Raw genomic sequence first — 139,780 nt, forward strand, 5'->3', positions numbered from 1 at the left:
CTGAAGAAACAATGCAAACTTTTTCTTATAATAAGAATTTATTTGACTGTTTCCACTGAATGACTGGTTCACTTTTACCAATGAGAAAAGGGAAACCTACTCTTACACATTTGTATGACCTTGTTTAATATTTTCTAAACAAGGTGTTGGTGTCTTTAGCATATATTTAGCATATCTGTTGTATAATGGTGAATAAGAAGAACCTTATAGTTCTCATTCCAAATATGCATACACAGCTGTTTTTCTCTTGCCTATAACATTTCAGGAACGGGAGCATTTTATCTAATATAAAGTTGTTACAACTTGAAACACCATCCATCTTTATCTCTCAAATCATTCATCATGGCAAAGACACCACACAGCTACTCAAACAAAAGTATCCACCGGTTGATTGGCTGGTTTATTCATTTAGTTTCTAACTTTTTTATTTTTTTTTAATTTTATCTTTCTTTCATTCTTTCATTCTTGTATTTAATTTGTCTCCCCCATATCATAAAAAATGTTGTACTTGTCTTTCATTCTCTTTCAATCTTTGTCTTTTCTTCCCTGTCTCGTCTGACTCCCATCTCACTCTCTCTTTGCCTCCCTCATTGTGTCTGTCTGTTTTTCTGTCTCTCTCTCAGAGGCCCTGTCCTGAGTTATGCTCTAAACATCATTCCGGCTCTGTGCTACTTCCCGATCGTCTCACAGTAAGACTTTTTTCTATTTTTACTGTCAAAACCCTAAATATTTACTTTATTGTCCCCCTGCAGTTTGACACTGTAGCAGACTGTGTTGAGATCAGCAACGTTATACTTAAAAGCTACACTGTGTACACTGAGGTAGGGGATTGTGAATGTGTGTGGGTGCCTCCCTGTGCATGCTTATTTTCTTTGTTTATGCATGCTCTGTGTGTGCTGTCTGTGATAGAGAATGCGCACAACCCACACTGACAGAGGCCAAATTCAGGCTGCATGGTTTGTATTCACATCAGCAAGGACAGAGAAAAATGCATAATTTGATCTTCAGACTTCATCATATGAAACATTATATTACAATGGGTGGTTTGTTTTTGTTTGTAAAGAATAAGACAGATTGTGCAGTTTGTCCACAAATACAGTTTTGACTTTGAATATCTTTGAAAATCATCTGACTCAAATGTTTTAACAGGAAGCATAAAGTTAGGGTACATACATCTGCTGCTGAAAACTGTTATCTTAATCTTGTACTTTGTGTTTGGTTAATTATATACTTGTATATATAATATATATAAACATCCTTTGGTTCAAGAAAAGAATGGTTGCATGTGTGTCTGTTGTGTTTTGTTTATTCCTTAAAATTGTTTAAAAAGAACAGATGTTTACTTTTTTCTCCTCTCTCCTGCATGAGCCAGAGGACTGATTCTTTATTGTTGCACTGTAGCGCCCCCTGTTGAAGCAACTGTTTAATGAATCAACTTGAGGACCTTTTTACTTTCTGAAAGCTTTTATATTAAAGACAATGTACGGATATTACAACAACGACAGCTAGTGTGAATTTCAATTCAAATAGCAATTCATAATGAGTGTTGTAAGAGTCATAGATCGTTTACATTTCAAAAATACACTTTATAGTTCAGAAGCAACAGAATCAAGAATTTGTTCACCTCCATGTTACCCCAAGTTGAGCTTTGAAACTATCTTTATTTTGGGGGAAAATGACTTAGCACTATATACAGTACTTAACACCACTGCCAACTATTTTCCAGTTTGTTTTCCTTCATTTTCAGAACCACATGAAAATCAATTTGGTAGGAAAATACTTTGTTGCTGTAATCCATAACCGTGAGCATCATGTCTGTGTTTATTTTTTCTTCATACAAATTAAGTTGTTGTTGCAGTGCACACTTAAAACTCTAAAGAATGCTTTAAAATGGTGAACAGATGTGAGACATATGATTCGTAATAAATAGGTCAAACATGTAAAAACACTTGTATAGTCCCTTAAGTCACTGTCTCACCGAAAAAATATATTTTTCAGGGTCTGGCTGACACAAAGATAGTTGGCAGCAGCTCACGGTTCAGCCCCATATCTGTCCTGCGGGTTCCCAGCCAACCCGACATCAGTCAGACCTACTCCCAGCATTCCCTGCATCGCAGCGTCAGTCAGCTGATTGACAGAAAGTCACTGATGATGGAGGAAGGGAGCTGGGACAACCCACTGGGACATGATTCTGGACTGGTGAGGACAGAATATATGTTTATGTTAAATTAGTGTGTTAAAATGACAGTTAAAATACAGCACAGTTTTATAATCACCTCATGTTGGTGTATTTGAGGGAAATCAGCCGTAGAGTTACAGTAAGTGAAAAACTCTGCTAGGAAGCAGGACAGATTATTTTACCTGACTGACATTACCTGATCTTTGCAGATTGTTGCAAACTCAGTGAAATTGTGGCTGAAAACATATAGAGCCTTATAGCCTCTTTGTGATATTCTGTCAAAAGAATAACAGACAAAATAATAATAAAAGTTAAATATTAGATAAATGGGGGCCAAAACCAAATACGAATAAATGTAGTATAGATATACAGAAGTAACAAAGCTCTCTGATTAACATACCATACAAGCTTTGGTAATTTATCATTTGGTGCATGTTGTATTGGAACATTAGTACACATTGATTTTGCATCTTTGAAGGACAAAGCATCTGAAGCAAACTAAGTTGAGCACACAGAGAATATGAATAATCATCATACACCAGTATATCTGTCAGAGGAATTACTTCTCAAGGAGCTGGCATATTTCTCTAAGGAGTATCACAGGCATGATTCGTGGATTTTGACGTGTCACACATGTAAATAATGAAATTAATGATTCAGTTTCCGGGTCCTGGTATTGTGCGTACTGCCTCCCTGAGTGCATTTACATGCACATTATAATCCCAGTTACGATCGGGTTGTTGAAGTATCCTGTTTTTGTGTTTGCACATGTAAACATCATATCCGGGGTTCACATTATGTAACTGTTGCAATTACATACTATACTTAAGATCTGATGTTGTGATCTGATGTATTTTCTTTCAGTACGTGGAGGAAGATGAATTTGTCGACGCCATCAAGGCCCTAAGTTCTGGGAAAAAGGAGCACACCATGTTCACTGACACTCATCTTTAAAACAAGATCCCTACAACTAATCAGGTACCACAGTCATGATTCAGAACTAGTTTCAAACAAAGACAATTAAAATATTCATACTTCCTATTGGATGTTGGCTGAGGACAGAGACCGACAGGGCTTGTATATGAGGTGTGGAAAGTTTGGAAAAGGGATGTAGACAGTTTCCAGTGGTTGAACATGAAGGATGTCTTGAAAAGTAAAAGAGATGAAGTTAATCTGTTTTGAAATATGATTCACCACCAATGACTAATAATTATTTTTCATTTAATTTCTTAAATGCTCTGGAACAGTTCTACCCAAACAAAAACCAGGAGCAGAAGGCAACAATTAAAAAAAGTTGTTCTGCGGGACATTTACTGCAGTTTTCATTAAATACATTACCTGTCAGTCCAGTCTTGGGGTGAAAAGGGGGGGACAAGTGTTGTTTGATTTCAGAGCAGATCTGAGTAGGAGCAGGGGTCTAACATCCATACATACAGTTCAGATATGGACCCAGATGGCTGTGATTGTTGGAGAGTGTGGATATATTGGTTCTATACATTGAATTGGTCCATATCAGGATTGTAATTACGCACCACATCTCAGTCCCTAATCAGATTAATAACCAGAATATTCTGGGTGTATTATGATTCACTGTCACTGTATGCCAAGTGTTAGTAGTTCAGTTAGTTTGAAAAATGCAGAAAGATTAGTTGTTACAGGTTTATTGTTCACTATTCAGAATCAAACCAGGCTAGAAACAAACTAAATGTCGAGGAGTTTCAATCACATCTCCTGCTTCTACAAGTCACTGTGCCTAGTGAGATTACAGATGATCAGCAGCATTAGTCTTGTAGTTGTAAAACAACAAATGGCCTTGGTGTTAGTTTGTTTGATGTCAAAAATGCCAACTGTTTTTTTTTTAATGTCTTAAATGTGGCTGGGAATCACAGATGTGCCGTCTGATTGTTGTGATAATGTGATGTAACTTAAAAAAAAAACACAATCTGACATTTTTTTGACTTTATCATCTGTGGACATACAGTAGAGTTTACTGCAATTTACATTTAGAAGGAACTGAATTAACAGAAATTAAGCTTTTTGTGACTTCTGTGGTAAAGCTAAATGTCTGGGTTTGATTTGATCGTTTAGCTGTCAGTGTTGAGGCTCACTTTTCATCAAGAACACAACCAATGAAAGAAAATATCTGCAATGTCCTGTTTTGTTTTTACTGCAGCTATTAAAGTTTGTTGTATGTGGATTCTACAGATTGAGCCTTTAAAGTTTAGAGGAAGATAAACACCACAGATATTGTATTTATCTGAACCAAATGTTGAATTTCTTTGTAATGTCATTGAGTTTTGATGTTTTTCTGTACAAAACTGAAGCCCGATGTATTGTTATGAAACCTTTTGTTTTTTTACACTGGCAGTATTATTTATGGTTGTTGTATTATAAGTCTTATTCATAGATGATTAATTGATCAGTGTTTGTGTTTTTGGAGAAATTATAAATAATGGCCAATGGTCTAGATAATATCTTCTTCTCTTGCTCTGTCATTTTCTTTACTTGAAACTCATTCACACACAAATTGAAACGCGTTGACACTGATTCTTAAAGCAAACTTTCTTTAGCAAGATTTTGTCCATTTTATATATTCATATATATGCCCCATAAATTCTTGTCCGCTTCCTGTTGCTTATAAAGTTATCAAAGAATCACTCCTCATACATCATATGCGCTTTTTCTTCTTTACAGTATAAACATGAAGGCAGCGTTTCTGTATGATTTTTTAAAAAAAGACAGACAGACCAGTTGTAGCAGGTTAATGTTATTTTACTCCAACGTAAACAGAGGAGATGTCAGAATCTAAAGGCAGCAGCTCAAAGTTAAAGACACACAAACGTATCGCTTTCACCTTCGAGCCATGAACTTCAAAATATCAACGCATGAGGACATAAAAGAGTTACAATGACAGACGACAAAAACTCCACTCATATAGTTTTACATGAATATTTCTTCCATAATGAGGTTATTGTAATATTATGCCGCAGTTTAAATATTCATTTAGAAATACATTGATGAAAGCAAAACAGTTTGCACGTACAGTTTAATGATTTGCGTGTGTGTGTGTGTGTGTACAAGAGTGAGAAACACACGGGGAACACAACTGAGAAAAAGACGACTTCTGTTATAATAACACGAAAATTTAGAGAAGCTGCATAAATGGTGCATCAAGCAACATGTTATTACTTATAAAGATTCGGCTGAATTTAACTAAATGAAACTCTTGTATCAAACTTTCTTCCTGACAAGAACTCAGACTGGTCGTGATGGTCTAACTGAAGATGAAGTGTCATTTTAGGACTGTTTTGCTGAGTTAGTGAAACACAGATGTGCCATCAGCTGTACAAAGACTTACTTACACAGTCACACACACACACACACACCAGCACGTACACAGAGAGGGCCGGTATCTCCATCAAAACTATGCAGCAGTAATTTAGTTTTGCTCCTGTGTCCCTTAAGGGGACATCAAGGCAAGTTTGAAATTAACAAACTGGCAGTAACAACAGTGCCCTCGTTCAAGGACACCAGTCTGACAAGGGCACTTCTAAAACATTCACAGCCACATTCACAGCTACTGTCAGCCATGGAGGGAGGGAGGGGTTGTGAAAAGAGAGCTTGTGGAGTGATTGTAAGGGACAGTATGGCCCTGAGCTACACACACACACACACACACACACACACACACACACACACAGGGTTTTATTAAACTCATAAATCACAATGACAACAGACGGCGTCTCAGAGAGGAGACTGTCTGAATGGGAAGGTTAGTGAAATGAAAGCACTCGGGAGAAACACACACACACACACCTCTGTGACGCACAAACAAAACAGAAATTGTGCACTTTGGCAAGTTATCCACACAAACCATGTGCTTAAAAACCCAGCGATGACTGGCAGCCTTTCTTTCAGTCTGTTTTTTCCTCTTGCTGAGTCCGGTTTTAAAGGTGAATTGCAGATCAAAGAAGATATTAACACTGAGCACTGATGGTTTGTGTGAAACCAGCTTGTCATCATTTCCAAACATTCACACATCTCAGCTCCCAAATCATTTCTGAAATGTTTTCAATTACTCTCGGTCTGTTTATGATATTTGCCTGGAGTGAAGTTAATGGTCCCGAAACAATCTAACAATGTTTGTTACAATAAAAAGAAAAACCAAAATAAATAAAATTCCTGTCTGCAAACTGCTACTCCTGATTAAAGCTTAGTAATAATACAGAGTCAAAGCATTTTCTTTGTAATGAGCTGAGTGTTTGCTCTTTTCTACATATAGACAGTGTCTGCATGGAAAAATGACAATGCATGACTGTCAGTTTACCTCTCTTAACCTTATGAGTGTCAAAGAAAGAAAAAAAGTTCGAAGAGGTTTTAGTGAATGCACTTTAAATTGCTTGAACATTGAAAGAGTTGACATGTTTGATCATGGGTCAGTACTGTAGGCAACTGTAAATAATATTACAACATAATGCAGCATTTCTAACATACACAAAGTAAAACAATGATGTGCAGAGCAGTTTAAACAAACAGATATGTATTCCTTTTTGCTCACATCAGCGTCTGGCTGGACTATAATGTAAACGTAGCCAGAGAGGAACTGAATGACGAATAACAGATATGGACAGACAGACTGTATGTGCCTAAATACAATTTAGATTTTATATTGTTTTGTATAAAATAAACATTAGCAAGTTACTTAATAATATTAGTCTTAATAGTGCAAGTGCAATTGCAGTTAGGTCCAATAGCATCAACATAGGCCTTATATGATTATCAACAATATGTAATGGACAACAGTGTAAGTATCAACAAAGCATCACAGACATCAATGCATCCATAATAGGATTTTGTTTTGAGTATGTATGTCTACTTTCCGTACAGTTAATTGGGGTATCAAAATTTACATCTCTGTACAGGCAGGGACCACGTGGTCAGTTATCTTTTTGAAACGATAAGCAATGTGCTAAAAAAACACTTAAGATATGTTACATAGCTGCTGCATTTGGCAAATGATAATTAACATTTCAGGACAGCCTTTGTGTTTACCTGTAATCTATTTCTGTCACACTCATTTTTACAGCACGGTGTCACCAAAATGGTTCTGAAAAAGTACCGTAGATCAAGCGCTGGCCTGGTTTTCCTTAAACAGCTCTTGGAAATCTCGCAGCGGATTTGGTAGGTTCCAATAGTTAAGAAGCAGGTTTAGCTCACAAACTGAAGGTTGCCATTTTACTTTTAGCTGTCCAATCTTTTTAGGTCTTCACAACTATATAATGTTTATTACATAGGTTACACTCATGTTTTATGTCTACATGCTCGGCAGCAACTGTGTTGATTCACCTCAAACTACTGTAGAGAGAAGCTACAGGTAAGAGTTCTCAAGTTGTTGGGAAAAAGGATGGACTTTCCAGTTATAGTCTACTATTTACAATTCACAATAGATATTCATCATTTCATGTCTACTGCCTATCATTTCAAGCGACCACTCATCAATCTGCCACACAGTCATGAAATCTAATTTGGCCTGATATAAATCTGTCTTATAAGAGGTCCGCTCCACAACGAGCTCAATCTTCACGAGCCTTTGGTCAGAATCCTTTTCTTTAAAAACACACAAACAGGTTGATAACCGTCAAACAAGTTAAATAAGGCACTGCAACAGTCATCCAAAACAAAACCAGACACATTAGAAAGGACGATAAGTAAAATAACGCAGTGTAGGTACTTGGTTTCGAGTTGAGCGTAGTGATATTGTGATACTGTAAAAAAATAAATTATAGTTAGTGTGATCTTGCACAGGCACCACCGTGAAAAACAAACCAGACTGGATTTAAACAGGAGCACAAATTGCTTTTTTAACACAATTGTGATTTTTTTATAACTGTCTGAATAGAAAACTTCTTTCTACCATTAAAAACAAGTTCTGTTCCTGTGTGAATGTGCTGTAGATTAAAGTGATCTGTTGTCACTGTTGGTGTGAATTAGTGAGCTTTCTAATGTCTCTGAGAAAAAAAAAAAAAGCTTAAAACTTCTCTCAAATTCAAATTCACATTAAACACGTTTTATGAAAATGCCTCAACTTGTGTGGTGGAATTCACTGCATGTCGTGTCGCTGACAACAGGTCCGATTTTTGTGCCTTTTTCTGAGGAGCAAGGAGGCTGTTCTATTATTAGTATAAGAGAATAAATGAATAACTCAATTGGCCTGTAACTAATGAAGTAAGATTTTAAACATGCAGCTGCAGTGAAAAGCAGGCACACATTCACATGATGATTCACTGTTCTTGCAGGCTGAGATACGGCAATCCTGAAGCGTGTTAGTGTCTGTTGTGCATCTTAACTCCACTGTTGCATAGTTGTCGTTGAGCTGTTGAACAACAAACCCAGAAAAGTTTTACTGCTGTTTACTGACTTTACTGCTTGCTGACTTTTAGCTTTTAGTGTCACTGCTTGAGCAACAATAACCACCGTGTCTCTGGCTGCAGCAAAGTACAGATTAGGATTCAAGTAGCTGCCAGGAGTCTGGCGAGGGTTACATGTTTAAGGTCAGTCAAAGAGCGACAGATTGCACATACTGTCAGAGCCGCTTGATATCATCATGAATTCTGTGTTTAAAAAGGGGCCTGGCCCATTTCACAAATCTATATGGAGCTATTATACGTGAATTCAGTTTAAATGTGGATGTTTCTTATGAGCTTGAATGGTTTAAGTCAAGTCATTCCTACCAGAAGAACAGTCACTGAAAACACTATCTGATAAAAGAACAAGGTGTGCCTTTGTTTACTTCCATTTCCAAGCTGTGATTTTTAGATTTACTGATAGATTTTTTTTTTTTCCTTTTGACAAATCTTGATGAGATAATGGATTCTTTGAGTGAATGGACACTTTGTGCTTCAGCAAAACAGGCAGTAACAACACACCCTTGAATACCTGCACCTAGAGGACGTCTCTCTGAGATGATTCCGCTGATGGGATCAAAAGAAAACGGGTGAGCACGCTGCAAAGTCACAGGCTGCTGTCCTGATTGGATGAGTCAGAGGGGAGTTTCCTGTGTCGTGGCGAGGTGGAGGAGGCCAGTTTGGTTGGGGAGGGAGAGGCGGTGGAAGAGGAGTCGCTGCCACCCCCTTCCGATCCAGAGGGGACGGAGGTTAGGTGAGGGACAGGGGGAGCCCTCTTCCTCCCCAGAAAGCCTCCTTCTAGTACTCCCCTCTTCCTCACACCTCCCTCTGCCTTCATTCCGTCTCCCCCGGGTCCCACACCCTCTCCCTCCTCTGGCTGCGGGTGCACTTTTCGCCTGACGTCACCTCCAGGGATCGGGCTGTCGGGGGGTTGCCGTGGAGGCTCTTGGCTGCCTTCTGCCTTCGGTCCGTGAACACCAGCAGTAGTCAAAGCTCCGACGTTGTTGTTAGAGCTTGCACCGATGCTTCGGCAAGCCCAGAGCTCCATGGCTGAGGCCCTCCTCTCGCTGTCCTCGGGCCCAAAGTCACAGAGTGAACGGCGGGCATCGAGGGTCTGGCTGGAACCCTGTGTGGATGTCTGACCTGTGCTGTCCAAGATACCTCGACTAAGGCTGAAGTTCTGGAAGTCTCTGTTGAGAGAAAGATGGAGGTCAGCTGATCAGGATGGAGAGGTAGATAGACACACATGACATAATGGCAACAAGTAGAGTTCAGCATTTACCAAGTGTGAATGCAGGGAGTTGATCAGATTGTTTATTATTTATGGGGCATTTTTCCTATCTTTATTCAAGAGCATGCTCTTTCAATTTGAGAGCATGATTTATTGGTTTCACGCTCAGATTTTGTAATTCTTTCCCTCAAATAAATCCTGCCCTCGCACTAAACAGCCCCTGCTTGTACTTAGATTTGCTCTGTTTCTGCTCTGTGCTTGCACTCAGATATATTGTTGTTTGCACAGATTTCCTGCTCCAGCTTCAGCCCTTTTCCTCACACTCAGGCTGCTTCTGTGCACTCGTCAAACGTCTGCTCTCAGATTTCTGCTCTGCTCTCTTATTGTTTGTGCAACAACCTCGTCAAAATCCCCCAACCAATGAAATGATCCCTGCCTCCTTACAGGCGCGTTTGCTTTACTTTTTAGAGCGTACTGTACAGGCGGTTACTCTTCAACCGGGTTCATCCACTCCCGCCCTCCAGTGCTACATTCCTGGCTTTCTTGTATGACTTGTGGAATAAAAGGACAGTTAATGTATATACCAGCACCCCTACTTTTTCTCTGACTATAATTACTATAAAGGAGAACCTACGGTGGCCGCGAAACTCGTGAAAAACATGAACGGTCCTCTCTAGACCCAGTGTTAGGTTTGTCTGCTTTGGGCTACTGAAGAAACATGGCGGTGCAACATGGCGGGCTCCGTGGAAGAGGATCTACTCCCTATGTAGATATAAAGGGCTCATTCTAAGGTAACCAGAGTACAACAATTCTTATTTTCAGGTGATTATACACTAATTAAAACATACTTATGAATATTATATTCCATTTCTGCCAAGTCCGTTCGGCCAAATGCCACTAAACTCTACACACTGCACCTTTAAGTTATTACATTTGAAAAATTCAACAGCAGCATATCTTTTCAGAAACAGTTTCCCTGTTACTCTGGACAGACCACTAGACACTGACTCAGTTTTCATAGAGACTATTTCTTTGATAAAAAGTTGAAAGCAGATATCTCAAAACCAAAATAATCTGCATGGCTTGGTACTAATAAGGGTCAGTGGGGAAATAAATGTATATGTAATATGGGTGAGGCAACCCTTTTAAAATAAAAGTATCTGGACAATAGTGCAGAAATGCTATCTCACCGGTAGCTGTGGAAGGACTCAGTTCGTCGGGCACGGGCCAGCAGGGGACTCTCTCTGTAGGGTCGCACAGCTCCATAAGTTGCCTGGCTCTCGGGAATGGGCTCCTGGGCCTGTAGCTGGAGACTGAGGTTGATGAAAGAAAGAGAGGAAGGCAGGTAAGAGCTTCAATGGTTGGTCAAGACCTCCATCACATGTATGTGTTGGTTATTATTGTACAAAAACTGCTCTTTGCTGTATAATGTATGAGCTGTGAGGCTTGATATGTCCTTATTTTGTGCATTAATGTATGTAGACATGTAGTTGACAGAAAGAGATTCAGGAGTTGAACAGCAACAACAGCTGCTTTGTCTCCCATGTGTGAACTATCTCTCTAACCTGGAGCAGGATTCTCGGAGGCGTGTGTGGTGAAGCACAGAGGGGGCGGGGCTAATGTTTGGCGTGGCACAGCGGGAGGTGCTCAGGTCGCACTGGTCCAAAAGCTGCAACAATTCCTCCTCTGTAGGTCCGCCAACATCTATCAAACACAAAAGCAGCTTTAGACCTCACAAACACATATTTCATCAAAATGAAACATGTTATCAAATTACATTTGATCTTACAAATAGTCGTCTGTATTGTCAGTTTTTATTGCCACGGCATGGTGGTGTTTGTCAAACATAAAAAATGTTTTCTGCAATACATATACGAAACGCTGAGGAAAGAAAAGAACTACTCTGTGCCCTACATTTCTGTCTCTTCCTCTCAATTTCCTGATCTGTCCTCCTCCTCTCCTTCCATCTCTGTTTCCTCACCATCTTTCTTCCTCTCCTCTCCTTTGTTAGCGGTGTCCATAGCAGTCGTCAGGTCCCACATTTGGATGCTGCCGTTGCCGTGGCCAGTGAACAGGTAACGTCGAGGTCGGGACCCCATCCGGCTGGAACCCTCACACTCCCGTACCATGAAGCAAGAGATGGTGGTCCCATCCACTGACTGCACCTCACAGATTCTAAGACACACACACACACACACACACTTGCCTTTAAACACAAAAGCCTTAATCAAGTAGCAAAAGTCAAAGACAAGTATCAAAGACAAGCTTCTGGAAAAGTTGAATTAAGCTGGGAAAGAGAAAGATTTAATGAGAGGAAGCATCCTCCCTCCTCCCAGTTTGTGAAAGTAAAAGACAAAATCAGATAAAGGTCAGAAGAGCAGAGGTGAGCACAGAAGAGGAAGTGATAGATGGAGGATATTATACCTTTTTCCAGTAGATGAGAGCCTGACAAACAGTTTGTTGGTGATGGGGATGACCTTCTGGATGAAAACCTGCTGATCGTCTCTCTCTCCAAATGGACCTGAGAGCAGAAAACACCACCAGTTTCTACCTGCACCTGGATTCACCAAGACTACACAAAATACTGTACAAAACATTTAGTTGAACTAGGATAGGATACTAGGATTTGAAAAACATAATAAGCGCTCAATTCATTGAATTTTGTAAGTGATGTGTTCATTTGCACCACCTCTCTGATCAAGTCAGTATGACTGATGGTATGTAGTGTGTTTAAGTGTGTGTCCCTCTCTTCCTCCTTATAAATGCATCAGTCCTCTCATATTAATCAGTATTGCCTTCCTCTGTTTCTTCTCATGATCCTCTTTATCTCACCTATATCATTCCCTGAACAATAGCTCCCGTGGCTCTCTGTTTCCTCTAGGGACAGTATTTTGAAGGAGGCCAGAGGAGTGGAGCCCGGCTGGGTGGAGATCATCCCTCTGAACCGGGTCACCGTCCACGTCCGAACGTGGTTGTTATCCGCACACACTAACACCCAGAAACATAACAGAGAAGACACATGTACAGGAGATGATTTGACCATGTGTCAACAGTTGTCTTTTCTATTCCTCTATTACACACTTCACTTCTCTCCAACATCCCTCCTGATCCTCCCACTTGTTTCACCTTCCTCACCTGATACCAGATGTTTCTCAGACAACATTATCTTCGTCACAGGGCTCCTGTGCACGGTGAACGTCTGGAAGAGCTGGGGGCCTGACCCCACAGTCTCTGGGTGTTGCACAATCACTCTCACTGCACCACTACTGGTCCCATAGGCTATCTCTATCCAGTTTCCACTCACACCTGAGAGCAGAGAGGAGTGAAGGGAAGGCAGAGAGACACAACACAAAGAGACAGAGAGTACTTTAAAGTCTGATCATTAAATATATTACATGTGATGAACATGAAGGATTACAATTTTTAAAGTTAATTTTCTTCTTTTTAGTGGCTACTGTGGCTGAAAAAAGGCAGCTTTAACTGTAGTTGAGAGAGTGTGTGTGTGTGTACTGACTGGTTTTAGGTGTGAGGTAGACAGACAGTGCAGTGATGGCATCATTTGAAGGGTCATGATAAAGCTCTGTCACCAGAAGATCATTGTCTTTCATCCTCAGTGGAAACTTTTGCATGTCTGAAAAGAAGAGGAGACAAAATGTTCATGTGTCGGGGTTCAACAGCATTTTATGAATCCAGAATCTAATCCCCTAATTGAATTAAAAATCACTTATGTGCTTGTTTCTTGTAGTGGGGACAACCATTAGACATCTGAAACATTGGTAACATCCAATTAAATTAGTGACATGTGTGTGTTTGTGTATGTGTGAATGTGTGTATACCTATGTAGTAGATAGAGCCATTGTTGCAACCCAGTAATAGGAAGGATCCTGCTGTGTCACAACTGGTTATGGGAACAACATCTTGAACCTAATACACACACACAAAAAAAGAAGTGAACTCACAACAGCTCCAGTGTTTGTCCGTACAATCACTGTGTCTCAGTTGAAAGCACACATACATTCTCTCACACACACAGCGGGTGGTCAAATATAGGCAATCAGTGTACAAAAATGCACACACACACACATACAGATGCCCTCATACCTGCCAGTGCTGTGTAACAGCATTCCACACCCCAACCTTCCCCGTGTGGCTCGTAGCTACCAGCTGGTTTCCGATGAAGAAGAGATCATCCACAGGTACGCCAAGACTGAACACACCTGAGTCGTAGGGAGAGAGATGAGTTAGTGTACATGTGGGGATGGCTGGAGAGTGCAGGTTTAGTCTCAGAGATTTCAGGGGGTCATAGGGGTCACAAAGCATCAATGTGATTGACATATGCAAAAATAAATAAATCTAAATTTTAAGACACACACTGAAGGTTACCCCTCACAATCTAACTTTAGATGTAGCATGTATTATATACAGCTCTAAGCATATACAAGAGTTCCCTTTGTGGTCCTGATGTGGAATCGGATCTTTCTACAATCTTCCATCACTACATGCCTTTGACCTAACTGTTTTTTTCCTTCCTGTTGACAGGTAAAGCCAGAATGTAATGCAATTAATGTGTGAAATATACAATTAGTTAATATTCTATGACCACAGATTTTTATTTTATTTCCTGATTTTCTCCGTCTGGACCACACTTCTTCATATTACATGATGTAAACCTACCTATCTCATTACCACTGCCCCCATCTTGGATGCTCCAGAGGATGATGCTGCTTTCTGAGGCGGCTGCCACCATCTTGTCCTTGTCTCCATGCGGGCCACCCACTACCTTGGCGTTAAGTGCGATGCGTTCAATGGTCCAGTCAAGGTAAGGAGAGGAAAACACCTGCTGCCATCCAGAAGATTCCTTTATCCTGTAGGAAAATAACACAACAAACTTTATTCATGTTTTTTTTTCTTATAACTTCAAAGTCAAAGTAAATTACAAATGTGCAGGGTTGCTTTAATGAAGTTGGATAGGATGTAAAAAGTCTGAGTTTTCATAACGGTGTAAGTGGACAACAGTCAGACATATCTTGATATAGACCCATGTGGTTGAAACACACTGGGACTAACTAACTAAGTGGGAAACAAACTGACTAACTTTTTTCCCCCCCTCTACTGTATATTGGCTTTCCTTAACACTCTTATTACACACTGTAAATTTTTCTCTGCATAGCAAGGTTGTTAAAACTCTGATATATCTTCTTCATCATAAAAGGAAACAACATTTTGTCGTTTGTCTAAATAAAAATGAGTATGTGACTAAATTTGACTGAACATGCACAGAGTCAAAGCAATGACTGCTTGTGTACTGCTGATGCATTAAGTGAGACATTTGAGATGTAACAGATAATGACTTCATCTTCCCATATTAAATCATTTAATGTCTTCCCTTAAGAAATATAGAGAGGATGGGAAACTGTTGTGGCAGCGTTACCTGTAGCAGATGACAAAGTGTGCGTAAGCTGCTACTATCCAGTTGTGATGTCCTGCTATAATCAGCACCTTCCTCGGGTCAACCACAGGACCTACACACACACACACACACACACACACACACAAAACACACATAAACACACTTCTTTCATAACCTGATAATGAGACTGAAATATGTGAATCCCTGAAACAAAGTATGGGCAGCGGTTCAAAAGTCTGGAAACAGGCAGTGATGTTTACATCCAGTCACTGCATGATATAAAACACCCCTCCCGAATTCTTCTCCATCAGGCCAGAGCTCATACACTCTTGGTTTATTGCAGCTCATTACATTGTCTGATGTCATCGTCAGCAGAGAGCAGGCCCAAAGTGAAACTAGGCTACCTCAGTCAGCTCACTGAAAGGATATGTCAGGTCACATTAGCTGCAGCATTAATGCACTCACAGAATCACACACACACACACACACACACACACACACAGATGTGGTCAAGCATAAACAGTACATACAGATGTGACACACAGATAAACATGTGCAAACATACACAAGCCTGCAACATAATCAGGATGCATCCAGAAGAACATATTACGCTCACACAGGCAGACAGTGAATTCCTACTGATAAGTCACTGTCAAAATAAGAGTCATCTCTACATCTGCTGCACGCTTCTTTTGCCTTAAAGATGGATCTTATGGATTTATGGTACTTGCCCCTAGAGCTGTATGCTTATCATATATACACAGTATAATCTACAGAGTGTCACCACGCACACACACACAACCACATTTCAACAAGCTGCCCCAGGCTACTCACCCAGTTTGTGATTATCATCTGTTCCAGGTGAGGCATTGAGGGACGGGTGAAGAGGGGGACCAACACGGGTGAAACCTTCTGCTCCACTTGGACCCGGTCGCTCGTCGGAGGAGGAGCCAGATGCTGTTGAGGCCGGGTTTGACTTACGGGCAGGGATGGCTGTCAAAGAAAGATACGCTGAAATGTATAAATCGAAATTTCTGCTGATTCTTTGACTCAAAACCAAGTTGTTTCCTTATTGAAACTATTTTGTGAAGCATCTTTAACATATTCTGTTTATAACTAACTGGTTTGCTCTATTTTCACTTCATTTTCTATATCAGTCAGTTTTGTGTCTTTACCTGGCGGTGGCAGGTAACCATGAAAGAGGACACTACCACATGATGAGCGGTCCAGTTCCTCACACAGCAGCAGGCGCCGTACTGCACACACACACACACACACGATAGATACATGTTTAAGTTAAGCACTTACTTGTTTGATTGCTTTAAAACATTAAAAATACCATTTAGGTAAATATAATGGATCATTACATTTAGATATGCTGATTTATAATATCTTATCATTTAAGAAGATTCATATAATAAATTGTCCTTTTGTGTAATGAATTTGAAACTTCACACTGTCTCTTCACTGTGTTCAATCTTTTCATTTTGACAAAGTCACTGAGACAGACTGGATAAAGTCTCTGAGATGGACTAAGCCTGTATGTTTTGTTTTGTATGTATTACTTTGTATTATATTGTATGAGCTCATGTAGTTGATCAGTTATCACAAAGGTAACTTTTCCATTCAAGCACACAGACAATGCAGGGAAGTTACAAACACTGAAACAGGAAGTAAAACAACATTAGAGTAAATGGAACTAACAGTGTTGAAGTTTGGAACTTGGTCAAATTATGTGAAGTCAAAACAACATTTTCATTTCAACTACAGTAGTTCATATTTACTATAGCTGTTCAAATTGTCGACTACTCAGCTGGTATGCAATACCTGGTGATGTTGTAAACATGTGGTTGATGCTGACAAATCACGTGACAGGAATGTATTGGCTACAGAACAAATTTGATGTGAGGCAGGTGTATTAATATAGCTTTAGGTCTCATAATGTCTATAAGCATCAGTATTTGTACTAAGAACATTGTTGCTACTTTGATTTAGTTCTCTTACAACAACATACCTAAAGGAGTTATCCCATAAAACTCAGCTTCATGGCGCAGAATGCTGATGTTGACGCCCCTACGGAGAAACAGAAACAGCATATGTATTCTGTATGACACTGCTTACAACGCAACATAATGTTCTTCCTAAAATAAATTAATAAATTTTCTGAATGTTGTCAAGACTCCTCACCGCAGATCCAATTCTTTGGTTCGGAGGAAATTCAAAATTGGTGCAAAAGCTGTCGGGTCTCTGTCAATAAATATCTAGAAGAGAAGGAAGATGCAGTATTATTTCAAATGCTGGACTTCAATAACCACTAAAAGAAAAGTGATTGATTACAATTCAAAATCTTATAGGGTGCATCTTTCCTAGTGGTACAGAAGTTCATATTTAACTTTATTATTCACTTCACTATGAGCTGTTTCACTACTTTGTGAAATTTCACTGTCCTAACAAGTCATTGAAAAATAATAGACAAATGAATCTGCAATCAATATAACCATTATTTGTAGCCCTAGACAAAAGAGTGCAAAAGACTGCATCATCTAACAATTCAAGTGGATGAAATTTAATGATGAAACATTGACTGTGGGAATATACTCTTTTGGCCGTGCATCATATTTCAGTAAGTTGCATCATAAAAAAAACAAATGTCATGTCCAATGTGCTCCAAGCTTTTAGACAATTTTCAGATGTCAGATTCAGCCTGCAGATACTGTCCTAGTTTTGGAATAAGAAGCAACAAAAGCTGTACTTACAGCTCCAGTTTCATCCCGTAGAGTGGATATTCTTCCACTCAGCAAACTGGAAAAAACACACACACACACACGCACACACACACACACAGTGATCTAGTTAACCTACGCACTTCTCAAGTTCCACTTACCGGCAATGTTACCACTACCCACAGTAAACACCCAAATTAATTTGTACAATCACAAATAAATCAATAATCTAACCTGTTGAAGCTGAACTACAGGTAATTACTATATCAGTATGTGTTACTAAGACATAACAGTTGTGCTGAAAATGCTAAAGATCTATTTAAGGGTTTGCATGTATAAAGAACGACTGCACACTTCAGACAGCTGAGAGACTGACAGGCAGACAGGTGCGCTGGCAGACAGACTGACAGGCATTTAGCTACTTGGTCAGCTGTTGTCAAACTGTGAGCTCAGTTCAGTGTTTGAGTTAGTTGCGACCATGGTATTTGCCCAGCCCCAATCATTTGTTCCACTTCAGTGTTTTCCTCTCTAGGGTTAGAATTACACTCAATGGTAATCTATACTAAGAGACACTGAAAACACAACTATGCCAAAACACAGACACACACACATATATATATATATATATATATATATATATATATATATATACACTTGGAGTGAATATTTGATGAATACAAGACTTTTGACTCACTGTAATACTAAAACAAAATATTCACCATTTACGAAAGTAACACAGCTGACTTGTTTTTCTTCTACCTTCTTGCAGTCACAGAGGACTGTCATTGTAATCCCCTGACATTTTACATCAGCAGGATGGTGGATAGATGAAGCAAGACAAGGACGAGATGATGGAACATCCCTACTTAACATAAATTATGTAATATGATTTTGTTTTACTGAGCTAATATGACAGTTGTGAGCACAGCATAGCATGCACAGTGAGTCTCTGACTCCTGTGTGCTGTAGCAATAGTACTAGTACAGTTTAATTAGCCTCCCAGTTTAATCAGCCTTGGTGATCTCAGGGGGAGTCAAGAGGAGTTAAATTTACTCAGAGTCCCATGTTAGTGAGGTTTAAGAGCCTCTGCTTTCTGTGCTGTTCTCGCTCTGTGGTTATGCATACACATTCAGTTCCTTGTAATATACTCCAACACCACATTTTAGTTACCAGTATCTTATGCTGCAAAGATCTCATGTGGCCTGCTATCCAGTCACAATGCCACTTGGATGGCATTAATTAACTGACCATGTAGAGATGAGGTCAGAATAGCCATTACACAAATAGTTCGGGGTTATTCAATGCATCCCCTTTTCCTAAAGACATACAAAATGCTGACATATAACCAACCTTGAGAAGAAAGAGTCTGGGATCCACATCAGGGTCTGTCTGGAGGTGCTGAACCTATAGTATAAAGACACAATAGCACAATTATTACAACAATTACAACAGCGTTGTTGAAGACAAGAATAACTACATCACACCAGTGTTATACTGTAGATGTACAATTCAAATGATCATCAAGACAATCCGGTGTGTGTGTGTGTGTGAGAGAGAGAGAGAGAGAGAGAGAGAGAGATAAAATGAGTAAGTGAATGAAAAGAGAGAGAGAGAGAAAAAAGAGAGAGAGTAACAATAAAGTAAATAACCTTGAGTAGTGTATCTATTCCAACAACATCCATGGCTGCTTTGCCATGCAGATATCATCATACACGTACGTAGCCACGGCTCAAATTTCCCAAATGATGACCATCATCCATCGAGCTGTCTGTTAACGAAGCTTACCTTGTCCCACCGACGTTTAACTGGATGATTTCTCCCATCCCTGTCGTTAAATTGTTACCATTCGTAGCCATGATGAGCGAACCAGCGGGATGTGTGGTGATAAAAGTCACTGTTCCGTTATAACTATTACAGTCACGAAAGCTAGCTTGCTAGCGTTGCCCTCTTCTCCCCAGCTCAGCTGATGTCCCGACTCCAGAGCCTGACAACCTCTGCCTCGTCCCACCTTCCATCAAATATCTCCTATATACGACCTATGCGGACGGCCTCGGTGTCATTAATCCTCCGCATAGTGGGCGAAGAGAGACAGTGGGTCTTTTTTATCCAAAAGGTAGCCACACAGTAATTCCTTTATTATCCAGCGGGCTTGTTTGCATCACTGGCTCGCATGTAAATCGTGGATACGCAGAATATGAGCAACGTGAAACAGCTGTAGCTGCACAACGTCCACAAGTGAAGCGAGAGAGTTCACCTCTGGTAACTTCCGGTTTCGTCACATTCGGGTTGACTGGACCCCTGCACTTTTCTTCATATGTAAAATGTATGTTTAATAGTTAAATACGTCATGGTGTTTACGTTTTTAATAAGTTACTAGAGTCATTGTGGTAGACCCAGACACAGTTGTTTTTTATCACATGCTCGTATTTCATACAGGCGATGTTTGGTGTCATAAAAATGACAAAACTTGTACACAACATCTTTATGCATTGGACTGCAATTTAATTTACCGGATAGAGCAATTATATGCGAAACATTACTATTTTACACAGTTGTAGGCCCTTCCGCTAGGCCAGATCCCCACAATAACTAGTAGCCTCTATGGGCGTGAACTATCTTGATTGATCTTCGAGCCGCTAGCATTAGTACCAGACCTCTCCAACGGGTCTGATCAGAACCTACGGAAGCCGAGAACGGCAGTGCTTGCATTATGTTTTAATGCCGTTATCTCGAAGTCACGAAATAATCATTTCTCGAGAAAACGAGTTTTGTAATCTCGACATAACGAGATAATTAAACTGTTATCACGAGAAAACAAAAGGTCGTTTCCTCTTATCACTTATAATGTTTATCATAGTTCAGGAGTGCCATGTCAGCATGTATAGATACACCATCTATGCTCTTGTGCAGCATGTGATTTAAGCTGAAAATGTCAGATCGAGGAGTACGTACCCATTATTACTAACAGCACCTTTATTAATGACATATGTGTCACGGCCAAACGGCAGGTTGATTAACTCATAATAAAATGGGATGTTTTCATGGATGTATTATACATAAATGGATGTTTCACATAGAAATACCAAACTACGGATGCTGAGAACAGTCGTGCTTGCAATTATTTTTCATATACCGTTATCTCGACATCCTGAGTTAATTATTTCGTTATCTCGGGAAATAAAAGAATTGAGCCGTGATCTCGAGAAAACGGCATTAAAAAACTGCCTAATTGAAAGCACCGCCTTTCTCGGCTTCCGTAAGAACCTCATGCGAGTGCGCTTTTGAAAATCGAGACGATAGTTATGATAACAACAAAAGAGCAAAAATATAATTTCTTTTTTTTTTCCACAGTTCTTTGTGTTGCGCGAAAACGACACAACACATATCTAACAATATGTACGTGGCTGTAAATATTGAATTAATGCTAGTCTGTATTAGTTATAACTGATTTTACTTGCAGCTGAAGGAGTTTTAACACGGATGTTTTAACTGCGCTGTGCGTTAAAATAAACACACTGAACGGTGGTTTACCAACTAACGCTAGTCCATAACCTACCATGGATATATACAGAGCTATACTGCTACATTAGCCAATACATCTTTTAAAAATCATATTCTACTTAGGGGGCAAATGTAATGTCACTATTTAATAATATTTAAGACACCACTGCGTTTTCTTTGCGCAAACAAGCACTGCTCGAGTACATCCCCGACCCTCCCACCCCTGCCAAGAGAAAAGAGACTAAACCCAACAACATATTTTATGACGAACTAGCCTTTTTGTTTCATAGCGTCTTTTTTTACAGGTTTTTCACCAGTATGTACCCCAAGGCCACTTACGCGGCGTTATTTTTCTGTTATACGGTAATGTGTTTTGTGTATTGCTCCTAACTTTATGCTAGCTAACTATTTGTTTATCTTTCATTAGCTTGTTAGCCGTGAAAGTTAGCAAATGAGTGGGAGACAGAGCTGACGTTGGACGTTAACGTTAGCAAGAGCTTTAATAGCTAGCTACATAGTTTGTCTGACTGCTGTTTCTCTGCCTCTGAGCTACCATAAGTTCGTCGGTTTCTCACAAGTTAACTAGGTGGGGAAGAGCGACTATCAAAATATGACACTTGTAATGCTAAGGTTGTGTGTACAGTTGACACAGCGAAGGAGTGCAGTGAATGGTGATTAACAGTGCCCTTCTGACTTCCTCTCTCTAACCCAAAACATGTGTCATTTGTATACAGTTCTCCATCCCCAGGCTCTAACTTGTTGAAAGCCAGGCCTGAGGAGAAGATGGATGTGTAACCAGCTCAAACAGAGAGAGAGGAGACGGCAAGAAAGAGGCTTCCCATCACTTGTCACAGCTCAGTACCAGGAGCAGAGAGGAGGAGGTCTACCATTCAAGTTGTGTCATGATGGCAGAGGCAGAGGGGAAAGGAGCTTCAGCTGAAGAGGGAAATGTGGTAGAGGCCACAGCAGCAGACATATCTAGTAGTACTCAGCAGGTACAAGGTGGAGCATCTGTTTCTCCACCTGTGTCCTCCATACAGCCCCCTGCCACTACAGCCACAGAGGATGAGGACGAGAGTGAAGACGAGTCAGAAATCCTAGAGGAGAGTCCCTGCGGCCGCTGGCAGAAGCGTAGAGAGGAGGTAAGAAGGCGTACTGGGAGGGATGTTTGGATATCATCAGTAGAAAAAGATGGTATATATATATAGAGGTATTCATTCATTCTCTGCACCAGTCCAAGTCGAATTGGCAATTTGACTTTTAACTATTGAGTGTGTATACTAGTGTCATGAAAATAAGCTGATTGCCTCAATGGATCTGGTTTATATGCACAAAGCTTATATGTGCTCAACAGAGGTGTCGTTTTTTGTTAAGACTGGATTAACCATTATTCCAGTTTCATGATTATGCAAACTCTAGGTCTGCGAACGTTTGTATTGATATGAGACTAGATTTGATCTGGGATTACAAACGAATATAGTCTGTTCCTAGTGTTAAATACCGTTAAGTGACACAAAATCAATCAAATAAATGTTCTGGACTTATAACTTTTCTGTTTTTAATGAACAATTTACCTGCTGGCCTGTCATGCTCACTTGTTTTCCCACAGATCATATAATCTTCTTCCAGTTCAGAGTACACACTGTATGAAATTATAAGACGTCATACACAAAACACTGTTACTTATCAGTATTAAGGTAATGAGTCATATTTGATTTTGTCAGTTTCACCAGCTCTAACCACACCCTTTTCATTGTCTTTGGTCACAGGCACTTAATAAGTAACACTGTACTCAAGCTGGCCAGTGTTTTAACCCATCAATTGACTTCAGTATTGGCAAAAAAAAAAGGAATTCCCCCTGATACATTGGTTTCAGTAGATGGTCACTTGATTCCTTTATAAGATGGTGTCTTTTTGTAAAGCAAGGGCCATCACTGTTCTGTAATAATATGTAGTAGGTCTGGAAGTGAATGGGAAAGTGGTCTCAGACTTTTGGACCCTACTGTATGTGTATTAGAGGTTTTCTGTTTATTCTTTTATTTCTCAACTGTATGTCCTGTATTTTATTTATTTTTCCACTGTGATATCATCTTATGTCATAATCCATTTCTCTGTTCCCCTTTGCTGTAGGTAACTCAGCGTAATGTGCCAGGGATAGATGCTGCGTACTTGGCCATGGACACAGAGGAAGGGGTAGAGGTAGTGTGGAATGAAGTCATGTTCTCAGAGAGGAGAAACTTCAAGCTGCTGCAGGTGAGGCCCAGTGTTACAGAGAAAGAATAAAACTGTTGCATTTGGGATTGTTAGAGTAGTGACATGAGATGTAATTGTGCAGTTCACTGAATATGGACTGAGCTAAACAAAATATATTTTTCTCTGTTAGTTAATCCAAAGTCTGCTGAAAATTTTATATCAAAACACAAAAAAGGGAAAAAGAACACTGCTGGCTTATTTTTAGTGATCATTATGTGCTTCTGTGTTAAGACACACTAAAACCACCATAGAACCACAGTTCCTGTAAATATACAAGATAAAAATGACAAAGATAGATTGGGTAACACATTTGCTTTCTTTCCCTGAAGCACACGCACACAAACAAGTTATGATGAATGACACAGCTCAAGGTTTGCAATGAGGAAAAAGCAACACCAGTGAAATTCTACTGTTTTACTGCCTCACAGATCCATCATGTTAAACTTTAAAGTATACACAATATTGAGGATATATATTGGGATGTCAGTGACGTATTGTTGTTATCACTTAATGAGCATATTTAAATATATATAAGTATCAAGTTACATCAAAGGAAAACATTTCCACCTTTTGTGGAAAGTATATAAAATATCTCAGTTTGTGCCCTCATTATGAAGCAGTTATAGATCGGCAGGTTTATTTCTGTGAAAAACTGTGCACAGTTCACTAATGTCACATCATTTCCGGAACTGTGTAATCTCACTTACTGAATGAAACTAAGGTTGGATCTTTGGTTTCTGTCCAAAACTACTGAGAACAGAAACAGAAATACTATATGTGGATGCATAGTTCTTTCAATATTACTTTCAGTCAGACTCAGAGCAAAAGCAAAATATATTTATATTCATTTTATATAATTGTGATATACTTAATTACATTTTATTTTGTCATATGTTCAGGAGAAAGTGAAGGCTGTATTTGATAACCTGATCCATTTGGAACATGCAAATATTGTCAAGTTCCACAAGTACTGGACGGACACGAAGGAGAACCGCGCCAGGGTGAGTCTCAGATCTAGAAAACATTCTCTGGTAGCTGTAAAATTGGAGACATAAACTTGTTATTGAATCTTTTGTCTGTTTTCATAAGTAATAACATCATTTTTGAAAATTATAAAATGAAACAAATGTTAGTAGTAAACTAGTTGTCCCCTAATGTCTTCCTCTCCATCAGGTCATTTTCATTACTGAATATATGTCATCAGGAAGCTTGAAGCAGTTTCTGAAGAAGACAAAGAAGAATCACAAGACCATGAATGAAAAGGTAATAACTGACTGTATGTAAATTTAAGGTAATAGAATAATGATATTTGAAAAACTTGTTATTTTGTAAATTGCCTGCGTACTGTATCCTGTGGAAAGTCACAGCTCCTTAATCACAACAGGGATTAGAGAGACTTCACAGAGCAAGGAGCACTTTTAACGATCTAGTAAACACATTTTTTGGCATTTGGCTGTTGTCAAAAAAAGGGGAAGGATTTGCAGATATGCTGTGCACCAGCTTTGAGCAAAGTTAAATCACATGATGCAAGTCAGAGTCACTCAGCTAGTAAGCACTCTGATAAGGTGTATGGTCCTACAGGCTTGGAAGAGATGGTGCACACAGATCCTGTCAGCTCTCAGGTTGGTCTCCCCTTTTCAGACATCATTATGGTCACTCACAGAAAAATGCACACATCTGGAAACAATCCAGTCCCTATCTTATGTAGTTTGTATGTATTTGTGAATGTTTTTTGCTGTCGTGCAGTTATCTCCACTCGTGTCACCCTCCCATCATCCATGGCAACCTGACCTGTGACACAATCTTCATCCAGCACAATGGGCTCATCAAGATCGGATCAGGTATAGAATTACACCAGTTTCACACCAGTGTGTTCTATAGTGCAGCTGGAGTACTGTTGATGGAGTCAAATGATGCTCAGTTAAGGATTTAAAAATTGGAGATTTCATATAATTGAATAGTAAATCTCATGACTTCGTGGTACCAATTTAGCGTGTAATTAGTAGCAGTCTTATCTAGTACAGTGGAAACTGCTTATAGTGATCATGTCTGTTCAGGTCAAACTAATCAGAGAGAGAAAATGACTTTATTTTTCCCGTCATGATTTCAATGTGCACGCAGCACCAGATGATTCTGTCCCAAGCTTTTTGATCCATATTAGTGGTTGATCACTGTAACCGTGATCACTGTAAGCGGTTTCCTCTGTATTCTAACTGAACAGTCAAGCCTTCTTGTGTGACAAATCTGGTGGCAGTATCGCTTTTCTTTATTATCAAAATAATCCCGCACATTGTATTTAATGTAAACCAAAGTGGTGTGTAATATGTTAATAAAACCACTGTTGTGTATACAGCATGTGTACTGCTGCAAAAACTCATGTGCAGCTACAAAAGCTTCTCCACCTCCCAAACTCCCTCCTCTATAGTTTACACCAGGTTAAGATAATATTAATCTCCCAACTTCTTTTCCTGTGTCTTGACATTTTCTTTCATTCCTTTCTTCTCCTCTGTCTTGTTTCATACTTACTTCTTACTCTGCTCTCCCCCCGGTCTGTGTATTCTCTCCTGTCTCATCTGCAGTTGCTCCAGACACCATTAACAACCATGTGAAGACGTGTTATGAGGAACAGAAGAACTTGCACTTCTTTGCCCCAGAATATGGAGGTAGAGATGACAAAAATAAGAATTTGTAGTTTAGATATTAACACTGTTTCTGACCTCCAGAGTAAACCAGGTGATACAGATATTTCAAAAAAGATGTTATAAAATATGACTGATTTCAGTATTAGTGGGAACTGTCTTTATTTTAATCGTTAAAAATATGATTTCTCACAATATTATCATCATATATTGACATAGCAAAATATAATTATGGAAGGTATAATTTGATTATAGTTTTTCATGACAGTGACAGTTCATTAATGATATCCAAATTATAATTTTTTCAATACCTTAGTTTGAGAAATATAAACATGTTTTTCTACAAAGCCCCTCTTTTCATTCAACAATTTCTCATATTTTTCGATGCAACAGTGTTAAATGTTACTGACTGCTGACTTTGTTGATCCCTTGATTTTACCTCTAGTGTCACCATGTGGTTAAAATACTTGCACCACCACCAGGTCATAGTTTTAAATTATTCTTTCAAATATCTCAACATCTCCTGGGTGAATTGATACAAAATTTTGTACAGAGATTCATGATTCCCCAGATGATGGTGGCCAGCAGCAGGTTGACATTTGTGGTTCAGAGTGAAATTTTTTGACAACTATTGGATGGTTTGCAATGAAATGTGGTACAGACATTCATGTCCCCTTCAGGATGAACTGTACTAGCTTTAGTGATCCTCAGTCCTTCGTCTAGCCTCTAATTTTATTTTAAATATATTAAATGTTTTATTTTAATACTTACTACATTTCTGCAGAACTATTGAAATTCCCATCAGCCTCAGTTGTAATTTTTGTTTAGTGCTAATTACCAAATGTTAGCATGCTAACACGCTAAACTAAGAGTAAACACGGTGAACATTACCTGCTAAACATCAGCATGTTGGCATTGTCATTGTGAACATGTGAAGTACGGCCTCAGAGAGCCTCAGAGAGAGTGTCTTGATCAGTCTGTGTTGTTAAAGTGGCATATTTGTTTGTCATTAACTTGATATAGGTATTAAATAATGACAAAGTTATGACATAATATCTATACATTATTTTTTTATTCTTTCTTTCATTGTAGCTGTTGTGGACGTCACCACAGCTGCAGACATCTACTCATTTGGCATGTGTGCCTTAGAGGTGAGATGCAATCCATAACACATAATAGAAGGGTCCAAGCCCCGTCACAAAGCGATATGTTTACATGTATGTTTGGGTGTTTCAGATGGCACTTTTGGAGATCCAAGGAAATGGAGAGTCGTCTTATGTTTCTGAGGACTCGATCAGCATCGCCATACAGTTGCTGGAGGACCCACTGCAAAAAGTAAGACAAAGAGAGAATGATTATCTTAAAAGATCACATCAGATTAAGCTTTGTGTGTGTATATTAATGTGTCATAATGTTTATTTGAAAGCACTATGTGTGGATACCAGATGTTTGTCCAGAAGTGTGTGACCCAAAACTTTGTTTTTGTAGAAGTTAATCCAGAAGTGCCTGGAGTGTGACCCTAATACAAGGCCTACAGCCCGAGAGCTGCTGTTTAACCAGGCTCTATTTGAAGTACCGCTGCTAAAACTGCTGGCTGCACATTGTATTGTCAGCCACCAACGTGAGTCCTTAACACACATATGCTAAATTACCCAGTGACAATTTTGTGGGTAGACCAAATTCAGAAAAACATTGTCCAACACAGTGCAGTCTCATTTGATGTCTCATTTGACACAAAATATAGAATAAAAAAATCTCCTGACCATCTGGATGTTGGATGGAAGTTGTTTTTTATCTAAGTTATGATTTATGATTTGTAATTATCCAGACATGATCCCTGAGAATGCCCTGGAGGAGATTACCAAAAACCTGGACCCCAACCTGATCATTGCTGACAAGAAAGACAACGTTCAGCTCAAGTAAGCCATAAGGATCCAATGGGATTCTGCATCGTCATTGTCAGATACATAAGAAATAATGATTGTAGTTGGAAGCAATACTAATTATTATCATAATATCTACAAATTAGCAATCATGAGTTAGAAACAGTAACAGCATAAAAAGTTGTCATAGATCCTAATATTATTAGGTGTTATGTGCCTTAATTTCTGTACTGTGTATATATATATATATAAGCTTGTATATGTCGAATCATCTATTGTAATTCATCCTAAATGATTTTCTGAGTATGTAGGAAATAACACATTTCACATTGTGTGGTCCTTTTTTCGTCATTTCTCTTTAGGCTTTCACAGTTTCCTGCATTGGAGCTTGATAAATTCCTGGAGGATGTTAGGTAAGTAGCAAAGTAATGTGTACAGCATTGGTCTGAGCAAGTCCAGTTCTTACCAAATACACTCAAATGACACCTCAAAGATGCAACAGTATCCTGCCACATGGGGGCAGTAGTGGACTTTCTGTTTTGTGTGTTTCCCCTCACATATCTTCTAATATGAAATTTAAATATGGTGCCCTGATTTTTCTTGACATGCTTGTTGGCCTCTCTGATCTGCAGCCAGTTCATCAAGTTCTTGTGCCACCTCACATTTCTGTCATTAACTTTACTGTAACTCAGAAGTTATCGTAGAGTTTCTGCTATAATCCACTCAGTGTTATTTGTCAATGTGTGGACCATACAGTATACTCTGTGAGTGATTTAAATCATGACCCGAGACTTACATCGGGCACAAGTGGACCCAGATTTAGAAACACATAAAGGAATCCTGATGCAAAGTTTTTAATATTATTTTGAGTGAATATCTCCTCTCTCTTTCATTCCTTATTTCTGTCTCCCATGTTTTCTCCACCTTTCTTTCCTCCCTGGATCAGGAATGGTATTTATCCCATGACAGCATTCGGGCTCCCTTGTCCTCAGCAGCCTCAACAGGAGACTGTTAAATCTCCCGTTGTCATTCCCTTGGTCAAATCCCCCACCCCTGAACCTGCAGAGCTGGAGACACGGAGGGTGTGTATGATAGATTATACTGCATTTTACAAGATAACGATATAATGGTGACATTTCATAATCATCCTATTGGTAATCTTTGTTAATTGTCATAATCATATATTGAGTCAAGATATATACCATGCATTTGCTGGATTAGTGAAAAGTATTGTTCGTAAGTATTGCACTATTTGAGAACCGTTCATATTTAGGTTTCCATATTTCTCCTGCAGGTCATTCATATGCAGTGTAATGTTGAAACTGTTGAGGAGGGAGCAAGATATCATGTAAGTCATGTAATTTCCTCTGCAGCTTGTAGATCTCACTGACCAACAACATGTTAGTGGTCCAACCAGCCATTTGTTGTCTGCTAGCCACACAAAAGTAAAATGATCTCAAACAATTAAAATTGGTCTGTTTCTCTCCTTTTAGCTAACATTGCTGCTGAAGCTGGAGGACAAACTGAATAGACATCTAAGCTGTGACATGTTACCTCGTAAGATCACACACTCACACATTCAGTTCACAGTTGAGTTTCAGTACAGCAGCAGTCAGCCAGGAAGTTGCGCTTTGGGTGCGTTATTGGGTGTTAAGAAAGAGAATATTTTTAAAATTACAATATATTACATATATAATAAATTACAGTTGCTCATACAATTGAATGATCATCTGATTTCATTGAAGGTGTGTGTGTAGGTGATACTGAGGGAACTTGAGAGGATTAGAGTCTTCCTGGCATGTGTGTTTATGTGTGTGTCACTTACTTATGTCCCCACTCAAGAACTTCTGCATGTGTTTAAAAAAGTCATATCAGAAAGCATGCAGTAGTTCCATAATATGATTGGTGAGGTAAAGACATGTGGGTTACGCATGTGTGTTTGCATGAGTATTTTGTTTTCTACCCATGTGAAAACATGTTAGACTTTAAGACCTCCAGAGTGGGAGGGTTTTTATGAAGTGTGGTCATTCTGGCCATCTGGACGGTTTAGTTTTACAACTTTGGTTTAGGGTTAATGGTAGAATTACATTTGACTAGAGGTGATGATAAATGATAAGGTTATGTCTGTATGATTTACTGCATAGCTAACTCCACTTTACTCTCGGATTATACCACACACATAGTTTTAATATGCATTACTTCTCCGTATGTGCGCACTGAGGCATGCACGAAAGCGAGAGTGAGATTCCAGCGAGAGCCTGAAACTCAGATGGCGTCACAATATACAGTATGCAACTATTTTAGGCAGAGACTGACTGACGCTCCTGTGCCATGAAAACCCTGCACCTCTATTTTGGACAAATTTATTTGGATTGCATCTTGGAATTGTTTTCTTAAATAACTTGGTGGCTTTTAAAACTCCCAGCATGAAATCTGTTTAAAACGTTCTCTTGGAAAACAGCAATGATTCTCCTTTACAAATTCAGAATTTCTGACTTTTTGAATTTATTTATTTGCAATAGAGGACATACTAAGGAAGGCAAATGAGAAAAGAACACACAACACAACAGTTGCAATGGTCAGAATAATGTAGGCAGTATGATCCAGAGTGCACATGCACACACAGGTATGGTAGGCATGTATAATGCTGTAGGCGTGCAGGGAATGCCGGGCCTGTGAAAGGCTGCAGCAGACAGCTGTCACCTCTTGTGTCGAGCTGACCATCTCTTCCCAGGCTTTCATCTCTCATGTCTCTCATTCACACACACACACACACTTCATTTTCTGACTTGGACTCTCTATTTTATCTCTTCTGCTCTTTTTCTCCCAGTGTTTCTCATGTTGAATGTGTTCTGTTGCACACGCACAAATCCTTATTCCGTGGACACACATACTGTAACTTCATATCCATGCAGACACACATGCACCAATCAGTTTCATAGACACACCCTATAAACTGTCCGTCTTGCTGATATAAGGGGATATTCTGCAAGCCTTCCTTATCAACATGCCAAAGTCCAAAGGCACACTGTGAAGGGTCATTAGCTAATTAAACCACTTAAATTTCACCCTCACTGCCTTTCCCTCCCACACCATACATCAATGCATTCGCAAATGTGGAGCATGTTTTTTCCTCCAAAGTAAGACCTGACTGTAAGTTTGTCAGATGATTTTAGATTGGACCACAAAGCGGGGGGGAGCTTCTTTCTCCGCTCCAGTAACAAATCTCCTTTCTCATTCAAGGGAATGGGAAGGTGTGTTCAAACTTTTGACTGATACTATAGCTGTGGGCTGCTGATGTTTTTGTACTCTCTGAATGTCAAAGTTGTTGGACGCTCCATCTCCTTCACTTGTTTGTCTTGTCCCAGCCACATTCCTGGTACAGTTGTAAATTGACAGCCAGGTTATTAAAAATCAGTAGACCATGACAATTACTCTGACTAGCACAAGCAAAGAATGTCCTCATTTGGGACGGTAACTAAAATAACATTTTTAAAAACACCGGCATTAAATACTATCCATTTATTTAAAAAACAGGTTAAAGACAGAAAGGAAGAGGTTTTTTTGGGTTTATGCCAAAATATTCGCTTTGCGTTCTGTTTGAACACACAGTTAAAATTTTTCAGGAAAAAGTTGGCATTTAAAGCTCTGGAACATTTAATACTAGAAATTCTGAGTCTGTTTGTTTTGAATGTATTTTCTCAGTATTTTAGTCAAGTGATTGACTGTAACATCCAGCATTCCTTATGTTTCCTTTTTTGAGCAACCTTGTTTATATTATATTCAGGCTTCTGTCGATGCCTTTGTGTTATACTTGAAGTTCACTTTTTTAGTGTTCTCACTTTCCCTCAACGTGCCCCAAATTTTTTCCAAAGGTTGTGGTTTCTTACACTTCTTGTGTGCAATGTAAAGAGCCAGAGGGATAGCACAGTCAGAGAAGAGTTATTTTATTTAACAAAAAGTTATTGACACTACTGTTGTTGGAGCAGTGTCTGTCTCTGGCTAAGAGAAAGTCTTGCCTGTATCATTATTGAATGTCAATGCAAAATAGTGACTCTTACAAGAAGTCTTACCTCAAATTTACTGTAATGTTTTAGATTGGTTTAACACTTTCTATAGGAAAAATGAGGATACACCTTTGATGTGATAGTAAATGAGGTTTTCAATACAACATTTGAAAAGTGTAAGTGGAAAATATGTTCCCAGAAGGAGAATTCTGGGCACTTAAAGTAAGAAAAGTAAAAAAAATAAATAAATAAATAAAAAAGAGGAAGGGGTATGAAAGTGGAAGAGGAAGGACTGTCCATTAAGTCACTAAGCCTTTAATAGCAAGACTAAAGAGGAATATTTAAGAAGCCAACATGTTTTGACAGATTGTGCATTGATCTTAACCCTGCTGGTTGAAACATGTTGGGCTTTTTTTAGTTTTTGGCAGTTAGGTGCACGTCTGAACTCTCTCTCGCTATTGTTTTTTATTGGAAATATGTTTGCAGAATGTTTGCTAAATGTCTACAGGAATATTTACAATACACTGCCACACAACAAGATGGGTTCAGATATGCAAGAGTAGCTGCATTGGCTACTATTCAATGTTTTTTGTGTCAAAGGTGGAATTTAAATCAGCATCTGGACAATATTTCCTGAATGTGGTGTTTACCCTTAGCATGTTCTTCTTCAGCTGTTGTAGTAGTGAGTAACTGAAAAAGCTAATGTGAAGGTGATGTTACATGTCCATGAATTACTGTTAGTAATCGCTGGTGTTTGTTTCAGATGAGAATGTTCAAGAGCTGGCCGGAGAGTTAGTTCAACTGGGCTTAATCAGTGAGGTGAGTGTTTGTGTCTAATAGACTCACATTGACTTTGTCTGTGTGTTTATGTGTGAGTGTGTGTGTGTGTGTGCGCGCATTGTCTGCACATGTGTGCTGCAAGCAAAAACAGATGTGTGTGTGTGTGTGTGTGTGGATAATTCTGTAGATAAGCATGCTTTTTCTTTACCAAACTGTGTGAAAGCTCAAGTGATTTTAAAAGGTGAGGTGAGTCCCGACTCTCCTACACAGCCTCCAGCACGTACACACCTTTCTCTCAAAGAGGCTTATGCACATTTACTGTTACATATGTACTCTAGTGCCCACTCACTAGGCATGCGCACCTACCCACACTAATGTTGTATAATCATTTCATCTCACTGTGGGCGAGAGTATATGTAGACTTTTGTCTTAATGACTTAATCCTCTTAATGGATACATAAAGCTGTTTCATGCCTTGTCTGGTGTATGTGACCTACTGTATGTGTGACTGTGTGAGCTATTTCTCTTCTATCTAATAAATCAGTGTCTTTAAAATGTCCTGGATTGATGAAAACATGTTATCTCCACAGGTGGACCAAAACATGATAGCCTCTCTACTAGAAGAAACATTCAGCCAAGCTCTTCAATAATGACAGTTTCCTCAACATGTTACTGTCTCCTCATAAGTGCACACTCTCAACCCTGATTCATTTACTGATTATTCAACATTGTGACCGTATTTAAGTTTTTTTTTTTAAATTTCCCCTTTTTTTTATTTAGAGTTAATGTGGCCAAAACGGTGTGTTTTTCCTTTCTGTCGGGGATTAAAGCTTCCTAACAGCACACAGTACTTTTAGTGTAAAGCTATTTGTACATAATGCATTCACAAGGAAGCCGCCTGGAGTGATTTCACGTATTTATTTTACAGTCAAAGCATACATGTACACGGGTGGAGTTGTTTTGAATGAATTAGCTGTTAAGTTCAGTACAAATGTAAACCCTTATCAGGTTTACATTGAATACCACAATTTCTCAAATGCATAGTTGTGTTTTACTATGAGGTAGTTTGAGGTACATGTATGAGGTACATTATGAATTGCCTGACCGGTTTGTGTCCTGCGATTAGACGGTCTAAAAACATCATCAAAGACTGATTCAGCCCTTCACTGGAGTCACACCGCACACTAATTCACCTCTCACCACCTTAAATTTTATGGTGGTAATGTTGACCAACAGCAAAACTATAGCTTCCCAAGAGATGGAGGGATTAGTTTCTACCCAAAGAAAATTTAACAAACTAAGTCATCCTTTTCTGGATCCTCATTTCACGTGGTTTTGCTCCCTTTTGTTTTGCCTCATATGACAGAACATTCCCAGCTCTTTGACTTTTCTGATATGCCTCACCAACATATCACCTATCATGTTAAATATATGTAAATGTCTCAAAACTGTATTGCAGTGATGCAAACTTCAGTTTACTTAATAAATAGATACATAAATTCCCATTAATATTTTTAGAAAGCCTGTGATACAGAATAAGATGTATGTGCATCACTGCATGTGACATTTAGGGCGAGCATCTTGCCAATTTTCTCTAGAATATGTTACTGGTACTGTGAACTCAGTGTTACTGAATGTCCGTTTATGTGTTTGTTTGTTTGTTTTTTTTATTTTGCTCTACTGTTTGCCTTATTCTGGGCCTACGCACATGCCTTAAAGTCCTCTTGTCTCCGTTTGATTTTAGTATTTTACTCATTGTTTTATCATTTGCCTTTAAAATTAATTATAGTGAGACGTGTATGAACTCAGCTGCCATATTCTGTTGAAAGAGGACGTGGCTTTTTCCAGATACATCTGTGTGAGAGTTCCGTATGTTATATTTATGTTAAAGATACTGTATATTGTGTTTTTCTTTACTTAATAATTTCACTTTTTGTGGTTTCACAACAAGGCCACATTATTGAGTATCTGAGCCAACACACAACTCTTCTTGTTTCTGTTGCTATTGTTTTCATTTAATAACAGACCATTTGATAAAGCTGGGACCTAGTGGGTTGATATCCTTCATAGAGTACATTATACAGGTCTTGTTTGACTTGTATTGAGATCAGGGAGTTCTTTGTGGCCTTTTAATGACATTATGGCTCAGAACTCTTTATGGACTACTGGTACTGCTGTGTCTGAAAGCTCATACAATTTAAGACCTTAAACAGGCTGCAAGAATGCAGAGAAAATAAAACTTTCTCTCTATGTACAAAAACAAAACAACAGTTGAAATACTTTTAGGTACAGTACCTGATTCCTTGACATTTCATTGAGATTATACCTTATGTTTTGTATTATCACGGTGTCCATTTAACTGAAGACCACCGTATGAGCTTTTAGACAGAGCTTTCTTCTGATGCTGGTTGTTGAGTTGCTTAGCAACATAATGTTAAATTGGACACCTCACAAGTGAGATCAGGTGAATCCAATGAGCCTCATTCATTTATTTCTGTAAGTATTTTTAAAATGTATTCAAATTACTGTTGTGATCCAATCTGCATATTTTGCTGTACATTTAGTGTGTGGTCCATCAAATGCATTGTTTATTTTCCTTTGTTTGTCTATTTGTGAACTGCTAAGGTTGTTTAATCCAAAGATATGTTTTAAAGTTAGCCAGGAGAATGTAAAAATAAACCAATGTGGTCACCAGGGCAGCTTTAATCTCTCTCTTCCACCCAGTGTACTGGTGGTGTTGAAACTGGTTATTAAATAATCGTATGGGTTGGGCAGCTTCAGCCTGTTTGTTACTGGAGGATGTGAGCTTTCGGTCATACATGGTTATTCTTGGATTTTGTTCATAACATAAATTTGTGTGTGCCTTTTCTGAGATGTGTATCCTGACAGAATATGTATGACTTGCAAATAAATGTGTGAAATGCTAGACTTCGTCGTTTTTAGTGGGTGAAAAGGAAAAATATACTATTTGCTTTTGTTTCTCAAACTTATCTGTAAAACGATGATGTCAAACGAATCAGATCAGGTGACTTATACAGAACTTGCGAGGATAATACAACAAAGAAACTTGTAATAAATGTCTGAAATGCCAGTTGCGCCCCTCAGCGCCCAGCAAGCCACAGGTAACAGGTGAGTTTCGTGACGTCACACAGGAAGTGGACATAGGTACGTCCCTGTGGCTTGGTGGTGAGCAGTCGCTTGGAAAATACGGACGTAAGTCAGTTTATTGAAAGGAAAACGTCTGGTCTACTAGAGATGTGCAATTTTGGTGAGTGATGCCCCTATGACATATTTTTGTTGTGCTAGAAAAACGCATTTGAATCACTAGAATCAGGTTTATATGTCCCGATAAGTTTCCCTCCACGGGTGTAAATGACCATAGGCCTGCAGGTGCACTTTCATTTTTAAAACTGTATTCCTACATGTATTATTGTGTGTATGACATTAATTTACCTGGTTCATTTTAAGAGGAAATTAGCTGTCAACATTTAAAGAGACCGACAATAGCATAAATCAATACTTCAAACGTTTGAGAAGTATCAAATCTTTGTACTTCTTCCTCCCATCTGTGACTCACTCAGTACACAAGAGTCACTAGCATGTAGCCTTTGTATGCAAATACATGTGTCCACCCCTGCCCCCTTAACAGCAGAACAATACAAGTTCAAATGTGACTGGGAAAACCACAATGACTTCTTTAGAATTAAGTTAATCAGAAACCTGAACAATTTCTGTCCCTATTTAACGAGCTGCAAGTATAGTATGCATATGTAAGACCTAAAAAAGGAAAAGTTTATCAGTGGAGTTTTCGTTTGTTGCAAGTGCATTTTGTAATGTTTAACATTTGAAGGCGTGTACATTTGACTTTTTTTTTAGCAAATAATCGTAATTTATGCTGATGCAATGGTCTAATAATTCAATTTCATCTTAGTATATGCATCAATACATGGAATAATGTATTTGCCATTTAAATTAAATGTATTTGGATATTGTTGATAACAATATACATACATACATGTGTGCATTTAATATGTTTCCATAAACGTATGTAGGAAATTAACGAACAGGGGAAAAAAGCCAGTCAGTTAACATATCATGTCAACAGAGACACAGAATAAATGAATGTACTGTTTTGTAAGCAAGGGAAAGAGGTGTTGCTTTGTAGACACCTGATGGAGAATTTATCGGAGATGTACAGACGGGTGACAAATTAAAGGAAAAACTGTTACAGGACTGAATGCTTGACCCCTACAGTGGGGGGATCCGGTGGCTCTGTTATGCTGTGGGGGGCATTTTGCTGGCATGGTTAGGGTCCACTCCAACACCTTATTAAGACACTTTATGTTTGTTTTTCCTTTAATTTGTCACCTGTCTGTATGTTAACTCAGAATGTATGGCTGTTTTGGTATAATCAACATAAAGTACTTCTTGTATCTCTGTCAACCAGATAAGGACAAAGGGCCAAGGAGGCTGATGAAAAAGGGGTTAACACTCATCCTGGTCGGCCATGTTAACTTCATCCTTGGAGCTATTGTCCATGGCAATGTCCTCCGCCACATTTCCAAACCCGGCCAACAAATCACAACAGAATACACTGCAACCAATGTCATCTCTGTCACATCTGGCCTGCTGGTGAGTCAATAGTTAAAGTATTCATACTTTGCTTCAAAGTCAAATTAGAAGTTCAGGTGAGGAAACCAAAAGGCTTAAGGTTTGGAGAACTTTCAAAGGCCAGTCTTGGTTTACTTAATATATTAAATTAAAGTAGCATTCACTGCATCAGCTCTCTGTGTTCTGTACATCAGACCAACAGGTATTCACCAACAGTATAAATCAAAAGTGATTTGCTACATCAGTGCGGCATTAGTGTTGTGTATTTTCTCCAGCAATCAAGACTGAACTTGTCTTTATAAGAGAGCTGGTTTTTCAAACAGATCACTAGTTGCTCAAGGGCAGACTTCATTACAGCGAGCTATCAGATAAACTGCCAGTTGTTGATGATGAGATGGCGATAAGGTCATGTGTCTTTGAAATATATATTCTGTTCACACATTAGTACACAGTATGTGATATATTTGCCCTGTTACTGCTTTTTCACTCATTGTCATTAATTTAAAAATCTGTGTTTATTCCTTTCTGTCTGAAAACGCAGCCTCACATCCTTTGAGGCGGGTTTACGACTTGTGGTACATAATTTAATAAGCCCTGTGCCATGCCAAAGTAATGAAGCTAAAACAATCATCTTGTCTTTTGAATCTTACAGAGCATTGCCACTGGGATTATTGCCATCGTGGTGTCAAGGAACCTTCATGTCTTCAAACTGGTAAGAAATTTAACTTAACTTGAATCACTGATATAATCAATTCACTCATTCTGTTTTTACTAAACAGTTCAATACACCTCCCCTTGTTTGTTTTATTTATTTGTACATGATGTTGTCTCTGTCTCTCCAGCAAATAGGACTTCTAATTGCATCATTCTTCAACGCCCTGCTGTCAGCAGCATGCTGCACTGGACTCCTCTTGGCCATCAGTATCACTGTCGCACACAATGGACGGGGTTTGATGCTAGGATGCAACGATACAGAGGTTCCCATTGACGCTCGGTCACCTGTCAGTGCCCAATGCCCGTTTGATACAACACGGATCTATGTGAGTCTAAACTTTCCTCTTAAAATATGATGATTGGTAGGGATGTACAATTGCAGTTGTTCAAGTAATGTCTGTTACTCCCAAGTTATACTACAATTTAAAGCGTCGCAGGATGGTCATGGTCAACCTTGTAGTGTTATTTTATGTCTCAGGACACCACCCTGGCGCTGTGGATCACTTGTTCTGTGTTGGCAGCGGTTGAGGTCGGCCTCTCTGTCTGGTGCTTCATCGTTGGATTGGCTCTCAGAGGGCTGCCACCCTGTGGGAACAGCTACATCAAAGAGCAGGTGTGTGTCTGTGTGTGTGTCTGTGTGTGTGTGTGTGTGTGTGTGTGTGTGTGTGTGTGTGTGTGTGTGTTTGTGTGTGTGTGTGTGTGTATGTGTGGGTGGGTGTGCTTGAGGATGTAAGTGTGGTGTTTGTCTGTCTGAATCCATGTCTGACTAAGACGTGCGCACACACACACACACACACACACACACACACACACACACACACACACACACACACACACACAAACACACACTTGGTCTTACTCAAACACACATACATGCATACAACTTCCCCACACATACCTACTCCTACTGCTGGATCTGTCATACTCTGCTCCTCTAAGTCAAATGAATATGCAAACACTCTTACTTACTCTCTCATGATAACACAGACTAAAATTCTCTCTTCCAGTTGGAGGAAGAGGCCGGGTGCTCTCCCCACAGCCGACGCCTTATTGGACGGCGCTTGAATCCTGATGCCTAACTGTGTTGACTAGCACAGCTAAATCCCAAAAGGCATTAATGCAACTGTGTTCAGAAGAGTAGATTTTAACCTACAGTCAGCTAGGTGAGTGTCATTGTATATGTCCCTCAGGAGTGGGATTAGTTTTAAGAAACTGGTTCTTACTTTGTAGTATCATAGTGCCATGTACACTGATGCACAGCTGGGTTACCAAATGGCTCTATTTGCTTTGATTAAGTGTGGATATATGTATGTGGAAGCTACAGTAAGATATGAATGATAGTTTCCGTCTTATCAGAAGCCATCTATGACTGTTTGGGTTCAGTGGACCAAATATGTCACACTCAGCATGTCTTTCAATATGAAGAAACCTTTGTTTTTGATGAAAGTTCATTTTTATATCTAGCAAAATATGTTAAGTAATTTTAGCTGAATTTAGGTATATTATAACTTGTATGAACACTTACTGTTTGGTCAAATACCAGATACTAAACTAAGCTCTACTCATCAATCTTTATCTACAAACATTTTGCTTCACACTAGCTTTTCATGTACATTGACAAACTGTTATGTGGGGTCATGTTTTATGATGTTTTTGCTACCAAATAGTGATTTTTAATACTATGTAGATATAATATTAGGCTTTAGATTGAATCGGACACATTAAAGCGCACTTCTTGAAAATGTTTCCTATTATGAGATACGAAGGTAACAGCAGTCATATTCATAATGTTGTTGTTGCAGCCTTGTCCTAGAATTTCATTTAAAAAATGCTTCTGAAAGAAAAAGATTTTAAAGGCTTTGTGAAAATTTAGGGCTGAAAAGCTGCAGGGGATTAAATCAAAAAGTATTTTTAAGATTTTTAAATAATTATTTTTCTTTGTCGCTTTTGCCTCTAATGAGACATTTGAATTGATGAAATGACAAGAGAATTGAAGGCTGGCAAAATCAAATCTTTTTCTGTGTTTGTCCCCAGAAGGTTTCATCTTTGACAATTCATACATCTCAGAAAGCTAAAAGACAGCGTTATGATGATATTGAGAATATATTTAACTGTCTGAATTGAAAGCCGTGGATGATTGGATGGATTGAGTACATTTGTGTACATGCAGAATACTGTTGGTGAATGTCAAGTGGGTCCATATTAAGAGGTTAAACCAGTATGTGGGCCAGCAGCCTCAGCTGCTGCAGACCCCCCACTTCTCAACAACAGAGAAGATCAGATCAGATCAGCCATGAAACGGTTAATCTAGTGCCGTGCTCAATCGTGTGGAAGGGAATCATAGCACAGAGTCCTAATCCTGAGGCTGTAAGGGATAAATATTGACATAGTGTTGACTGATACAATCACAACAAATCTGTGTGGTTGTTTCCATCAGTAGGACATTGATGCCCCACTGTAGACTGTAGAAATTAGTATTTGAAATCACAAGATGAGTATTAGTTTTGCAGAGAATTTGCAGAAACTGTCTTTTTTGAAACGTTTGAGTGCGTTATCAGTTAAATTTTAGGGATAGTGTTTGATGTTAAGTAATGGATGTCCTATATCTGAGGGTTATTTAGTACATTTGTAAATTTACCACAATTCTTTTTTTTTTCAATTTTAAAAAACTTAAAATAATGACTTTGATTATCAGTGATTTAAAAAATGAGCTTGTTCATTTTTTCTTGAAATTGATTTGAATTGAAAACCTATTTACACTCCTTTAATTATGGTTGACTCCCTTTCTCTGCCCTCGGTTACAAAATGTAAAATAAAATGTGTCAACAGTCTATATACTCAAATACATCAATACATTAATGCTCCACATATTAGCAGACTGTGTGTAGAAGATGTGTTTCTTACAACTGCACTGACTGAAGTATTTTGCTGTCTTAATGTACGTTTGTCAGGTTAAATGAATAATCTAAAACTTTTGGTGCTTGTATTGTTGTTTCCAAATGAGAAATTCACTCATTTTCCCCCTAAATCAGCCAAGTTGTAACTTGATAACAGCTGTTAAATACTACCTGCTTTAAAAAAGACAAAAGGTGCTGCACATATCATTATTTACTTTGTTTTTTAATAGCATATACATTTGTTGTATGATTTTAATAAAGATTTTTAATAATGCTACCTCAAGTAGTTTTCCTGCTTTTAGTTGTCTTTGTTTATCATCTATTATCTATATTTTTGGTTCACATCTTTGTTATTGGAAGCCTGATGTCCCTCCTTGCACTGAGCCGCCAAGGGAGTGAGTTATTGCCTCTGCCTTCACTTCAGTGGAACTTTTTTTTTTTTTTTTCAAATTGGTTTTCACTCTTTGTGACCTGTCTGGTGCAAGGAGATTGACATGTAATATGGGAGTCCCAGGTGGGATCACATTTAACCCCAGAAAGGCCTTCAGAATGACCTTGAGAATAATGCTGAATGTCATCCTGCAGCATTTGAGATCTTGAGCACAACAACGAATGACAGAAATGTAGTCTGGTCACAGAATCTGTATTTAGCTCCATTAACACCAAAAATGTAAAAATATATGCCTTTTAAAAATGTGAATGTCAAATTAAGATGGATATAATAATTCACAAATAAAGACCCTGTCATCCCCTTTAACCAGAGACAAACCGGTCAAATACACATATACACACTACTTATCTGCTCTTTGTGTTGTCCACTTGGACAGATTATAGGACAATGATCCCCCCCAGCATAGATGTGTAAAAAGCCCCTCTCCCAGCTAACCTCACCCCACTGCCAGCATCTTCCCTCTTTTCCGGTGATGTTTTGCAGGTAAACCATAAGTATACACTGTTGGTTAACCACTGTACTCGATGAAGATGATGAGAAGCTGCCAAAATCTTCAAGAGATTCCTGCCACAACAAACCCAAACTGACAGTCCTCTCCACAAATATTATGCAAGAATACTACTCAAAATATAGGAATTCATCATGCAGTTATATTTTCTGAAGGCAGACTTATTTGACTCTGAGACTAAATACTAAAAGTGTCAAGAGACCAAAATAATCAGAGAGATCTTTTTCCAAAGAAATATTTTAATAAAACTCATTTCAACCAAAGAGTATCAGGGCCCCCTGACTCTTGCGCCCCTGAGCCTGTGCCAGCTGTGCCCATTTGGTAACCACCGTGGGCTCAGATATACTTAAAATTAATGATCATTAAAAACACACATTAGATTATCTGACTCCTGGCCTTTATTAAAATGAAATAAACTGAATTTTCTAGAGCTATAGCCAACAAGTAGGCCCTACCAACCACGTTTCATTCAGTTTTCTTAGCTTATACATTTATACATAGCCTACATAACCTACAGCATGTCCACAGCAGCATGCAATGTCCAGTGGGGCCAATTTTGTCATACCTCTGCGCGCTCCCGCTGAATCCGCGCTCACGATGTGTCTGCTGCACGCTGCAGGCAACCAGCTGCAAACAGTGGAACAACGAACAAGTGCTGCAGTGGACGGAGCCGGTGGAGCCGAGCAGCGCTTTTTACCCTGCACACAAGGTAACGTATTTGAATTGTAACGCTAAAGAGGAACTATTTGATTCTTTGAATTTATTATTGGAGTTGGACAATAAATGATATAAAAGGAATCATGTGCACAAACAGCGCGCTGTCGGGCTGAAGACACCGCGGTGACAAACAGATTGATATATGCGCTCAACACTGATCCTGGCGTGTCATGGTGTTTGGTTCTTGTTCCAGTAAAACGAAGATGCGTAGCTCCTTGAAGACTACCTTTTGAAGACGCTGTGTTTTTTAAAACTAGCCAGGTTCTCCTGGAGAGAAAAGGAGAGCTAGACGTTAACGGCTGTGACATATAACCGTCCACCGGGTAACGTTACAGAGGTGCATTTTAACGTTATCAATGTATTAACGTTAGCTAGCTATCAGTGTTGCTGAGGTTTTATAAAATAGTAAGTTAGCTCGTAACGGTCGAGCGTGAGCTGTTTGGCGCAGGTGTAAAAAAACAACCAAAAACAAAAAACCTCGACTAATGAACACTTTCATGCGTTCTTAGATTAAGTTTTCTAATTTTGTTTTAAGTTTAAGGTATTGTCCGTCAAAATGCCACCGAGTCGCGGTGTGAAACATCGCAGGGGAACGTTACTGTTGCCCGGACAACCTCACACTAACGTGCGAGTGGGGGAGTGTCTGATCATCCGCAGGTGTAACGTTCACGGTCACCGCCTGAAAACCTGCTGTGGTTGTGGTTTGCTTTGAACACGTTTTCAGTAAGTCTGCAGTATAAACTGTGTGAGAACCTGCAGTAACACCACTCGTTTGAATACACTAGCTTACTTTCCACACCAGAGACAGGAACTGATTATGAGCCTGCCAACACAGGCAGTTATAGTCTTTTAGAAAAACACTAACGCTACCTACCACCACACAGGCTGGTGTGGATTTCATCAGTCATTTTAATCCCCACTTGTATAGAGAGACAAGGGTGTGGCTAATCAGAGGCAATACATGATACAATAGAACTTTACCCTAAGCAAGCCCTTTCTGCTTGTTTGACCATTAGGCCTTTCTTTGTTTTTGTAAACCTGCAGGACCAGCTTGAGGAATCTGCTCCAGTGTGGCAATTGAATGTAGAAGACAGAAATCTGACAGATCATTTGGAGGATAATGCTATATTGTGGATTCAACCTCTGATGATTCTTTAAAGCGTCGCTGGAAAGGAGAGTGAGAGCAGACAAAAGGAAACCAACAACCAGGAGGAGAGTCTGCCGGTGGAGCCATTATCTCAGGGACACGCACTCTCTTTGGGGATGGAATCAGGGGAATCTGTCTCCCTGACCAGGGGATTACCACAAAGTGGAAAAAAAACTGTTTTAAAATGAGAAACAATTGAATCTGTGCATTTAAAAGCTCCTTCAAAGACATCGAACATAAAAAACAAAATACTACAATGGCTGGTGAATTTGAGGACTGACACAAGCAGCAGCTCCGAACTTTTAGACCTGCAGATGAGTTGGGACTCCATCACACGAGCAGTTCAGGGTACATATACAGAGTACACCTGCCTCTTTGTTGAAAGTGGATTTCTTGTTTTTCCTTTTAGTACTGCCACTAAAAATGGACTCAGTTGCTTCTAATGTGAAGAAGCCTTGAAGCAATCCGTGCATGTCCTCAAGGCTAGATAGCCTGAGCCACCTTGCAGAAATGTCTAACATTAAAATGCAAGCCTCAGCTGGCAGAGGATGTATGAAAGACTGGTTCTCCAAAACTAGAACAATCTCCTGCCGACAAACAAATCATGTCTGTTTTCCTTCCGTCCCTCTCTCCCTACTTCTTTTCTTTCTGGTTACTCCTGCTCTCTCCATTCATATGGAGTTCATAGAGAGCCACAGTGAGTTTAGCTGTGAGCCCATCAGACTGAGAATGTGCCAGGATCTGCCTTACAACACCACCTTTATGCCCAACCTACTGAATCACTACGACCAGCAGACAGCCGCACTAGCCATGGAGGTAGGTAGCTTGTGTGTGTGTGTGTGTGTGTGATTCAGGCGGTGCATGCATTGTGTGTTTGCGTGTCGCAGCACATGGCGACATTGGATCGCTGCTGCAGTGAATGAGAGAGGTAGAATTACATGCTGTTTTTAAAACATATGAACTGAACTGTATTTTTATGAGTGTTTAAAATGTGACAAATTGAAAATCAACACGTCACCACTTACAGTAAATTCTCAGGTCTGTCTTGGTGATATAAAGCATCAGCCTGCAAGGTTTCACACTGCAGTGTCACGCACCTGCTTAAAGGAAACAAAAGGAACTCGAGAGCTCAGATGTGATTACATCTGTGAAGATAATTCCTCAACAAATGTCACAACAATACAGCCTGAATCAGTATTAATCACATTAGACAAATTAGTGGTGTTGTTTACGTAATACCGGCAGTGTTGTATTTTCAGCTCTGTATTGATATAGTCAGATCACAGAACATTTTTTTACACTATACAATCTGTCACCCAGCAAGACTTATGCAAATCCTCCATATCCTTTATCCTCAGAGCACACAGATAAGGTTTGCACAGAAACAAAGGAGGGGAATTGTTTGACACCAAGAGAGAAACAGGTTGCTATTTTAAATATTTCCCCAAAATGCAATGAAAATCTTTATCAATAGGCATGTGGATACATGGAGCTATACTTAGAGTAAAGTTGCTTTCACACAGGCGTGGAATATGAAAGAGTTAACAGGAGCAGTGAATCACTTGAGAAAAGGTGATAGTCAATCTACCCTCCTCATGTTACAGCTCCATCCCCTCACTACATGTAACTGTTCCACGTAGACGTGCTGTACACAGATGAATGTGTGTGTACTCACCGGAGCATTCATGACCTTTCTTGAATGTAAACCAGTACCTGACAGACAGGATGTGCTATGTGAGCGACAACAGCAGCAGAAATTTAAAAAAAAAATGTAAAAAAAGAGAGAAATCATGTGATTGATACTTCCGGAGAAATGTTTTTTGGGGTTTTTTTTTGCTGATAGCCAGGACAGGGGCTCAAAAGAACAGAGGAAAAAGCTGTCTGAGTAGTGCAATAGTAGACACACACTATCCATCTATATCATGTTACGTCTCTTTCCTACTCCATTGTTACTCCCTGGAGAGGGAGAAAAAACACAGAGGAAGGTGTTGCTCAATAACTAGACCATAATTGCCTGTTTGCGGCAAATATTTGTTAGTAGCAAAGGCAATGTGCTGCACTGTATTAATTAATTTCCTAGTATAAAAGCAGATTGTTTATTCCATACAAACAATAAACGCAAAAACAAAATCTTTACAGGCAAGGCCCAGCCTGTTTTAATGGGAACGTAATGTTGCTAATATCAAGTTCTTTATGTCTCTATCTCCTTTTAGTATGTCATGTCTTTGTGTCAGTCTTCATCCATCCAAATGTCTTTAGGTCTCAGTCTTACTGCACGTAGTGATTGGCATAGTTTAACTCATGTTTTGGCTACCATGCAACTGTGGTTTATAGTTTGGGGAACACTGGAGGGTAACAAATACAGTCAGTCGAATTAAATGTGCCTCCAGCTGTTCATAGTTGGCATATTAAACTACCCCTGTTGAAAAGCAGATGAATTCTGACAAGGCCAACATTGGCTGTGCACTTTGCGTGTTTAATCTCGGGGGACTTAGTTGATGTTTAGGTAATATTTTCTTTTCTCATGTCAAAACCAGATGAATGTCAGCCAAAAGATCAAGCCAAAATTCTCTGTTCTGCACTTTGAATATTAAATCACAAAAAGGGATTTTCTAACATTTTCTCATGTCAAAATGTGCACTACAGGAGACTGTCAGGATCACTGCTGTCAGGCTCTCCCTTTTTCCCCTTTGGCAAATAGAGGGATTTAGAAAAACAGCTTTATTTCGGAGTGACAACCGTGTGTTTTGAATTCGCTCAGTGCATTTCCAATGGACGCTAACACTCCCTTTGTCATAGGATTCACTCAGCACATCAACGACCACGCAAGTGTTCAAATCAAGTCGATTCCCCAGCGTCATGTCAAAACATGCTGTGTCAGGGATTGTAAGAAGCGTCTGTTGTTGAACTTGATTTGACCCAGATGAAGAAGTAGCCTTGTAACTGACACCTTCAGTCCCTGCAGTCATAGAAGAGACAGCTTTCTGAAGATGGTTGAGTAGCAACATGAGCCCTGTTAGTTTCCCTGCTCTGGTCTGCTTTGACCAGGCATGGTAGTCCTGGTGGGAACCCTGCAGGAAATTAAATAATATCTCTCAAGGGACACTGGCTATATAATAGCAACTACAATAATCTCTACATGCATGTACACCAGTTTATGTGCAGTATAAGAATATTAGTGTAGAGCTGCAACAAATTGATTAATCATTTACGTAATTTCTTAAGCAAAAATATCTGGTTCAAGCTTTTCTTTGTTTTATATCATTGGAAACTTAATATCTTTGAGTTTGGGATAAAAAAAAAGACATTTAATGTCTTCACCTAGGACATACTGAAAATGTGCTGGACAATTTTCAGTATTTTCTGACATTGTATAGACAAAACAATTAATCGGCTAATCAGAGAAATTGTCGGGAGATTAATCGATAATGAAAATAATCATCTAAATTAGTTTATTATATCTGTGCTAGAAATAGTATTGTAACAACAAGGGACTTTCTGTAAGATCTCTACATTTAGTTACATGTAGTGCTGAAAGAATTAACAATTACTAAAGCATAGTAGGCTTGTCATTTATTAATTAAGTATGTAGAATATCATTAATAGTGAATTTTGCTTTCATTTTCTTTATCTTTTAGACAGGAAGCTAATATCCCCATTGAATTAACATCTACATGTACTCTGTCAACATATATTGTCATCATGAAATCATATTATCTTTGAATTTTGTGTTAAATACCAACCACCAGGAAATGTGTAATTCAAATGATTCCCAGCAGGGAATACAGCATCTAGTTAATGCAGCAGATTTCCTCTTTCTGTATGTCTATGTACATCTGCTTTTCCCCCTTCTAAAACTCACTGGGATTCACTGGGCTGATGAATTTTTGTGCCCTTGTTCATAAAAAAAAATCAGTTATCAACTGTCACCAAGTAACTGTGGTCCAGAGCAGTTGTACAGCAGCTCAGCTGGGCTAACATCTGGAGGTCAACAAAATCAATCAGTTACAGGCACTCTGTGTTTAGATGTGTTCAACAGGAGTTATTAAGGTTTGGTGAAATCTAAATAGATGCGAAGAGAAAAAACCTGTTACTGTTACTTCATGATGAGTAATTTTGGTCTATGTCAAAGTCTGTCAAACTCAACTGTTGTTTGGTTAGTGTAAAAACATTATAGCTTAAATCTTTGCAAACACTCAATGAATTCAATGAAGATCAACCTGATGGAACAAACTCTATTAACTCTATTAACTCTATTCAAACTGGCCTTACAACAGAAGATGCCTTTCATTAAAAATATAGAAGTCTTTTATCAAGTGACAGTTGAGACGATGAGTGGTTTCAACACAGATCCATTTGCATGTGTGTGTGTTTGGGAATTTTACCTCTTGTAGCAAAATGTAAAATAAACGACTGCTGCCAAATCAGCGTGAAGCATTTCAGATGCCTTAACGAAACTGGAGCCATTGTCAGCAGCTGTTGTAGTCACATTTTGGGTCAGATCACATGATGAATGTTTGCCTCAGTGGCAAAGCTTTCGTGTCTTGACTAGTTGGATCATTCTGAGCTGCCGTGTTTCTTTGATTTTTGTCGTCTTCAAGTCATAGGTTGAGACATATTCAAACCCTGGATTCAAAACATTTTTAAACCTTGCTCTGTTTTGAAAAGTGTGGAGTTTTGCACTTGTTGAGTCGGTAGTTTTGACTGATATTGCTTTTTCTCGCTTTTCATTTTAGATGTCAAGCTAAGCCAAAAATGCATTATCCCTGAGTGTGTGCACAATTAGGCCTAACGTACAAGGACACATTTATTCAGTGTTTGAGTGACAGGCTCGTGGTAGAGAACAATATATTTCATGTGTGTAATTGATGAGGTACACTAGCACTTCCTGTGTGTGTGAGAGAGAGAGAGAGAGAGTGACAGGAGAGGTTAATGGTGCCAGCTGTCATCTCTCACTAGCGCTAACTAGCTGCTAATCTCTCTCTCAGTTCCACAATGAAGACATTGATTCCCACAGACCAACCGCCACCCCATCTGCCACAATAGTCAATTAAACCTGAGCAAAAAGGGTGAGAGAGACTGAAATATAAGAGGGGGAAGGGAGAAAAGAAGGGAAATGGATTTAGAATGGCCGAATGTGCGAATGGTCACGTTATTTCTTTGGGAATATGTCTGTATGTTTGAGTGTGTGTCTGTGTCTGTGTGTGTGCTCACATGCATGCTTTAATGTCACTTAGTCCTATGGCCTGTACTGTCCATCTGCCACAGTATGTTATGGTTCCCAGAGGATGCGCTGTCGGTCATGACAGTATTTTAGGTCTATGCATGTTAGACACAGAGATGTAGACATATGACATCAATGGGATTGTGTTTCTATACTAAGAAACAGGAACTGCTCACATGAGTTAAACGTAATATCATATAGAAACATCTTCCCAGCAATGCTTGAGTTTTTCGAAAGCTTTTTAGTTTAGTTTTTTCCCCTAACTTACATATAAATGTAATGTTTATATTAGAATGATATGTGGCCTGACAGAATGTAGAGTAACACACTTGACATACTGTATAAGAGCTTGTTAATAATTCAAATACATTACAAAATGTCTTGTTTAATTGTATTTAAGAGATTTCAGTACGGTTATGGACAAAAGAAGATGAAAGGAAAGAGAGGACATTTTTATGAGTGCACTGTGCCCTTAAACAAAACTGAAGACAGGTGTGAAACAGAGAATGAAACAGAGCCCATCATGCCCATGATTGTCCTTTGTTAAATATATAAATAAATAAATATGCAGGCATCATTCTAGTTGCCCTGCCTGAGGCCTTCGGAGCCCAGATGTCATCTTTGCCACAGAGTTTCCCCATGAATTAATGGGTAGATATTTTGCTGTCTGCATTGGAGTGTTGTTTTTGTGTCATTTTGGTGAGATAGATTTTTTTAGCCATTAACAATTTAAGATATTTAAATGATTCCCAATGACTGAATGAGGTTAAATTCATTTTATTCAATTAATTAAATTAAATAAGGCAAAAATAACAAAACTTGAGAAAGTCTTGGTACTAAATTCTTACAAATCTCTCAAATGCCTGAATTTCTTAATTTTCCCATTTGTTTTTGTTTTGCCATTTATTGATATCTTTACTCTATTAATGACACAAGGGCTGAATGATTTTGAAAAATATCTACTTGTGATTATTTTGACTGATATTGCAATGAGATATGATTTGCGATATTAGAGGGAACGATAATTTTTTTTTGTAAGGATCTGTACCAAACAAAGATGTTTTCTTAAGGCTGTAGAATATGATGTGTATGCAGGGACATTTCTGCAGCACCACAATATTTAATTTAAAATGGTATTTTGACACACTTTTTGCCTTTAACAAATATTGCGTCTCCTGCGATTTGAAAATTGCAGTAAGCCATATCGAGATTTCGATAAAATTTCGATTAATTGTTCATCCCTATCTGACACACACAAAAATTAACGAACACCTGTAAAATCTAATAAAGTGCTATACAGGAGCTCTTTAGTTTGTAAAGCATATAATGCCCATTTTTGTTGACATCTCAGAGAGCTGTTGATTCAACTCTGTAATGGTTAAAAGATACAAAGAAGGAGGTAATTATATGATAGTATTGTACCTCACTGAGTTAGTGAAAACAGTGTGGACAGTTCTGGGACAATCTTTGTCATTTGGATGCAGGAGTGTAAGAGATTAGAGAGCCCCTGGTCTAACAGTCAGTTTAGAGAAAGGCTCATTTGGGCTACAATAGAGCACACTGTTTGTTAAGCAAATAGACAGCAACCCTAGTTGTGAATGAAGGAATTCAGAGCTTTCAATCACTACATTTACATGCACACTGCAAAACCAGGATATTGGGAGAAATCAACAATAGGCAGAAATCGATAAATGAGTTTGCATGCAGTGCAATGGCCTGATTTATATAAAACTCACCTTTTCATGCAAATGTATTATTTATAGCTATACCACACTGCAGCTTAAGGAGTTTTTTCTTTCTTTTGCTAATGCAGCTTTCACAATGACAGTACAGTGAGAGAAGAGGCTCTGTAGTAAGAGGTAGCACAGTTTTTCCTCACTGTGTGCATGCATATAAATTTTATCAAATATTCTACTGTGAAGCAAGGAACTCAGTTACAAATATACAGTACAAGGCCAAGAAATGAGGTTTTTCCAACATAAATCTTGTCTTTTTCACCAAGTTTCTCTTAATCTCTCACCTTGAGTAATGAAACCTGATTGTTCTTTACATGACGTTTAAGAAACCACGTAACCGTAGTAAGCCAATAGTAACCTCAGTACAGCCAGACCCTCTCCCTTCATTCAGCAGGGTTCTGGTTACGTACACAAGTAGCCATTTGACGTGTAATGTGATGCTAATGTGGTTTAGAAGAATATGATGCCCCATTAAAATAATTGAAGGTTGAAAAGAGGTTTTATCATGACTGAGGTGGTGATTTTTCTCTTCAGGGTTGTCACTAATAATTGCTCTTGGTGAGGAAAAAAGCTTCTTAACTCCTATTTAAAACTCAGAGGTGTCACTAGGTTGCAGGCAGGTTGACAGTCACAATCCTGTCTGTTTTTTGCCCACTTACATTTCTTTTTAGTGACTCCATTTGGGATTCTTAAAATTGCCCTTCCAAGACTTGTGTAATAATAGTTCTTTTCTCATCCTACCAACAGGCCAATTAAGGCACATTATAGCAGTCATGTGGCCTGTTGTGGGCCCCAAGTCATATTTAAAGAAAGGAAAAAAAAACAATGTAATGGAATATGATGAATGGCAGGCAGGCAGTTACATACTAAATCACTGTGAAAAGACGCTTAAGAGCTTTTCTTATCCCACAAGACCACCCTTGTTTTTAACTCCACCTACTCAAGAAAAGAGAGTTGAAGGGACGGATTTTTAAAAATGTACCAGCCCACAATGACATTAAATCAGCCATCGGTTAAACTGTTTTTCTTGATAGTAATCATTAAAATGTCATCTTATGTTTTTTTTCATGCTGAAGAAATAATGTTAAATTAAGTGTGAAGGTTTTGCTGTTTTATACGTATTGCAGAGGCAGATGGATTAATCTGTGGGAGACACAAAAAAGATCAGGATGGCTAAAGGGACAAAGTGTGTGGAAGGATATGTGTGGAGCAGTAGAACAGAAAGAGAATGTCAGAGACTAAACACAGGGAAATACTGACAGAGTGACAGGTTGTGTAAAGTCTTTAGACCCTACTGTCTCCGGTGTTTGTGTTTCCCTCAGCATGGGGTCCTGTCCTTCAAAATAACCCTGCTCTGTTTAAGAAGGGCCACCCTGGGGCCACCAGGTCCCCACAACAGAGAGAGAGTGTGTGTGCCAAATCTGGAGAGTTTGAGGCTTGTTGTGCTTAAGTGTGGTCTGTTGTGGGGTTTTTCTTTGTCTGTGAATAGGGAAGAGTGAATTAGGATTTAAAAGGTGTGTTTTTGTGATTGTGTGTGTGTGTGTGTGGGCGCGCGCATGCATTTTTGTTACCTCATTGGGACCTTTTTTGGTATAAACACCGACCTTTTCGGGACCAGTAGTCATCATGGGGTCCAAAGCCCAGTCCTTATGAGGTAATACATCATTTCTGAGGTACTGGTAAAGGTGTGAGTTGAAGTTAGGTTAAGGTTGGGGCATGAATTGGTTATGGTTAAGGTTAGGGTTTGAGTGAAGCTCAATGCAATGTCCTAACAAGTGTGTGTGTGTGTGTGTGTGTGTGTGTGTGTGTGTGTGTGTGTGTGTGTGTGTGTGTGTGTGTGTGTGTGTGTGTGTGTGTGTGTGTGTGTGTGTGTGTGTGTGCGTGCGTGCGTGCGTGCGTGCGTGCGTGCGTGCGTGCGTGCGTGCGTGCGTGCGTGCGTGCGTCTGGTGTTCAGTGCATCTGAAGAGGCTGATTACCCTATTCACTGTGGTAGAGACGGACAGGTCCTCATTCAGTTTAAAAGTTCCTGTTTATTTCAATTGAACTCTTGATTACCCTGCTTATTCTGACAGAGTCTATTGAAGCCGGCAGCCCAAATGAAGCAATCATTTATTTATGCACAGAACAAAGGCACTGCCTAGTGCTGTTTTTTGGCAGACTGTTCCCATCAGCATAGCTGCCACTGCTGCTTATCCAACCTCACAATGCCAAGTAAGGAGAGATTTGAGGAGAGATTGGAGAGACTTTCTGTGGCTCAAACACTGTTCTGTAGCCCACTATAGCCCACTGGTTTCCATGAAGATATGAACCATTTGTGTATGCTGCTTGAATTCCCCAACCTAATAACATCCTCCTTAATGTATTCGGACAATATTCTACAATTTAATACATCACAAACAGGCATGTTTCTAATATGTGTATTAAATCAAATAATATAAAATACAAATAACATTCACCAAGTACCATTTTCTCCATTTCAATTATCATATTTTCAAAATATACTAGGGCTGCAACTAATTATTATTACATGGTTTTCAAAATTATTTACAAATAAAAATCTGAAAAGTGTTGAGCGCATATGTATTCACCTCCTTTGCTGTGAAACCCCCTAACTAAGATCAGGTGCAACCAGTTGCCTACAGAAGTCACATAATTAGTTAGATAGAGTCCACCTGTGTTCAATTTAATCTCAATATAAATACACCTGTTCTGTGAAGGCCTCAGAGTTTGTCAGAGAACATTACTAAACAAACAGCATCATGGAGACCAAAGAGCTCACCAAACAGGTCAGGGATAAGGTTGTGGGGAAGTACAAAGCAGGATTAGGTTATAAAAAAAAAGCTTTGAAAATCTCACGGAGCACCATTAAATCCATCATTAGAAAATGGAAAGAATAAGAGAAGGCCATCTAATCAGAGAAGCAACCAAGAGGCCAATGGTAACTCTGGAGGAGCTGCAAAGATCCACAGCTCAGGTGGGAGAATCTGTCCAAAGGACAACTATTAGTCGTGCACTCCACAAATCTGGCCTTTATTGAAGAATGGCGAAATCCCATTTGGAGTTTGCCACAAGCCATGTGGGAGACATAGCAAATGTGAAGGAAGGTACTCTGGTCAGATGAGACCAAAATTTAACTTTTTGGCCCTAGTGCAAAACGCTGTGTGGCAGAAACCCAACACTGCACATCATCTTGAGTACACCATCCTCACAGTACTGGGAAACTGGTCAGGACTGAGGAGATGGACTGGGCCAAATACAGGGCAATTCTTGAAGAAAACCTGAGCACACAACCAGAGCTACACTGAAATGGTTTAAGGCAAAGAATGTTAATGTGTTAAAATGGCCCAGTCAAAGCCCAGACTTCAATCCAATTGAGAATCTGTGGCGAGACTTGAAAATTGCTGTTCACAGATGGTCTACATCCAATCTGACTGAGCCTGAGCTATTTTGCCTTGAAGAACAGGCAAAAATTGCAATCTTTTAGATGTGCAAAGCTGGTAGAGACATGCCACAAAAGACTTGCCACTGTAATTGCAGCGAAATGTGGTTCTACCATGTATTGACTCAGGGGCGGTGAATACTTGTGCATCTCACAGATTTCTGCTTTTTTGTCTTAATTATTGTTTGTGTCACAACAAAAAGTATTTTTGCACCTTCAAAGCTCTATGCCTGTTGTGTTAATCAAATGGTAAAAATCTCAATAAAATCAATTTGAATTCCAGATTGTAGCACAGCAAAATATGTAAAAGTCCAAGGGGGACTTATGCAAGGCACTATAAATATAGGTTATCCATGTCTTATGGTCTTAATCTGAACCCATGACCCAGCCTCAGAACTCTGTGTGTGTGTGTGTGTGTGTGTGTTTGCGTGCGTATGGTGAGAGTGAGAGATGTTTAACCCACACTGCTAAGCCCAACCTCAAACTAACATACACACTATCATTGATCCCCTTCTCACGCAAAGCCACTCAACACAAGGCAGCTCTAACATTTTCAGCATACTGCAGGTCAGGACCAGCGTCAGCATTAAGAGCTCTAGTGCTACTAATTGTGTGCTTATCAAGGCCACATGCAACTCTTAACTCTCCCAAAATAGCTCCCATATATATGCATACAATCACATGGATTTTTAAACAGTTCACATCACTACCAAGAGGGAACGTTAAACTAAAACACTATAACTTGCAGACATTTTGTTTGAATTGCTGTTTCTGACAACTGTCTCCCTGTATAGTCTGCAAATATTTGTATTTTCTTGACCAGCAATTTTTTAAAACCAAACCATGCCCAGTCTATGACTGAAGCACCATTTCCCCCCCAGCAATTTCTCTAGTTTTTGGTAAAATGGAAGATTATGTTCACTATACGTTACCATGCAGAGAGTTGCTCCACTGCTTGTGGTGCACTTCTGCTTGTGTATATCTATTTCTTATCTAACTCCATCTATTACCCCCCACTGACCCAACCCCAGCATCCCACTCACTCAGTGACTCAGCCAATTAGTGTCAGAGTCATTGCTTTCCTCTCTCTCTGTTGCTTCCAGACTCTTTTGTCTGGATAAGCAGCATGTTTCAGTGTTCACTACACATCATATTAACAGAGGGGATGCTCAATGATGTTGTCAGCATATACAACTGCAAAGCAGACATTTTGATTTGGTCACAGGGTTTGAGCCAAGTGTGTTATTGCAATAATGGCCCCATTTAAACATAAAATGTTCTCTCACTATTCCCCATAAAATCAAGGGCAGGATCAATGCTGTTAGCATGCTTCTCATTTTTACATTTTATAAGCTGTATCAACATTGTGAGTTAGCCAAACTGCACAATAAAGCTTTTGGCTGTTATCTTGCATCACAAGCAGGTGTCCGTATGCTTTGCAAAATATGTTTTTCAGGAAGTTAAATGCCACTATGCATCATTTTTATATTTAGAAACTTAGCAAGGATTGTCTTGTTATTGTTCTCAAAGACCAACAGAGTGATGAGCCTGTCAGTCATTAAACCATCTAGCATTGCCTGACTGTGCATGTCATTTTCCAGCCCTGCAAGCTATACTGTACTAAGTATAACTGAGCCAGAATCCTTCAGTCTTGCAGTCGCCTTAATCAGGAGCTGAGCAGCAGCTTGTTCTGTCATCTGTGAAATTATAACACTAGCTAACGTTAGCATAGCATCAAAAGTGGAGACTGAGCGCTGTGAACAGGATCAATTTTGATATCTGATATCTTTGTCAGATGTGGTTTACCAGCAGTTTGTCTTTATTACTATAAGTGGAAAACTAGATACTGTAGCAGTCAGTACTAAATAAACTGCCACTTTACCAGGTATTTCATTTACCATTTAATGCATGTGTCTGTAGTTATGTGGAAACTCATATCATCATACAAATTCATTTGAAAACACATTTTTATCATTTCAAATCTAATTGTTTCTGTATGCATCAGAAGCTAGAAATAGTTTATTTTCCTCTGACTGTAACAGAGTGTATATGAGTTTAACAGCAGATGGGTATGCACAGACGGCTTGGATTGCGTTAGGAAGTGTGTGGGTGCTATCTGATTCAGTGTCATTGTCAGTGTCTTGGCTCCCCATCTACATCTCTATCATTTCATTTGACCCTCTCTCCTACGCCTCTCAGTTTCTTTTATTCTCACTTTCACACTCTCCCTGTGTAGCTCATTGTATGAGCTTGTTTGCTATCCTTTTTGGATGGTTCACCCATTAAAGGAGTCCTGCCACAACGTGTATGTGGACATGTGTGTGTCTGTGCACATGCATGTGCTTTGCATTGCTTTCGTCAATGAGACACGGTCCTGTGAGAGTCTCCACATCACCTGTTGCCATGGTAGTTAAATAGGAAGAGAAGGAAAGGGAGGAATGGAGGGAGACAGACATGCAGGGGAGGGGGTGGATGATGATTGCATGTTGTGGAATAAACCGAGAAAAGGAGAAGGAGGGAAAGGACTGTTGATAAAAGGGAGGAAATAGTAGAGGCCAACTAGATTCATACTTTGTTTGGTTAAAAAATACACATTGTACTCAAATGTTATTTGTCTTGGAAGATTCAAATAATCATACAGAATCTGTGATATTGGAAACCACAGCTGTGTAATCACAGAGAATCATGGTGTAGTTGAAGAATATAGGTTCTCTACCCACACCAATGAAAAGACTACTGAGGTATGCAGTATGTACTACATAACTGCATACTGCTTTTCATAGTAGTATGCTGTATGAAACTGTTCAATTGATTAATTTGCAGTATTCTAGGCTAGGCTTATCTTGTGTCTGGGTTTGGAAAGCAGAAGTAAACAATAGCACGGCTAAAGGCAAACCACTGTTACTGTGTATCATCTCCTCATGGTTTAAAAAAGAGAAGTTATAAATGTGGGTTTTCATGATTCACAAATGTCAAAAACTGATTTTCTAAATGTTCGTTAATAACGTGATGTTGACGTAATCAAAAAGGTGATCTCAGCTGCGAGGGCAGTGCAGCACCTGAACAGTCTACAGCGCGCACACGCTAGAGTTGTGACCCTTCCAGCACTTTGCATTGTCAGACACAGTAGGCGAAGTAGACTGGTCAGATGCATACTAGAGATTTTTTTCCGAATTAGTACGACATCCAGGTATTTTTGGCATACTGCGGATTTTGCTTTTGTTTGCATACTGCAGATTACATGCTACATGTTTGCTAAATCAGTACATACTGCTAGTATAGTGGTTTCAAATGCAGCCAGACTCCCTTGTTGACAATAAAAGTGTGATAGAGAAACAACCACAATTTTTGCTTTGCTCATTGTTGTCTGGCAACCACAGGTATTTTAAGTCATTTCAAACTGTATTGTAGATGAGTGACAGTTCTCTCTTTAATTCAGACATTAACATGAACCTTTCCTACACTTGATTGGATGAACATACTGCTCTTTAGACTATCTTTGTCTTTGGTTTGGAAAAGCATGGTATTTGTTCTGACAATGTCACATTTATCCTAAACCATCCACCAAATCAGTGGATATATTCAAGGCGAGAAATGGACCATTCAGACAGCAGTTTAGAGAGGCAGTGGTTTATCATATAAACTGACTGGTTGTACATATCTGACCAGACTGAAACATTTCTCAATGGATCTTTCCAGAATTAAATCTGGATGGGAAAACAGAATTAGTTAGATGCAGTCTGGGACTGAGGCTAGAAATACATCAAATCATCACTGTGTATGTTCAAGAAAGTAGAATAAATCAAAATAGCACCACACAAAAATGCTACAAAATAAGGTTCATGTTTATGAGATTGATACGCAGACAGTTGACAACAGGATAAAAGTGAGTCAAAGGCAAAAGAGATGCGTTATAGCAAAACTTAAGTCTGACAGCATTGAAAGTTTAGTGAGGAAAAATTGAGATAACAGGTAAAATGTGTTGGCAGGTTGTACTGTGATTTCTTAGCAGATAAATAGTAAATAGACAATTGTGGAATATGATAAAATAATAGAAAAATTGGGTAACTGAAAAGGAATTAAGGGATGAGGAGAAAAGGTGCACCATGTTAAAGAAGAAATAATGAAGAGAACAGAGGAGGGACAGAGTATGTTGACGCTATTGCCTAAGAGTTTTTTGTCAAACATGAGATGACAGGATGAAAGAGGAGGGAAGTCAATGAATGCTGATGTCGCAAGAAAAAAAAAAGGAGAGGTAGAGGAGGAGGACAAGTGCATGTCAGTGTAATTGCCAGGAGTAAATGGGAGGCGAGGAAAAGAAGAGATGAATACAGGAGAAAGAAGATAGGAGGAGAGGAGGAGGGGAGGTGAACGTGAGGGGGAATGCCATTAACGGCTTTGTCCGGTCCTCCCGACTGAAGGATGGATGGACACGGATAAATGAACAAATGAATGAAAGACGGAGAGAGAGTGTGAGAGAAGGGTGCCCCTTTCTTAACTGTCTTTTCAGAGATTAGGGAGGAGAGCATCGCGGTCCGCTCAGTTCATCTATTCATGGCCAACGCCTGTCTCTCTCACGAGGGTGTAAGAGGAGAGAGGAGGCAGGCACATAGCCAGTGTGTGTATGTGTTGTTAATTTGTCTGTGAACACATTTATCATGTGTGAGTTATGGAGCAAGAAACCAGAAAATGTAGCTGGAGATGAAATCTAGCTAGTAAAAATGAGAGGCAGCAGCAAGTAAAACCGGTATATTTAGAAGATAAAATAGAAAATAGGGGGTGAGTGGTGAATAAGAGGGAGATGCAGGGATCATATAGTTGCTACTTGATCATGAACTGAAACGATGCACTCCGCTTACACTGTAGAGACAGAGAATTTAATTGACTCTAATGTATATTGATGCAGTGAAGTAGGATGCAGTTAATAGTTAGAGTGGATGGAACAAAAATAGAGGGAACGAGTGGCAGGAGAGAGGCTGATGCCAAGGGGAATATTTTAGTTTCTGCAAAAAGACAGCAAGACAGAGAGAAATTGAGGATTTAGTTCTAAGTAGAGAAGGAATGTTGCAGGGATGTTATAGCGAGCTAATGGAGGTAGGGGCTGATGTGGTCTGACAGCATTTGTGCTGCAGGGCCTGACATACCACTAAGAGAGTAAGAGAGTGAGAGAGTGAGTTACAGTGTGAGATAGAGATGGCACGAGAGGACGAAAAATAGATGGAGAGCGTGTGAGGGTGTTATGTCCAGATGGGCTTTGGCAAGGTTTAGTAGCAGATTTTTTCTCATCTAAGTATCTCTTCATGTGTCAGGGAGAGGTACGAAAAATGGTACATTCACTTTGCCAGTGCATTAAGACAGCAACGTTTTAGTCCTTTTTAATGTGCAGATTTAAGGGATTGAGGTTGCTGATTTTTTTTCTTGATAGGCAAAGATAGTGTACATTAATGTTCCAGAAAAATCTCATCAGCAAAACATGCAGGCTGAAAAAATGTCCAGAATTTATGTTTTCAGTGGGTTTTAGAGCTGTTCAGGCAGTCTGATTGTTATTGGAATAGACATCACAATCAACACAGTAACAACATAAAGTCAATGAAAAATAACGACAACATCACCACTTTTAGAATTTTTACTCCATGATATTTTTACTTTGTTGAACATCAGAACACTGAAAACTTGGGCAACAAAAAAAAAAGAGATTCTTTTGAATAAGGCATTGCTGCCAGAACAGGAGCTGTTTCTTTGGAGGCTTAGACCCAACAGCCTGTCACCTTGATCTGACCACAACACAAAGCTGCTGACAGTTTCAGGAAGTGTGTATATGTGTGTCTCAGGTTCTCACACTACTAAACACTTCTTCCAACCCATTTGACTCCCTAATCCAACGGGAAACCACCACTCTTTTCTCCATTCCACTCCAGTTTTTCTCCTTTTTTTCCTCCATTCCTCCTTCCCTCCCTCTCTTCCTCCCCCTCCTCCTACACTTGACAATGTGTATGAGTTTCTGCAGAGCTGGCTAACTGGATTTTCTATAACCGCTCTAAGCACATCACCTCACTACACACAAACACACACACACTCACAAAAAAAAATTCCCACTGGCTAAACTGACTACTCAAGCACATTACACATGTCCAAAAACTCACATAAGTTGTCTTGTTTTGGATCTGAATCCAGATCAGTACAACCTCACCTTCGTCACAGAGAAAGTGGGAGGAATTGCTGTAATGGTTGCTTGGAGTTTAATATAACATGCTTAACAATACTTCAAGCATTTCTCAGATCACTTAAAATGATTTAAGTTTAAATTTATGTTATATTACATACTGTATGTTTAATGGTGCATAATAAACCCCAGTGGTTGTTTAGTGACTTTTTAGTGAACTGTGATGTTTACGCACTTTACAACTTTACTTTTTTTTAACCAGTAAATGACTCTGCTCTCCTCTTGCTACCTGCCTCACAGCAGTTGCTGGTATCTTTCTCTTGTTTACCAAATGCAGAATTGCTTGCATTACGTGACTGCTAATTGCATGCCTTTTTCTTTCTTTCTGTCTTTCTTTGTTGATTTTTTTACTTAGTTTTTCTCTCTTTCTCTCTCCCTCCCCCTGGGTTTTTTGTAGAGAGGGAGTAAAGAGAAAGAAACTTAATCCCTCTATTGAACAAGAGGTGGACCGGTCAGGAGCTTTTTCTCTCATTTTCCTCTGTGTCAAAAAACCCACCCTGCTTCTCCGTTCTTCTTTTCATTCCGAACGCTCACAATTGCCCGTCCATATCACCCACTCACACAAACATGCATAGTCTATTAGTGGTATTTATTAGTGGTTTAGTGGCAACCTAATATTTTTCTACACAGCTACCAGCTGAATAGCTTGAGAGACGACAGGGGTGTCCTGTCAAACTCTGGGTGCCGAGCATTGTTGCGCAAAAATGTCCAAATATTTTTTTCTAAAGTGAGTGGAATTGTTTTCCTGAAATACAAAAATAAATAAGTTTTAAGAGTCTAAAGTTTTATTCTAAAGGTTTGACTTGATATAATAGGAAAGCACCCCCCATTGTGCTATTTGGATGCCAAAATTCATTATACATAAGCTTCCCCTGCACAGCAGCTGAATCAACAGCACTCATACTGCAGTAAGGGCACTTATGAGGGATGATTTTGCGAACGTTGAAATGTTTCTCTGAAATGGTTTTCACAAAATGTAGTCGCCAAATAGCTGAGGTCAAGCCACCATTCATAGCATTTTAAATCAGTGTGGAGGAAACGTCAAGTTGGTAAACAACAGTACATGATGGATGGCGTTTTGTTAGCATGTGGTTTGCATGATGACCTTTGATCATTGTAGATTTTATTTTCTGCATGATGTACGTTTAGTACAATTTCTTTCATTGTACTTTTTAGTTTTGACATTTTTGTGGTGTCATTTTGACCTGAGTTGTAGTTTAACAGGGTTAGTGTCGTCCACCACAGTGTCTTGTACTTAAAGGCAGCAACACAGATCATAGCAGAAAGGCATTCTTACTTTGAGACCAATCTCATCAGAGTTTCTAGTCGGGGGCTGTGAACTGTTGTTGCCACGACATTGTTGAATAAATTACATACTGTAGAAATGCCGGACCTCGCTATTTTAACACATTTAAGCTTTTAGCTTGAAAACATTGCATGTCTTCAAACTTTATATGAGTCTGCTGCTGTTGTGATCTGCCAAAAAAGTCATGAAACTAATTACATTAGTATATTTACTCTCATAATGTTCAAAAATAGAAAATAAATAGCTTTAATGATAGAAGGATGCAGAACTGATACATAACCATTAAGGACGCATTGTTACCATACCATTGTAAAGGACCAGAGTATTTTTCCCAAACAGCTGTAGACTGCAGGTTTGATCTATCAATCATAAATTGTGTTCACACGCTCACCCATAGATGGGAGATGGAAGGTCATCCTTGTGTGCTGAAACGCTTGTACAGAAATTATGTTTTGCGTGTGTTGAGTTACGTATATCCCAGCTAATTAATGTTCTCAGTCATGGCAGTGCCTTGTAAATTTGCATGATTTATGCAAACCAATTTTAAATGAACTTCGGCTGTTTCATTGATCAGTGATATTCCATTAAAACAAAAAACATGATATAGTGTAGCTTCAGCATAGGTGCACTGAATGGTTTCTCGCTTGTTGAGATAAAATTGCAGAGATTCCAAGACACAGATCTAGTGTGTGAAGCAAATTCTGTCCTGCGTTATTAAGTGGATTTAGTCCACTACACTTTGAAAGAGAAAGAAAGAAAGGAAGGAAAGAAAGAAACAAGCAGGAAGGAAGAGATCGATTGCAGGAAGCTGATGCACTACATTTCATCTTGCCCTTGTATCCTCCTCTCCATTATCTCTATCTCCTTCTTCCACATCTTTCCATCTTGTGGTAGTAGTCTGCCTTCACCCTCAGGCCAGGTTTCCAGGCTTTTCCGCTTTCCTTTCCCTGCTTTTCCATCACCAACTGACTACAAAATGCCAGACAATTCACTCTAGTCGTCCTCTATGGAAAGCTGATTGCCTCCCCCCTCCTCTCTCGCTGGGCGGCACAGTTAGGCCACTTAATATCAATATTCTCTTTGTGGCGGGAGGTGGGGGGCAATTGCCCTGACTGTCAGAATAATTGCACACAGATATCTGCACACAAGCATTACACACTCACACACCAGAATACACAGTAAGTGGGACATACTTAAATTCTGTTACCAGGAGAATGACAACATACACGCATAACCTTAAATACACTGGAGAAATGGGCAGAATGGGGACACGCAAAATGTGAGTCACACACACATTCACTGTTGGAGTTAGTATGAGGAGACATGAAGAAAGGCTCCATTCTGTTGGCCGGTGAAACACACTGATGCAGAAAGCTACTGCTACTCAGTTAAGTGTGGCCTCAAGCTCTGACCAGAAGTGTATGTGAGAGGTGGACAGACAGAAAGGAGCAGATAGACAGTGCTCCAGAGGGACCAAATATCACTTTTTCATACTGACAATACAAGACTTTTAGATTCTTATTGATCCAAATACTTTCCATTAGACACATGACAACAGATTTCATAGATAATGTTAGGGCTGAATGATTTTGAAAAAATATCTAATTGCGATTATTTTGACTAATATTGCAATTGTGATATTAGAGGGAATTTTAACATCATTACTCTCATTTTCATTGAAAAACATTAAAATTATATTGATGTGATTTTTGTGAGGATCTGTACCAAACAAAGATGTTTCCTTAAGTCTGTAGAATATGATGTTTAAGCCAGGATGACAATATTTAATTTAAAAATGGTATTTTAACACATATTTGGCCTTTAACAAATATTGCACCTCCTGTGGTTTGAAAATTGCAGTACGCCATATTGCGATTTTGATAAAATTTTGATTTTTATTAAATTTTAATTGTTCAGCCCTAGATAAATGTTGTGGCCTAGACATAAATAAGACAATGTCAAGCACAACTGACATCAGTACCTCTGATGTAATGTGAATGTTTTTATTAACATATACATACAGTATGTAACACAGTAAAAAAAAAAAAAGCAAACCAATAAATAAATCTGGGCTAGCAGAGACTGTAAAGTTTCCGCCATTGTTGGCTGCACTTCCTCAATAAGAGCTGGAGTTGAGGAGGCTTCTTCAGAAAGAATGTAATGGTGGTTTGATTTGTAACTTATATTCACTTTGTGGGACAAAGATTCAGTCTACACATAATGTATTTAATTGCTTGTCTACTCAGCGATCAGGTTTAGCCCACTACCAAAGTTCATATGGTTCTTTACTTTCTCTGTCCCTACTACACAAGGAAGCTTACATGTACACTCACAAGAAGAAAAAAGCACTGGTTGTAAAATCTGTGAATTATTCAATGAAGCTGAGTGGTGTGTGTGCGTTCATGCTTACACATGTTTCTGTGCAATACTCCAAACTGTGTCACAGATCACGCACCACTGCACCCATTTACTGGTGGAACATCTCTCCAATGTGCAGATCTAGAACGCAACGATTGAGAACGATCAAAACATGCTCAATAGGCCTGACTCCACTCACAGACACACACACACACACACACACACACACATTCACTGATGTGTGGGTATTTGCACGAATGCACTTATACACTCTGTAAGCAGGCATAGCTTTTGTTGTAAGCAATCATTGAAAGTGCACTGTTTTTATCACATGTACAAATTTTACTCACACACACACACACACACACACGTACACACACTGCAGTATTGTGTGCGGTCAAGTGTTTTGTTTCATTACTCGTCACCATTCATTGCTTTCATGGTTCTGCTCTGATTTCTCTATTATGTGGTATGTAAAAGCTGACTGGAAACCTCAGCTTTAGTGCAGCCAGATGATATAAACTCTTTAATAACTGAACAGATGCAGGTCACTTTGCATCAATTAGTGAAGCAGGGGAAGACGTTCTGTTTGTTGCAGTACAATAAATGTATTTTTAACAGCACACAGTGCACGTAATGTTGCTGGCAGGCAACATATATATGTATATGTATGTATAAATGTATTGAATATTTTTGGGGTGTGTGTTACACCCAAGCAGAAATTGACATAAACATTTGTTTAAGATGATCTGAGCAGTTCACTTGTAGTACTTTAAATTGCTCAAGTAAGATTTTTTTAATTTAGAGTCTTTTTTTAAATTAGTTCAGAGCACTTTACCAGACAGGGTTATTAAGCCTGTGTCTTTGGTACTTCATTAAAATGCAGTAGTCGAGAGAGAAACACAAGCTACTCACACGCTTTTCAATCTGTGTGCACATTCACACGTCTCAGTACATATTATTTAATGTGCTGCAGTGCATTTTAAGTGTTTAAGTCCTGATTTTATTTCTATGGAAAGAGCAGGTTTTTTGGGACAAATTGATGAATTATTCATTTGTCAGCATGAGCAGAAGTAGCCACTAGCTGAAAAGAGAAACTCTTGCCTCATCAACAAGAAAAAAAGAGATGTTGCAGTACCGGCCACACTGCTTGAGTGACCTCTGACAATCGATCATTGCTGCAGCGTTTTTGTGCTGCAACTCACAAAGGGTTTGTCAGCAGTAGTTGTTAAAAGAAGGGTTACAGTAAGGGAGCTACTTGTCCTTTTCATCCCTCCAGATTTTTTCAGTCATACTGGGCATTTGAACCAGCAGCTTGAATGTCACAGGCCTGACTCTCTAACCTTTAAACCACCACTACAGGGAACAGAATATATAATCTTCAGTGTGCGGATAGCCCTGCTGTTTGTTTGTTCACTGTATTGACACATGGCTGTGGCTCAGCCTTCAGAGGTCTGTCTTTGCTATACCCTACTTCAAAGGGATGTTTGGTAATATGATTGCTGCTGTACATATTTCATAAGCTTCTAAATATTGATGGAATACTGAGTAGTGTAAGTTGCAGCAGAAGAGATAGAGCGCACCTATCTTCTCCCCCCATCCTCTTTGATGGCTATTTCAGGTTAAATATGAGCCTTCTCATATGTGCCACTGATAGCAGTTAATTTTATTTATGTGTGTGTGTGTGTGTGATGCACTCTTTCCTACACACATGACAGATTTAATAACAATCTTGTCAAGGTGGCTCTGACTGATATTAAAAAAATAACATTAGAAAGATGAAATGTGTAGGTGTTTGCAGGAGAGCTTTGAGACCATTATATGATACACTATATTGCACTAGCTGACTAAACTCTTAACACTCCACCTTCTTCTCTTGCTGCATTTTATGCTTTCAGTTTTTTTGTCATAGACTTTATGGCAGGTACAAACATAAATTAAAAATTCCCTTCTCTCTTCCTCTGTCTCCTTCACAGCCTTTTCATCCCATGGTAAACCTAGTGTGCAGTGCTGACCTGAGGATGTTCCTGTGTGCTCTGTATGCGCCAGTGTGCACCGTGTATGGCCAGGTGTCCATGCCATGTCGATCCCTCTGCCAGCGGGCCAAGGACGAGTGCCATAAACTGATGGAGATATTTGGAGTTGCCTGGCCAGATGACATGGAGTGTAGCAGGTGTGTATGTGTATTACATTGTAAATCAACTGAGCACATAAAACTGTAAACGATGTCACAAACTGGGTGTTGGAGCATCTGAGATAATACAGCCGGTAAAATTTATTTTTTTCTTTTTTGAATATATACTGCATATTTACTCAGGATTGAGCCTGTAATACTGTATGTGTTTTGCATATATTTGCACTGTTCCTTTGCTTGCTGCTTCTCTTTGAACTCATGCCAACCTCAACTCCACTTCAAACCAACCTAACTCCAAACTTTAGCATCTTGCTACTGTTCTCATTTTCTTTGACTGTCTAGTTTTCTCTTCTTCATCTCCATACAGCCCCCTCTTATCTTTTCTTCCTCCCCTAGCTCACTTTTTCAATCTCTCAATTCAACGTCGTTATATCCAACCATGTCTTACTAGTATTTTCTAGAGGATTTTTCCTCATAGGTTTCTCTGTTCACAGCAAAATAAAATGCAGAATCAACTACATGATCTGTCTTACTTGCTCTCTCTCCCAGGTTTCCAGATTGTGATGAGTCCTATCCTCGTCCAGAGGACCTGCTAACAGGCTCTGACCCCACTGACCAGTCATCCATGACTGTCCAGAGAGACTACGGCTTCTGGTGCCCTCGAGAACTCAAGATCGACCCGGACCTGGGTTACGTTTTCATGGGAAGGAAGGATTGTTCTGCTCCTTGTCCTTCCATGTACTTCAGCCAGCAGCAGCTGACCTTCATCCGCTACTTCATCGGAGTTGTCTCCATTGTCTGTCTGTCTGCAACACTGTTCACCTTCCTGACGTTTCTCATTGATGTGACAAGGTTTGAATGGCTGAATATTATTTATATTTATTTAGTGTTATTTATCTGAACACATGTGTTAAAACATTTCCAAAAATTTTTTAAAAAGAAAGTGGAAAGAAACACTCAATTTAAATCAGTGTTCTTTCAATCTTTCTCAATAGGTTCCGATACCCTGAGAGACCAATCATCTTCTACGCTGTGTGTTATGTTATGGTGTCGCTGGTGTTCTTCCTGGGGTTCCTGTTGGAAGACAGGGTAGCGTGTAACACGGTCAGCCCTTCGCAGTTCAGAGCTTCAACCATAACACAGGGCTCACACAACAAGGTGAGAGCTTTAGGTCATTTTCTTCTAGTATCACCACACTAACATCACATCAGATCTCATGGGAATGTTTCTAGTTTTTAAGAAGTCTTTTCAGTGTGTGATGTGCTAGACAGTTTATCCATTTTTAAATAATTTTTATTGTTAATTTTTATTTTCTTTTGAGGTACTGGAAATAAAAATAAATAGCTACAGTAAGTATTTATAGGGCTAAAAAACCTTCTCTAAGAACCTGTTTTTAAAGACAAAGAAGATTTGGAGTGTATTCTCACATGATTGATCATCATGAATTTGACCAAGATGTTTAAGTAGCAATTTGAAACATTTTTAACATGAAACAACTCAAAGTGTTGATCTCTTTAACTCCAATATACATGTTTATTAGACAGTAACTGGTACGTACTATCTGCTGTTTCATACCCTTATATGAAAATCTCAGACGATCAACTTAAGAGTTAGATTGATCATAAATGCTATAGATCTTGATGTAAACAACGCCATTAGTGATTTTCTGACTTCTCCCGCATGATTGATTGATCAAAATCTATTGCTTCCTCTCTCTCTCAGGCATGTACCCTGTTCTTCATGGTCTTGTATTTCTTCACCATGGCTGGCAGCGTGTGGTGGGTCATACTGACAATCACTTGGTTCCTGGCAGCTGTGCCTAAATGGGGTAGCGAGGCCATTGAGAAGAAAGCCCTCCTCTTCCATGCCGTTGCCTGGGGTCTTCCGGGGGCCCTGACTGTCACCCTGTTGGCCCTGAACAAAATTGAAGGAGATGGGATCAGTGGAGTGTGTTTCATAGGGCTGTATGACATAGACGCCCTGAGGTGGTTTGTTCTGGCACCGCTCTGCCTCAACGTGGCGGTGAGTACAGTCAGAAGATAAATGAGTGTGTGGGCGGCTGAAAGAGTGGATGAGTGGGATGGCAGGAAGGATGGAGGGGTGAATAGATTAATGGGTGGGTGGATGTAATGATACAAGTGTGGTTTGTTGGCTGAAGCCATGGAGAGAGAGATGGATAATTGGAAGGGTGGATGGTTGACTTTTGGCCTGTCTGCCTGTCAGTCATCTAGCTCTTTAAAAAATAATTAGTCATTTAAACTTTGTGTATTCTGTCACTGAGTTTCAACTTCTCATTTGTCTCTCTGTCCCTCTTCAGGTGGGTGTTTCTCTCCTGTTAGTGGGCATTGTGGCTCTGAACCGGGTGCGCATGGAGATCCCTCTGGAGAAGGAGAACCAGACCAAACTGGTCAAGTTCATGATCAGAATGGGTGTTTTCTCCGTGCTCTACCTTGTCCCCTTGATCACTGTGATTGGGTGCTACGTGTATGAGCACACCTACCGGACCATTTGGGAGACAACCTGGATGGAGGAGAACTGCAGGCGTTATCACATCCCCTGCCCATACAAGGTAGAGAGAAAGGCAAGAGCCAAAGTGTGTATTTGAGACCATTTAATGTGCAAGACTAAGTATTGGCTACTGGATAATGCAGAAGAATGTCATTTGTGAAGACATTTAAGTCCTTAAGTCTTCAAAAAAATCAATTTAACTGTACATTTAGATTATCTTATAAAGTCCCCGGACATCATAAGATATATTTCCCTGATGAGTAGCTCATAAAACCATTCTTCTCTGCACACAAAAGAACCTGCAGTGGTGCCGCACATTCACTCATAATAACTGCTTGTATAAATATTAGTAAGGTGGAGACAGTGAAACGCTGAGGTGCAGAGTGGAACATTTTTCAAAAAAAATAAGAGCAGTCTGAAAGTCAAGAAAGATTGTCAAATCAATCCTCAAAGTACATACAAACAACCAAATTAGCTAGAACAATACTGCGCTCTTTGAAGTATAATTCTGGTTCATTACAACTTGGGTCTTATTTTAGTACTTTGGTTATCATTTCTATAACCAGCAGTTCAGCTCGATTATGTAAACCACTTTATTCTGAGGTAAAATCCAAACTGTTGGTAATAATCACGCGTTTCACAGGAAAATGTGTGCTCCCACAACTAAAACATAAACAATAGGTCAAATTTGAACCAGGGACAGCGACGGACAACTGCAATGGATGTTGATAACAGACTATTTGGCATTATGTTTGTTTTTTGTTTTTTTTAATAAGCTACAAAAAGAAGACTGTGATCATATAAAATGATCATTTAATCATCAGAGACTGTGTGTGTATGTGTGTGTGTGTTTGGGTAAGTTAGAGAGAGAGAGCGGCCAGTTGCACATGTGTGTGGCTGAGTGAGCAGGTATTTGTGGAGTGGAGGGAGCAGAGTGCAGTATGCATCATTAGCTCAGGTAATACAGCTCTCAAGACCAACTCCACACAAAACCACCATCTCTGTGTTACTCTTTCTTTGTCTTTCAGTCTGTGCTGGTTCTCACACACTTCTTTCTTTAAGCCAGTCTTTCTCTTCCACCCCTCTACTCTCTCACTCTACGTCTTGACTGTGGGCTTGCTCAGTCATGCTCTGCTTCTCGTACTCTATAGGTCTTTGTAGCGGTTATGAAGAGTGGTGGAAGTGTGGTGTTTCATACAGCTGGGCGCTAAATTAATAGCCAAAAAAATGTGCACAACCCAGACACACACTCCCTATCGCAAGCACATACACGAGGCAATGAAAGTTTTTTGTCTCTCACATAAAATCATAAGAAGTGAAAACTTGGACTTCAAAAAACGTGTTTATGTTTCATGTTAAGTACGGCAGAGTGCTGTTACAGTGGTTTTATAAGAGTGTGTCAGCTAATTTGTGACTGACAGACTATATGAGAGAGGGTGGCAGCAGGTGCAAGTACTTATGTTACTCATGAGTGTATGTGTGCATGTGTCTGTAGCTGTGTGTGTGTGAGTGTATGTATGAGCTCATGAAGAGACACCCCCTTAACGTCCTATTGTAGCTCTGGAATTTCAATATTGCTATGTGTTACTTGATCTTAACCCTGGGGGGGGGTCCATCCAAATGTTTGTGTGTGTAAAAGTTTTTGGATAATTGAAGATTGTATGGGCATTGTTCAAGTTCAAGTGACTTTATTTTTATGTGCATGCCTTGGTGGTAAATTACTGAAGGCCAAGGGCTTCTTCTTCTTTATCTCAAGATCTAAATCCAAGACATTTCGTCTGAGCCTGGGTGAGACAAACCAATTCTTCTGTCCTGTAGAAACTCCTAAGACCTCCCAAACTACAAGTCGCCTTAGGAGGCGTTTTAAAGGCTAAAATTTAAAAAAAAAAAAAAAAAAAAGAAGAAGAAATATTAGAGAAAAATGTCGCTCTAGGATTTTTTTTAGAATTTTTCCAGATACAGCAACACATTTTAAATACAGCAGAAGGTCAGTAACCACCACACCGTGTGGTGCTGAATATCTTCCCAGTTATCCATGTAATAACAAGAAAGAGGGGCTTACATTTGGACGCTTACTTTGTCTGTAATTGTGACACCACACTATTCTCCTGATTTTTAATTAAATAAACATTGAAAATGCACATTTAAAAACATCCCCCCATAATGGAAATTGAGTCATTATCTACTCACTTCCATGTCAGTGAGAACAGAAATTTTCCTCTCAGACAGTGCTGTGCTCCCACATACACCCTCCAGCACCCTGGCAGTGTGAGAGAGCACCATCTGTGATGAAAGTTTTGGATATAGTGAGATAAATGTACTTGGTGGTTCACAGTGTGATGGTTTGTCCACAAAAGACTAAGATATTTTTATTTTATGAGATGGTTTTACATAGTCTGAGTTGATTTTTTTTTAAATCACAAATGGTGAGTGTATAAAGTGAAAGTGTATTTTTGAAGCAACTGTATTTACTGTACACAATGGTTCCTCTCCTGCCCTCTGGTGGGAGATACTGTATCGTGCATCAAAGTTTAAGACCAACTGAGGAAAGAGCAGACACTGTGCGGTTCAGCTGCTAAAGCAGCTGGGTTTTTCTAGGATTACCTCGCCATCATTCACAATGACTGACTGGACTAAAAACATTTGTCAGTGCTGGATATTTGAGGTCCCCTTAATGTGTAAGTAGTTTCAGAGGCATCCCAAGCTTTTATTATTTCTTTACTGTGTTACTGTTTAGGAAATGCTTTGCCTTGATGTGAATTATTTTATGCTAGTCTACACAAAAAGGTATCCAACCATGCATAAAATTGTCTGTTTGTCTTGTGCTCTGTTCTCTTCAGTCATATTATTAACTTACGGTGCTTTTAATGATTTTGTAATTGTAATTTCAATACGTAATATTTCTGTTGTCTTTAGGTGGAGCAGACCAGTCAGCCAGCCATGGTTATATTCCTTATTAAGTACCTGATGATGTTGGTGGTGGGGATTCCCTCTGTTTTCTGGGTGGGCAGCAAGAAGACCTGTTTTGAGTGGGCCAATTTCCTGCATGGGCGCAGGCGAAAAGAGTAAGAAGAGAGATTTGATGCGTTTTATTTGTTTTGAGTCCTGTTGGCCCTCCCTTTTATGATTTTGTGTTCTCAATGTGAATGTTATTGAGTCTCCTTTCCCTCACTATCTTCTCCCTGCAGCAGTGGGGTGAATGAGTCTCGCCAGGTGCTGCAGGAGCAGCCAGACTTTGCCCAGTCTCTGCTGCGTGAACCCAACACCCCTGTCATTAGAAAGTCCAGAGGAACATCCACACAGGTAGGACCGCAAACAGTGATCTAGCAGTAACACTATGAATCATGGTAATATTCATTGTAGGAGCAGCAGATAAGCAGGAGTAGTATCAGTAGTTGTGGTTGTACTAGTGGTAGTAGCACCAAAAATAGTGGAAGATAAAAGCACCTGTCAGAACCTGGCTGGTATTGCTAAATATGAGACCTGCTTTCATGCTTTATTTGATCCATTACTCGCCAGGCTAAACTGGCTGCACTCTTCTCCTCTTCCCACTGGGCATTGCGCATCTGCTTGCAACACATGACATGTATGGACACTATCTGACCTCTCATCCTTCTGCAGGGCACTTCGACACACGCCTCATCCACCCACTTAGCTGTCTTAGATGACCTTGATGAACCAGTCAGAACCCACCACGGCCACCCTGCCTCCACCAGGAGTAAAGCCAGCAGCGTCCACAGCAAGACCAGCTACCATGGCAGCCTGCGGCACACTCGAGATGACAGGTATAGCAGGAAATTCATGACTTCCTGTTTGTCTGTCTGTTAGAAGGTGTGAATCAGAGGAAGTAGTGTCTTTCTCCTCTTCACTTTCCTCTCTTTCTCATGTTGTCATCTCAGGAGCGATGCTGTGGTTTACCGGGGTACTGAGGAGCGCAGTTTCCATGGCAGCATGCCACGTCTGGACCACCCGCTTTCCACTCACAGCAGCCTCCATCAGATAGATGGCCCCTCAAGACACGGCAGCCAGAGAGACGTATCCGAGGCCCCGCCTACCCTCATCACCCATGGAACCACGGCAAGTGACAGCCAAGTCGCTGAGAATGACGGCACCAGCGCCTGAGAAGAGTTTCACAGGAAATTATTGTCAGGATGCTTCTGGTGCCTTTTTAAAGGAAGGTTTGCAGGTGGCAGATACACACCCGTCTGTTTAGTGTGTAAGTGTTTTCCTCTAAGAACCAGTACCAGTGGTTGCTGTGGAGGTGAATTTTCCTTGCTGGTCATTTGTTAGCAGTGTGGCTACATGCTAGTTTCACTGCCAGCCAGACAGGCATGTTTACTTATTTGAATTTACGCAGCAGTTGACTCCTGCTTCTCAAGACACGATTCAGGGAAAAGTTGTGGTTGAGCCCAGGTAAACTAGAGCCAGCACTGGACAGCAAACACTGAGAAAACATGGAAAGGAGACTTTATGGACAAAAAGACTTACATGTGTGATGCGTTAGATCCCTGATTTGGAGATCGCACACCTGTTTGGACATGGTCTTGAGATGGTTTAACCACTCCTATGATGACATTATTTCCAAATCATGATCTTACACCATCATGCAGGACCTACATGAATATTTACGTGAACACTGCCGAGTATTGCTTTTAACAATCTTAAATGGTCTGTCCACTATCTTGGTAATGTCTCACATAAAACTTGACTCATCTCAGTCTCAGTCTAGACTCTAGACTGAGACTTTATTATTCCTAAACTGTGTTTGTCCTGGACTGCAGCTCTTAATGAATGACGTTTATCTTTGTGTGGCTTCAGAGACTGACAAATATACGGGCCTAGTGTGAAATTGTGGACCTCTCTGTTTTAGTGAAATATTTTTATACTGTGAAAACTGTCTGCTGCTGAAAGCTTCACTCTGTGTGTGTGTGTGTGTGCGTGTATGTGCGAGTGAGTGAGAAATAGAGACACAAGTGGTCATATACGTTTTAAACTCTTTAGTTCTAATGAACAGAGAAAGCATGATGGAGGGATGTAAAAGATGAAGCCTCGTGTATCCCAGGATTATAGAAGGGTTGTATTCAGAGCCAGAGGGATGGTGATATAATACCGACATCTTTGGGTGGAATGAACTGGAATAATGTGTGTGCACTAACTTACATGCACAGACATTTATTCCAGCTCAGACTAAAACAATTTTAGCACTGACCCTTCTGCACAGAGGCATTAGCGTGACAGATAGAAAAGGCAGCTTTGGAAACAAGATGACAGTGTACTCAACAAATACATGTTCAGTTAGTTGTCAGCCAACCAATTAATGTCATAAAATCCTAAACAAATAAGCAGAATAAGGGTCAAGTGAACTTTATTTATCAAAATCACAAATTTCAAACAGCTTTACAGTCTGTATAAAATACGACACCCTCTACCCCTGGAATAAGAGTACTGATATAAGTTGAACTGAAAATCCTGAATATTGTAACCCAGATTCTCTAAACCTGCATTCAAGCCTCATAAAGTGGAGTTCATTTCAAAAATGACAACAGATAACAGTGCTTTTATACTGACGTCTGTCACATTCATGTGGACAAAAAGTTGTTTTTTGAGAGGAAGTGCTTTTTTCTAATGTAATTTTCATCAGTGTACCTGATATGTACTCAAACTGCTTCTGTACAGACTCTGATCACACATGAAACTCAAACCTACCCAAAGAGGTGCAGACAACTGGCAGTCAGTCGTTTTCACTTGTTACGCCTACTCTGACATTTATTATAGTTTGTTAAATAATTGTCGCAGTAAGTGTATGTTGTACATGTTTTTCTGTAGTTTGTGTTTTGTTCCCTCTCTCAAGACCCAATTAACCTACCTCACCTGTACAATCAGCCTTCTTCTTTTAAGTGAAATTGGTGGTGCTTATTTTGTGGAAAAATGGAACTACTGTAAAATTCAACCAGGCAAATATACTATGATGGAAATCATTGATCCATGTATCAAACACACACACACACATACACACACACACACACACACACACACACACACACACACACACACTAGTTTGATGTCTTTAGCTACAGTAGCTGTGTGTCCTTCCCACAGTTGTCTTTGTGTTTTTTCAGTCTACCTCTTCAGTTCAGATGTACCTGGCAAAGTCTTTGGCCTTTTGATTCAGACTCACTGCTGCCTCTCTCTCCTCCTGTCTGTCCGTCTGTTTAAATCCGTCTGTCTTTACACACCTGTTTTAAGTTTCTCACGACCAACTACCTTCATATCTGTTGTACATAGATTTTCTGTCCTATCTGATGACTAATCTGCCTTACATCTGCCTTCTGCCTCTCTCCTCCTGTAAATGTACCCACGCTTATCTTTTTTTGGACCTACTGTACAGCAACTGTCTGTATACTTCCAAGTCATGACTGCTTACAAACATTAACCGTTGTGCTTTTACCTCCAAATTGGACATTACAACGAGAGATGCCGTGGTAAATACTACGCTATTGAAATCAACACACAAAAAGAGGAAATCTCTCAGTCTCAGCTGTGATATATCTCATTTCTGTCAGTTCACCTGTAATTAATATCAGTCCCTCGCTGCCGGATATGAGAGGAAGCTTTCCTTGCTTGATTTTATATATTTCATATTGTGATGCAGCTTCAGAGTGAACTGCAGTTGCTTGAAAATATGACACATTATCCATGATGGTTCAAAAACATAATATTGTGAATTCTGAAACTGAGTTGTATTTGCATTTTAATTTATTTGCAGTTTGGAACTGTGATGACTACTTTTACATGCCGTCTAATAAACTTTTTTTATGGACTAAAGTGGTTTTGTTCCAAATGTGGTTTTCTGTTAATAGTAATCTTACTCTGACACCTGGTAATGGTGTAGTGGTTAAAACATCTGATCATCCTTCCTTCTTTTTCCCCCAAAAAACAATCATGCTGAATGACAAATGTTACCTTGTTATCTTGTACATTAGGCAGAATAAAACATTCTTAGTAACTCAATAAGATTTTCCATTGCATATAACCAGTTCCAGTTGTGGCTCTAGATGTTCATATCTTTATATTTGACAAGCTCTAGTTTATGACATCTGTACGCATTTAAAACAAACACTTAAAGGATTTTTTGTTGCTGTTGTTCACTGTTAAGGCAGTTTTCTTTAGTAGTAAATGATCTTAATCTCTAAACTTTTTTAATCTAATATTTTTATGCATCCCTTTGGCTTTAACATGCAAAAGTTTGGTTAGAGACCACATTTCTTATGCAGGTTCCCAAAATGGCAGGATGTTGTGTTTTCAGAACAAAGGCATTATAGCTCTTAAACAACAGTAATTAAAACTATGAGACCACCTACATATAGATGATAGTGTCTAAACATTGCACAAGGTCCAATATCAAAATCAACATCATCTGTTTTTGACAACACTGGTACAGTCACAGTTACTCAGTTATGACCAGATTCCTGATCGTTCTCGTTTCCGGCGGACAATGGCGGCTACGTCTTGTTTGAGTGTAGAGACGCTCTGTTCCAGCTGCTCTGAGAAGTCTCTCAGCAGACGGCTCTGCTCATCCACAAACAATCTGAGCCCCAGCAGGTCAGACTCCTCCTGGAAAACACACAACAGTTTACTGACAGAGTAGAGAACACACACAAAATATCCCACGTTTCATAAGTGTCAGTGTAACTTCAACATGTAACCATACACAAGTATACTCTGGGGCTTAGTAACAGCATCTGTCTCTTAAATTTACTCTGTGCTTTTCCAGAATAGCTAACCAAAAGACATTTATCAGTACAAAACCAGCAGGTTTGTCACTGCAGCCGTGATTAGAAATTACATGACCTAAAAATGCCTTTCCTGTCTGTTTATGTTCCTTCTACAGGTTTTGTGGTAACAAATAGCTGAAAATAAATACATCTGTAAGCAGTCTGATTTTATCAAACAGCTAAAATAACCTCTGTGTACTCTTGTTAAGTTACCATTTGTAAAATTCCCTGACATGAATCAAATTCCCTGACTGCCAGTCTGAAATAAAAAAAGTCTAATTTTCATTCCAAACATACCATTACCAAGAAAAATCTTTGATTTAAGCAACCAAAGTAGGTAAATTAGTGAAATCCTCACCAGTTACTGCGGCCACTTCACTGTAATCTTACTGAGACTTTTCACAAATGCCAGTTAAATTGTGTGTGTGCTTGATTGTGTATTGTTCTCCATAGATCCACTGTTGATTACCTATTGCCAAGGGTTTTTGAATCAACAAGGCCTTATTGTAGTAATGCTCACTAATACTAATGCTGCAGATAGGCATGAATACGTACACTGGGTCTGTGTCTGCGCAGGCGCTGCAGCTGACCCCTAACTGAGGTCATGCTGTGGTAGAAAACCTTGAGAGCACGAGCAAACTCTGCATCACAGCTGGGACGAACCGACCGACCACGCATACTGTCCCCACCTGAGATGAGACAGGAAAAAGATGTGTGAGAAAGAGGATAGATAAATCAGTTAGTTAAATAACATTTCTTCAAAATGTCATCTATGCAAATATTGTGCCATGTCACAAATCCAGTCTGCAAAGTATTGTTACAAGGTAAAGTAAAGGCGTCATATAAACTGTTTGATTTATTTACAATTTGTTTTATTTGACAGCAAATTAATCCAAACCTTGATGTGTGTGTTGGTTACCGTTCCTGGCTGTGTTGAGTTGTTCCCTCAGACTCTGATTCTCCTTCTTCAGTGAAGCGTTCATGCTTTTCAGTTCCTCCAAGTCCTGCTGAAGAGCTCTCAATGAACAGCTGAGCTCTGCAGAGTCTACAGGCTACACACACACACACACACATTTATACTGTGTATATATATACTGTAGGTATGTAATGCATGACTTCTTGTAATCAAATTACAACTACAAAAATGGAAAAATAAATAGATAGAAAAAAAACATAATTATTGATGTCTACCATATGATTTTCCAATTCTATGACATCTTACAGTTTATTTTTTATGCAGCTAATGCAAAATGTATTAGATTTTACATGCATCTGATTCTTTGTTTGTCATTTGGTGTTTTTCCAGGTGTAGAAACAGGTAAATTATTCCACATTTTCTCTTGCTGTACTGGAAAGTCAAAATGAAGGATCATTCAAGGCTCAAACTCACGACAGTGTCTGTTGGGCCTGCCTCATCGATGATGAAGATGCCTTCTGTGGTCATCCTCACTCCCTCCAGACATGATACCAAGTCAGTACAGCCCTCTGAGAAAGAAAACCAACACTGAGCAGCAGTTTTAATGATACATTTGACTGTTTATTCAAAGGGAAATTACAATCTTACAATTACAAAACACGTGACTCCATGGTCTTCAACATCTACATAGATTTCCTATCTACAGTACCGACCTACACACATCTACCCATGAATCCATCTATCTTCCTCTCTGTGTGATGCTTCCAGTCCAAAAGTAAAAAGGTAAAAGAGGCATTTCTCTTTATAACTTCTCAGTCATCAGTTCATCTTTTCATCATCACCTTGGAGGCCCCAGAGCTCCAGAACTACAGCGCTGCTCTGCAGGTAGTCTAGCAGATGTTGGGAGGTGTGGAGGGAGGCAAAGTGAACTCTGTGGTCCAACAGAGGATTGACGTTGTGCCACACAGCTGGAGTGTAGAGAGGCTGACTACAGTCAAATAACCTGAAACTGAGCGAGTGGAGGGAGAAAATAACGAGCTTAAATCCAGAGGATGATAATATTCCAAATCTGTCATGACTTTAGTCTCTACCCCTCACATCACTGCAAACTCCACATCTGGTCTACAGTGCATGTCTGTGCCATACACACGTCTTTGCTTTGTCCCAGACATTAAAGATATGTTACCCACAAGGCCACTCATGTAACTAACCACAGACTTACATGATGTCTTGTCTTCACTAAGTGTTAAAATCCATGATGACCCCCCTGGCTGTGCCCCATATTGACCTGTAGTTCCCGTGCTGTAATTCATTGTAGGAATCCTCTGTATTCTCCCTGTATGTCAAACCCTCTTCAGGCCTGATTTATCCCCTTCCATGCAACTTCACATGCAACTACAAACCTCACCCAATTTGGACCCCTCTATTGTGAGCCTCTCTGATCCAGCGGAGGCCACAACACTGTTCCAGGACCAGCTGGAAGTCCAGTCGTCGACCCAGTAACTCAGATGGGTCAATCAGGATGTCATCTTCACCCAGAGGGCTGGAAAGTGAGAAAGATTATTTCCTAATAATATATATATAACAAACAAAAAAAATAAAATTAAATTAAAAAAAAAAAAATATATATATATATATATATGTGTGTGTGTGTATGTGTGTGTATGTGTGTATGTGTGTGTGTGTCATACAGTCCGGTGGAGGTGCAGGGTACCAGCTGTGCTTGTAGAATGGCCTCCTCTGTGCCCTCTGACCCCAGCACCTGCCGACAGAGATTACCAGTAAAAGATCACTCTTTATTTAATCCCCATCTGACAAGCAGAAATGTACACAATTACTTATACTTTGACAGTGTGTGTGTGTGTGTACTTATGCAGTATGTCGATATGTATACCTCCAGTTGCTCCTCCAGAGGGATGCGGAAGGCCAAAGACTGGAGCCAGAGGTGAGCAGTACCCAGGAGCAGAGGCTCCATCGGATCCCAGAAAGGGTCTTTATCTCTGGGTAACGCAGCTGTAGACAGCCCCTCTACTCTCTGACAGCAGAACAAATAGAACAAATATAAAAATTAGCTTTCACATGTAAACCTATCAATGGTAAACCTACTGTAGCTGTCCTGGCTGGTATTAATGACTATGTTGAGATTTTCTTCTAGATTTCTAGATCTTTTGATTACAGTATCTCTCAAATTATTTTAATAACATACTTTTTTTGTTTGTAAACAAATTAGATATTTTTTCAATAACTGTCTGACACAGTGTTTTTTTAATACTACCATTGGGGAATGCCACAGTTGGATATTTTCACATCATACGCATAGTGGCTTTAGACAATGTCCTTCTATTAGATTACATTTTCTCTGCTCTGCTCAGCTTGATGCTGCTGGTAGACATCTTCCATCAGGAATTTACGGTTCACAAACTTGGCCTTGGACCACATCCAGACCTGGGGAAGGAGTGTGTAAACATTTAAACAAAGAAACAAAAATTCAGAACTGAAGAAGCTGGCATATGTGGCTTTTTACTCTAGCTGTGCAATTCAGACAGCAATAACGTCTCCACTTTGAGTGTGTAAGAGAGGAAGTACAGAAAGAGACCTGTTTGCTTTCCATAGAGGTGACTCTGATAACAATCTCTTTCTCCAGATCGTGGCCTTTTGAATCTGACAGCGCCAGATTCTTGATCTCCAGCTTGAACTCCACCCCCTGCAGACAGGATAGACAATAAAGAGCAGGTGTTTATTAATTGTTATAATACATAACAATGTCCACATGAGACCATACAAACCAAAGGTATGTCTGTGTTGTTTGATGTACGAACATAACTGCCATCCAGTATGAACACATTAAACAGATTCAAGCAATTCTATGTGGGGGAATTATTTCAGTTTCTTAATTAAAGAAGTTTCACAAAAACATAAAAACACAAACCTTCTTCAGCTCCTGGCTCATCTGGTTGGCCTCAGCCACCATGGGCATCAGTTTGATGTAGTCATAGAAGACAGCCAGCAGACTGGGGTCTGTCTGACTAGACCCAGCACTGGACTCGCCTAAAGACAGAAAAAATGCGTAATATTCAACCAAACAGAAATAATCTTCTTTGACTTCCTGCTGCTGAACCTCCTGCTCACCCAGGTGGATGCCCTCGGCAGCAGCCAGTTCAGACTGGAAGTAGTCGTAGTCGTAGCGGCTCCAGTCATCCCCGCCCCTCTCAGACGGAAAACCTATGAAAAGGTAGGTGCAGTTGGAACCGAGAATGAGCCGATCCTAGAGGGAGACAAAAATGCTTTGTGTGTGTACTTCAACAGAATATCACAGTCATATCACAAAGTTTAAGTTTTTGAGTGTGTGTGTGAGTGTGAGTGATATGACCCACCAGGTGCTGCAGCTCAGTTGTCTGAGAGACGGAATTGCCATTAACAATGATCTTTGACCCTGCAAACGGGGTCAGTGTTACCCGGCGCTGTTCGTTCCTGAACACAGCATGACGCTCCTGGATCCTGACACACAAACACACAATAGAAAATTGTGTCTTAAGTAAGTTTCCAGATAAGCCAACACTCATCTACTGTACATGCACTGAGTATGCAGGCCGCTAGCCAATCACAAGGTGCAATCACTCACATCCACTTTAATAGAACATGTATATTGTATATATAGTCATCTAAACATGACTGTTTAGTGTCTCTAATCTAGCTGTAAGTGCACTGGATTTGTGATGTTTTATTGTTGCCTGATGTGATCTTTATACAAACTTATTACCCTAAACCCTTGATAGAGATGGATCTTGGGGAGGAGTCACTGAGGCCGATGTCCCATTCATCTGGAAGAACACATATTGGTAATAATGGGTTGTAATGAACTGAAAAATACTAAAATGTTATTAAAGGGACTATTAGAATTTGATTAGCTGGTCTGGCAGTCTCCACTCCAATTCCTCCCTCTAAAACGGTAAAATGAAGTAGAGAGACATAAAGTTACAGACAGAAGAAGACAGACTAACCCTCCTGGATGAAAAGCTTGACCACCCCTGACAGCTGAGCGTCTTCATTGATGTTCAGGATGTAAGGATGCATCTGCATCATTCTCCTCTCCTGACAGCAAAGAGACATTATGGATGATCATAAGAGACAGCAAGGGACAATTAAGAGCAATATAGAATCAACTAACCACCTTCAGTATGTGTGCATACATGTGTTTTTACACTACACTAAGCCAACAATGGGTGCTCTTGAGTGTGTGCATCTCTGATTGTGTATTTAAATGTGTGTTTACCTGTGTGATGTTAGCATACTGTTGCTCCCAGTCCTTCAGCGCCTCCTGCAGGTGTTGTTCCCACAGAGTCTGAATGGCTCTGATCTGAAGCTCGTTGTGGGTCAACAGCTGACGAAGCTCCTCTGAACACACACACACACACACACACACACACACACACAAATACACACATACATACATGTTGACCTCTTACCCTCACATAATGAATTCTGTTCTGTTCTAGTCAGTGAGTCTTACTGGTTTCTTCATTAGCTCTGCGTCCCTCCTGGCCCAGCCGGCTCAGTCGTTGCAGCAGTCTGGCATTTTCAGCCTTTAGCTCTTTAACCAGACGCTCAGTGGGGCTCTCGTTCACCACAGCCCGGTTCTGGATGCGCTTTGCCCTGAAGATGTGGGGCAGGGAGGTAGGGGGTGAGGGTCGGGAGTGTAGTTGGAACAGGGAAAAATGAGGCCAAGAGGAGAAGCCAAGAAGAAAGAAAGAAAAACGAAAAACAAAAAAATTGCAGGAATGAAGGAATTACTATATTTACACTGCATTGATAATCTGTTGTACCTCTCAGCATAGCGTAGGGTGGACAGAGACTCCTCATAGCAGATATCAGCAGGGCTCAGCGTGGCAACCTTGAAAATGAATGAATCTACTAAATAAATAACCTCATTGACCTGCTTATAGTGTGTATTTACAGTGTGTTTATAACAGGAGCACTCATAGGGGGGCACAGTGGTTTTGTATAAGGACAATACTACAATATGTAAGTATTGGATAGAGAGTGAGTTACCATAACAGTGCGACTGTTGCCTCCCAGGGCAGACTGCAGCAACTTAGTGAGAACTGAGTCTCTGTAAGGAATATGGACGACTTTCTTCCCCACCGCCACATCAGCGAGGGTGCTGAAAGAGAGCAGAGGAAAAGGTGTGAAAAAAAATCTGATGTGAAATGAAAGTTATATTAAACTAAACAGTGGACCAACCTGATGACGTTTCCCAGCGTGGTGAGGCTCAGGTTGATGGCCGCGCCCTCTTTGAGTCTGTCAGCCTCTGACCCTGATGACCTCTGGCGTTCGCTGCCAGCCAGGTCCACCAGGTTAATGTTGGACTGTTTTGTGATGCTCTCTTTAGAAAAGATCTGACAAGAAGTCACCGTTATGTCAACAACAGATGCTGGTAGAATCTCTAATGACATTTGAGAATATGCAGACAAATTTACAGGTACATACACACCTGCACACAAAATCCATCAATTATTGATCAGACATTTTAAGCATAGGGTGGAATAATGTGACAAACCTAAATCAAAATATAATCTCATAATTCTGCACTACCTCTGTATTATCTAAATTGACTCAAAGTAAAGCAGTAAGGGGGTCTCTTATGGTACCTGTTTGAGCTGGAGGATGATGAGCATGTGTGAGCGGCTGCTGTTGGCGTTCATGTGAGTGGCAGCGGTGGTTCTGGTCCTGGTCCCCTGTTCCATCAACTGCTCCACCTACATTTGAAAATTCACACTTTTACATGATTCCAAATATATACACAAGTATACAAAAAAGTAACACAGCATACAGAAGGACATCTGACACTCTGGCCTTGACCAGTCCTACAGATTACTGATTATTCTTTTGGTAAATTTGAGTAAATTAAGCTTATTCTACTGGCACGATTAAGCTCAGAGAAAAAACCTGATTAGTTATCTATCCAGCTCCCCTTGACTGTCTCACAGACTTTGTGTCTCCATACACTTTCGCACCATATATGCACCACAGGTAGAGATTTCTCTACCTGTGGTGCGCTGTCACAGGGGACTGTACGGAGACCCTCCACATAGAAGCCTCTTTGCTGCTCCTCTCTGACTCTGAGACCCCCTGGAGTTCGTGAAGCCCGAGACAGCAGGTCAACAACCTGGACAGGTAAGAAGACAAAAAATACTTGTACTGTACAAAGAAGAAGAAGGAGGAGGGAAAGCTGGTCATCTACCAAAAACAGTGACTATTTAATCAATGTAATCTCCAGACAAGAACAAAAAAAGAAGCCCACAAGGAATACTAAATCTGCTTAGTGTTGCTTATTTTACCTGCTCATTATAGATCTCCAGCATACTGAAAAAGACCTGTGTAGACATCAAATGCAAAGACATGTAGAACAATTGTCACAAACACTACCAGCTAGTAAATAATGATGAAGAACAGAAATAGCTTGTTAGAGAAAGTGGGGCCACACACACACACACACACACACACACACACACACACACACACACAGTCTACCTGGCATTGTCTGGTATCCTGGTTTTCTCTAATGGCCTGAAACAGTTGGTCGCAGAGTTTAGGAACCAGGCCTTTGTTGGGCCCGTATCCCACCATTGAGTAACTCTTCCCAGACCCCGTCTGTCCGTAGGCCAACAGTGTTGCATTGTAACCCTGCAGGCATCATTTCAGGAGGTTCAACATTAGAACAAACTTTACAACCTCAAAACGGTTCATTTAACTAACCAGCACAGAAAAACGTTTGCTTCAGTGCAGAAACACTAAACTTTGTGATATAAATACAGTTGAATATGTGATGTTTGCTACCTGCAGTGCATTCTCCAGGATACCTACTCCCAGGTCCTGGAACACACTGTCCTGGGGAAGGTTAATATTTTGTGAGCTGCAGATACATAATGTATGTACACAACTTGTAATTCAGTGTCAAACACTGATCACCTCATTATATATATATATTCTGTCTGGACCTACATTTATACAGTCTGGATTTTATATCAACTCTCTGACTGCTGCTTTAACCAGTTTTGCCTGTTGTGTTGTGCTGGGATGACTGGGAGCTGACCTGGTCAGCGTATCGTCCTCCAGGCTCTTCAGGCAGATACAGTCCACTGCGGTCTCGTGTGAAGCCGCTGTGAGACCAGTAAGCATAGTCAAAGCAGAATGACCGGCGGCTCTGGGAGTCACGGGGGTCCTGGATGGTGATGGAGCTTGATACCATGGAGACAATACAGCGGCTGCCTGCATCCCTTTCTCTCTAATGGTAGAAGGAAATTTAAAAGGATGAGAGCAGAGGGAGAGATTAGAGGGGCGTGGGAAGATTTTGTCTGGATTTCAAGGATAATTGGAGGAAGGGAAAGTGAGGGGTTGATGTTTAATTCCTCTTTAGAAGCAAAAGGAAAGAAACCTGTCCGGTTTTCTGATAACAATTTAGTTACACAGGTTTTGCACTCTAACAGGAGGGCTCTCACTGTTTTGTGTTTGTTGTCTTATTTGTAGAAAAGTAATAAATGCTCTTAGAATCAGATCATCCTGTTTGTTTGTTTGCACTTTTATCAATAAACTGGCAAAGATCCACACTGAGCTGGTCAACTGGTGGTAATATTTACTGTGGTCTATACACTATTACAGTAGCACTAATACTTCTACTACAACAGCTTTCCCCATGTGTATATACATCAATAAATAGCAATGTATCAATTCACTATACAAAATCATGCACAGAATCCAACATGCACACTGACCTTGTTGAACGGTCGGACTCTGACGGCCACTTTGACACAGTCCTTGCTGTGCATGTCTGATGCTGCCCTCATGATGCAGCAGGCAGGTTATCAGCACAGTAGACTGGCACACTGAGTGATCAGCTCCCTCACAGAGAACAACACACAGCTGTGTCGCATTACACGATGACATGGACACAATCAAGACGATGATGTACATATTTACCTGGTAGGTAAAGCCTTAGTGAACACATTATGGAAAAACATTTAGTTTTTCTTGCTGAAAGATACATGCGACTGAGTCTGACCTAAAAAGTTGAGTCTGAACTAAAACAAAGCAAGTAATGTGTGGTGATGCTGCTACACACTGGGGAATAGTAAAAATTAACCGGTAGCACCACAAGTGATGAATTATTTAATCAAAAGTAATGATCATTGACATTAACATAGGAAGAATCAATATACAGTACTTTTAATCGGCTTTTTCCCTCCCCTGGTCGTCTGTTAGAAAAGTGGAGCAGTGGAGATAAAACCTGGTTTCACTTTCACCTCGTCTAACACTATGAATTATACAGAAGGATCAGTGTGGGGAAACAGGAGAGTTACAGTCAAGTGAAAACACCACTGTTACAGGTTTACAGCTATGTTTCTGTGAACATTTCAGTGACATTCCCTGAAATCAAACCTCTCCTCAACAGCTAGATTTCTGACATTACCATAACCTGATGCAACATTTCTAAAAAGGTGCCTTCTGAAGCTGGATGCTGAAGAGACTGGACAGATGTCTGATATCTGAGGCACCGACGGGATAAGCTCTCAGATATTTATGAAGGATAATTAGAGGCTTGTAGCTCCTTTCAGAGGTTCACTGAACACCTCAGACAGAAAAAGGACTTTGTGTTTCAGTCAGTTCATTCAGCCCACACAGCCCAAAAACACACACTTAAAGGCAGAAGATTGAATTGAGACAATTACTCCACACCAGAAGTAGAGAAGTATTCAAGCTTTACCATATTTATCAAAGAGCAGTCATCAAAAATAAGACATTCTACATACATTCATCAGAAAATAGCCTGTGTCAGATGGTGGTTGCCATAAACTTAATTAAACAAGCCTATTAACATGTCCCAAAACAAGTTTAACAACTCCAAACTGCAGTGCAAGTCTTTTTTTTTTCTCCTTTTACAATATACAACATTCCCATGACATACAAAAACAGTCCAAATCTGTTGGCAATAGTGTACAAATCTGTGACTCTTTCACAGAAAATCCCCCAAATCAATTTAAATCTTAAGACTATGGCATAGGCAATCTGATTAGATGATCAAATGCATTTGAGACACTTAAAACTTCAAAATGAACATAATTCTTTAGGATTTATTTATTAACTTTATTTGGAACATAGCAAAAAACTATATACAAATGTATCAGTAGAAATGTTTCATCTCCACTGGGTTGGTTGCTTTTCTTCTTAAATAGAAAAAACAGCAGGCCTCAAAATCTTAAAATAACAACAAAAAAACTAAAATAAAAGAGAATGTAAATAAAGCCTCTTTATCAGAGGCAAGTTTAGTTCAGTCTGATTTTATTAATGGGAGCTCCTAAAAAAACCCATATCGATTGCTTTCCCTTGTGCCATTCTGAGCCCAGAGAATTAAGCTGATTATTACGAGCGTTGCAAAATGTCCAACACAAAACGGCCACAGATACAGTATCAAGTGATGTCAAGTTTATACGAGCAGGACATGTAAACTCCAAAAATATATAGTCCTCTTTCACACTGCTTCCACCAGTGTGTTTTAACCCCAAAAATATTTTCATGCCTACATTGATTTTTATTATTTTATTGACCTAGAGGAACGCCAGTATACAAAGACAACTGCAGCACTGTGAGGCTTTTGAGGAACGAGAACCATCGTTATTTTGGGCATACGCGTTTATTTGACAGCTCCTGGTCGAGTTGGTTCAGATCTTCATGTGGCTGTCTGAGGTTCACTGGTTTAAACCACCAACCGACCTCCTCAGAGTTTCTTCCTCCGGGTGACTGGCTTGGTGTAAACGGTGTCCATTATGCGTTTTCGTCGAAGGTTAATGCTCGAGGTCGGGACCTCTGCTTCCTTAGTCCTCTTCTGTGCTCTCGGGAGCGGATCAGCTGGGCTAGGCAGAGGTGAGATCAGGTCCACTTCTGCTAACGGAGGCAACTCCAAAACAGCCTTGGATCTGAAGGTGGAAAAATTAAGTGTAGAAAGAAAATAAATTAATAAATAATGGGGGAAAAAATGAAAAAATACCTGAGCATGGAGTGTTTTTAGCTAAACAAACAGAACAGACATGAGTGTACATTACCATTCAGACAAATAAAGGTTATACAAAATTATATATATTTTTGAAAATACTAAAGCCTTTATCCCATGTCATTCACAAACTATGAAGTCAAGTTTAAAACATCAGGATAAAATTATTTGTTTAAGATGAACATTTGTTGGTATTGGCCTTAGTCTTAGAGGTATTTTTATTTGGAAAGAAGCATCTTACTTGGCTGTTCGTTTGCCGGTTCTTCTGGTTTTAGAAACACTTGCTGCTTTCTCCACTTCCACATTATCTTGTTCTGAAGCAGGTTCATCCTTGGAAAAAAAAAAAGAGAAAGATGATGTCAAAAAAGCAAATTCTTTCAAAGACTTTTCTTTTTTTCCTCACTTATGTTTTTAAAAACAAAAGAAATCCACTGAGCAAAGTAATGAACAGCTGGAAAACAAAGCGTTTAAAATGTAAACAGATTTACAATTAGTCATGTTACTTTTCATTTTAGATGTTATCTGCTTTGTGTGGGCTGAACAGTGAACTCATTGGATTGTCCAGGTTAAAAAACACTGACCTCAGGTGCAACAGAAGCAGCTCTTCTTCTGTTGCGAGTAACAGGTGCTGAAAACTCTTCACTTGGGCCAGGAGACTCTGCTCTGTGAGCTGACACATAAACACAACACAGAGTTAAAACCATCATGGATAAAGGGATGGATGGATGGATGTATGGATAAGTGGATACTAAGCTTACCTCTTGTTCTTCTTCGTGAGGGGGAATAGATGAATGAATGCTCGCCCGGGCTAGTCTCGTCATCTTCAGGTTCTGGGACCAGGCTGTCATTCACAGGAGGCAGCGAGTGAACCTGCTCCACTGACGACTTCGTACTCCTCTTGCTGGATCTCACCATCTTTCTGATGACCACTCCTCCTGTATAGGTGTAAGAGTTTACATTTTTACCTCCACACACTTTTTTAAAAAATTCTTTTATTTTTTAGATTCAGATTTAACTGAGCTTTTGTTACCTTTGGACAGGACCAGGATAGCAGTCTCCTGCTGTTACCAGTCTTTATGCTAGGCTAAGCTAAGCTAAGCAGCTGCTGTCTGTAGCTTCATACGTAAAGAACAGACGTGAGTGTTATCAATAGATTATTAAACTGGTGTTTTCTGTTAAACTCTACTGGCATGGGTTTTTAGGATCTGTACTGTAATATTGAAGGCCTAAAAATGTTTTAAAGAGTAATTTATCACCAGGTGTTTCCCTGCTGCTCTCTGGTTGAAAATTTCAAGTTGGTAGTATACACATGATGAAAGTTGACTACATGTACCTGTATCATTCCTACATCATACAGGTAAATGTGCAGAATTTGAACATCTGAGACTTTGGAGCCTCCCAGTATCAGTTCCCTCCCCTACAGATCCAACTCAGGGACTCTGAGATGAACGAGCTGAAAGCAAATAGACTACACAAATTTTGATCTGACGCCCGCACTAATGCTGCCTCTCTCTGCAGTTCTATTTTGGGTCTCGATGTGGTCTCATACATACCCTCCTGCTTCTGTTCTTCATCCTGGAGCCTCTTGATGAGGGCGTCTGCAACAGGGGTTTCAGAATCGACCTCTAACGGGGAATCGAGTAAGGGAAGGTCTTCCTCAGGGTGGTCCCAGAGTTTGCTTCTAGTTGGTCGCCGGGAGTTGGTGCGACCAGCAATGCTGTTAAGTTTGGGCTCAAGCACATCTTCATCTGCTTTCATGTTTTCAGTAATGGTCTCTCCTCTCTTCTTCCTTGCACTCTGAGGAAGTGATACAGGAACCAGTTTCACCTGGGAGTATTAAATGTCATGAATGATCAACGATGGATGGATCGTGTTTATCATGTAAAATGAAGTAATGTATAATGGCAATGCATGATAATCATGGGTGAAGCTGAAAATACACAAGGTAAAAGCTAATGCAATGTTATGTCTTTGATATTAACTTGATGGTTCAACGTCAAACAAAAATAGCTTAACATCAGATTATGGCGGAGAAAATGATCCGACTTTCAGCTTAATTAACATCAACAACTTGCAAACAAAGTAATAACTTTCTTGAATCCTTACTTGTGGATAAACATTTAGGGTGATACGGTTGGAGTGACGAGTTGTCCTGCCGGGGCTGGAAACTTGTTGTTTCTTGTTCTCTTCCTCCTCTGACAGGGATGGCTCCGGTGACTTTATCTTAGTTTTTCTGGTGCTGCGTTTGACAGGTGAAACGAAGACCTCCTCCTGTTCCTTCTCCTCTTTCACCATCTCTAATTGTGTTTGCGTCACCTCACTGCTACTCAAATTTCTGCGGCTGGACCTCCTTGGAGTGTTTGCCTGAGTGGTCCTGCGTTTGGCTGGGGTAGGAGTCTTAGAGCTTGTTCGCCGAGAAACCTTCTTATCTGAGACCTCATCCACTTGTTCCTCCTCCTCCTCCTCTTTGATTTCAACCTCCGTGGCTGCAGGCACCTCTTCACTACCACCTCGAGTCCTTTGACTGGTCCTGCTTAAAGTAGCTCTCTGAGAGGCCCGTCGTCTGGCTGGCGAAGAGGCCATGGAGGTACTTGCAACTGTAGTATCATTATCCATGGCCTCCACCTGCTCAGCCTGGTCTTTAGGAGGTTCAGGCTGAGCTTTGCGGGTACTTCTTCGAGGTGGGCTGGCTTGGACTTTGGTTTCTTTGTTCTGTTTACCCCTTCTGGGTGTACGACTAGGTGAAGCAGGGATCAAGAGGGTTGTTTCTGCCTCCTCTACATTCCCATCCTCCTCTGGCACCTCTGCTTCCTCCGGGAGGGAAGAGATAAAGGTAACTGTCCTCCTCCCTCTCGTGGTTCTCCGTGTTGGAGTAGGAGCAGCTTTCTTCTTCCTTTGAGAGGAGGTGGTCTCTGGCACAGGTTGTTCCTCTGGCTGCTGCACGGGTTTCTCTTCTTCAACATCTTCATCTTTTCTCCTTCTTCCCCTTGTTCTCCTTTTTGTTTCTGTCTCCTTCTTAATTTCTTCCCTGTTATCCTCTTCAGTTTCTGTTGAGGATATGTGGTCCTGGTGCTCCTCCTCTTCCTCCACAGAGGTCGCCGTCTCTGCACTGTGGGCAACTTCTTCAATCTCAACAGGCCCGTTCTCTTCAGGCTCTTTCTGGTCCTCGGCAGGTGTTGGTTTGTTCTCCTCCTCCTCCTCCTCCACCTCCTCTACAACAGCATCTTTCATTGGCATAGAATCTTCACTATCCTTGCCTTCCACAATTGCTGGGAGTTCTTCCACTGGAGCTGGATCAGAGACTGATAGAGTTGCAGATTCAGGAACTTCAGCCAACATTACTAACTCAGCATCCTTCTGCTCTTCAGCAACTTCCATCTTCTGGTTTGCCTCAGTGTATTCAGTCTGTAGGTCGGTTTGGAGTTCTGAGTCTGTTAGACCATCAAGCTCAATTCCATCCAAGGTGTCAGTTTCTTTCTTGTTGTCCTCTTCTGGTGCTTCTTCAGACCAGGGAGCTTCCTGGTCATCTGTGCCCAAAAGAATAACCTCTGGTTTGGCCGCAAGTTCATCAGTAGCCTCCACTACTGGAGAGTCCATGGGAAGGTTGGAGGATTGCAGATCATTCTCCATAGGTAGGGTGTCTGCCTCTTCATCCCTAACTTCATCCATATCCAGCATGAGAGAGAAGTCGCTGTGAGTTTCACACCTCGGGTCCTCTGCCACAACAGTTTCCTGAAGCTCAGGAAGACTGAGCTGAGCAGCATCAACCAGGTCGTGTTGTCCCTCCACAAGTTCCAGGGGTACCAGGAGAGTGGTGGAGGGTTTGAGCTGCATGTAGGACGACCCTTGCCCTTCATCCTCATCTGCCTCCATCTCTCCACCGTCTGCTCCAAGTCTCACCATTACCACCTCACCCTCCATTTCCTCTTCTACCATCTGGTATGGAGCAAACACAATAAGTTTTTTGTAGTTTTTTTTTTTTTTTACTCCTTTCCACACACACAATCACACAAAATAGCTCAGTCAATTTTATGGGTAATAGAGTCTGAATATGATGAGTTAAGAATTGATTTCACTTTCAACTCAAGTTGTTCCTACAGAAACGTGGTGATGCTAAAGAATTTAGTAGCTCATTACTTGCTCAGGCATCTTACTCTCTACTATGCAGGCTACATTAATATTTAGGATTCTTAGTACATTGTACAAAGCAGAATATACCACACGTATTTACACATTTGTACTGCAGCACCATGATATCACTGGTTACCTTCATCTCTGCTTCGGGTGTTATCAGAGAAAACTCAGCAGCCTCCTGCTCTGACAGAGTTGGCAAGAAGTGGGTGTGTCCTTGTGGTACAAAGACTGAAGTGGGTTGGAGGGGTGGAAGTCTCCCATTACCCTGGACCTCCTCAATGATCTCCACCTCGCTACCCGAGTCCTCCTCTTCCTCCTCTTCTTCCACACCATCATCCTCCTCAGCTTGATCAGACTCTTCCTCCTCCTCCTCTTCCTCATCATCATCATCTTCCTCCTCAGACTCGGGGCTAGAAAGTTCTTCACTATCGTTCACACTCACAACAGCTAGAAGATAAAAAGAGGCAGAAAGTGCAAATGTGTGAGGAAACGTTTACAAGTAAAACAGCAAATGTAACATTAAAAGCACCAGTGTTAATGTATGCATGTCTTGCTCACAGTGGGAGTCTGTGCCAGTTGGCTCTGAGGAGGTCACAGAGGCAGTAGATTTTTGGCTGGTGAACACTGGGGGAGCTTCGGCAGCAGCCTGCTCTTCCTCTTCATCCGCGCCTGGGGTCTCACTGGAAGAAAGCAGAGTGATAGCTATGTTTTCACTTACCACTAACAAAACAACCACCAGATAAGCAGCTGAAAAGGTGTAACAGGGTTACAGAACAACCAAGTTCTCATATTGTATAAAGGTATTGATTCTTTGACCTAGAAAGTTTATCTTAATAAGGACCTGAATGATATTCTTCTGAGTGAAATCATTAAAAATCATTCCCATTCCTTCATTCACGTTTACGTTTGTCAAGACCTTCAAACACTAGATAAACTGTGGCTCAGGAATCAAAACAAGAGCGATAGCAGGTTCCTGTTGACTAAATGAAGGTTTAGCAAACAGAAAAGTGTGTATACCTGTTGAAGGATGTCTGGGTCTGTGATGAGTTGTGGATTCCTGAGCGGGTGAGAGGAGACGACAGATCATCGCCAAACAGATGTCGCTGCACAAAGTCTGTCAGATCTGATGGCAAACAACACAAAACAATCATGTCAATTCATTAATAGAGTTCCAGAAATACCTTTTGTATTCACTACACTGTGATACATTTGTTTTCTGAAGATCTACTTTACAGATTTACATTGCCCTATAATGTTGTGTATATGTTGAGTCACTACAGTCTCATTTTATCTGAGGTGCTAACATATTTAAACTGTTTATACTATGAAAGCATAATTTAATGATGGACCTGTTGATTGCTCCAGCTCTTCTGCTGGATCATTTGTGGGGTCAGTGGATCCAGATGGTTTCAGGTGCTCAATCAACTCTGTGGATTCAGCGACATCTGACTGGACGTCCTGCACCTCCTCAGTATTATCAGGTTGAGCCTGAGATTCTGCCTCAGGGACAGAGTCCGTGTTCTCAGTGATCTCGTTAAAACCTAGTGGAATATGAGGATAAGTCAAGCAATGTTTATGACGAGTGTGGCAAAAAACATGAACATTTTCAACAGTTTCTATTTTAGAAAATTTAAATATCAAAGCATAGCACGTGTCTTTATGTGTTTTAGTACTGCGCAGTATTTAGCTGCAATTATAAGTCATAGAAGAATCAACAGAGCAAATTCTGCAAATGAATTACCTTCTTGATGACTAAATATCTCTTCTTGGTCAAGAATTGCAGCATCTTCTTGTTTGCCACTTGACCCAACATCCTGCTCATCCTCCTTTTTAGACTGAACTTCCTCGTTTTTATCCTCCTGTTCAAGACCCACCTCCATCACATCCTCAAATGTTTCATCTTCCTTCAGCTCTTGCCCTTCTGTCTGTGCATCTTCTGATGTCAAGAGAGGGGTTTGCTCAGTGGTTTGCTCTGGTTCTTCTTCTTCAGTTGGGGATTTGAAGTTCACTATCACTACCTCGTCTTCCTTATCTGTCGCTGTATGCCCCTCTTCTCCTTCCTGGTCTTCTGAGAGAGGTGCATCAAAGTACTCTAGAGTGACGTCTGCTGACTGGAAAGATGTCTGGCTGGTGTCAAAGCTCAAGCTAATTCGTGCCTGTGTGGCATCTGATGGTCTATTCTCTTCAGCGACTTCATGGATGGAGGATGACTGGCTCTCAGAGCATCTCAGCTCTGGTGAGGGAATGCCACCTTCAGGAGGCAAGAACTTTACATGATGTTGTTCCCCTTCCTCATCTCCATCTTCTTCCTCCTCAGCAGGCTGTAAGGACCAGGTCTTGCGAGTAGCCTTAGACAGCGTGGAGCCTCTGGTCAGCAAGCTAATTTCACTGTCTGCCGCCATCTACGGAGGGAAATTGTTCCAGGTGAGTTTCAAAGACACATTTAATAATAAAAAGAAAATCTTTCCAAACAAAGAGGAAGAAAACTGACGAGAAAGAGGTAAGTTTAATATTACAGACAACTCTGCATCATTTAGATATCTGAAGCCGTATATCATTTGGGGTTCAGTGTCTTGCCCAACATATGAACAGGAGGAGCCACGGATAGAACCACTAACCCCACGAGTTGTGGACGACCTATAGCGCTCTGTCTTACCCCATTGGTCCAGCGGATGCCCTTTTCTGGTTCAGGAGACGCTTCCTCTTCAATAAAGGTGATCCTGCTCTCTTTGCTGCGGAGTGGAGGGGTTATAGAGCGCCCTGGAGATGCAGAAGGGGTGCCGACAGGTGTGGGCCTCAGGCTGCTGCGCAGGATAGACGGGGGGTTGTAGGCTGAAAACACAGGTCCAGAAGCAGCCAAGGCACGAGCTCGCTGAGAGGACACACACATGAAAAGTATAGGTAAGAAAATACCAAAACGCTCAAAGAATACAAGCTCATCTTTCAAGAAAATAAACTAGATATAACCAATGTAAATCTTCTGAGATTTGTCAGCAAAATATTATGTATAACTTTTTTGATTACTTCTTAACTAAATAATTTCACATTTGTCTACTCACCTTGACAACTTGGGGTGTTTGCAGCAGACTGAGTTCAGGGGCCTTGCTGATGCTTTTTGGAGAAACCCAAGAGCTGGGAGGTCTGGGAGGGCTGAGAAGAGACTGAGGGGTCTGACAGGAGGGGAGAACCACTGAGTCCATCAGCCTGGGTCACATTGGAGAGGAAGAAACAGTGCAAAGCAACCATGAAAATACTTTATTTATCCTTTATTACACACTTAAGACTTTGTTTTGTTTGATATCTTCAAGATCAAATTTCTGATTTTCTGAAGTCTGGTTATAGTAAAGAATGAAATTATTGGAGAGCCGTGGTAGCTCAATGGTTACAGTGCATGCCACGTAACAGCAACGTCCCTAGATCAACCTTTGTTGTTTGTCATACCCCTCTCTCTCCACCTTGTTTCCTGTCTACTTCTCCACTATCAGCTGTTGATTAAAAGGCAAAAATGCCCAAAAACATATCTTTTAAAAAAAAGTAAATAAATTAAAATAACAAACATGTACAACGTGCTTCACTTGGGGTATTATAGCCCTTATGCAAGTACCTTGACTTTCGTTTGGAGGACATGGTGATTGGAGTTCCCAAGAACGGATCAGGAAGGGCCTGGGAGGAAGGCTTGGGACTGGGGCTCAGAACTTCAGCTGCCCTGGGACTAGCAGAAAATGAAAAAGGTTTAAAAAGAATAAAATAAATCTAAATAATAAAAATAAATCCCTTTGAGATGCAAGTTTGGTATTTAATGCTCACCTCCTGGCAGGGGAGGACTGTGGTGTGGCTTTTCCTAACCACACCTCTTCAATCTTGGTCAGAACATTGTTGAAGAAGCCAGCCCTGGACATCACCTTCTCACTGGCAGATCGCTTGGTGATGGTGGACAGTGGCTGTGGCCGAGACACTGGAACACAGTGTGGAAATGTGTTACATTTACAAAATATGATGCTTTTAAACTGTTATCTAGATTAAATCAAAACTAAAATAAAACTGTGTTTCACATAAAACAGCCTTTTTCTACTACCAACTTTAAAAACAGGCACTGTAGAAAGTTAGTATCCAAGAATCCAAGGCTAAAAATTTCATTCATTCAGCCATCCAGCTTTTCCTCCCTTCCACCTTATTTAAGCCCTCCTTACCTTCTTTGTGGATGGTATGGGGATGCTGGTAGGGTTTGCCCCTCTCCATTGCCAGTTTCCTCTGTACTCTGGGCAAAACTTTGCCATATTGATCCAGTATAGAGTTCCTGGTGTTGCTTCTTTCTTTAAGCTTTGGGTCTCGTTCATTCTAAGAACGAAGAAGCAAGAAACAAAAATCTGTCGCAGCATGTATAGCAAAACAATGCTTTCACTCAATGGAGCAGACATGAGATTTCATTTTTCTTTTTCATCGTGTGTGTGTGTGTGTGTGTGTGTGTGTGTGTGTGTCAAACATACCACTAGGTTCATCTTGAGGCTGTGGTTGAGTTGGAGGGCAGGTATATAGTTGGCCTGCTGAAGGTAATGAACCATCAGTAGTTCTCTGTTCTGGAGACCCCCTGTACCCTGAAGAAACTTCTCCAAACATTCCTGAAACACACCCAAGGATCAAGAGTTTCACACACTGACCTACGCATCATGATGAAGGCTTTATCCTAACATTTCCCTACACATCAGAAGTCTGGAACGAGTTGGGAGGCACTTGGCAGCTTGTTCCCCAAACCAGGCATGGACCTTTCATGGGTCCTGTGTTTAAGATGTTTTTCTTGTATAGTTTAAAGTGTTGCACAATAAGAGAGACAACTTCTAACAATTATAAGTACATATAATCATCAAACACAGGAAAGAACTGCTGGGTACTCTTAGAGCTCCTAATTCTCTGTATGCTTGCTCTTAAACACAGCTGAAAGCAAATCATAAAGCAAGACAGAAATAAAAGATCAAATAAAAATAGAGTAATTGAACATTAATCACTGTCTACCAATCCAACACGCATTCATTCATCCCTCACCTACCTGTTCAGTGAGGCCCAGGGGCAGTTTGAGTAGCTCCTTGATGAGACCCAGCTCCTGGCAGCTCTCATACAAGAAGCCCAGCAGCTCACCCATGTTGAGATGATTAGAGTGTTGCCGAAGTAAGGACCATGCCTCTATGAGACACCTGGAAGAGGGGCACACTAGCTGATTATCAAAGGTAAGCTGAGACTTGTGAAAGAGGCACAAGATCACCATCAGGTTTTTTTAAAAACGAAAATCCTTTGTTGCATAACATCAAAATGGCTGTTAAGTTTGACTGAGCCTACAATTATTTAAATTAACTGCTAGTGTTCATACACAGAAAAAGTAGTGCAGTCTTCTCCCTTTGCTCTTACCTGTTGTGTAGTAATACAGAGAGACAGAGTTTGGCCTGGGAGGTGGAGGATATTGGGGGCTTTGTTACGTGGAAGTATCGTAGTGCCACCGAGTGTTGGCCCTGGCACATCAGTGCTTGCAAGACACGCTCATGTTGCCACTCAAAATGACACTGAGAGGCGGCAGGATGCAGAAGCCGCTCGAAGGAACTCTGATCGAGACAAAAGGGAGTTAAGATCGTTAATGTTTACACTGAGAAGCTACTTCACTTGCACAACCTCTCTGTGTAAAAATTTACATCTCAGAGGGAAATAAAAAAAAAAAAGAGTCTGTCAAATGTGTAAATAAATGCAGGAACCTGGTGGTCACGATGGTCCAGCAGCCAGAGGCCTTGCACTAGTTTGACCAGTCCGATAGGGATGGCAAATGCTGTGGGGAAAGACTCTACTGATGCTCCCTCCTTATTAGGGAAGGAGTACATGACATCCAGCAGCAGGTAAATCACCTGGAGGCAACAGGTCAAGGCTCATACATGCAGTAATTTCAACTTGGTCTAAATTGGGGACAGTTTAGGATTTTCTATTGTGATAAGAACATTTACAACCATGACTGTTGAATACTAGATTGTTAAATAATTTACCTTTAACATTGAACACATAGATACATATTTTAATACATTTTAACATGTTACAATTAGTCTAAAACTGCACAAAAGTACTGTATGTCTTAAGCATAAATAGAATCAAAGCATACATAAATACCTTAAGTATTTAACAAAACACTGATCTTAAAAAAAGCATAAAACATACTGTAGCTGACCAAGGCAGACTTGGGTAAGACAATAATTGGCTGATAGTAATTTTAGTTGAAGGATACAATTGCATGTTTGGCAGCTTCATCGATGTTGTCTAGTAGATAAATATCCAGCAAGGCCTGTGGGTCAAAGACATATTATCAATATCAAGTACTTCACTGAGTCGTAACAACAGATGCATACTCAATCTGAATTACACTGGATGGTACAAAATCAATTAAACTGAAAAACAAACAGGTTTAATGCTTACATGCAACGTAGGTGGTGGGTATTGCCCTGTCCCACCTTCATCCCTTTTCCACAGGTTGGTCAAGCGTTCGCCACACTGACCAACCAAACCGTCAATCATCAGGCAGTCTGCACACCACTTGCCCCTGAGAAGACAACAGCAGAGTACAGGCATTAGATCATCCTCCAATTTTACCTGTAAAGTATGTCTATGAAGTTCAAGATGGGTTACATAAAAGACTAGTAACTTTTTGGAGTCCTTTACTGGTTATAATGTTACATATACAAACCCCCAAAAGTATAATACAAGAAAAAAAAAAAAATCCCTCATTAAGAGCAAATGTGAGACCATCATCACCAAGGGAAAAGTGAGACAAGTGGGAAACTGAGATGGGCATTTTATAGACTCCACTTTTGATTAGAAGTGTCACTCTATTTGTGGAAAGGTTTACTTAGCTGCAGCCAATTACAATGTATATAGCAAAAACAACTCACTTAGCCAGTCTGGTGAGCTCCTCTCGGCGTATAGTGTAATAGCTGCTGATGACTGAGTGGGTGTAGAAAGGCCTGGAGATCTGGAGAGCGTCATCGTCTGGTGGAGAGGTAGTTACAACCCACAGAGACAGAGGAAACAAATAAAGATCACCCCTTGACAAATTGTATAGTTAAAAGGATAGGTTCACAATTTTTCAAGTCCATATTAAAACAACAAACTCCTTTTCGTACTGACTGTTGTTTTAAGGCAGACTTGAAAAATTGTTAACCCATCCTTATAAGAATTATACTAACTCAAAGAATAAACTCAAACCAACTCAGACACAGATCATATTTGTGCCACTAATAGTTTACCTGATCCCTCAGGCAGCAGGCCTGTGCGACAGAACCAGAGGACGACTTCTGCATACTTGGAAATTAGACTGGACACCATGTTCTTGTTCATCAGACCCAACAGGCCTACAGAACAAAAAATAAAACCAGAGCTTATCAATAACTACAGACGGCTCAAAACAACAACACAATAGCTTCTGAGCTGTTAGTTACTTATATGACAGCTCATTACCACTCAAAGCAACATCACAACATTAATTAAAACAGTTTATGTTTCACAACAGGGAAAACACTTGTATATGTGATGGTATCTATATAAGTACTGTACCTTTTTGGGTGAGCTCCTGAGCTTCACTGAGCAGACAATGGAAGATAGTACTGAGGTTACCCAGCAGTCTCTGGCTGTGCTGTAGCAGCTGCATGGTCTGAGGGTCTGTGAAGTTGGATGAGCTGTCAAACAGTGGTGCACCTAAAGAGCAAACATATGCAGAGACCCAAACAGAGACACAACATAAATTTATACACTGAAAAAAACTTGCAAACATTAGCATAGAAATGAGGTGTTTCACAGGAGAAATATATATAATTTATTGTCATAAATAACTTAAGCAATTGTCAAAAGGGACATGGAGAGTATTTTATATCCTTGCCAAGGTTAGCAAATACTGACATAAATTGTCATCAGCCTGAAAGGTTACATATTCCTTACAAATGGGTGTTTTGTTCAACACAATCTTCTATACAATTCAGAGTGTTTTTTGATTTAAAAAACAAAAAAACAAAAAACATACAGATGCCATCCAGTTCCTCCTTGGTCTGGACTACTTTGTTCCAAGCCCAGTCTAGGATGTAGCGTAGGTTCAGTGCAGAGCCTGGTTGTTCTGTTGAGGAGGGACAGAGTTAAAGCATTAGAGTTGACTGCAGGAGTGGCTGGCATGGGTTCTGTGAGTGTGAGAAACCATTTGACAGTTATTCCGCTAATGACTTCTCACCCTCTGCGGTCCACTGCTTGATACAGCCAGTAATCAGTCCCAAGGAGCTGGTCTCTACAGCTGTGGATAAGATGGCATCCAGCTGCTCCTCCTGAATGCCAACAACAAAATGGATGCACAAATTACCAATCAAAACATTGAGATGAGTGTGCTACTTTGCAGGTGTATTGAGGCAGGTAATTCTGCAGACCAAGATGTTGGCCAAGTTTGTGTGTGTGTGTGTGTGTATACCTACCTGAGAGAGGCTGGAGGCCTGGGTGTCAGCCAGGCGAGATGAGAGTAGGCCGGACATGAGGCAGCGTGAGTAGCTAGTGGAGATGATGTCACTGGAACAAGGAGCAGCTTTCTTTAAAAAGCTCAGGGTCTGGTTTTAATGACAATGAATTACAATTAAAAGAAGCGTACTTTTCATTCAAATCAACTTGAAATATTGAAATCCAACCTAACTTGTAAATACTGTGTAGCATCAGGGATAAATACCATATTTTATGCTTTATATCAAGAAACTTGCCTCTTTCTGATACCCAGAGCAGGTTAAGTGCACAATTCCAGAGTTGAGCAAGCAGGTAGCATCTGTGACATGAAAGGAACAAAAAAAAATTCTATAAAACTTATATTTCAGCTCAATACATATTTCAACTACAAACCACAGCATGACTGTACAAGCACATTACTGTGAAATACAAAAAGGCAGACCAGAGAACAGACAAGCTTAGATCTGAGAAATTATTTTAAATAACATTTTTATCATCACACAACATAATTACATACAGTGTTAACACCTACCAAAGTTGTACGTGGTAGAGTTAAAGTATTGTTCTGGTGGGGGGCAGGTTAAGGGCATGCCCCTGCTCAGGCTGCGGTCATGCACCACCACATCCAGCAGGACGTGAGGAGACACCATCTGCACCACTGGGTCCAGAGACCAAACTGCCAGGTAGGGACAATTGTGCAGAGACTCCCCCGTTCTGACAAAAACACACAAGTGCAAATGCGGTGTCACAGTAAATCAGGCAATCATTACAATAACAGGATACAATGAGCACTTAATTACTTGCATTGCAATAAGGATCAAACAACACCAACACTGAGTGCCATATTGTTCCTGTTTGGTGCCATTGTTGTTTTTGGATGTTAGTTTAATTTGAATTGTAATTTAATAATAAAAATCTCTTTTCCTTTTGAAATACACAGAACTGAAAACCCTGGATAAATGTTTTGAGTACCACTTCGGCGACCTAGATGCATCTGTTGAATAATTAATTGTGCTGTTTGCACAATGAATTATTGTACATAATTTGCATGCATACGCATAGCAGCACATAATTTGCATACATGCAGCAGTCAAACAGACAAAAAAGTGAGGGATGCAGATGCCAATACTGTTAGTTGGTCATTTATGCCTGTTTGTCCATTTGTCTTTGACCTGCCTAGACACAGCTTACTAAGGAACACAACTTCACTAACCTACCAATACTGCTGCATTTATGTAGTTTCTATTGTTTACACCTCCACAATAATCAAATTTTAAGCCAATTTTATTTTTGAAAATATGATTTTCAGTTAATTTAAAAAAGATGACGACAATGCAGCTGTAAAACCCATACCAGCCTAAACAGACTATTTTGTGGTTATGATTAAATAAATGTTTTAGAGCTGGTTAATACATTTGTTTTCATTATAAGTAGCTATTACTTAATAATCTAATAACAACACAGGCTGAATATGAACATGGCTGTTGAAACTGTAGTAATCACATCTCTCCTTACATATTGTACTTAAGTTGCAATGTTCCTTGAAATTTTCCTAGAGTAGGCAAAGTTATAGACTACAGTGCCAACACACACAAACACACACAGACAAACACTGCCTTCTGCCTTTTACACACACACACACACACACACACACACACACACACACACACACACACACACACACACACACACACACCTCCCAGTAACTTTTTAGGTAATGGTATTTCTGCAGCACATAAGCGCACTTTTTTTTCCATTGTGCCATGATTTGCTCCTCTCATTACGGTTACAGAATACAGTATTATGACAAGTCACATTTAACAATCTGTGACACACAGACAATATAACTTAATGTTACTTTGCCAACTTAAATGCCTGGCGAACAAGCAAGCTAGATTGCAAATTATTTAATGTTAGGCGGACATTATTAACGTTAAGTATTTTCCAAAAGTTGGAAGGTCTGTGTTAACTTGACTCAATTCACTATTTCAACTTTCCACATCCACCCCAGTCCCGTTTACCTTTGCAAAGGAGTTAAAAGAACCGTCCTCACTTGAGGAACCAGCCAGCCGGAGTGAGGAGGGGGAACGAAAGGGATAAAATCGATGTTGTGCTGCCGTCGATTTGCAGTCTCTTGAAATGACATTACACATTTGTCAATCATGATCATCCCTGCTTGATATTTGGGTGAAGGCAGTGGGAATGAATCCAGCGCTATGATTGGACGAACTCTTCTTCTTCTTTCGCTTTTCGGCAGGCTAGACGCTGCTGCCTCTTGCTGTTAGACTTGAGTACTGCACGTGCAAAATTGAACTCACAAACGTCACCAGCTTTTTGTGTAGTGTAGGATGACAAATTGTACCAGCGTACTTTGATGTCAAAATGCGTACTGGCTATGCAAAATGCATAAAGGTTGGAAGGTCTGAACATATCGTCAGTCTGTCTATCAGTTATGGAGAGGGAAGAGTGATTTCATTTTTAATGGGCTTACATAAGATTTTTAAAAATCAAACCATTTTAAATCCATTTCCTGTTCCCATTAATGCATATTATTCTTAACTTACGATCAGTGTGGTCGGTCACCAAAAACTTTTGAAAATAAATTTACATAGAGTCACAAAGATAGGAATTTATTTTAAAATGTATGGTAATCAGGAACCTAAGAAGCTGCTTACGTTAAGTAGTTTCAAAATCAGTTTCCACTGTACCTTAATGAGTCTGGCATTTGTGCGTGGTACCAACGGTTGATGTCAAAAACTCCAACAAAGGTGGACGGGGTTCCTTGACCATAAGCCTTGACTTGCCAGCTGAAGATAGACACACTGGTGTCTGGAGACGCAACTGAAAATGAGAAAAGGTGTATGTGATTAGCAAACAGAAGACAAGTAGATACATAAAAGTGACACAAAAGCAAAAGAAACCATTTTAATGGGAACACACAATGGTATAGACCTGTTATGATTCTACTTCTTTAGCACGATAACACTGGTTATGTCAAAGCACTAAGGATAAAAGTTTGATTTTCAAAGAAGCTGCACAAATTAGTTCCCTACATACTCCTATTTTCCACAAGCAGTGTCAGAAGAAGCAGGCTAACCTTCATTCATGCTGTCATCCCTGTCAGGATGGGGTCGGAACTTCTCAATGGTCTGGCAACTGAGCAAGCGGGTGTTGGTGGTCTGCGCCCTGAGAGGAAAAGCTGTACCACTTAACTCCTGACTGTAACGTTCCTCACAGTACTCCAGACCCTGAGTGACAGAAAGACAAGGAAGGAGAAAGGTAAATTCACAGTAGATTTGTTTGGCTAGCACTGAAAAGGATTCACTAATTTAAGTAAATAGAAAGAACATGTTGTTGAAATCTCGTATGCACTACAGACCTCATAGAGGATCTTCCCAGAAGCTAGACACTTTCGTTCACTGAAGGCCAGCTGAAGCAGGCGGAGGCTGACCATATCGCCTTCACTGTGTGGGAGTGAGAGGAGGTAGCAGAAATATAACAACTTAGAAAAGGAAAAAAAACAAAAAACAAACACATTTGCCTGGATGGAGTGCTAGCAGATCCAAATAACTTAAATTTGCTGAATCTTATCCTTATATTGAACAAAAAAAACAGGGTAAAATTTAATTACATGCAAGACTTACAGGTCCTGAGAAGACTGGACAGCCCAGAGGTAGCAACAGTTCCTAGGGTCATTTTCTGGCTCCTGAAAGGTGAAGGCATGCACAGGCACCCTGCCACCATCTAACTGGGAGTGGTATCTACACATGAACAATCAAACAAAAGTTCATACACACAATGTGATTAAAATAAGATTTGAATGTACCTATCAATGCTATTCACTCAGTGGTGAGATTACATTATTTCATAGCTGCAGGAACTGAAAAGAAGCACAGGCTGTTGCAACTGCTACATATGGCTCTTGAAAATAAGTCCATACTTGCACCACACTACAGTGAACAATACAGTAAAATGAAATGTATTATTGTTTTGTCAGAAGAAATTTCTATTTTGGTAAAGCTATGTACCACACAGTAACAGCGCATCGAGGCCTTATAAAGGCTATTCAGGATTGACACCTACACATCTTTCTTGTACATCTCCCCAACTTTCACAAAATATAGAAGGCAGAGGAAACACAAAGACTCACTCTTTTTTTAGAGACTTCATGTTCCACAGCTGCAAATATCCATCAGAAAATCCCACAGTCAGCTGGTTGGTCCTGGAGATATACTGCAGAGCTGTGGCTCCAACTCCACTGGGCCCATTTAGCTGGAGGCAAAGATGTCTGCCCTGTCTGTTACTGACTTCTCTAAGCCTGGGGATCTCTGCTGGAGATTTGGTCACTACCTGTAGGTCTGAGAACAGAGAGTAAATAAAAAAAAAAACAGAGATGAGTTTAAAAAGAGAAACAAGAGCCAGAAGGCAAACAGAGATTAAGATGAGCACATTGCCCAATGACTTTGCTCAGATTTAGAGAACGAGAGACAGGAAAGAGAGAGAGAAAGAAAAATGAAACACAAATTTGTTTTCCCTTTTTCACATTTCATTGAGCCTTGGGATCTCTGTAAGGCTTCATCACCACCTCTAAGCATGAAAAAGATGGGATGTAAGGATTTCAAAAAGAAACAACAAAGAGGGTTACAAACATTGTTGCTATGATCACAAACACCATGTGACACAAGATTAATCCCTTTGTGAAAGGAGGCAAAGTGGGTGCCAGCATCCAGTTAACAAGTCTAGTAGTTATGATGTAGCTGTGTAAGATAGGGAGAAAAAAATATTTGTAGATGAGTCTCAGCTTTCCATGGGCATCAAAATGTCTGAAAACTAAGGATAAGCAGTGCACAGAGAATTTTAATTGAACTGGTGTCCGTTTATAACCACTTTTTTCCCCTCAAAGGCCAATGTATGGTGAACAGCATAAGAGAAATTGACTGTTTACGCCCTTGCAGAGAGGGTTAAAACGAGCAGTTTTATAAGGGACAGAAGATAATCAAAGAGAACAAACATGCAGACATAAGTACACCTAATCTCTCCATATGAAAGCTCCTCACCTGAAGCCTCCAGCTCGCTTTGGCTGCATGACAGGTCGTCAAGACAGAGGTCCACCAGCAGAACGTGACCGAGATCAGTTACGACGGCAGCAATGCCAAAGAACCAGCGCAGACTCTGGTGAAGGTGTTGGGTAGAGGTGCTTGCTCCGCCATAACTCACTAACGGCTCAATGGCTGTAATCTAGATGACACAAAAAGTTGAAGGAAGGAAGGACGGACGGAAAGAAAGACAATGTTCAGGTTTTAGTATGCAAAACTTGGCTAAATCTAAATCTTGCTTTTCAGAAAGTTGAATCTGAATTTTTTGATGTGAATCTGAATTATTTCATATTGTGCCATCACGTCAGTTTATAAAAGGACTAATTTTTCCAATTCAAATACCTACTGACACAAAAATCTGCTACTGCAAGACAACCAAAGAGTATTTCAGAAGTCTTGATGGGGCAATAGGAGCAATACATATAGCAATATTATAAAGCAAACTGACTCCAAGAAATGTTTTCATGTCATTTCCTGCTGAAGGAGCTGCTACTATGCACTGACAGGGTGTGTAAACATTTGCATGTGCAGAGTTCATTTATTTTTTGTGTAAATTTGTTTAATCAAGCAAATTAACTTTCAAATTGCATTAACTTTCGCTGAGATTATGTCTGGTTCAAGTTGCCTGCAAGGTCTGTGAGTTTCTTTCCACTTACAACACAAAGACACAACTCTTAATGTTAGTAATGTGAAAAAAAGAATCTGACTAAAGCCATTCTTGCTTATTTTTTTTTTATTGCTTATCTATTTAATAATTATCTTGCTGTAATAGACCATCTCTAGCAGTAAAGAGTATAGGAGACCCTGATGTATAGCCAACTCACCCTGCCTGGTATAACCACAGCTTTGACCACCCTCGACAGTCCCAAGTCATACAAACACAGCACACTGCCCTCTGCTTCCTCCAAGCCAACCAGCAATCCAGTCCTAGTAACACAAAACAATTATGGAATTAACATTAGATTTTTTTCCATCTTTTTATGTTACAAAATATAGAAATGCATGAATATTTCTGACAGTTGTCTGCTTGCACTGATCACAAGCTTGTTCAGTAGCTGATACATAAATGAGGCCGATGAAGAGAAAGTGAAACAAAGCTCTGACCGTTTGAGCCAGCTGAAGTCTCTTGCAGCAAGGATATTGGGTAGATGTTCCCCTCCACCGCTGAAGCAGTATGCAGACAGCCTTTCGCCTGTCACTGCATTGACAACCTCCAGCTGGGGGCCACAGGCCAGCCAAGCCAGCCCACCACGACCTTTACAAACAGACAAGAAAATTAAAGGTTTTTAGAGTTACAAATCATACAATTATGAATCAACAAGGGATCTGCAGCCAGCTGTCCTAAACGTCTAATTTTTTTAAAGTTTTGTTACACCTTGTCATGCTGCAGTGACTGTCATGTTTACATTGTTGATTGCTGACACTGGCATTTTCTAGAAAGTAATTAACACATTACTAAAGATTTTGCTAGCTAAGACATTCCTTAAGTTTTAACTGTGCAACATGATTTAGTAAATCACTACTCTGAGTCTAGGTAACTTCATAAGAAAATATTAAGCACTTTACTCACATAATTAGTCATTCATTCACAAAAAGTTGATTCAAGACAATCCTGCATTCCACTTTGTTTAAAAGGTAAAAGCCTGGTCCAACAAGATCTCTGCTCTAACGCTTCTGCTCCAACTTTGCTCAAGTTACATTGTACTTGTTCCAGTTAGATTGTACTGTACAGTGAGCAGTGACTGAGTACTTGTTACACATCTTACCCAGCATGTTCCTTTAATTGAAGGAACATGCTGGGTTTCTTCTCAAACCAAGGGAGTTCAGTTTTTCCAATGGTACTGATAAAGGTATTCACCAAGCAAATTCCTAGAAATACACATTAACTAAACTGATGGTCAGCAAATTTATAACAATGTCATATTTTGATATTTTTAAAATCACTTTGATGCCTCAAGTGTTCCTAGTACTTAAAAAAAATTAATCAAAACAATGAGTCATGTTCCCCACCTGTTAGAAATGGTTCAATTTGCTTATTTTGCTCACGAAGAAGGTGATGGCAATGTTTTTTTTAAACCTTTTATTTGTCTTCACAACTAAGGATGCAGGAAAGAAAAATACTTAGTTATAGAAATCAGTAAAAATAGGCTCACCAGTAGTGAACCTCCCATGAAGCACAGAGTCCAGAGTGATCTCATCTTCTCCCAGAGCATCTACAGTCACTCCTGGGAAAGGCAGCAGGCTGCTGGTGACTTGGGCAGTCAGGTCATGCATTGTTCACTGTATGAACAACAACACAAGACATATGTTGGAAACAGCAGACAGTTTATTTACCCTTCACCAAATACTGCTAAATTATTGCTAAAGTTCTGTGGTCAAAAATATTATATTTTGTCTTGTTAATGTCACTATGCCCTAATTACTACTGAGTAAATTAAAACGCAAATAAGTAAAACACAGTAAAATGACAACCTGTGAAACAGCCTTTCTGAAGCCCCTCCTACTGAATAAATCCACTTCAGGCTTTATCTGCTCGACTGGGTTTCACAGTACAAAAGAGGTCTTTCTTTCAAAGCACAGTTGCACCCCCAGCTGTCAGGGAACGTGTTGTCAGCAAACCCGCTGACATCTGGGGCTGCTTTCTAATCAACAACAACACATGACATTACTGCTACACATCTGTTTTCAGCATGAGAATAGGTTCTGATAAAGTGTAAGAAAGACATGATGGCTCTTACATTTAAGTATTCAAATCATCTGTCAGAGAACTGAAGTGGCCATTTTTATTCCTACTCCAGACTAAGTGCAAATGGTGCTAATAACTTTTCATTTACAGGGCCAGGATAACAATGCTGCTTAATAATAATAATAATAATAACAACAAACTTTATTTTATAGCTCAATTCATGCATAATGAAGTCAGATATCATTACTCATTCCTTTATAGTTGTGACTTCTTAGGTTTTCTGTTTGGGCAGTTGTTTTAATAACATTTCACTTCCTCCAGAAAAATTGAACATTCATTTCAAAATTTTACAGCAAGTTACTTTACAGTTTTACAGTTTATTACAGTCTGGCTCCAGACTTCACCGTGGACATTTGTAAGTCACCGTATGAGACAGTGTGCAGCCACAGATCTTCAGTCAGACTTCCACAAATCCAGGCTTAAAAGTTAACATATACACTGCTAATGCCATCAGGGCCCCAAGACTTTGGGATTACCTTCCCGTTTAGCTAAAGCTCACCAAATAATTATGATCTGAAAATGTTTTAAAACTTTAAATAGATTTTCTAGTATGTGATGTCTTTAACCCTATACATTTATCCTGTTATTACCCTCTGTTGATTTCTATTTATGATACTCCTGTTATGTTATTATCATTGTTGACTCAAGTCTGTAAAAGTTTACGCTTTCCAAATCAGAATCTGTTTATTAACAAAGTGTGCAAGAATGCAAAGAATGCGTCTTGATGTTTGTTCCAACAAACGCAACATAGAAGAATAAAAATATAAGAGCGTAAGGTAATAATAACAATGAAATAAACAAAGTATTACTAAAATTAAATGAAAAATTTACAATTTAAAATCTATTTAAAGAATGAAATAGTAATAGTTTTGAAATGGGATATAAAACTTGAAATGAAATACTGACTGTACAAAGGAAATATGGACTGTGCTACAGACCAAGAAATTGGTGACAAGTGCAAAAATTAAATTTGCATAAATCATTAATTATGTAACTGTGGAAGTTGAATGCAATGTACAATGTTAAGTACAGTTTGATGAAATATATTAAAGTGACCAGTGCAGGTATTAAAAGTGGGATATGAGATGTCCAGTTTGGTAACAGTGCAGTTCAGCTATTTAGAACAGTTTCTGGAAAGAGGTTGGAGGTTTTTATGGGTCTGTCTTTTTCCTGAGAGAAGTTCAAAAGTTCCCTTAGACCTGTCAAGGCACACGTGTTCAAACAAGATAATATTATCTCCAGCAAGTATGGTATACACACACACTGGTGGTTTACAAGGCCAACTGAACCTGAATAGAAATGTGCCTGTCAGCTTCACAGTCCACAAATTGAACACAATACTGCCCTCTGTGACGAAAATGGAAAACACAGCAGATTCAAGTGAACTCCCGCGCAACAAGTCAGTCACTACGCAGCCACATGTCATCACATGGAAATGGAGCATGTACACATAATTATACAAATTACCATCTAAACGAGCCTAATCTAGGCACTTAAAAGCGTCGCGACAATGTTACAGGTTGTTGACAAGTTGAGGCAAAGATTTAAAAACAGCAAAATAAGCTGATTATCAGCAAATCTAGCTCCACCTAACACTCACGTGTGTCAAACATTAGCAAAGTGTGTGTGTGACAACTCATAAAATGCGCAACTCTCATAACTTGTTACAACCTTGAACAACGTTCATATGTTACCATCGAAACAAGATTGAGCCGTTAAATACATTTAACTGTCAGGTAACTGGCCAATGTTAGCTAATTCGTTAGCATACATTAGCTTCGCCGGCTACAGTTGTTAGCGTTGTGCTAGCTGGACATAATGTAAACAACCAGTTGGTCGCTTTCTTGGTACAATATAATGCACAGTACTGTTCATCACGGAACACAGTAATGATTGACCGCAAATATGCTAATGTTATTCGGAGCCGTGCACACTTTTCTCGCTTAGATTAGCAAACTACCCAGTTAGCTTACAAGGTCAAGCAGGATTAGCTTAAATGAATCCAAGTTCATCGATTAAAAGTTATAGATAGCTAACCTAGCTGTAAGCATATCACAGCAGTGGGAGATAGCGGATACGTTATGTCTGCTGTTATCTGTTTTGTGCTGCAATAAAATCAATTGCAGCGCTAGTTACCATTTAAGATTCAAGTTCACGTTAGTTTAGTGATCCGGAGAATAACTGGTTAAAATCAAAGCCAGGGTGGCTAGCTCGTCTGTAACTTTCGCTAACGTTTGGTGATTGTTGGCGTCATTATTAGCAAGGCAGTGTGTCCGTTAGTTTTCCCCGCGACCCACTTTAGGGACGACAACCAGGAGTAGCTTTTTACTGGTGTTACTGCCGTCTTGTCTTTACTTGAGTCGGAGCTTTAGTTAGCTGGGTAAACGCACACTGGTGATCAAGCTTTAGCTTTGGCTGGAGCAGAATAACCCGACTGCAGCGCTAACGTTAGTGTGGTAGCTTGTACGTTAGCGTTAGCAACTCGCAACATCCCGGTAGAGTCGTGGTCCTATGTTAGCGAAGACTCGCGTCCCTGTGTGGAGACGAGAAAGTAGCTATTTTAAATCTACTTTGGGATTTAGCCAGCATACGCGAGTTTAGTGAGCTATCCCTGTTAGCTCTCTAGCAGTTAAGCTACGCTGGAAAACATGATGCAATGTGCCGCTAGCTGCTACCGACGTTAACGTACCTGTCCGAGGATGTTGACGGCTTTATCGGAGCCACGAATGTTTTGTTTTCCTTGACGAATCTCTCGACTCCTTCTTTTCTCTGTCATAATCCGCTCCTTTGTAAAGTACAGTTCACATGTACAGCCTTCCAGACGCTTCCGATGACTGGCAAGCCCGAAACGCTTCCTTATGACTTCAGGCTTCAGCAACGCAAAGCGCCATTTCCACGGTTGGAAAGTGCTCCATGCACTTCTTCTTCGTCGCCGTTGGTTTTGGCAGACTCCATGCAGCGATGGTGTGCTGTCGCCCTCCTCGGTTTGGGCGTTGAAACCCCTTGAATTATTCTACTGAACTAAAAACGCTCCCTAATGTTTCTGTTGGCACCCCTTCCATCAGTATTAAGAGGTGCGGGTAGACGTGCAGATTTATTTTCCTTCTGATTAATCTAAATAATTCTCTCAATAAATTTATGGCGATCTCTGGCTCCACTACTGAGCTCCCAAAGTCCTGAAAGATTATGTATTTTTAACTTCTGCACAAAGTTCGCGCAATTTTTTTTTATTTAAAAAAGTGTTTTGTATCAACCATTTTTACATAATCATAGAAATCGAAGGAGTCTTGCGAGTCACATAATGTGGCAAAACTCTTGTATTGCTTGTGCACATAAACGTGAGCTTCCACTGGTAACCTAAACTTTTAATGGAACAATAGCATTTGAAAATGGCAAAACAAAACAAAACGAAACAAACTCGCTTGTCATAGCTCCTTGTGCTTGAAAACGTGATTTAACAGCTGTTTGGTCCATGGTTTGGACATGCAAGTCCTTGAATAGGGAGTGGCTCCGATTTGAAGGTCCATACAGTCAATGATGAGGCTCTTTACTCGCGTTGTTCTCTCCTGACTAGATCTTTACTTGTGTTGATTTACACTCAGACTTTGGATAAAAGCGCTGGTCAATGAAATTGTAAATATGGTCCACTCTTAATAGTAGCCCTGACATAACAGCAATGCTCAACAAACAGTGATACAGCACTGTGCAACCACCACACAGACACGGACTGTGAATGTGACTACGCACATGGTCCTCACACAAGACTGTGATATTGTGTGTGTGTGTGTGTGTGTGTGTGTGTGTGTGTGTGTGTGTGTGTGTGTGTGTGTGTGCATGACCAGGGACAGGTGAAGGACTCAGTAGCTGGGTTTTCATCTAAATGTATCGCAAATTTAAACCGAATTTTCAAATAATCGACAAAAGAAAAAGCGAATTGATGCACGTTTCCTTCCACTGTGCGAATATCAGTTGGTTCATCGAGAAAAGCAGCAGGTGGCGCTAATTCTCCAGCTTGACTGGAGATTGTTTATGTTGTTGCGCACTACGAAACAACATAAACAGCTCCAGTCAAACCTCAAACAGTGAATAGTAACGTAGAAAACATGATGGGAATGTGATATTTCTGTTTGTTTCAAGTGGTAATTTGAGGAGGGTTAGTCTCCTCATCGCTCCACACTCATCTACTCATCTGCCCTAATTTCTCTTACAATAATTATTAAAAAGACAATTACATCTGATTGACAAGAGCCGTGACACTGTTTATATAAAAGTTGGTAAACTCTTCAAGGCGTGGACTCAGGGCTCTGTGGGGGCCAAACCATACCATCTGTTGCAGGACTCATCATTCTTCTTGTAACTGAAAACAGTTCTTTATGACTCTAGCTGTATGCTTGGGGTCATTGTCATGTCATGAATAAATTTGGGACCAATCAGACACCTCCTTGATGGTGTTGCATAATGGATAAGTATCTAAACATCTAGGGTGCCTAAAACTTTTGCCTAAAACAGTACTGTGTATATATATATATATCCCATTTAGCGCATTAACTCTTTTTCGAAAGTCAAAAACCACGTCAAGCGAGCATAAAAACTGTTCTTTCAACTGTTTTTTCGGATTTTGTCTTTTACATCAACCTTTTCTAATGCAATACTTCAAAATGCGCATAAAATAGGTTGATGGCTAGTGTTTTCTCAGATGTTGCTAATATATGACTGCTGGAGGCTGATCGTGCAGATGTTCTTTTATGTTGTATTATGTTAATAGGATGATTGTTGGGGCATATGCTGCAAGACAGATTTTCGTGTGAACGGACAATAAAGTTATATCTTATCTGTTGTCATCTCATTATGTTTCAACTTTTCTGAAAGATCAGTTGAAGAAACCCTGTATGCAAAGAATACACTGGAGGCTAACGGGACATTTTCTCCTTAAAAATTATGTCATAAATACTTTTTTAAATAAGAGTCCAGGTTTATTGTCATTACAAAAAAACAAAAATGCACGATGAAATGTGAGGGTGCCCCCCCTCATGCTGGATATTTTAGAGGAAAAGTTAAAAAAAAAATACATTTAAAACATAAAAAATGAAGACTACAATAAATTAGGGAGCTGCTCTCTAATCTAAGTAAAGGGAAAGACTGTATACACAAACATCAGGACAACAATGTGGATGCCTGACAATTGTCATGATATTGTATTGATATTGATATTGTACATCAATAGTGAAAACAAAAGTTGGATACAAGTTGCTTAAAGTTCACAAAGTTTGCACAAGTGACATTGTAATGCACTCGCGCTGAATGAGAAATGTGATACTAAGAATACGTAGAAGAAAAAGGAAGTTGTGCATGTTGCAAAACTTCCTGGGTTGGATTAAGAGTTGAGCTATGACCACAAAAAAACTAAAAACAACAAAGAAAAGTTTAATGCAATGCAAACTTTGGAGGATCTTTACAAGGCAGATCATAGGAGTGATGCTTCTTGGTACTCATTTATGGTAATTTTGTGTTAAGCAGTCTCACGCCATGAAAGAAGAAGCTGCCTGAAGTCCAGTGTTATGGTAGCAGATTTATCCCCTTGTGTCATTTCAGCATACATTTTTACACACAAGCCCTACTGAAATAATGTCAGCAGATAAAACAATCACAAAACAAACATTCTGCGTTGCTGCATACCACTAGAATATGAAATGTTTTTGTAATCTGGATGTTTGGGTGTGGAGGGGTGGGGGGCTGTGTCAAAATATAGTATTCATAAATTTCAAATGATATTGTGCATTCATGATACATACTCCCAAATAAATGATAACTGACAGATACAGTAGTGAATCTGGGACTAAATGATGTTGCAGGATTATTCTTTGGTTTTCAGGTTTCTGGGCAAAATAATACTGAAGCTACCATCTGCTGTGTGCTTGGCACCTGAAGATGACTGGGTACATACACACTGCACAGAGAGCAGAAGGAAGTGAGGTCAGCCAATGGCCGCCTAATTGCTAATTTTTGCCCTGGTCCCCCTAGCAGTTGTGCTGTTGGGTTAACGTGTCACCTGGGGTATAGTGTCGTTGTTTTTATTTGGCACTTGTTCGTCCTTTAGTGTGTGAGAACCATTCCTGTTGGATTGGTTTATAAAAAAAATTTAAAAAAGTAGTAAGCACACAAGCATAGGCAGTTATTTAACATGCAATTTGGCAGTGTGAATATATTTTCAGGGAACAGTCATTACTGTAATATACTCATTTAAAATACAGCTTATGTCACTTTCCAACAGATTTTAGACTGAGATTGAGTATTTACAATGGCAAGTCTTAAAAAAAAAAGGCAGAGCAGAGAGGATTGGATCCTGATTGTAAAGCCAACATAGCATACAGACTCAGCTATAAACAAAACATTCTTGAAAAAAAACAAATATGAAAATAATTCCTTCTTTTACAATACTCAGTCCTCTAACTGATGGCGTCAGAGAATAGTGCAGAATTCTGATGAAGTGACTTTTTCTTCATCTGCCGCTCAATCATCAAGTCAAACTCCTGTCTTTCTCTACAACGAAAAGAGATGGAGGAGCAACATTCATTAAATCATATTTAGTCCTTAGTGTAAATAATTGATTCTTTATAGTCAAACTCATCAAACTCTTACCTGTTACTTATACATCGTCCTTTTAGGTACTTCTCTTCTGCCTTTTTTACTGAGATATTGTCCACCCCAGCTATGGCATAGATGATGGCCTGCACAGTAAGACAACAATCTTACAAACCTGTACCACAAACTGTAACCTGCGTATCAGAAGAGATACCAGCCCATAATAGAAAAACAAATAAAACACACAGATGAGCACTGATGAAAGCTTTAATTCACCTCAGGAAGAAGCACATCCAGGACAAAGGGGACACGTTCCATAGATTTCACCTCAACCAGGCAGGGAGCGTTCACAGCCGTTGTGTAGAGCTCATTTAGGTACCAATAGACTTGGTCCAACTGCTGGTCATCTTCTAAGTATATGTTCACCACCCGTCTGTTCACCACCCGTCTCCGATTAGCACTCTGGAAGGAGTGAAGCCATCTGGACTGCTGCTGCCCACGGATCACAGCCTGTAAGGGGAGTGATACAAGAAAAGTGGACTTTATTCAATCAGGGATTGGTGCTTTTTATGGATACTTTAAAGTTCCCCCTCCATTCAAAAATGTGTTTTGCTTATTGTTACATCACTTGGATGTTGGATCTTCATTGTGAATGATGTACTGATGCGCAGAGTTTGACACTAGAAGGCTGTTTTCACATTCATCTGCTGAGGGAGGCTTCCCTTCAAAAGCAGGATTTTGTGACATCACAACTAATTTAAAAGCTAACATGCTCGAGTGTGCAACCTACACAAGTGTTATGTGGAAACTAGAAATGTCCAGTGCATGTACACTGAGAATAGACTTTTCAGTGTAGAAGTAGTCTTGTGTCCAGCAGTTAAACTTGTGAAATGAACAATATTTACACATTCATAGATTCTTAAATGAGGGAGAAGGAGTAAATGTCATATTTTTAACTGGATAATTTAACTTTTTTGTGGAGAAAAGACACTAATTATTATTCAAGAGAGTATTATATGTCTTCAAACATTTCTAGAGGGGATTTTTAAGTGCTACATACAATACCTATTAAAAATATTAACCACATTTTTAACAATAGCTTATTGTTTCACCACATTGAAATCTCACAGTGGAGGTCATTGGTATTTCTTTCACACAACAGGAAAGAATTTACCGTAACATACAAAACAAAATAATTATGTGCAACAAACACCATCAACAAGATATTTGCATAGATAAATATGCACCCGCTTCTTTAGTAGAGGCACCTTTGGCAGCAACTACAACATAGAATCTATGTGGACATGTTTGTTTCAGCCTGGCATATCTGGGCATGTCCCATCTGTCTTTGCAAAACTGGTTGAGCACTCTCGAGTAACAGTGACCGTGAGTGAGCAGCAATTTGTTATTCGCCACATATTCCTGAGGTCTTGACTCAACCACTCCGGGACACTCGTAGTGGCCTACATCACTAGATCACTAGTGCCCTGTTCCTATGAACATGCAGTGCTTGAGGATGGCCTGCACTGGGTAGATTTGCAGCTGTCCTTTTCCTGATTTTTTTCCTTTAACGGATAGCTGATAGTAGAAAAGCAGACAGGAAACAAGGGAAGAGAGCGGGGCATGCAACAAGGATCCCTAGCTGGAGTTGAACCAGGGACGTTGCTATAACGTGGCATGTGCAGTAACTACTCAGCTACCAGGGCGCCCCTTCATGATGTCGTTTTGACCCACAAACTGACTATCCACTATCCAGGAACAGGTGGGTGTGTTTAACTTAAAAGGTGGGTCACACCTTGATTGCATGCAAACAATCTCCACTTATCCATTTATTGTATGATATATTTGTACTTAATTAAGATCCATTTGTTATTTTGCTTGAACATTTAAGATATTTTTCTGTTCGGCCTAATAACATTTGCCACTATTCAATGTTGTGAAACAAAGGATGAAAAAGCAAACTAGTCGATGTAAAGTACTAAATGGGTTTGTAATGTTACACTCATCAGCTTAAATGCTGCAACGTGATATCATCTGAGCAGGCATATTTCATGTCCAATTAAAGCTACAGTCATGAAAATATGTTTCTCATTACGTGCAAAACATTGGAGTTCATCTAGTTGGAGTATACTTCCAAGTAAAATATCCATGGTCATTTTATCAGAGTGTGCAAACTAGGATGGCCTTGGTGCTACAAGACACACGTCGTCTCCAGTAATGGTTTCTGTGTTTAAGGCTCAGCAAAATGGATCTGCAGTAATTTGCATTGAGAAAATGTTTGTTCATCCAAGAACTGGATACAAAAGTCTCCATTAATCATACCAGAAGGCGTCCCTCCACCATGCGCTGCTTCACGATGAAATGTACAAGTTTCTCATTAGCGCGGTTGTGGGCAGCATGGGTCCGGTCTGGCAGCAACCTCTTTGAAGTCCTGCTGACCTCTTCCTGCTGTTCACTAAAGCTGTCCTCCTTGTGATCATCACATGGCTCCTCCATCATCGAATCACTGGCGATGGTTAACCTCTCTGAGGCTGCCTGAGGATACATCCTCCTCACGGGATAGCCTGGAGTAGTTAAAAGACCAATAGTAAGGAGCATTGTCAGGACCAGAGCTGCAGGGGTACTTGAGTTTTCATTGTGTGATGCCGTGTTAATGAAGGTTATGCAACAGAACTTACTCATGTCATGAGCAAAGTACTCGATGAAGGAGCCAGAAAAGGAGCCACATGCTACAAAGACAAAACATTATTAATACTGCTAGAAATGCAGTGGTATCAGAACAATATTATATAATGCATGTAAACATTAATGTTATTTGTGTAAGCATTAAATGGACACCCGCCCCCCTTACCAATCCGTATACTGTAGTCTGCTATCAGCTGCAGGGACCACTGGATTGCAGCATCATAGTTTTCTTTGGCTTTACACTAGGACAAAACCAAATATGAGAAACAGTAACAGTCTGCCACCAGTGTCAGGAAAACATAAATAATGAATTAGTATTATTTATGAGTAGCTCTTACCACCAGCTCATTAGCTCCTTCACAGTCAAAAGGCTTCAGGGTTTTCAGAGCCACAGTAAACCTCAAAGAACACAAACATCAAACTAAAAAAACCAAACTCCTGATGATTTCAAAGTGTGCCAGCAATTCACCCAATATTTTGTTTAAATATCTCTGATTTGTGCATTCAGGTTTAATGACATCACATCTACGGTGGCCCTGAGGTGCAAAACACAACAACACTGGATAAAACATAAGAGCATTTTAGAAAAACACCACATTTCACAAAACACAATCACAAAACAGAACACAAACACATATTAGTGTGATTTAGTGTTAGAGATCCCTACAACCCACAGTGCAGTCCAATACACTTTACAAACACACAGGCATTAAACAACAAATAGCAAACAGTGAGAAAGATAACTCATTTTCTACCCCTTTTTTTGGTGAATCATTGGGTCATCAATGAACATGATGCTGGCTTTTCTCAGCTTCCGGTTCACACTTTTTACCTGCAGAGAAAAATAAATATTAAAATAATATACAAACCAGGCTTTCATGTTTTGTTTTTTTTTAAAATTTTGTTCAGTCTTAACCGCAGATTGTACCAATATATCACGCCCATAATGATCTTTAACCAATTTATATAAGTCATTAATTATTTAAGTCATTAATTAAGAAAAATGTCACCTCAAGCTTCTCAAATGTGAGGGATTGCTGATTATCTAGATATAGGCAAACATCTTAAGAAACAATTGTGTATTGTAACATCTAGAAACTTGTAAGGTTTGTGCTTATGAGAAATAAATGATCCACAGTTTTTTTCACTCACCAATGCAGGCCAGAATGGATAATTTCTAAATTTACACCACACAAACACTCCCTCTGTAATGGATGGGGGCTCTGAAAGAAAGGATTACAAACATTAACAGTATGAACACTCAGTTGAGTCCACTTCTAGTCCTTGCAGAGCTTATTTGCATTCAATCACTGCATTCTCGCTCACTTTTGTCCACCTGCATCAAGAAACTTGGCAGCTCCTCCGCCTCCTCCTCCTCACTTTCCTCATCTTCCTGGAAGGACAAAGATGGCAGCTGCTCTTCATGGTGACTTAGCTCTATAGACAGATCTGAAGACAGCAAAGACTCATCTTTTTGGGGAGGGTGGGGGTGTAGGGGAGGACAGCAATAACAAAAAATTAGAACAGAAAACTTTTCTCACCTGAATTATTTTAAATTGTAAGATGCTCTACAAGCAGTAGTTGCTACCCTAACAGATTAAAATCAACACAGAACAATATATTTAAGACAGATTCTGCAACCATTAGATGACTTTAGATTGTGAGGGAAATCTGACAAGTGTTATGTTGACTCTGTACAGTATGAGGTAGACACTAAGATGATTTACCTTGCTCTGCTTCATCAGGCTTCGTCAGCTCAAATCTTGGTCTACAACGTTCTGATGACTGAGTAGTAGTGTCTATTTCTGAATTCTCTGTCTCCATTTCCTGTTTCCTGCGACGCCGGCACTTGGCTGGAGGACCATTGCTTTGACTGCCGGTCTGCGTTGGTTCCTTTGTTGCACTTTTTCTAGCTTGTCTTCGCTGGGCCGAACGACCCCTCCTAAATCTGCTCTGAGAGTCTGATTGACTGCATGGCAAATCTCCCTCGGATGTCTGCGACAGAACAAATGTAAGAGGAGCTGAGGAATAGCACTGAAATTAACTGCAAAAAAATATGTGGACTAAGAATTCAGAAATAAAAAACATGATCAGGAAAGATATGATCAAACACCTTTAACTGTTTGGTGAACTTAGTGCACTCTAGCTCTACTTGTTTTGCTCCAGCAGGTGATGTGGAGGTGTTGGACGGGTTGTCAATGGCTGAGCTGCGGACTGGTGTGGAGGTCTGGTAGGCTCCTTGTATCTGTGCTGTTTGTCTCCTGCTTCTTTTTGGAGTACTTGATAAGGGACATGCAGCAGACTGGCTGTCAATGGTAAGATCACAGCCTGGCAGAGCACTTGATTCCTCTGTGGCTTGAGATGAAAGAGTTTCTGAGTTAACTGTTTCTGTTGAGGTCGTTTTAGGATCCCTTTTTCTGGTTTTCCGAGTTCCCCCTGAAAGATGTATATTGTATTTTGGTGGGTTTAATTATAGTATACACGGTCATGACTCTTTTGCGATTTAGATTTGCTTCATATGTAGACTTGCATGACCCTCTTGTGTCAGCTTTAGCTTTATAATTGTTTACAAAAATCAGAAAGTGACTTGACAAGATTGGCTACCTTTCATTGTTCTAAGACTTGGTGCAGTCCTCTCGCTGGAAAGATTTCCCCTTGAGTTCAGTGGATTATCAAGATCAGACATGAATCAGGGCTGATTTCATTCATCTGCGTGTCTCCAGTGAAGGTGACAGGCAGGTTAAAGGTTTGACAGCTGTAACAGAGGAGAGTGAGGGAAAGGTCAGGAAATATTATTCAACCAACCTACAACTTTTGGCCTCTGCTGGAAGACACTGAGAAGGTCGTACATTCCCTTAAGGTATTTTTGTTTTTGGCCACGAGACGAATGCCAGTTTTCACGCTGCAATAAATACATGCGTTTAAATACAGACGCCAGGTAACTTAATGGGCATACAGGAAACGCCTGTCGCCATGAAAACGAGATCTTTTTAAACGTTCTTTATTATACTAAATTTGAATACAGGAAAAAACAGGATCATAACATACTTTGCATTAGCTAATGTCGCAAACTAGCTTACCACCACAGTTGTTAAGGCCTTAAAGACTAATTCTCCTTCGTGTCAAACATAACATTTACAACAGTGCCTCCCTGCGTACGTTCACGTTACTGCAAGACAGACTGGACAGTTCAACAGTTTTCCACAGAAGGCCTAGCATTACAGTACTTAGCAGTCACAATATGAGAGTGCAAACACCATGTTAAACCAACATAATATCAACGTTAAGCGTATTAATGACACATCACGACATGTGCTGTGAGTTTACACGGCAGTTAAGGTTAGTTAAGGTTGCTAGTCGTGAAGCGGACGAGCTGAGACATGACATCGTTCTTGTGACTACTAGCATGTAGCATGTAAGTTAGGTGGTAAACACAAGCACCAGCAAAAATCCTGAGCATTTTTTGCTGGTGCTTACACAGACATGTGCACAGTCGAGGAAGTAACGTTAATTATTACGATGACATCCTCTCGCTAACGCATATCACGTGACATAAACATGAAACGTTAATTGCGTTATGTACCAGGTTATAGCTGGTAGGTAACTAATGAGCCTCCACAAACTTGAAGATTGAACCATGAACGCGATTGACAAGTTTTACCTCAGCAAAATTAAACAGTAACCCAGATAAACTAGTCACCTAAGTTACCTACCTTAAAAAAATTTACATTCAACCTTTCGCTTAGATCGTTAGCGTCCAGTTTCAGTAAGTTAATTAAAGACTTCGGACATCGTCGGGCCTGCACACATGAGGAACTGCTAAACACAGCTGCGTCACATCTGCGATCAAGTATCAAACATTTGACATTACTATAGTGAAATCAACAAGTCGCACACACAACTCCTGTTCACCACGGAGGAACAGATAGGATAGGTGTCGTGCCAAAATACTAACCCTCTGATAGGAAGTGTACCCAACGCGGGAACGCGCATGCGTTCACTCTTCTTCTGCTTCTTCTTCTTCTTCTTCTTCTTCTTTTGGGCTGCGTCTCATTAATCGGTCAACATGCCCCCGCTGACTTCCCTCGGCAGAATGACAAGTGTTGCAGTTGCAAACTCAGGAGCGAGTGATCAACGATGGTCACTCAGCGCTGCAGATTAACTACTGTGCATTGCGGTTTCCCGTCATTTCCACTATGACGTCAACGAGCTGCTGTTTTTTACTATTTAAAACAGATGTTTTAAATAGTGATGTCCTTATGTCCTTACACTGTTATGTTTTAGAAAGAATTTTCCCAACAAACTACAAACTCGTTGTAACATTTCTGTTCAGTTTTTACTATCATACAAAGATGTGCTGTTTTTTTATGTCGTCTGCACTTCAGAACAAAAATAGTATTATATTATAAATCTTTTTATTATCTTAGCAAAATTTCACATTCACAAAAATACATTTTGTAACAGAAAACCTTTTTTTAATAAATGAAATGCCACAACACATAAAAACTCTTCAACAGTCTATAAACCCCAAAGCCTTAAAAACTCTTAGTATGTGTAAATTTCATAATAGTCTGAACTGCTGAACTTTTTTTTTCTTTCTCTTTTTTCTTCTCTCATTATATCATTTATTTACTGCTTATCCCTTGGCATATATGTCTATTGATGTTTAGTACTGTTCAGTTTTGTGATAAACAAATAAAATACATAAATAAATGTTTATGATTGGAACAAACAGAAAGAGTGTCTGAGCAAACAATCTACAAGTGTAAGTTACAATATCCAGATAATCAGAGTAATCATGTTGAAATCCAATTTTTGTCATACTATGGAATTTGCTTTATGCAATTACTTCACTAGAATGTTACAATTCTCCATTGTTTGCATTTAGAAACCCACGTTACCGAAATATGCTGTTTTGCACATCGTTTTCACATTATAGTAATGTTAGGACATGCAATAGTGTTGGTTTATGTTATTATGGTATTTAAGGGTCAGAAGAGGAGACAGAGCTCCTCATTATGTTGAGAACTGACTGCAGGTGTAAGTGCATTGCATTTACATCCTTGTCCACCCACTTTCCCTCTGCTCTCTCTTTGCAATGTGCTGTTACCAACAACTGAGGGAAGTGGATGAGGTGAAGTTGAACCACTAATGAAACACAGCCTTGGTTTTATTAGCGGTTGGCAAACAGCTTTCGAATGCATTACTGCCACCACTGATCTGGAGTGTGAACTAAAGATATACCCTCTCTTTAATACTTCAACCGAAGAATTACAATCAAAACAATAAACACAATAGTCATATTTAAATAAATAAAAAGGAACCAAATGATAACAAAAATAAATTAATAACTAACACTAATATTTCTCAGCCTCTGTTCATTAATCTTGTTGATCTTACTCTTTTCCAACACTTGTCACTTGAAGATTTTTTTTTTTTAAGAATAGTCTTTCTTAGTGCATTTAAAACTTCTCTCTCTCTCTCTCTCTCTCTCTCTCTCTACTTCTGGTAGCACAATAAAACATGGTCCACTGTTTCTTCCTCTCCACAATATTCACACTTTCCATTATTATACTTTCCCATAGAGAGAATGTTTAGTCCAGTATGACCATTCCTTTATCTAGTTATAATTCTCCCCTCTCTCCTATTTTGTCCTCCAGACCCTGCACTCCTGACTAATGGTTTATTTCCAAAAAGACATCTTCCTTTACTTTCTTTGTTCCATTCATTCTGCCATCCCTTTGCCACGATTCAAGGATTTTTCTCAACTCATCATTGTGTGCTCAGTTTCAGAGAGGACAACATGGAGGACTACTGCTTGGTGACAGTGGATATGGTCAGAGTAACTTTTTATTCCCTCCATACATAAATCCCAAAGCAGCTGAGCAGCAAAGATATAACAGAGCTCATATCTACACTAGAGCATATGAACATATGTTTGGAGTATGGAAAAATCGATTTGTTTACGCAATACACTTCATTTCAAGCCAAGAAGATGCTGCACAGTGATCATTGCTACAGCTGTGTTGCACAACCACGTACCCGAATCAGCATTGCTGCTCTGATCCTCCAATGGAAGATCAGGACAATGGAAGATCAAGATCAAGCAGATGTGCCCATGTCTGAGGCAGGCAGTGACCAACAAGGACTTGCACAAAGAGTTGCTTTCACATCACAGCATTTTAGCTAGATGAGGTGCATTTATATATGGAATGTATTCATTATGGCTGATTTTTGCTTTGATAATATTTGTTCTGTACAAAAGCTTATAAGATAAACCCTGCTGCTCTTTCCTGTAAATGAACAAGCAAAGCTAATGTCATTTGAGTTCAAAGTAAGTTGTGACAGTTTTACCTATCTCAGAGTAACAGTTACTATAAAATATAGAGACCTCGTAAAACATAACTTTAAACCTGCTCTTGATAGAGCTAAATGAGACCTTCAGCACTGGTGTGCCATCCCCATATCCCTAGCAGGGAGAATCAACTTTGTAAAGATGTAAATTGTGCCTTAATTATTATTCTTATTTCAGATGATACCCACCCAAAGCATTTTTAAGGAGTTGGATAAAAATATAAGAACTTTTTTTGTGTGGAATAAAACTACCCCTAGAATAAAGAGGATTTTTCTTCAACGTCACAAGGAGGAAAGGTGATTTGGCCCTCTAAATGTTTCTACTACTGGGCAGCAAATATACATAAGATAGCTTACTGGATTTAAATGCCAGAAGTTCAGAGTGGTCAGAAGTGGGCAAACATGGAAAGGAGCTTTAATGGCCCTGCAAACTTAGGATCCTTAGTTTGCGCTCCGCTACCTATTAATTTGAAGGTTGCAGGAAACCCAGTTATTAAAGGCTCCTTAAAAGTCTGGGCACAGTGCAGGACCCACTTTGGGCTAAGACAAGCATTCTCCTGCATGCCATTCACTAATAACCCACTTTTTACACCCTCAGTTTTGGATATGGCATTGCAGCAGACATGGCCTGAGCAAAGTGACAAACTTGTTCAAAGACAATATTTTAATAGTAATATTTAATAGTCAGAGGATTTGGCATTCCACAATCTCACTTTTTCAGGTACCTCCAAATCAGGGACTTTGTTAAAAAAAACTTCTCTACATTCCCATTTCAAACTCACCTCTGGCCTCACCGTCCTTGGATCATCTCAAATCAAAATGGGAAGAAAACTTTGGTGATAGGATTTCAGATGAAATCTGGAAATCATCCATTGCAATGATCCACACAACCTCCATATGTGTCAGGCATAGTCTGATCCAATTTAAAATATTTCACACACTCCATCTGTCCAGGGGTAGACTTGCCCAACTCTATCCAGAATTCCACCCAACCTGTCAACGGTGCAACCAAGACCCAGCAACTCTTATTCACTCTTTTTGGGCTTGCCCAAGGCAATTTTGGGCCAAGGTCTTTGAAATATTCACCATAGATCCAGAGCCAAGTTTGGCAGTTTTTGGCGTTTCTCATAGAGATCTGAATCTCTCTCAAGCTCAGGCCCATGCTGTTGCCTTCCCGTTGCTTTTAGCAAGATGTCTCATTTCATATAATTGGAAGTCTAGCGCCCCCGCCACCCCCCACCCCCATGCCCACCCCCCACCCCCACCTCCATGCATAGCCGCTGGGTTGAGGAAGTAATGGTTCATTTATACCACTCAGAGCTCGGTTAATAAATGGCAACCATTCCTGGACTACTACAATAATGTCAAAACTACAAGAAATATAACGTAATGCCTGTAACTAATAACCATAACTTTGTACAATCGCTGTAGAATCTCTATTGTATTTAATTATTTTCTGTTAGCATGTTTTAAAAAAATATATTCTGCACTCTCAACATTTTTATTATTATTACTATTATTATTTTTTAATTATTATTTATTATTTTTCTGTTTTTTCCACTCTTTGTGTGTTGGCCAGTCTCCCAGGCGGGTGGGGTGGGTGAGATGCAGATGTTGGTACAATGTACAATATGTAAATGTTTGAAAACCCAATAAAAACATTTGAATACTTCTATTCCATTTTGGGTTTTTATGAGCATCATTAGACCAATAGCATGTGCTCATACTTAACCTAATGAGACTAACTGAGTCAAACTTAAGCCACGTTCATGAAAGCTACTTAAATGTCCTAGTTTACACATTAAGGCCTGCTCCTGGCTTAATCTAAGCCTTGTCTGTGAAACTGACCTTGTTTAAGTGAGTCTGCAATTGCTTGACTTCAACTGGTCAGGACATGGCAGTTAGGTTTTTGACAAATACTAAACAAACAGAGTATATTACCACCCATTCACTTACATTGGCTTCCTGTACGCTTCAGAGTTCAGTTCAAGATGCTCCTGATCACATTCAAAGCCCTCCATGGCATCGCACTCTCTTATATTTCTGAACTTATAAACCAATGTCCCACTTTTCAGGCTCAAAACAAAGAGGGACTGTGCTTTTACCGTTTTAGTCGCCTCCCCCTCACTGTCAGGTCAACTGAACCACATTTAAAGAAAACTTTTAAAAACCCACTTGTATAGGCTGTTTTTATAAGTGCGTTGCTCTGTAAATCTTATTGGTTTTATTTGTCTATTAATTTAGCTTTGTTTGTTTATATTGCTTTTATTTTTGAGTGTCTGTTTCCGTTTTATGAATCGTATTTTTACTTGCTGTTTTCATGCTATGTACTGTTAGGCATTTTTATTTTCAACTGTGAAGCACTTTGGAGTGCTATATAAATAAAGTTTATTCACTCAGCTGCTGGGTGTCTGTTTGTCTCCAGCAATAACTGTATCACACAGCAGAGGGCACTGTATAACTGCTCATAAACTGCTCTCTTTTACAATACAATGGTTCTTAAAACCACTGAAGTGACTCTATGCAGGGGTGTCTCCTCCTTTGGAGACATTAGAGAGATAACTCCTCTTGTAACTTTTTCCTTATATTGGCATTCCACATACACTTAATCCAGTTGAAGGACCAGCGAGATGAACCTTCTGACTGACAAAGATGATTGTAGGTAATCTTTGTGAGGGCATGTGGGTCCAGAAAGTAAGTTATGTAAAAAGGGGGATTCAGTGTACATACTGAATGTTGAACTATTAGAGACATCATGACAATGATCAGTCACTTCATTTGTTCACATCTCAGTTGCCTCTCAAGCTCTGCTTTTCTTCATCTCCTCACCTCTTTGTGAGCAACAGATTTAGAAATCTGTAACCTATACTTCATTTAAAGTGGAAGTGCTCAGGACTGTAGCCAGGATTATAGAAATAGGCTGCTGACGGGTCCAAAAAGAAAGTCCAAAAATCCAAAAGTCCAAAAAGGCTATTAAATTTAAATATGTCGTCTAATTTAAAATAAACTAAATACATATGGAATAAGACCAAGACTTGTTAGGTTATTTACTAATACAATGAAAACTCCCCCAAAGCAGTTAAACCCTCAGACTATCAGATAAATTACTGAGAACATGACCTTAATATCTCTCATGTTATCGTACATTTCTCAGAATCTATCTTTAAGTCCAACAATCACATCCTCCTAATTATAACACAGTAAAGAAATTGTAAAAAGTTCAGTTTTCCCAAACAGGCAGCGGTTTACCTGCTGCTCAGCCGGATCCGCTGGGTGTGTTGGTCTGAGGTTGGTGAGGGGCAGGGAGGCCCCGCCCTCATCCAGATGTGCGCCTCTCTCCTGTGTCTTCAGTCCGCTGCTGGCTTCAGCAGATTGCGGAGCCCCGGGAAGTCAACAGGAGGGTAGGGACAGTGACACTTTGAGTATGAACAACCGGGAAGGTTAGCTGTGATCTGCATTAGAGGGATCTTACTAGATCTAATGAGTCGTGACTTTGTCGTTAGCTCATGTGACTTGAGCCGTGCGTCGGAATTTTCCCCGGGGGGGCTTTTGTTTTACCCACCTGGCCAGCCGCAGACGCAGAGCTGATGGAGAGAGGCTGGGCTGAGTGCGATGCCAGTCCGTTGAGCAGTCTGTTGAGCAGAGAGCCTCATCCAGCGCAGAGCAGACTCTGCTGACAGGGAGCGGTCCGCTTTCTTTTGCGCGACCTGTATGAATTATCAGTCTGTTTTTTTTTTTAGAAGTGATTCGAGGGTTTTCTTTCGAAGCAACAAAAACAGCAAGATCACCTAGGATTTTGTTTTTTTTTCTTGTCGACGAAATGGGGATGTAACCAGTTTCCACATGCATTTAAGTGGTGAGGTTGCCTCCAGATTGAGAAGAGCAAACTGCAGGGGCGTATAGTTAATTGAAATCGATCCGGTGGTCTCCTTTTGAATGTGAAACAGCAGCAGAGGTTCTTTCTCCTCTCCTCTCCTCTCCTCTCCTCCTCCCCTCCGCTCACCTCCAACATGACTTCACTGTCGGGGACCAAAGAGAGGTCTGTGAGCAGCCGGAGCAGAAAATATGGGGTAGGTTATTCATTACAGTATCCGGGGGGGTGGGCACACCTCAGTTACCTATAAGCCTGGTAAATGTAAAAACTTATCATCCATGTAGTGATGCATGTGCCTCATCATCTCATACTGCACACCCCTTTAACTTGCAAAATGTAGTTTTATAACCTCTTACAGACTGATGTAAGAATGAAACAGATGTAATATGAAGACTGGGGCTTTCAGGGGAAAGCGCACTTTAGATTTGTGTGCATGCAGTGTCATGCATTTTCATTGGCAGAGCTCCCAGTTTCTCTTAATTATCACTAACTGAGGACCATGCAGCTAAATCAGATATTATACTCACACCCATGTCTTTGCCTACCACCTACAACTTAAAAGCATTGACTTATAATACAGGGTTGACTCATATTATACCCAACCTCTTTACTTGGAGATGGTTGAGCATTCCTACCTATCAGCCTACTCATTGCTGCCATATTATAGCCCTTGTGAGGGATTACAGTAGCTAAAGTACCCAACCTCTCCAGCTACCACCACATCAATGGGTCTCTCCTCTCTGACTGGATTTATCCAGCCACAAAAGATCCAACTTTCAGCTCTTTGTGGCTCATTTGATGTTTGCATGTGGCTGTCTGAGAAGAGAAAAATAATACAGGTCTACACATAGAATCTGTCTCGATCCCTGTTTAGACGGTAATGGAAGAGTCTGATATGTTGACTGCCTTGACTTGGGTTGTAGCAGCATCATGGTAAATGTTTATCATTGCTTCCTGTTTGTGTGCTTTTTATTTGATTTAATGCCATAATTTTAATTTACTTTGTTTTAGACTGGCTGTGCGTATTATCGACATAAAGAAAACCAGGGTCCATTTAATCTAACAGCCACACTCTGTGGGATATTCACCATTTATAAAGGGCATCCACTGTTCTATAACATTTGTTGGCACGTAGGTTAACAAGGTGACAATTAGATGAGTCATTTTTGTTTTTGATTGTTGCTATTTGGATTTATGATCAGCTGGCCTTTAAACAGCTCACTGAATATATTTAAGTTCATATATTATTTCGGGTCACATTTTTTCTAATTTGACAGATTATATATCATTGTTTTGCACACTGTATAGCAAGATGCAAACAATTCTATTTTTATTTGCATAATACAAGCCATGAGCTCTCAACCCTTGCTCATCATTTTATTCTCATCCCAGTGCAACCTGTTGTGTGGACAGACTGATAATTGTATTTCTTACAATGCACATGTTAATACATTATAGGCCGTTTTGATGACACACATTTGACTTGACATAGCAGAAAAGCACAGGTGTAACTAATAACAGTAATGATGGTGTTCCATTTATTTGTACCAGGAAGCCAACATGCATGAAATCAGGGACCTACACTGCAAAAAAGTGGAATGTAGCCATTATTATTAATGAATGTTATTAATTATACTTGTGTTTTTCGTAACATGTGAAAATTTCTGCTGTGAAAAGGGCCTATAAGTCATTCTCTTTTTAATTTCTCGCAGGTTCCCGACACCTCCCCCACCAAATCTGCCTCCTTTTTCCCGGACACATGGTACCGAAAGGCCTACGAGGAAACTTCCCGGTCCAGTACACGCCCTGCCCCAGAGGGTGCTGGCTCTATGCCAAGCTCCACGGGCACCCCGTCTCCTGGCTCAGGAATCTCCTCACCAGGGTCCTTCTCTGGATCACCGGGGACCATCTCCCCTGGGATTGGGACAGAGTCTCCGGGTTCTCTAGGTGGCTCCCCAGGTTTTGGGACAGGATCCCCGGGATCAGGCAGTGGAAGTTCCCCTGGTAGTGAAAGAGGGATATGGTGTGAAAACTGCAACGCAAGGCTGACAGAGCTGAAAAGACAAGCATTGAAACTACTCATCCCTGGACCTTATTCCAGCAAGGTAAAAAACAGATTGATATGCTTCCCCCTAATTGTGTGTGTGTGTGTGTGTGAGAATCCTATTGCATATGTTGGTAATTCTGTGTACTCCCTCTTCTGTCATGTGGTGGTGAATTGGTTGTGCACAGCAGCTTAGCCTCCTAAAATAACTTGTTCCTTCATTAACTGTGGCATTTGGACAGTGACACTTATTAACTTGGTTGCCCATGAAAGATTGGGCTTCTAATCATTCCCTTGCTTACTGTGTTGCTGTGTAGTCAGGGTTATTGTTCTCATAAATCATAAGGATGCAGTTATTTGTCCAACCCTCATTTGACCAGCTGTGGAAAAGAGCTGAGACTAAACAGCCTTTGCGATTAGGTTTAATCTCAGAGGATGATTATTGTATCTGAAGCTGTTCATCAATAACTGGCAGGATGTCAAAAACAAAATGACAAATATGGACGAGACTCTTTTGATTTTTGTCTTGGAGTTTTCCATTTTACCTGATTGATTATATCACCTAAATCAGTGTGTTCACTCTATTCTATATTGCTTTTCTCCTTTTGAGGGAATTAACATGATGTATTACTGAAAGACATTGACCACGTAGAGCAAATATTAATCCATATGGATTGCTGCCTTTTTCTAATTTTCTTTGACAGGTGATTTCATTTTTTCTGTGGATAATCCATATAATCAATTTTAATTCCATTAGTATAGTGATTCTCAACAGGCAGATAATGAGCCCCAGAGTGTTGTGAGTTGATTTATGATAGAGGATCAAATCATGTACTAAGCACTTATTGTCCTTATCATCATGTATGTAGCTCATTTTTGTTTTTATTTCTACACTGAATAATTTTCTGGCTCTTAATTTGAGATTAATCAGTGAAAGAAACCTGCATTAACAACAACTTTCATGGTTCATTCTAAACAACTGGAAAGTGAACATGGTTGTTGCACTACAGGGACATTTGTTGTCACTGAAGAACACTTGATGTGTTTCATTGAGGTTGTGCTGTCGTACAGGCTTTTTGACTTGACTTGGGTCAAATGGAAAAATTATCCTAGAAAAAGAAAATTTTGTTTTGGACATTTGGAAAAGTGGTTATGCAGACAAAAGGCATGAAAAACACACATTGAAAGCCCTCCTGGCAGGGTCTCTGAATGCATAATTTTTTAACAAGTTGCCTCTGGGTTTGATATTCGTGCGCTGCAGCTGACTGGATTTTAGTTATGAATACACTGGGGCCATACGTCAAGCTTCGAGTTAATTGGTAACAAATAAGCATGTATTATGCATCATGGGGCCAATAAAGTGCAGTCAGCAAGATAAGAGTGAGATATAGGATTACAGTGGGACAGAGAGAAGGTTGCAGAGAGTAAGAGAGAGACAGAGGTGGAAACAGTGGGATCTTATTATGAGAACACAAACATGACAGTTGGAACTTGTTAGCAACAGTTGGGGCTAATGAAGACTGTCGGTGGGTAGACCACTAATTAAAATGTTATTTGTGAGGTTGGGTTTAGTCCATTGTGGTTAACTTTATGGTAGTGTAGAATGAGCACAGACACATAACATACAGTATTGCAATTGGTGTAGGCACTGGGTGGAAAATGTACCTGTGTATAACATGTGTTGAGAAAAGTAGGCTTTTACCAGCTGCAGATATGAAAATTGGCTTAAAAATATCACAGAAGCTAGTAAACAAAACTATGCAGCCTAGAAGTGTTTTAGGGCCATACCAAATCAAAATATCTAAATATCTTTGGCTCAAGAATTTTGTCAATGAAAAAGAGATTTCAGTGCCTTCGTCTTGTGTGTGGTTGATAGATTCAAACTCAAACGTATGAATGAGGAAACTGGCTGAGATAGTGGGAGTGGGAAAGTCAGTATGTCTCTGTACACAAGTGTGTACTAGACTATTCATGCTGCTCACTGGATATTCTCGTAGTAATTTCACAGTCAGAGGAGCGAACGTGTGCTTCTGACACGTGTGCTTAAATGTGTTACTTTGTGTTTGTGGTTCCAATGAAGTTTTCCACCACAGCTTTTGCTTGTGAGTCCTTTGAGTCCAGCTGACTCAGGATCAGTTGTTGGATCCACGCTGCAGGGTTTTGTGCATGAATGAATTCCATTACTATTTTTTTTTGTCAGGCTGTGGTCATTTTTTTCTATGATATTGGACTATTTGAACCTTGGCTACACACACCTGACACTCCTTACTGAAAAGGAAGAATTCAAGTACACAAACCCATTCACCTAGCAGACAGTAATAGTAAAACTAAACAGTAGAGCTGTCGACTAGACCCATCATGGTACTGGAGAAACAGTTTCACTCATTTATTTGCATGAGGAGCTTAAAACTTGTGAAGGTTGAACTGTATATTAAGGGTGCTTCGGCAATTTTTCTGTTGGGTAAATAAAGTTAAATAGGGCAAAGTACATTATGTCCAGCTCTGATTTTAATAACTAGTCAAGTGAACAAATATGCAACACTGTTGCATATGTTACAACAGTTACACAGACACATCCTTCCCTTAGGAGCTGTCCAGTACCATATTAGTAGCCATATTTTTCTATTTTTGGCAGGTTAGTTTCCTTGCTTAAAAACACCTCTGGGGTCATTATTGAAGCATTTAACAGCTTTGCTCAGTCATTTAGCTACAGTGTGGTTTCTTCCCTTGACTTTCCTTACAAGAGTGAACTGACCTGTGCAGGTGTTCTTTGGCGGGGAAAAGCTGAACTCATGTCTTTGGTGAAGCAATGTGACCTGATAATCCTTCCCCTTCACCAAATGTGCCAGAGCAGCAGTTCTGTGTGTGTGTGTGTGTGTGTGTGTGTGTGTGTGTGTGTGTGTGAGTGTGTGTGTGTGTGAGTGTGTATCCCTTCCTGTTGTGCCATCAGCATGAGACCCCATGTTATTCCCACAGGACACTGGGGCATATGTGACCCCTACCAGTTAGAATTACACACACACACACACACACACACACACACACACACACACACACACACACACACACGCACACATGCACACGCACAGCTCTGAACCTTGTAGACCTGTCTCTGAGATAGAGACAGGTCACACACACACACACACACACACACACACACACACACACACACACACACACACACACACACATACACACACACACACACACACACACATCCTCTCCCACAGGGCTGCTAATGCTATGCTAATGATGACCTTCACCGGTCTTCCTGTTGAATATTTTTTGTTTGGACGTCTGCAGCGTGTGTGTGTGTCTATCATAGACTGCGTGCCAGTGTGTTCATTTGTGCTTGTAGGGCACTCAGCATATTTTTGTGGTGGTTTGTTAGAGCATTCTGTGAATACAGAAACACACACACACACACACGTTTGTACTTATATCCTTCTGAGGACCCTCATTATAATAATAATGCATTGCCGAGCCCTTTACCCTAACCTTAACCATCACAACTAAAACCCAACTCTAACCTTAACTTCTAAAGCTTTTCAACAATGCAGTCAAGGACTGCTGAGTTGTGAACAAGTGGACAAGCTGAGATCATGTTAAAATATGACTAATTAAATGTCAAGATATGAGAGCAGGGTGGACAATCTGTTGCTTGTTGTTTAAGCAACTATTAGTTTGTTAGTGCAAACAGTGTTTATTTGCTGTCCATTATGTTTCAAAGAAGGTACATTCATTCATTCAGTCAACCCCATTTTGGCTTTAAGGAGACATGACAGTTTATAGATCAAGAGAATGAGAGGAGATAAAAATGGACATTGGTTGAGTTGGTGGCAGCAGATATAAAGGAAAACTGATTTATACAGCATGTATGTTTTTCTAATGTTACTAAAATGTCCTGAAATTAAACCTAAATCAAGCACCATATACCTTTTTTTATTAAGGCTGTTCCTCAGTCAGCTGGTTAGAGGAAAAAGAGACAGAGAGAGAGAGAGAGAGAGAGAGAGAGAGAGAGAGAGAGAGAGAGAGAGACAGGCAGGTCACATTGCCAGGTGGCAGTATGGGCGGGTGGGGGGGGGGGGGGGACTGAGTGCTCTGTTGAGGGATTAGAGTGAGCAGAGTAGGTTTTCAGGTTTAGACACAGACGCAAAGTGCACACACACTTGTAACCACAGACTCAAAAGCACATCTGGCTACACAGCTGTACTCACTTAAGGCCAGTGTCTCTGCTCGACTGGTGTGTATGTCTGCGTGTCTGTTTGTATATGTGTATTCATCCCTTATATCCACACCCAAATCATACATGGATAGAGGGCGATCTGTATTTGGTTGGTTCAGTTCAGCTCAGGAAAGTGGGTCACTCCACTCTCTCTCTCTCTCTCTCTGTCTGTGTGTTTTATTCACAAGGAAAGTGTCTGTTTCAGATCAGCTGAAAGTCAAAACCATCCATGTTTATAAAGTGAAATATATACAGTTCCACTTCAGACATAAAAATGGAACCATAATAGGGCATGTTTTCTGAACATATTCACTCCCCGAAAACTTCTCACTGGCAAGCTGAGATTCATTGAGATTGCTTTCGTTCGTAAATGTTTTCTAAAATTTCAACATGTAATGTGAAATACAGAGTGCTGACTTGGAATTTTTATGGAAGTATATACCATACATGCACTTAAAATGTTTATATTAGCAGACCCATTAATGTGTCTGCCCAGATGAGGCTATAGATTAATCAGCTTCAGCAGCATTGAGATCTTTTACAGATACAGTAAAGTGACACAAGAACAGTTAAACTTTCTATGGTACTGACATGCAGAGGTAATTTTTTATATGTTATGTTTCCTGTTACAATCCATAAATATGTCTCTTTCTCTCTCCAGCCTTGCAAACAAACCAACTTTCAATCTCTATTATTAACATTAACAAATAACAGGGGAGTGTAGCTTTGATACACACTTTTTTTACACCCACAAAGCATCATACCAACACAGAATATCTCTGGCACTAAATAATGTTATTGAAGTAAATTGTGTTCTGTGTATTGAATCCACAGGGTATGGGTAGGTCTGAAGTCACATACGGAGTAAATAAACCTGCCAGGATTGATTTTGAGGTGAATTTAGGTTGGAACTGGCTGTCTTCTCATACACCTCCCCCATAGCTGGATAAATTAGATTACAAACTATATTGTGTTATTGTCACTTAGCTTGGAGTTGGTGACTTTTTGGTTTGCTGGCAAGATGTAGTTGCAGAAATATTCAGTGTTTGTTAGACAGAGTGAGCTTTCTAATGCTGAATCAATTAGTCGCAAGGTCCAGTAATTAGCCTTTCCTGGAGCTTTAATCGTATTAGTTGATTGAAAAAATCTATAGCTATTTTGATCATCGATTAATTATTCAGTTCATGTATCCAGCTAAAAAGAAGAGTATTTTCTCATTCCAGCATTTCAAATGTGACAATTTGCTGCTTTTCTTTGATATTTGAAGATTTCACCTTGGGCTTCTGAGAACTTATTAGGGAATCAGAGAAAATCGTTTTATTTAAAAAATGTTTAGGTGCAGCCATACATCCACTACACCAGTGGATAACAATCTGGGCTCCACTATCTATAATCATAACTTACATACATGGCACAATCATTGTTAATATAAAGATAAACAGACTATTAGATATGCTGTGCAAAACACCCACATCCTTTCAAGTAGATGCAGAATTATCTTTGAAAGTACTGACCCTAACTTTGCCAACCAAATCCTTTTAATAACGAACATAATCAATAAGCCCCTGATCAGAAGATGATTAGTGGTACATCTGATCTTCAGGTGAACTAAAGACAGAGTTTTAGAGCTTACTGATCTATCTGCTGTTTTAGATGGCTTTACAACCATCAAAAACAAGAGGGGTTAATACACTTGCAGATATGATCAATTAAACTAACCCCATTCTCTAGGTAATTTACACCAAAAAGCATTAATTTCTCTGTAATTAGTCCACTTATCAGATCAAATGAGAACTAAGGTGGAGTATTATTGTTCTGCAATCTGTCCTCAAAGGGATGTAATTCTCCACACAGGTAGCTAGCCATCCTGTAATAACCAAATCCCATAACACTACAGAAGCAGGCCTCCGGTAACCACGGCAGCTGGTGTTGCCACGGCAGCGACATGTGACAGATGTGAGCCGCATACATATCTCCATCAGTGTTAATGGGCTCCTCATAGCTGTGTGCATGTTGGTGAGAGGCACAGAGAGGGTGAAAATATATAGAGTTCATGTGAATAATAGCGCGTGTTACTGTGCGCGTGTGTTTTGGGCAAGAAGGATAGAGAGAACATATAGAGTGTGTGTGTGTGCGTGTGTGTGTGTGTGTGTGTGTGTGTGTGTGTGTGTGTGTGTGAGTGAGTGAGAGAGAGAGAGAGAGAGAGAGAGCGATCATGCCCTCGTGATGCCTTTCAGGTGTGAAAGACATTACCATATAAAGAGGTGGCTTCATCAATAACAGTAAGATGGTGTGGATGGATGGATGTGTGTGTGTGTGTGTCTGTGTGTGTGAGGGTGGGGAGGGATGCTGATGCAGGCTGAATTGGAGAGCTTCTCACTGGGTTTATATCAATTTGACCCACCCTCAAGCACACACTTAAACATCATCTCAGGATCTAGTATTACTTACTGTACCTTCTCTACTCTTTTCTCTTTATATCAGTTGAGTTGGCAATGCTGTGCCTTTATTGGTATTTATCAGAATTGCCATCGTTAAAGTAAAACACAAATAAAAAAGATAAAAAATGTAGATTTTTATATTAAAACTAATAGTATTAAATTACAAAGTAGTATATAACCATTGCTGCATTCACTGAGTGACCAGAAAAATACAAAACCCCTGTACAATCTAATGCAGTACAGTGATAAATACAGCCACTGTGAAACATGGTGGTTCCAGCTTCTTAGAAAGGAGCTGCTGACATTGGCACGCTTTAGTGACCAGACTTTACCAAGAGAGATACGGCAAACAAAAATCATCCAAATGAGTGCCTTGTTGATGAGACGGTTCAGGAAATTGGCAAAACTCCTTCAAGCTAACAGATGAGTCTATATGTAAGTGTGGAAATAAGATCTTGGAACAGCAGAGATCCGTGATCAACAGTCAGTTGGCAGGTGGTTCGCAGTCAGTTGGCAATCAGTTCAACAGTCATTTGGCAGGTGGTTCACTATTTGGTTATATTGGTCTCTTCAAGAAACACAATCATTTTTAATACTAAAATAATGTGGAGCTTTTCACTGTGTTAATTTGTAAGAACAGTAGGAGACTTGAACATAATTTCTGACCATGTATGTCTCATTAGGACCATTGCCCAGCCTTTTTCATATAGAACCTTCCAGTAAGATAATGTACAATAGTGTGAAGCACACAGAAACAGTGACTTCCTCTTATCTTAAGTCATCTAAATCGTCTATAGATCTCAACCAGAAGAGCTCCTTTGGGATGAGGTGGAACCAGCATGAACATGCTGCTGGAAATCCACAGGAACAAATTTACACGGACATGCTTTGAAGAATGTACATAGTTATGGCGACATAAGGGGTCCACCCATGTCCCATTTTGATGTACTTGTGACCAGTGTCCACAGTATCTTTTACTGTCTCATTTTTATTTCTCCTGCTTGCTCTCTGTCATTCTCCTGTCTTATTATCTGAATCCCTTACTCTCATTTTTAATGCCTGCAGACACACACACACACACATACACATACACACACACACGTTTGCTAAATTAGGCTCTGGAGAAAGAAAAGAATATGAAAGAAACTAAGATTTTGATTTAGAGAAGGAGAGGGAGGTAAAAGAAGAAAGGGGGAAACGTGTAGCTGGAGAAAGAAGGAAGACCGTTTTCACTAATAGTGCTATCATTGTCATTACAGGCACTGACCCAGAGCGGACATAGTTAATTAGACTAACTATGCCAGTCAGTAAGCTGCCACAGTCAACACACTGTGTGTGTGTGCTTGTGTGTGTGTGTGTGTGTATAACCTATCTGTCTAGACAGAGCCAGAGAAGCTACAATAAGACTTGCTGGCTCCAAAAGACAACAGATGAATCTATGTTTGCTGATGTGCATTAATTATAAAATTCAATACAAAAACATGTATGTTACATTTACATGGATGTTACAAGTACCTGGTGTATGTACAGCAAGTGCAAATAACCACTTGTTATTATTATTATTATTACTATAAAATATTTTAGATCATCCTGGAGTGACACAGTATAGTACCATATGTGTCACATGGCAGATTTATTTCCCTCATATTTATGTTTTAAAGGACAGGCAGGTACCTTATTTTTTTTTAGTTGTTTATATCATTTTGTAGCTTCAAATCAGTGTTCCATATGTATTCAAATCAAAGTTCAAATTTTGGTTGAAGTATGTATGTTTTAGCGTCAAAATGCTATTTTCCCAAGCCCTTCTAAAAACTTTTTCCCACATGGCACCCTAGTCTGCCCAGCCAGTAGCTACGCAGACAACTGGGCTCACTGTTGCTGCTGCTCAAAGTTTAAAATATAAATTCTGAGCTCTCCTCCTGCCAGTAAACAGCTCCACATCAGAGCAGAATCCAGTGTGACTCACAGGTGTTATTTGTCCTGAAGCTCTGGCTCTGCTCCTGGCTCTCTCCTCCAGAGCTCCCAGCACTCAGCAGCTGTCTGTCCCTCCGCTCCGTCTGGTGCATTTATAAACATCTCACACACTCAGACTCAGTGCTGCGACATCGCTCGTAGTATATCTGGATAATTTTTCATGCTCTAACTCTAATGAGCGAGTATGTTAGGAAGACACTGTCAGCTAACTGTGTGTGTGTGTGTGGGGTGGCATCAGCGCTTTGGCTCTAACCTACGTCACTGCTTTTCGCTAACGGCTGAGTGGGCGTTTCCATTTGAAAAACCCGGAAAGGAACACAGGTGGAGTCGTCCTTTAAAGGTTTATTAAATTATTTATTGTTCTTTGTTTTTCTGAACCAAGTGTCCCAGTGAAACTTATTATATTGACTTCTTTTGTAAATTAAGGGTAAAAGATGCATTGATATAGGGCGCCCTGGTGGTTTAGTGGTCTCGATTCCAGCTAAGTACCTTTGTCATCATCATCTCCTGTCTCTTGATCTCCTCTTTCCTGTCTGTATACTGTCTACTTTCTAATAAAGGCACAGATGGAAAAAAAAACATTTTTTTGATATAAATTAAACAACAGTTGCCTACTTAAGCAGTGAAGCTTATGTACCCGTTTTACATTTATAGCACCTCTGCATACCTCACAGGCTCCAAGACCAAAACAAACACGACCACCACTTCTGCACACCGAGAACGCATTAAAATAAAAGGCAAATCACATGCACGAGTGCATGTGATTTGCACTGGCACACACACTGGCACACACACACACACCAGTGTGTACAGATAGTCACACAACTGCACTGACACACACACACACACACACACACACACCAAGGCACCTTGAGGTCCATATGAACCCACATGCAAATGAACAAACAATCACTAGCACGTGTGTATGTGCATTACTAAGAACACATGTACACTGCTGGATGGTGGTGAAGGTGGCAACAGCACCTGCTGCCATAAGGCCGTAGCTACCATGGCAACTGCCTCTCCATCACCTCCACAGTATGGAAATAAGTACAGAACACTATACAGTTGTTAGGCATCTGGCTCCTCCTGTGTGGATTTTCATATACATTTGTGTGTGTGATACATAATTTGAGATTCCATATGTGCATAAATCTGTCATCTATCTATCATCTTTCTGTCCATCCATCCAGTGTATACATCTCTCTGTCAGTCTGTCTTGCAAAATGCATCCTGTGTATTTTGTTTTACAAGTTTTAGATTCCGTCATCCAGAGCCAAGATGAAAAGTGAAAATGTCCCAGTGTTACAGTAGCAGCAGGTGCCAACTCCAGCACTCTGTGACACTGTGAAATCTCACTTGCTGAACGGTTTATTTGAAGACCCGCTAACCACACTTCTAACATTAGCC

At 39.9% G+C, this 139,780-nt stretch overlaps 9 protein-coding genes across 27 annotated transcripts in view; 5 read left to right on the plus strand and 4 right to left on the minus strand.

Moving 5' to 3' along the window:
* ush2a (Usher syndrome 2A (autosomal recessive, mild)) overlaps positions 1-4,653 on the plus strand; it is a 237,332-nt gene extending 232,679 nt beyond the window's left edge. For all 5 annotated transcript variants that reach the window (XM_042395524.1, XM_042395835.1, XM_042395601.1 and 2 more), the window contains exons 92-94: positions 624-689; positions 1,999-2,199; positions 3,044-4,653. In XM_042395524.1, the coding sequence (XP_042251458.1) occupies positions 624-689; positions 1,999-2,199; positions 3,044-3,133 (357 nt within the window). In that variant the 3' untranslated portion in view covers positions 3,134-4,653. The remainder of the gene's footprint in view (positions 1-623; positions 690-1,998; positions 2,200-3,043) is intronic.
* Positions 4,654-5,208: 555 nt separating this feature from the next.
* On the minus strand, positions 5,209-20,274 carry kctd3 (potassium channel tetramerization domain containing 3). Of its 3 annotated transcripts, XR_006092676.1 has the most exons (20): positions 19,733-20,274; positions 19,298-19,351; positions 17,981-18,026; positions 17,412-17,485; positions 17,239-17,297; positions 16,400-16,480; positions 16,059-16,217; positions 15,246-15,336; positions 14,489-14,679; positions 13,916-14,031; positions 13,651-13,738; positions 13,329-13,445; positions 12,950-13,120; positions 12,647-12,802; positions 12,239-12,335; positions 11,796-11,989; positions 11,380-11,518; positions 11,005-11,127; positions 9,116-9,773; positions 5,209-8,552 (listed from the first exon to the last, which is right to left on the minus strand). XR_006092676.1 is itself a non-coding variant. In XM_042395946.1 (19 exons), exons 1-19 carry the CDS (start codon positions 19,801-19,803, stop codon positions 9,191-9,193), a joined length of 2,610 nt encoding a protein of 869 aa, XP_042251880.1. In that variant the 5' UTR covers positions 19,804-20,274; the 3' UTR covers positions 5,209-9,190. The 3 variants fall into 3 exon arrangements, 2 of the variants coding, with proteins under 2 accessions (XP_042251880.1, XP_042251988.1); XM_042395946.1 differs by having other exon boundaries at positions 5,209-9,773; XM_042396054.1 differs by having other exon boundaries at positions 5,209-9,773; positions 19,597-19,821.
* A 942-nt stretch (positions 20,275-21,216) lies between these two features.
* LOC121899526 (nuclear receptor-binding protein-like) lies at positions 21,217-33,763 on the plus strand. Of its 3 annotated transcripts, none has more exons than XM_042415430.1 (18): positions 21,217-21,343; positions 22,183-22,590; positions 23,579-23,701; positions 24,601-24,702; positions 24,875-24,964; positions 25,283-25,323; positions 25,448-25,542; positions 26,281-26,364; positions 27,433-27,491; positions 27,577-27,675; positions 27,829-27,961; positions 28,169-28,259; positions 28,586-28,636; positions 29,170-29,305; positions 29,518-29,571; positions 29,717-29,780; positions 32,994-33,049; positions 33,601-33,763. In XM_042415430.1, the coding sequence occupies exons 2-18, from the start codon at positions 22,351-22,353 to the stop codon at positions 33,658-33,660; spliced, it is 1,578 nt and encodes a 525-aa protein (XP_042271364.1). In that variant the 5' UTR covers positions 21,217-21,343; positions 22,183-22,350; the 3' UTR covers positions 33,661-33,763. The 3 variants fall into 3 exon arrangements, with proteins under 3 accessions (XP_042271364.1, XP_042271347.1, XP_042271355.1); XM_042415413.1 differs by lacking the exon at positions 21,217-21,343 and adding an exon at positions 21,370-21,811; XM_042415421.1 differs by lacking the exon at positions 21,217-21,343 and adding an exon at positions 21,915-22,034.
* A 2,383-nt stretch (positions 33,764-36,146) lies between these two features.
* Positions 36,147-41,509, plus strand: LOC121896862 (keratinocyte-associated protein 3). The gene is made up of 6 exons (XM_042410908.1): positions 36,147-36,278; positions 37,458-37,642; positions 38,274-38,333; positions 38,464-38,661; positions 38,814-38,948; positions 39,343-41,509. The coding sequence occupies exons 1-6, from the start codon at positions 36,266-36,268 to the stop codon at positions 39,412-39,414; spliced, it is 663 nt and encodes a 220-aa protein (XP_042266842.1). The 5' UTR covers positions 36,147-36,265; the 3' UTR covers positions 39,415-41,509.
* A 1,099-nt stretch (positions 41,510-42,608) lies between these two features.
* On the plus strand, positions 42,609-75,522 carry fzd3b (frizzled class receptor 3b). 2 transcript variants are annotated; one of them, XM_042416146.1, is made up of 11 exons: positions 42,609-42,900; positions 43,953-44,871; positions 66,318-66,514; positions 67,025-67,327; positions 67,471-67,633; positions 68,198-68,497; positions 68,793-69,044; positions 71,900-72,048; positions 72,172-72,286; positions 72,605-72,768; positions 72,883-75,522. In XM_042416146.1, the coding sequence occupies exons 2-11, from the start codon at positions 44,527-44,529 to the stop codon at positions 73,103-73,105; spliced, it is 2,211 nt and encodes a 736-aa protein (XP_042272080.1). In that variant the 5' UTR covers positions 42,609-42,900; positions 43,953-44,526; the 3' UTR covers positions 73,106-75,522. The 2 variants fall into 2 exon arrangements, with proteins under 2 accessions (XP_042272080.1, XP_042272088.1); XM_042416154.1 differs by lacking the exons at positions 42,609-42,900; positions 43,953-44,871 and adding an exon at positions 53,766-53,989.
* A 194-nt stretch (positions 75,523-75,716) lies between these two features.
* On the minus strand, positions 75,717-85,593 carry kif28 (kinesin family member 28). 5 transcript variants are annotated; one of them, XM_042416109.1, is made up of 27 exons: positions 85,447-85,593; positions 84,768-84,959; positions 84,512-84,562; positions 84,206-84,358; positions 84,013-84,048; positions 83,721-83,840; positions 83,323-83,430; positions 82,916-83,070; positions 82,724-82,835; positions 82,498-82,565; positions 82,185-82,327; positions 81,948-82,069; positions 81,676-81,766; positions 81,435-81,495; positions 81,049-81,172; positions 80,804-80,939; positions 80,604-80,722; positions 80,271-80,378; positions 80,027-80,119; positions 79,569-79,709; positions 79,366-79,436; positions 79,083-79,217; positions 78,517-78,683; positions 78,149-78,243; positions 77,678-77,810; positions 77,314-77,447; positions 75,717-76,597 (listed from the first exon to the last, which is right to left on the minus strand). In XM_042416109.1, exons 1-27 carry the CDS (start codon positions 85,516-85,518, stop codon positions 76,439-76,441), a joined length of 3,099 nt encoding a protein of 1,032 aa, XP_042272043.1. In that variant the 5' UTR covers positions 85,519-85,593; the 3' UTR covers positions 75,717-76,438. The 5 variants fall into 5 exon arrangements, 4 of the variants coding, with proteins under 4 accessions (XP_042272043.1, XP_042272033.1, XP_042272062.1 ...); XM_042416099.1 differs by having other exon boundaries at positions 77,657-77,810; XM_042416128.1 differs by having other exon boundaries at positions 77,657-77,810; positions 84,512-84,557; positions 85,447-85,533.
* An 820-nt stretch (positions 85,594-86,413) lies between these two features.
* ahctf1 (AT hook containing transcription factor 1) lies at positions 86,414-111,163 on the minus strand. Of its 3 annotated transcripts, none has more exons than XM_042416087.1 (40): positions 110,881-111,163; positions 107,599-107,725; positions 106,550-106,700; positions 106,270-106,372; positions 105,407-105,587; positions 104,500-104,707; positions 103,994-104,110; positions 103,729-103,813; positions 103,447-103,597; positions 103,058-103,190; positions 100,882-101,063; positions 100,607-100,668; positions 100,331-100,459; positions 100,096-100,186; positions 99,895-99,984; positions 99,432-99,572; positions 99,125-99,229; positions 98,771-98,867; positions 98,298-98,421; positions 98,110-98,166; positions 97,592-97,738; positions 97,254-97,444; positions 96,898-97,042; positions 96,341-96,472; positions 96,044-96,191; positions 95,661-95,808; positions 95,458-95,565; positions 94,913-95,057; positions 94,510-94,725; positions 93,595-94,255; positions 93,203-93,394; positions 92,871-92,976; positions 92,412-92,533; positions 91,987-92,300; positions 89,826-91,655; positions 89,273-89,516; positions 88,478-88,654; positions 88,301-88,389; positions 87,961-88,049; positions 86,414-87,645 (listed from the first exon to the last, which is right to left on the minus strand). In XM_042416087.1, exons 2-40 carry the CDS (start codon positions 107,717-107,719, stop codon positions 87,447-87,449), a joined length of 7,731 nt encoding a protein of 2,576 aa, XP_042272021.1. In that variant the 5' UTR covers positions 107,720-107,725; positions 110,881-111,163; the 3' UTR covers positions 86,414-87,446. The 3 variants fall into 3 exon arrangements, with proteins under 3 accessions (XP_042272021.1, XP_042272009.1, XP_042272012.1); XM_042416075.1 differs by having other exon boundaries at positions 89,273-89,546; positions 110,881-111,162; XM_042416078.1 differs by lacking the exon at positions 110,881-111,163 and adding an exon at positions 107,918-108,033 and having other exon boundaries at positions 89,273-89,546.
* Positions 111,164-113,595: 2,432 nt separating this feature from the next.
* Positions 113,596-121,580, minus strand: LOC121899973 (PWWP domain-containing DNA repair factor 3B-like). Of its 4 annotated transcripts, XM_042415789.1 has the most exons (15): positions 121,414-121,580; positions 121,172-121,298; positions 120,063-120,213; positions 119,572-119,894; positions 119,186-119,453; positions 118,785-118,928; positions 118,611-118,681; positions 118,214-118,290; positions 117,797-117,857; positions 117,625-117,700; positions 117,452-117,502; positions 117,096-117,337; positions 115,050-115,283; positions 114,831-114,919; positions 113,596-114,731 (listed from the first exon to the last, which is right to left on the minus strand). In XM_042415789.1, the coding sequence occupies exons 3-15, from the start codon at positions 120,142-120,144 to the stop codon at positions 114,638-114,640; spliced, it is 1,812 nt and encodes a 603-aa protein (XP_042271723.1). In that variant the 5' UTR covers positions 120,145-120,213; positions 121,172-121,298; positions 121,414-121,580; the 3' UTR covers positions 113,596-114,637. The 4 variants fall into 4 exon arrangements, with proteins under 4 accessions (XP_042271723.1, XP_042271734.1, XP_042271718.1 ...); XM_042415800.1 differs by lacking the exon at positions 121,172-121,298; XM_042415784.1 differs by lacking the exon at positions 121,414-121,580 and having other exon boundaries at positions 121,172-121,403.
* A 5,636-nt stretch (positions 121,581-127,216) lies between these two features.
* Positions 127,217-139,780, plus strand: part of kif26ba (kinesin family member 26Ba) — an 88,812-nt gene continuing 76,248 nt past the window's right edge. The window contains exons 1-2 of the mRNA XM_042417094.1: positions 127,217-127,882; positions 129,399-129,791. Of these exons, the coding sequence (XP_042273028.1) occupies positions 127,823-127,882; positions 129,399-129,791 (453 nt within the window). The 5' untranslated portion in view covers positions 127,217-127,822. The remainder of the gene's footprint in view (positions 127,883-129,398; positions 129,792-139,780) is intronic.

This window comes from Thunnus maccoyii, chromosome 1 (genome assembly GCF_910596095.1).
Source record: "Thunnus maccoyii chromosome 1, fThuMac1.1, whole genome shotgun sequence".
NCBI lineage: Eukaryota > Metazoa > Chordata > Actinopteri > Scombriformes > Scombridae > Thunnus > Thunnus maccoyii.

Bases quoted from the DNA above. Each gene is read 5' to 3' on its own strand.
- kctd3 (XM_042395946.1), bottom strand. From the start codon at position 19,803: ATGGCTACGAATGGTAACAATTTAACGACAGGGATGGGAGAAATCATC. The intron at 14,680-15,245 runs GTAACGCTGCCA...ATTTTCCTACAG, and splicing joins CACTTTGTCATCTGCTACAG to GATAAAGGAATCTTCTGGAT. The intron at 11,519-11,795 runs GTGAGGAAACAG...TGTGTTTGATAG, and splicing joins AGAGGAGAGGAAGAAAGATG to ATGTTGGCGGACCTACAGAG.
- LOC121899526 (XM_042415430.1), top strand. From the start codon at position 22,351: ATGATGGCAGAGGCAGAGGGGAAAGGAGCTTCAGCTGAAGAGGGAAAT. The intron at 24,703-24,874 runs GTGAGTCTCAGA...CCTCTCCATCAG, and splicing joins CGAAGGAGAACCGCGCCAGG to GTCATTTTCATTACTGAATA. The intron at 29,572-29,716 runs GTAAGTCATGTA...CTCTCCTTTTAG, and splicing joins AGGAGGGAGCAAGATATCAT to CTAACATTGCTGCTGAAGCT.
- LOC121896862 (XM_042410908.1), top strand. The intron at 38,662-38,813 runs GTGAGTCTAAAC...TTTATGTCTCAG, and splicing joins TTGATACAACACGGATCTAT to GACACCACCCTGGCGCTGTG. The intron at 38,949-39,342 runs GTGTGTGTCTGT...TCTCTCTTCCAG, and splicing joins ACAGCTACATCAAAGAGCAG to TTGGAGGAAGAGGCCGGGTG.
- fzd3b (XM_042416146.1), top strand. From the start codon at position 44,527: ATGTCCTCAAGGCTAGATAGCCTGAGCCACCTTGCAGAAATGTCTAAC. The intron at 44,872-66,317 runs GTAGGTAGCTTG...TCTCCTTCACAG, and splicing joins CAGCCGCACTAGCCATGGAG to CCTTTTCATCCCATGGTAAA. The intron at 69,045-71,899 runs GTAGAGAGAAAG...TGTTGTCTTTAG, and splicing joins ACATCCCCTGCCCATACAAG to GTGGAGCAGACCAGTCAGCC.
- kif28 (XM_042416099.1), bottom strand. From the start codon at position 85,518: ATGAGGGCAGCATCAGACATGCACAGCAAGGACTGTGTCAAAGTGGCC. The intron at 79,218-79,365 runs GTATGACACACA...CTCACTTTCCAG, and splicing joins CCCTGCACCTCCACCGGACT to CCCTCTGGGTGAAGATGACA. The intron at 78,244-78,516 runs GTGATGATGAAA...TTTCTTTCTCAG, and splicing joins GGAGCTCTGGGGCCTCCAAG to AGGGCTGTACTGACTTGGTA.
- ahctf1 (XM_042416075.1), bottom strand. From the start codon at position 107,719: ATGCATGACCTGACTGCCCAAGTCACCAGCAGCCTGCTGCCTTTCCCA. The intron at 105,588-106,269 runs GTGAGTTGGCTA...TGTGTCATCTAG, and splicing joins CTGTGGTTATACCAGGCAGG to ATTACAGCCATTGAGCCGTT. The intron at 103,814-103,993 runs GTAAGTCTTGCA...ACTCCCACACAG, and splicing joins GTCCAGTCTTCTCAGGACCT to TGAAGGCGATATGGTCAGCC.
- LOC121899973 (XM_042415800.1), bottom strand. From the start codon at position 120,144: ATGTCTGATCTTGATAATCCACTGAACTCAAGGGGAAATCTTTCCAGC. The intron at 117,858-118,213 runs GTAGAAAATGAG...GTGTTCTTTGAG, and splicing joins ATGATTCACCAAAAAAAGGG to GTTTACTGTGGCTCTGAAAA. The intron at 117,701-117,796 runs GTAAGAGCTACT...GTTTTGTCCTAG, and splicing joins AAGGAGCTAATGAGCTGGTG to TGTAAAGCCAAAGAAAACTA.